The sequence below is a fragment of the Mustela lutreola genome, chromosome 10, assembly GCF_030435805.1.
Source record: "Mustela lutreola isolate mMusLut2 chromosome 10, mMusLut2.pri, whole genome shotgun sequence".
Taxonomy (NCBI): Eukaryota; Metazoa; Chordata; class Mammalia; order Carnivora; family Mustelidae; genus Mustela; species Mustela lutreola.
In genome coordinates, this window is record NC_081299.1 from 94,804,634 (window position 1) to 94,948,812 (window position 144,179).

Genomic DNA, 144,179 nt, shown 5'->3' on the forward strand with positions numbered 1-144,179 from the left:
AATCTGAGATTGAGCAAACTGCAATTTTTCTTTGGCAATTTTATGTCCCTTTAAGGCGAAAAGTCTTAGCAGATAGAAGCTATCTTCCTGGGCAGAGATTTGAGAAGGGGAACAGAAAAGCAAATCATGATGTATTATAACAAAGTAGAGCCTGTAGAAAACTCTCTACCATCCAAATCAGCTCCTAAGATTTGTGAAAAGTAAGAAGGATTCTCTGCGAAACCCTGAGGCACTACTGTCCAGATGTATTTCCATCCTTCCCACGTGAAAGCAAAAAGATATTGGCTATCTTTATCAGCTAGAATACTAAAAATATACCACATAGATCAATGACAGTGAAAAATTTGCTTTTAGCGAGAGAATATTAGCAGCATAGCATGGTTAGGAAAAACAGGGTACCAAGGGGGTAACAATGGTATTTATAGCTCAGAGGTGCTGGAAAAACTTCCTTCTTCTGTCACTGGGTTATTTCACAAGTAAAATAGGGGTATTATGGGACCAGCGCAAGTGATAATGAGGGCCCGAGACTTGTAATATTCTATTGTGGGCTTGATGCCATGAAGAGTATCTTTATTTATAGGGTATTGATTAATTATGGGAAAATGTTTTGAGGTATCTATTTGAATCTTGAAGGCAGGTACACTGTGAGTTCTGCCAATATCAGTTAAGGCTTTTGGCTGTAAAGAAAATGGTATCTGATTCAACGGGAATACATAATCAGTGTCCCTAGACTCAGCTATAGTGTCATCAGAGACAGAGCAAATAAAAGCTGTCAGAAGATTATTTAATTCCCCTGGCTGGCTATTTTGATGACTATTGTAAAATTCTAGAACTATTCCCCACTCCTGGGAAAAAGAAATTCTGACATGATATTTTTCTAAGAAATCTCAGCCCAACACATGAAGGAGGTAGAATAACTAAGGAGAAAAGGGGCTGTGTCTCTCAAAGAGCCTACACAAAAGGAAACAGGTTCAGAGACAGGAATTGGTTGAGATGTATTAGAGACCCCCACAATTTGAATTGTTTTAATACTTTGAGGCAGAGCCTACTGTATAGCAGTGGGCTTAAAACTTGAGAGTGCAGCTTCCATGTCAAGAGGGTTGGAGACGAATTCCCAATCTGGAGAGTGATTTCTCCAAGTTGATTGAAGAGGAGGATTGGGAAGAGCTCCTATAGACCCATCACTGAGAATTGTGAGGCCAGTGAAAGGGCCAACTAGAAGGTGGAAAGTTCCTTGAGCACTTAAATTCATTACAACATTTTTTTCCAATGCCTTGGCTTTTTGCAACAACAGTAGAAAATAAGGGTGAGGGTGGGTTGGCTTTGCCTGAGTTGAAAACTGAGAATTTTCACAGTCTTTCTTTTTGGTGACTCATCAAGGATACAAGAGAACCAGTCTGTCATATGAACTAAATCCAGACTGGGTATTTCCCATTCCATTCTGGTCCTTTTCTAACTAAAAGAGAATGATCCTGGTTCAGCCTGCTAATAAACATAGAGTTAAATGTTCCTTGGGTGTATTAGACAGCTAAAGAAGACCAGAAGTCTCTTAAAAGACAATTTTGAGTTGATTGTAATGGTCTTGGACAGATTCATCAGGTTTTTGGGTGCCAACCAAAATTTTGTTTCGATCATCAGGCTTATAAAAAAAACTACTACAAATGCTCAGTGATTTCCAGTGAGTGTTCTAACATCTTGTCAAAAAGTTAGGGGTTTGTTTCTATCCCTTCAGGATATTCCCTTCAGGCAGTTCCATCCAATGTTTGGCCTGGTTCTCACCAACAATCATAGCGCCTAACTGATGTAAATCTGAAAACACAGGCTGGTAAATTGGAAAAACTATGCCAAATTCTTCAGCAAACTCATGGGGGTCCACAGGCATTTTATGAAGGTCTAATCATGACTCACAATTTGGTCTTACTCCAGGAAACAGAAAACTTCACTTTAAAGAGGAAGGTTTTAACGGGCTCAGAAGAGAAGGGAGTGGTGAAAGATTCAGTGGAAAACATAGTTAGGCAGAGATGGTGCCAGGGGTGGGGCCTGAGCACAAAGTGGCTGCCACCTGCTTGTGAACAAAGAAGACGGGTGGCAGGCTAGGGGTGGGGGTAGCGGGGGAAGCCTCTGAAGTCGTTTTGATGACTTTCAATTGTTTGCCTCAGTTAATTTAGAAATAGTATTTTGCAAAGAGGCAGACTTAGAATTCTGAAAGCATCTGGAAGCCTCAAGGTACCGTTTAAAATAGGCATCCCATTCAGTTCTTTGTTTGCTTGCTCTTTTTGGAGCCACAGCTCTCTAATTTAATTTTGAGTAAAACAAGTTTGGGGAGATTGCAGTCTTCATAATGCAGATTCCATAATGAATCTGCAGATTGCAGATTCCATAATGGCCATTGAAGTTCTAAGTTATTTTGGTTAAGTCAGTCCACTTAGTTATAAATGTACAGGAGGAGGGAACTTTTTTCCCCAAGAAAAAATGTTTTTTTAAAATTTTTTTTTAATTTAAAAAAATTTTTATTAACATATAATGTACTATTAGCTCCAGGGATACAGGTCTGTGAATCTCCAGGTTTACACACTTCATAGCACTCATCATAGGACACACTCTCCCCAATGTCCATAACCCAAACACCTCTCCCTACCCCCCCCCACAACCCTCAGTTTGTTTTGTGAGATTAAGAGTCTCTTATGGTTTGTCTCCCTCCCGATCCCATCTTATTTCATTTATTCCTTTCCTAACCCCCAACCACCCCCACGTTGCCTCTCAACTTCCTCATATCAAGGAGATCATATAATTATCTCTCTCTGATTTATTTATTTTGCTCAGCATAATACCCTCTAGTTCCATCCATGCTGTCACAAATGGCAAGATTTCATTTCTTTAGATGGCAGCATAGTATTCCATTTTACATATATCTTCTTTATCCATTCATCTGTTGGTGGACATCTAGGTTCTTTCCATAGTTTGGCTATTGTGGACATTGCTGCTATAAACATTCGGGTGCACCTGCCCATTCAGATCACTACATTTGTATCTTTAGGGTAAATACTCAGTAGTGCAATTGCTAGGTCATAGGGTAGCTCTATTTTCAACTTTTTGAGGAACCTCCATGCTGTTTTCCAGAGTGGTTGCACCAGCTTGCATTCTCACCAACAGTGTAGGAGTTCCCTTTCTCTGCATCCTCTCCATCATCTGTCGTTTCCTGACTTGTTAATTTTAGCCATTCTGACTGGTGTGAGATAGTATCTCATTGTGGTTTTGATTTGTATTTCCCTGATGCAGAGTGATGTGGAGCACTTTTTTGTGTGTGTCTGTTGGCCATCTGGATGTCTTCTTTGAAGAAATGTCTGTTCATGTCTTCTGTCCATTTCTTGATTGGATTATTCTTTGGGTGTTGAGTTTGCTAAGTTCTTTATAGATTTTGGATACTAGCCTTTATCTGATATGTCATTTGCAAATATCTTCTCCCATTCCGTCAGTTGTCTTTTGGTTTTGTTGACCGTTTCCTTTGCTGTGCAAAAGCTTTTGATCTTGATGAAGTCCCAATAGTTCATTTTTGCCCTTCCTTCCCTTGCCTTTGGCAATGTTTCTAGGAAGAAGTTGCTGTGGCTGAGGTCGAAGAGGTTGCTGCCTGTGTTCTCCTCAAGGATTTTAATGGATTCATTTCTCACACTGAGGTCCTTCATCCATTTGGAGTCTATTTTTGTGTGTGGTGTAAGGAAATGGTCCAGTTTCATTTTTCTGCATGTGGCTGTCCAATTTTCCCAACACCATTTGTTGAAGAGACTGTCTTTTTCCCATTGGACATTCTTTCCTGCTTTGTTGAAGATTAGTTGACCATAGAGTTGAGGGTCTATTTCTGGGCTCTTTCTTCTGTGCAATTGATCTATGTGTCTGTGTGCCAGTACCATACTGTCTTGATGATGACAGCTTTGTAATAGAGCTTGAAGTCTGGAATTGTGAAGCCAGCAACTTTGGCTTCCTTTTTCAACATTCCTCTGGCTATTTGAGGTCTTTTTGGTTCCATATAAATTTTAGGATTATTTGTTCCATTTCCTTGAAAAAAAATTGATGGTATTTTGATAGGTATTTCATTAAATGTATAGATTGCTTTAGGTAGCATAGATATTTTCACAATATTTGTTCTTCCAATCCATGAGCATGGAACATTTTTCCATTTCTTTGTGTCTTCCTCTTTATAGTTTTCTGAGTACAGATTCTTTGCCTCTTTGGTTAGGTTTATTTCTAGGTATCTTATGGTTTTAGGTGCGAACGTAAATGGGACTGACTCCTTAATTTCTCTTTCTTCTATCTTGTTGTTGGTGTATAGAAATGAAATTGATTTCTGTGCATTGGTTTTATATCCTGACACTTCACTGAATTCTTGTACAAGTTCTGGCAGATTTGGAGTGGAGACTTTTGGGTTTTCCACATAAAGTATAATATCATCTGCAAAGAGTGATAGTTTGACCTCTTCTTTGCTGATTTGGATGCCTTTAATTTCTTTTTGTTGTCTGATTGCTGAGGCTAGGATTTCTAGTACTATGTTGAATAGCAGTGGTGATAATGGATATCCCTGCCATGTTCCTGACCTTAGTGGAAAAACTCTGTTTTTTTTTTTGCCATTGAGAATGATATTCTCTGTGGGTTTTTATAGATGGCTTTGATGATATTGAGGTATGTACCCTCTATCCCTACACTTTGAAGAGTTTTGATCAAGAAAGGATGCTGTACTTTGTCAAATGCTTTTTCAGCATCTATTTAGAATATCATATGGTCCTTGTTCTTTCTTTTATTCATGTATTTTATCACATTGATTGATTTGCAGATGTTGAACCAACCTTGCAGCCCTGGGATAAATCCCATTTAGTTGTCGTGAATAATCCTTTTAATGTACTGTTGAACCCTATTGGCTAGTATTTTGGTGAGAATTTTAGCATCTATGTTCAAGGATATTGGTCTGTAATTCTCTTTTTGGATGGGATCTTTGTCTGGTATTGGGATCAAGGTAATGCTGTCCTCATAAAATGAGTTTGGAAGTTTCCCTTCCATTTCTATTTTTTGGAACAGTTTCAGGAGAATAGGAATTAATTCTTCTTTAAATGCTTGGCAGAATTCCTCTGGGAAGCCATCTGGCCCTGAGCTCTTGGTTTTTGGGAGATTTTTGGTGACTGTTTCAATATCCTTACTGGTTATGGGTCTATTCAGATTTTCTATTTCTTCCTGGTTCAGTTGTGGTAGTTTATATGTCTTTAGGAATGCATCCATTTCTTGCAGATTGTCAAATTTGCTGGTGTATAGTTGCTCATATTATGTTCTTATAATTGTTCGTATTTCTTTGGTGTTGGTTGTTATCTCTCCTCTTTCACTCAGGTTTTTATTTATTTGCATCCTTTCTCTTTTCTTTTTGATAAGTCTGGCCAGGGGTTTATCAATCTTATTAACTCTTTCAAAGAACAAGCTCCTAGTTCGTTGATTTGTTCTATTGTGGGTTTTTGTTGTTGCTGTTTCTACTTCATTGATTTTTGCTCTGATCTTTATTATTTCTCTTCTCCTGCTGGGTTTAGGCTTTCTTTTTTGTTCTTTCTCCAGCCCCTTTAGGTGTAAGTTTAGGTTGTGTATTTGAGATCTTTCTTCTTTCTTGAGAAAGGCTTGTATTGCTAGATATTTTCCTCTCAGGACTGCCTTTTCTGTGTCCCACAGATTTTGAACCATTGTGTTTTCATTATCACTTGTTTCCATGAATTTTTAAAATTATTCTTTCATTTCCTGGTTGACCCATTCATTCTTTAGAAGGATGCTGTTTAGTCTCCATGTATTTGGGTTCTTTCCAAATTTCCTCTTGTGATTGAGTTCTAGCTTCAGAACATTGTGGTCTGAAAATAAGCGGGGAATGATCCCAATCTTTTGGTACTGGTTGAGACCTGATTTGTGACCCAGGATTTGATCTATTCTGGAAAATGTTCCATGCGCACTAGAGAAGAATGTGTATTCTGTTGCTTTGAGATAGAATGTTCTGAATATATCTGTGATGTCCATCTGGTCCAGTGTGTTGTTTAAGGCCTTTATTTCCTTGTTGATCTTTTGCTTGGATGATCTGTCCATCTCACTGAGGAGGGTGTTAAAGTCTCCTACTATTATTGTATTATTGTTAATGTGTTTCTATGATTTTGTTATTAATTGGTTTACATAGTTGGCTGCTCCCATGTTAGGGGCATAGATACTTAAAGTTGTTAGACCTTCTTGTTGGACAGACCCCTTACATATGATATAGTGTCCTTCCTCATCTCTCATTATAGTCTTTGTCTTCAAATCTAATTTGTCTGATATAATGATTGCCACCCCAGCTTTCTTTTGATGTCCATTAGCTTGGTAAGTTGTTTTCCACCCCTCACTTTAAATCTGGAGGTGTCTTTGGGTCTAAAATGAGTTTCTTATAGACAGCATATTGATGGGTTTTGGTTTTTTATCCATTCTGATACCCTGTGTCTTTTAATTGGGGCATTTAGCCCATTTACTTTCAAGATAACTATTGAGAGATATGCACTTAGTGCCACTGTATTGCCTGTAAGGTGACTGTTACTGTATATTGTCTCTGTTCTTTTCTGGTCTACTACTTTTAGGCTCTCTCTTTGCTTAGAGGACCCCTTTCAATAATTCCTGTAGAGCTGGTTTGGTGTTTACAAATTCTTTTAGTTTTTGTTTGTCCTGGAAGCTTTTTATTCCTCCTTTTATTTTCAATGATAGCCTAGCTGGATATAGTATTCTTGGCTGCATGTTCTTCTCATTTAGTGCTCTGAATATATCATGCCAGTTCTTTCTGGCCTGCCAGATCTCTGTGGATAAGTCTGCTGCCAATCTAATATTTTTACCATTATATGTTACAGATTTCTTGCCTGGGCTGCTTTCAGGATTTTCTTTTTGTCACTAAGACTTGTAAATTTTACTATTAGATGATGGGATGTGGACATATTTTCCTGATTTTGAGGTGGGTTCTCTGCACCTCCTGGATTTTGATGCTTGTTCCCTTTGTCATATTAGGGAAATTCTCTGCAATAATGCACTCCAATATACCTTCTGCCCCCCTCTTTCTTTCTTCTTCTTCTGAAATCCCAATTATTCTAATGTTGTTTCATCTTATGGTATCACTTATATCTCAAATTCTCCCATCATGGTCCGGTAGTTGTTTGTCTCTCTCTTGCTCAGCTTCATTATTCTCTGTCATTTGGTCTTCTATATTACTAATTCTCTCTTCTGTCTCATTCATCCTAGCAATAAGAGCCTCTGATTTTTATTGCACCTTATTAATAGCTTTTTTTATTTCTGCTTGGTTTGATTTTAGTTCTTTTATTTCTCCATAAAGGGCTTTTATTTCTCCAGAAAGGTTTTTCTAATATCTTCCATGCCTTTTCCAAGCTCAGCTAGCACCTCGAGGATAGTCATTATGAACTCTAGATCTGACATATTACCAATGTCTGTACTGATTAGGTCCCTAGCCTTCAGTACTGCCTCTTGTTTTTGTTTTTGTTTTGTTTTGTTTTGTTGTTGTTGTTGTTTCTTTGTGGTGAATTTTTCTGCCTTGTCATTTTACCCAGATAAGAATATATAAATGAGAGAATAAAATACTAAAAGGGTGGCAAAGACTCCAGAAAAAATGTACGTTAACCAAATCAGAGAGACCCCAAATCGTGAGGAGAAGAAGAGGGGTTAAAAAGAAGTTAAAAAATGAAAAAGAAAATATATATATTAGACTGGTGAATAGAACAGAGCCATCCACTTAATTTTGGGAGTATTTTGGTCTCTTAGAGGAAACTACCTCCCAAAATTTTAAAGAAATTATATATATATGTATATATATATATATACACACACACACACACACAAATAAGGGTAAACACAGTGAAGGGATGGAATATGACTGTAAGGATGAAAAATTTTTTTAAATTCTAAAAAAGGAGTTAATAAGATAAGTTCTTTGGGAAAAGAAAGAAAAAGAAAGTGGAGAGAATTTGCTCAGGCTGGAGACTAGATCAAAGCCCTGTGCTAGATATAGGGTATATTTTGATCTTTTAGAAGTTGTATCCCAAAATTTTTAGAAGAAAAAACCCTATGTGTATACAAAAAATAAAGTTAGATACAATGAAGGATAAAATATGACTATAATAACGAAGGTTCAAAAAGATATTGTTTAAAGAAAGGTATTGTTAAGATAAACTAGTTTAGAAAAAACATTAAAAGAGGAAAGAGTAAAAGTTAAAAAAATAGAATAAGATTAAAATAAAATAAAATTAATTAATTAACTTTGCAAGACTGAAGAATCATGGAGAGAAAGCCATGAATTCCATGTTTTGCTTTCCTGTCCTCTGGAATTCTGCTGTTTTCCTTGATCAATTAGCTTGGTCTTGGCTGGATGTTCTTGCTGATCTTCTGAGGGGAGGGGTCTGTTCTAGTGATTCTAAGGTGTCTTTGCCTGAGGCACAATTGCTCAGTCCTTGCCAGGGACTGGGCTAAGTAATCTGCTCGGCTTTGCTCTCAGGAGGTTTTGTTCCCTGAACGCTTTCTGTAGAGGTCTGGAGAATGGGAATGAAAATGGCGGCCTTCCAATCTCCAGCCCAGAGGAGCTGAGAACTCAGGGCCCCACTCCTCAATGCGCCCTCGAAGAAAAGTGCTCAATGACTCTTGTTTTCCTGGTCCCTGGCCACGATCCGAGCTCACCCGGCCTGTGACCGAACATCTCTGTCTCTGGCACACAGCCCTGCCTGGAGTCACTAAACCCAGCAGATCCCTGCCACTCTTCCAGGGGTTCTTCCCGAATCTGCCACCTGTGGTGTCCCTGCTCAAAAAGCAGTGGCCTGACTGTGCCACAGATCACAGTTTAAGGTAACCCCGAGTTGAGAGCTCACTCCTTGGCTCTGTCTCTGTAGTTGGCTTCCCTGCTCTAATACCTGCAAGCTCTGTGAAACTCAAACACCCTGATCCTTCTGTGACCCTGTGGGACCTGAGACCATGTTATCCCCATGAGGGCTCCACCCCCACTTAGCCTCTGGAGTGATGTCTCTCAGGGGAGCAGACTTTTAAAAGTTCTGATTTTGTGCTCCATTGTTCCGCTGCTTACCGGGAGCTGGCTCCTCCCCCAGCGGTCTATCTTCCCGTTGCTTTGGATTCACTTCTTCTCATGTCCTACCTTCCAGAAAGTGGTCACTTTTCTGTTCTTAGAATTGCTGCTCTTCTTCTTTTCGATCTCCTGTTGGATTTGTACGTGTTTGGAATGGTTTGATAAACTATCTAGCTGATCTGCTACCTGATGTCATCTCGGCCTGCTACTTCTCTGCTATCTTGACTCCTTCAGGGGACCATATTTTTTAAATGTAAAATCAGCCCATGTCCCAAGGGGCTGAATGCTCTCAAGGCATTCACTGGGATGTCATTTGTCAGAGGTCTTTCGCTAAAGTAAAGAGACAAATTCCTAAACAGCACAGTTTCAACAGGAACAGCCCAGTCCTAGAAGGAATCAGACCAACCACCAGCACATCTCCATCAGGAACAGTATTATTCCTAAATGAAGTTGGTCCAAAGGCCCTGATGAGTACTCTGAGGAAAAACAAAAACAAAACAAAACAATACAAAACAACAACAACAACAAAAACAATCCCTTAAAACAGATCCCAAATAAGGTTTACAGAGAGCAAGATAGAGTTCACCTCTGTCAAGGCCTGCAAAGCCCTAAGACTGATTAAACCCCTGTAAAGAGGGAGGACTCTTGCAACAAACTGTCAGACACTCCAGATGCTGACTATTCCATGTCTGACACTACATAAATACTTTAAAAAGATGGCAGAGAGGGCCAAGAGGCCAGATGTCATTACTTTGTATAGAAGACCCTGGGTACCCCATGGAGTTGGAAGTCAAAGAGAAACTCACAGACAGGACTCTAGGAGATGTAATCATAAATCTGAAGGATCATAAAAATGTAAAACTCTGAGTGTCCCAAGAGCTCACTGCAGAGGTTCCCATCTTACTGATGAAAACCATCTTTCAGCAAGACCAGGATCAACAAAGGGGGAAAGAGTTAACTAACAAATAAAGCAGGAGAAATCAATGAATAATTTCAGTTTAAAGGATGCACCACCCTTGGGACCACAGGACCCCCATCCTGAGGATCCAGAAGACTAATAATTCGGGGTGGTGGTGGTGATTACAGCACTATCAGGGGAAATGTATCAGGTACCTTTTTTAGTGGAAGCCCCCTCATTAAACCACACAATTATGGAAGTAACTGTGAAATATGTCACAAAAATTCTATTCTTTTGGCATGGAAAGGGATTATCTCCTATCTAGATTCCACAAAGTATAGGAATAGAGGGAACATTCCTGAACTTCATAAAATCTATCTATGAAAGACCCACAGCAAATATCATCCTCAATGGGAAAAATCTTGCCACCTTCTCATTGAGATCAGGAACATGACAAGGATGCCCACTCTCACCACTCTTGTTCAACATAGTATTAGAAGTCCTAGCAACAGCAATCAGACAACAAAGAGAAATAAAAGGTATCCAAATTGGTAATGAAGAAGTCAAACTCTCTCTCTTTGAGGATGACATGATTCTTTATATGGAAAACCCAAAAGACTCCACCCCCAAACTACTAGAACCCATACAGCAATTCAGCAACGTGGCAGGATACAAAGTCAGTGTACAGAAATCAGTGGCTTTCTTATACACTAACAATGAAAATACAGAAAGGAAAATTAGGGAATTGATTCTGTTTACCATAGCACCAAGAACCATAAGATACCTGGGAATAAACCTAACCAAAGAGGTAACGGAACTGTACTCGAAGAACTACAGAACACTCATGAAAGAAATTGAAGAAGACACAAAAAGATGGAAGACCATTCCATGCTCTTGGATCAGAAGAATAAACATTGTTAAGATGTCTATACTGCCTAGAGCGATCTATACTTTTAATGCCATTCCGATCAAAATTCCACCAGTATTTTTCAAAGAGCTGGAGCAAATAATCCAAAAATTTGTATGGAATCAGAAGAGACCCCGAATCGCTAAGGAAATGTTGAAAAACAAAAATAAAACTGGGGCATCACATTACCTGATTTCAAGCTTTATTACAAAACTGTGATCACCAAGACAGCATGGTACTGGCATAAAAACAGACACATACACCAGTGGAACAGAGTAGAGAGACAAGATATGGACCCTCAACTCTATGGGCAAATAATCTTCGACAAAACAGGAAAAAATATACAGTGGAAAAAAGACAGTCTCCTCAATAAATAGTGCTGGGAAAACTGGATGGCCATTTGTAGAAGAATGAATCTTGACCATTCTCTTACACCCTACACAAAGATAAACTCAAAATGGATAAAAGACCTCAACATGAGACAGGAATCCATCAGAATCCTAGAGGAGAACATAGGCAGTAACTTCTTCGATATCAGCCACAGCAACTTCTTTCAAGATATGTCTCCAAAGGCAAAGGAAACAAAAGTGAAAATGAAATTTTGGGACTTCATCAAGATCAAAAGCTTCTGCACAGAAAAGGAAACAGTCAAGAAAACAAAGAGGCAACCCACGGAATGGGAGAATATATTTGCAAATGACAGTAGAGACAAAAGGTTGATATCCAGGAATTATAATGAACTCCTCAAACTCAACACACACAAAACAGATAATCATATCAAAAAATGGGCAGAAGATATGAACAGACAATTCTCCAATATAGACATACAAATGTCTATCAGACACATGAAAAAATGTTCATCATCACTAGCCATCAGGGAGATTCAAATTAAAACCACATTGAGATATCACCTTATACCAGTTAGAATGGCCAAAATTAGCAAGACAGGAAACAACGTGTGTTGGAGAGGATGTGGAGAAAGGGGAACCCTCTTACACTGTTGGTGGGAATGCAAGTTGGTGCAGCCACTTTGGAGAACAGTGTGGAGATTCCTTAAGAAATTAAAAATAGAGCTTCCCTATGACCCTGCAATTGCGGTACTGGGTATTTACTCCAAAGATACAGATATAGTGAAAAGAAGGGCCATCTGTACCCCACTGTTTATAGCAGCAATGGCCACAGTCACCAAACTGTGGAAAGAACCAAGATGCTCTTCAACAGATGAATGGATAAGGAAGATGTGGTCCATATACACTATGGAGTATTATGCCTCCATCAGAAAGGATGAATACCCAACTTTTGTATCAGCATGGATGGGACTGGAGGAGATTATGCTGAGTGAAGTAAGTCAAGCAGAGAGAGTCAATTATCATATGGTTTCACTTATTTGTTGAGCATAACAAATAGCATGGAGGACAAGGGGAGATGGAGAGGAGAAGGGAGTTGCAGGAAATTGGAAGGGGAGGTGAACCATGAGAGACTATGGACTCTGAAAAACAATCTGAGGGTTTTGAAGGGGTGGGGGGTGGGAGGTTGGGGGAACCAGCTGGTGGGTATTAGAGAGGGCATGGAGCACTGCGTGTGGTGCAAAAACAATGAATACTGTTATGATGAAAAGAAATAAAAAATTTTAAAAAATCTGGAGGCAAATTAAATTGGACTGATCTAGAACAGGTTGGATTACATTGTCAAAATTGGCTAATCTGGCAATGATATAACACTCAGGGAAGATTCCCAAAACCATCTGAGATGCCTGAAGAGATCAAAAGAGCCCAAGAGAATGAAAATAAATTCATTTATGAACACATTAGCAGGATGCCACAACATTCAAGATGTAATAGACACATTTAGATCGTTGGCTGAGCTATCAGTCACACATAAGAAAATATTTATGGCCCAGGAATAACTCAAATCCACTGGATGAGGATTTTAAGAGATGTGAGAACATCCACAAACCCTCAATGACACCTCCACGCATTGCTCATACAAATGAACATACATGCAAACATCCACTGAGAGAAAGAGACCACAGCAGAGGTTTACATTGAACACTACTGTGCAGGTGTCTGGGAACAAAACAAACAGACCATTTGATAGACATAGAACGCAGAATTATCAAATAATCAAAGAAGAGAAAATAGTCTCACCACCGATATCCAGGAAGAAATCAAGGAAAATATCAACAAGGAAGCACAGGGAACAGAAATCAATAAAGGAACAGGAAACAAAGAAATGAGAAAGTTAAGAGAAATGCATACAGAAATCAAGACATAAGAGGAGAGAAAAGAAACGTCTCATTTAAACCACCAAGAGAGGGCGCCTGGGTGGCCAAGTGGGTTAAATGTCTGTCTTTGGCTCAGGCCATAATTCCAGGGTCCTGGGATGGATTCCTCTGCTTCTCCCTCTACCCCTTCTCCCTGATCTCTTTCTCTCTCTTCCTCTCTCTCTCTCAAATAAAAAAGATCTAAAAAAAAAAAAAAAAAACCATCAAGAGAAGAATAGAATTACTGACAAAAGGAACAAAGGGGTCTTTACCAAAGCTTTTTTTACCAAAATACTAGAGAACCCCAGGGTGGAACAGTACATCACCAGAGTCAGGGATAATAGGTCATATCTGCAATTAGCATTAAGAATAAGAAAAGATAATAATAGATAAATTTTTAGTAGATACAGGATCTCAAATATCACTATTAAAGAGAGAAAGATCCAATAAAGAAAAAACTATAAATACTGGAGGATTGGGAGGAAAAATAAGGAATACCCATAGAAACAGAAGTGCTAATATATGATGGAGAGGCCATAAAATACACCTTTGTGAATGTGTTGCCGCTGGAAAACATTATAGGAATGAATCTGATTCCAAAGTTATACGAAGAAGGGATACCATTAAAAAGAGATGAAAAATAAGAAGCCATGCTTGACACAAGTGAAAATAGATCCCATAGAGCTCTCAAGACCCCAAGAGGGGATCATTTACTGAACAATGCCCATTAAAATGGAACATAAGGAAATAACAGATAAGATAATGGAATTATTAAAAGGGGGCCTAATCATTCCAGGGATGTCATCTAATTTTAATAGTCCCATAAGGTTAGTATTAAAACCTAATGGAGGGCACCTGGGTGGCTCAGATGGTTAAGCATCTGCATTTGCTCAGGTCATGGTCCTGGGGTCCTGGGATCGAGCCCTGCATCAGGTTCCCTGTTCAATGGGGAGCCTGCTTCTCTCTCTCTCTCTCTCTCTCTCTATCTCTATCTCTATCTCATGAATAAATAAATAAAATCTTTAAAAAAACCTAATGGACATTCTTCTATGAACATTGGAGTGCGTGTGCCTCTTCTTTTCACCACACCTGTATCTTTGGGGTAAATACGTAGTAATGCAATAGCTAGGTCATAGGGTATCTCCATTTATAGCATCTTGAGGACCTTCCATACTGTTTTCCAGAGTGGCCGTAAAAAATTGCATTCCTACCAACAATGTAAGAGGGTTCCCCTTTCTCCACATCCTCTCCAACATTGGTTGTTTCCTACCTTGTTAATTTTTGCCATTCTAACTGGTATAAGATGGTATCACAATGTGGTTTTGATTTGAAAATGATGTTGAAATTTTTTCATGTGTCTGTTAGCCATTTGTATGTCTTCATTGGAGAAGTGTCAGTTCATGTCTTCTGCCCATTTTTTTACTTTATTTGTTTTTTTGGGTATTGAGTTGAGATACCCTTCAACAGATGAATGGATAAAGAAGATGTGGTCCATATATACAATGGAATATTACTCACCCATCAGAAAGGATGAATACCCACCATTTTCATTGGCATGGACAGAACTGGAGGGGATTATGCTGAGTGAAATAAGTCAAACAAAGAAAGACAATTATCATATGGTTTCACTTAAATGTGGAACACAAGGAATAGCATAAAGGATGTTAGGAGAAGGAAGGGAAACATGAAGAGGGGGAAGTCAGAGGGGGAGATGAGCCATGAGAGACTAAGGACTCCAGGAAATAAACCCAGTGTTTCAGAGGGGGAAGGGTTGAGAGACAAGATGGTGGGGAAGTAGGAGGAGGCACCCTTTCAACCTGCACCCTAAAGTGAGCTGATTACCTTCCAAAGAACTCCGATAACCCACGAAATCAGCCTGAGATCAGAATTATACACGTCTGGATCTCTACTGGAGCAGAAGACACCAGTGGGCAGGTAAAGCGGAGTGGGAAAGTCGGACTGATATCGGAGGATAAACAAAAGGGGGAGGGAGCCACCAGAGGTGATGCGTTGGAAAGTAATAGCCCAATACGAGAGTGCCCTGTGCCTGGGGATCAGCATTAACTCGGGAGTCTGGTAGAAAGCACTCAAAAAGAGCAAAGGATCACTGGGGGGAAATTGCAGAAATTGGGGTGTTAGGGTCAGGGGCTTAAGTCCCCAGACCCAGGACAGCAACCCCTGGAGCAGAGCCAGAGAGAGTGCAGCAAGGAAACCAGGTCTTGGTCCCTGAACCACCAGCGCACCTGAGAGTGCTTGGCTCCTGGATCCTGTGAGGGGCTGGGAGCCTCACCAGCCTACAGAAGCACAGCCTTTTTGCAGTCCCCACACGAGTGCCCTGCCTCGCCATCAGAGTCCGGGTTGTGCCCCGCGCCCTCCCCTGAGAGAGGTGCACACAGGCGCCAGCCAGGTGCTCTTGGAAAGACCAGGCACTCCCAGCCCGGGCCAGCAGGAAAACCTTAGTGTGTGATCACTGCTTGGAACTTCTCTGGCAGTTTGGAGCTACCCAGACAGTGCCTCTGCCATGGTTTTGGGTACAAGCAAAAAATCCCGAGTCCCCCACCGCCAAGGGGAAATTTATTTGGGCTCTGCAGCCAGACTGAGACTTCTCTCTGAGAGGGAGGTCAGGGTGCAGTTTGCTTTCCTCTTAACCTACAAAAACCATCAAAAGCAGTCAAGGCGAGAGAGAAAAACAAAAGTGAAAAAATATAAAAACCTCCAGAGAACAAAAGCCTGAAAAAAACAGTTTCCTCAGAGCCCACCCCCTTGAGGAGGGCAGGAGGACTTAACTCAGAGAACATCATTGACTGAAAGCCCACGTGGCAGGCCCCTCTCCCAGAAAACCAACCAGGAAAGGAAAAAAAAAAAAAAAGATGACAAGAGAACAACTACTACTACTTCATAGGACAATTTTTATTATTAATTCAATCCCACTATTCTGGCTCATTTTTTATATATAGATAATTTTTTATTATTATATAGATAAATTTTTAACCTATTTACCATCACAGTGAGATGTCCAGTACATCAAATTCCATAATAACCTTCTAACCTAAACTTTTTGATACATACACCTGGGTTTTCCTTTTGCATTTCTATTTTTTAAATTTCCTTTTTTTAAATTTAATTTATTTTAGTCTAGTTTATTCCTTTTTTTAATTTTTATTTTCTAATATTCATATAGAGTTAAACTTCAAGGTAATCCCCTTTCCCCAATCAATGCCACCCCTATAGGTAAACCAATTCCGAATCCCCCTTTATCTTAGGAAAGTTGAGTCCTTTAATAAAGATATCAAGATACATCCAGGAAGAATCAAAACCACCTTCCTCACCCACACTGAGAATTTACAACCACTCTCCCATCTTTTTCTCCCACCAATATTCTGTGTTTCTGTGTTTGTCCTGATAGTATATAAATCTTACACTCAGGGTTCTTTTTGACGAGGTTCTTCCTTTATTTGTATATATATATATTTTTTTCTCTTGTCATATACTTTTATCAGTCTTTTTGTTTGTCTGTGTTTGTTTGTATACTTCATAAATCTTACCTTTGGACCCATTTGGGCTGAACCTTCTCTTTTATCTCACCTTTCGTTCCTGTCTCTCTCCCTCTTTCTTTTTTTCTTTTCCTTTTCTTTTTCCTCTCATTTGGGTGGGGAACCCTGATTGCTCAGAAGCGTTCCAGGGTTCACCTTGATTGCACCACAGTCAATACATCCAGCTACACCCGTTCAGCCATCTCTCACCAAAATGACTAGGAGGAGGAATGCCCAACCGAAGAAAAATACAGAGGATGGGATTTCTGCAACAGAGCTAACAGCTATCAACATGGACAATATGTCGGAAAGAGAATTCAGGCTAACAATTATCCAAGCAATAGCTAGGTTGGAGAAAGCCATGGGTGATCAAATGGAATTGATAAGGGCCAAACTGAAAACGACCAGAGATCATGTTTTCAATATTAGGGAAGAGCTGAAAGCTACCGGGGTTGAGCTTCACAATGCTCTCAATGAGTTCCAATCTAATCTAAATTCTCTCAATGCTAGAGTAACTGAGACAGAAGATAGAATTAGTGATCTGGAGGACAAACAGAGAGAAAGGATCAGGAGGAAGCCTGGAATAAACAGCTTAGAAGCCACGAAAACAGAATCAGGGAAATAAATGATGCCATGAAACATTCCAATGTCAGAATTATTGGAATCCCTGAAGGGGAGGAGAAAGAAAGAAGTCTAAAAGATATAGTGGAACAAGTTCTTCATGAAAATTTTCCGAATCTCGTGAATGGAACCAGCATTCATGTACTAGAGGCCGAAAGGTTTCCCCCCAAGATTACAGATTCTCGAAAGTCCTCGAGACACCTAATAGTAAGAATGAAGAATTATAACTGTAGGCAGAACGTCTTGAAAGCAGTTAGGACAAAGAAGATCCTTACGTACAGAGACAAGCCCATCAGAATAACATCAGACCTGTCCACAGAGACCTGGCAAGCCAGAAGGGGCTGGCAAGATATATTCAGGGCACTGAATGAGAAGAACATGCAGCCAAGAATACTTTATCCAGCAAGACTGACATTCAAAATGGATGGAGAGATAAAGAGTTTCCAAGACCGGCAAGGCTTAAAAGACTATGCAACCACCAAGCTGATACTGCAGGAAATATTAAGGGGGCTTCTTTAAAGGAGGAAAAAGCCCAAGAAGAGCATTGAACAGAAATATAGAGACAATCTACAGAAAGAAAGACTTCAAAGGTAACAGAGGGGGAAGGGTTAACCTGGTGATGGGAATTAAGGAGGGCACATATTGCAATGAGCACTGGGTCTTATATGCAAACTATAAGTCATGGAACACTACATCAAAAACTAATGAAGTACTCATGGTGACTAACATAACATAATAAAAAATAAAATAAAACCTAATGGACATATGCTACTCAAAGCAATCTAGACATTCAGTGCTATCTCTATCAAAATACCTAAAAACATGGAATTAACCATATCCATTAAATCAAAAAACATTAGTATGATTTTTGGAGGGGTGTTGAGTTTTGTAAGTTCTTTATGTATTTTGGACACTAATCCTTTATCAGATAAGTCATTTGCAAATATCATCTCCCATTCCATAGGCTGCCTTTTAGTTTTGTTCATTGTTTCCTTCACCGTGAGGAAGCTTTTAATCTTGATAAAGTCCCAATAGTTCATTTTTGCTTTTCTTTCCCTTGGTTTAGGAGACATATCTAGTAAGAGGTTGCTATGGCTTACGTCAAAGAGGTTACTGCTTGTGTTCTCCTCTAGGATTGTAATGGATTCTTGTCTCACATTTAGGTCTGTCATCCATTTGGGTTTATTTTTGTGTATGGTGTAAGGAAATGCACCAGTTTCATTCTTCTGCATGTTGCTGTCCAATTTTCCTAAAACCATTTGTTGAAGAGACTGTCTTTTTCCCATTGGACATTCTTTCCTGCTTTGTGGAAGATTAGTTGACCATAGAGTTGAGGGTCTATTTCTGGGATATCTATTCTGTCCCACTGATCTATGTGTCTGTTTGTGTGCCAGTACCATACTGTCTTGATGATGACAGCTTTGTAATAGAGCTTGAAGTCTGGAATTGTGATGCCCCCAGCTTTGGTTTTCTTTTTCATCATTCCTTTAGTTATCCTGTGTCTTTTCTGGTTTCATGGAAATTTTAGGATTATTTGTGCTAGCTCTGTGAAAAATGCTGGTGGTATTTTGATAGGGATTGCACTAAATGTATAGACGGTTTGGGGTAAGTAAGCACATTTTAACAATATTTCTTCTTCTAATCCATGAGCATGAACTGTCTTTCCATTTCTTTTCATTGTCTTCAATGTCTTTTGTCAGTGTTTTATAGTTTCTGGAGGACAGGTCTTTCACCTCTTTGGTTAGGTTTATTCCTAGGTATCTTAAAGTTTTTAGTGCCATTGTAAATAGGATTGATTCCTTAATTTCTCTTCCTGCCAGTTCATTACTGGTGTATAGAATTGCAACAGATTTCTGTACATTGGTTTTGTATCCTGTGACTTTACTGAATTCATATATCAGTTCTAGCAATTTTTTTGGTGGAGTCTTTTGGGTTTTCTACATAGGGCATCATGTCATCTGCAAATAGTGGAAGTTTTACTATTTTCTTGCTGATTTGGATGCCTTTTATTTCTTCTTACTGTCTGATTGCTGTGGCTAGGAACTATGTTCCAGTACTATGTTAAATAACAGTGGTGAGAGTGGACATCCATGTCTTATATTAATCCATGACTAAATATTCCAATTGAAAATGGGCAGAAGATGGGCACCTGAGTGGCCCAGTGGGTTAAGCCTCTGCCTTTGGCTCAGGTCATGATCTCAGGGTCCTGGGATCAAGCCCCACATCGGGCTCCCTGGCTCCCGGGCTCTTTGATAAAGAGCACAAGCAGGGGAACTGCAGGCAGAGGGAAAGGGAGAAGCAGGCTCCTTGTGAAGCAGAGAGCCCAATGCAGGGTTTGACGTCAGAACCCTGGGATCATGACCTGAGCTGATGGCAGATACTTAACGACCTGAGCCACCCAGGTGCCTCGCCCATATGTCTTCTTTGGGAAAATGTCTATTCAAGTCTTTGATTTTATTTATGTATTTGACAGAGAGAGAGAATGAGATCACAAGTAAGCAAAGAGGCAGGCATAGGGGGAAGGGGAAGCAGGCCACTGCTGCCCAGGGAGCCCAATGTGGGGCTTGATCCCAGGACCCTGAGATCATGACCTGAGCCAAAGGCAGAGGCTTAACCCACTGGGCCACTCAGGTGCCCATCTTCTGCCCATTTTCAATTGGAATATTTAGTCATGGATGAATATAAGACATGGATGTCCACTCTCACCACTGTTATTTAACATAGTACTGGAACATAGTTCCTAGCCACAGCAATCAGACAATAAGAAGAAATAAAAGAAATAAAATCTTACAAAAAAGGACATACAACCAACAGACACATGAAAAACGCTCAACATCACTCATCTTCAGGGAAATACAAATCAAAACTACAATAAGACATTACCTCACACCTGTCAGAATGGCTAAAATCAACAACATAAGAAACAAGAGGAGTTGATGAGGATGTGGGGAAAGGGGAACCCTCTTGCACTATTGATGGGGATGCAAACTGGTGCATGAGGAACATGGAAGTTCCTCAAAAAGTTAAAGGTAGAGCTACCCTATGACCCAGCAATTGCTCTACTAGTATTTACTCAAAGAATACAAAAATACTCATTTGAAGAGATACATGCATCCTGATGTATATAAGTAGCATTATCTACAATAGCCAAATTATGGAAACCACCCGAGTGTCCATCAATTGATGAATGGATAAAGAAGATGTGGTGTGTGTATATTATATATATATATATATATATATAGCTTATATATGTATTATATAATTTATGTTTTATATTATATATATACCATATATAATATATAATTTATACATTATATTTATATATTACATATTATATACATACCACTACACACACACACACACACACACACAATGGAATACTACTCAGTCATAAAAAAGAATAAAACCTTGCTTTTTGCCAGTACATGGATGGAGCAAAAGAATATTATGCCAAGCAAAATAAGCCAATCAGAGAAAGACAAATACCATATGATTTCACTCATATGTGGAATTTAAGAACAAAACAAATGAGCAAAGGGAAAAAAAAAGAGGAAGGGGGCAAACCTTAAGAAACTTAACAAACCTTAATAAACTCTTAACAAACCGATGGCTACCAGAGGGGAGGTGGGTGGGAGGCCAAGTTAAATAGGTGATAGGGATTAAGGGGTGCACTTGTGATGAGCACCGGGTATTGTATATAAGTGTTGAGTCACTACATTGTACATCTGAAGCTAATATTATACTATGTTACTAATGGGAATTTATACTAACGGGAATTCAAATAAAGTTTTAAAAAAGAAAATTCTTACTGGAAACAAAAAGGGATGGACACACCCTCTTCTAAAAAACAATTTTGATAATATGTAACCTATCCTTGGAAAGAAAAGAAAATTTTCAGAAATAAGAAAAAATAAAAACATTAATTAGTACCATCCTACATAATCTCACCACACAAGCATATGTACCCAACACAGAGCCATTCACACTGCAGGATGTCCAAGATATCACATGCATTAACGTTATAATATACCTGCACAAATCCCTTGTCAACACGAAGTATAAATTTGGGGACTAACCAGGTTTAGAACAATAAGATATATATGATGAATACAAATATCCTGAAAATACTACTCATATTAATGAATATGACAAAATATGAATATTCTGAAAGTACTATTAGTACTAAGCCCCAATTATATCATTTAACATAATTTAACCCACCCCTAGACAAGGTTCCATTGCCAACCAGATACCCAAAGGATCATAACAACATACCCACAACATTACATATTCATGACTATTATTTAACAAGTTTTCCAGACTTACCATTTTTTGGCAATTTTTGTTTTAGCAAAGCAGGGTGCCAGGGTGGCTCAGTCGTTAAGTGTCTGCCTTCGGCTCAGGTCATGATCCAAGGGACCTGGGATCGAGACCTGCATTGGGATCCCTGCTTTGCAGGGAGCCTGCTTCTCCCTCTCCCACTCCCCCTGCTTGTGTTCCTTCTCTCGCTGTGTCTTTCTCTGTCAAATAAATAAATAAAATCTTAAAAAAAAAAAAAGACACACAATGCAACACCACCACACATGGCACTTGGTACCCCAAGGTTTCATCAACCTACTTAACATCTGAAGAATTTTAGAGAAGAAGAAATGGAACATTTGCACCTACAGACTTAGATTCAAAATTAAAAATAGGATCAATGCTTCTTACACAGCCAGATAACAACATCACACATCAAGCCAGACCGGATTTACAGGACCCAAAAAACACACATTATTAGATGAAACCATTATGCCATCAATGGACACTGGCCTGCCTAAGGGGCTTTAAAGGTAATTTTACCACACATTTACACAGGGACAATGCTACAAGACCAGTGCTTTTTAAAACCTATTCGTGAATGCTTTCAACTGAACCTTATAGCAGCACACATGATGGGCCACTCTTATGCAGAATATTCAGAAAACCAGCACCTAAACGAACCATTTGGAACAATTCACCCTTTAAAACATTGGTTTACAGGACATGGACATTACCCGGAAGGATAAATTGCCCTAGAGCAGGAAAGATAACCTCAAAGTCAGTCTTTGAAACTTTTTGCATAACAAATCATAATGGAACAGAATCAAAACTCTTGAACAGGGGCACCTGGGTGGCTCAATGTGTTAAGCCTCTGCCTTCGGCTCAGGTCATGATCTCAGGGTCCTGGGATCAAGCCCCGCATCGGATTCTCTGCTCAATGGGGAGCCTGCTTCCCCTCCACTCTATCTCTCTGCCTGCCTCTTTGCCTGCTTGTAATATCTCTCTCTGTGTGTCAAATAAATAAATAAATAAAATCTTTAAAAACAAACAAACAAAAAAACTCTTAAACAATACCATGACCAGACAACTCCTGCTTAATGAGATAGCTGAATTTAAGTTGTACTTCAATAGCCCAGGATACAGTATACAATGGAATGATGGCACAAAGGTTACATGCACATGCCACACAATACCTCAATCCTTGAAGACATCCTCACGGAATATATCATTATTGTTTCACACCTTCATGGAATTGACATCTCTTCCAGGGATAATACTTTTGGATATGATCCAGGCTTATCAAAAGTTGAATGCAATATTACGTAGTGGAATATTTCAGAGATAATGTTTATGGTTTTAGGGATTACCTGTTATGAGGCCCCTACTGCAAACTAACATCACAACTTACAAACTACCGGTTGATATATCTAATTGTTGGAAATCTGATCACCCTGTAGTTAACGCCAAACAGTTCCCAAAAAAGCCTATGACACCTATACAATCATTCCCAAATGAGTTTCAGAACACGAGAGGTAAATGGGGCAATACAGTCTCTTCCTGTGATCATTCTCTAGATGATGTTTTCATAGCCTTGCACCTGAGTACCACCACCTTAGCTCCTTTCACACCTACCTAGCAACTAGACACAACTCAATTGCCAATACTATAATGTTACTTAATATCCAAATCTAAAGCCAACCCATATAACATAACAAAGGAAGGGATCATACTGGCATGTATATTAGAACAATTAGATTCAATATATTTTTACTATCCTTTGGTGAACAAAACCTCAGTTATACAAAGACCATGAGCATGATGGGAAACATTAGGAATTGATTTTAATGCAGACCTAGTGACACAGATTGGTCCAGGTATGCAAAAATTTGTCTTTTCATGGATCCAGTCATCAGATGCACAATGGGTAGAACTCACACGATCGGCACAGCACCCTATATATGAGAATATAACCAGAACTGATTCATCAATACCAATTTATGCAGCGAAAGTAACTACCTTCAACCAATGGGATATATCACCCAATAGTTCAGGCCCATGTATTATTGAGAGGGGATATAGGAATATTACACATTGTATGAGAACCCTCCACTGGAAACCATAATGGACACAAGGCGTTACCAACTCAACACCAAAAATTCTCAAACCAAGTATGTTCAAACCTGTATTACTTAACCCTATGAGAACTGGATATAAACCTATGCCACAGAGAGTTCAAATCACCTTCCAAAAGGAACAATTCAATTTGTTTCATATAGAACCTTAATGTAAGATTTATGCAAGAGAGCTGGGAACAGCCACCCAGGAATTGCCCGATGTACTACCCATTGACAAGATTAAATTTAGAGCACCCCTACAATCCTAGTAGGAAGAGGCATCATCTCTAATGATTTTTGGAATTCAAGAAATGGAAATCCGGGCCATTAACAGGAGTTATTTACATTTCATTTACACTAAAAAACAAAACAAAACAAAACATGTGAACCCCCTACTTACTGCAGTAGGCAATTTAGGTTCCAAAATCTCCCTAGCACTCAGAGAACTACATCTTATAGTCTCAACTGTGCATGGTTACTGTGCCTACCAACTGGACTTGAACTGTGACATGGACCATAAGGTCCAAGATTTCCAACAGAATTTACTCAATCTTAGAAATTTCTACATAAGGGTGATGCCTGGGTGGCTCAGTAGGTTAGGCGTGTGCCTTCAGTTCAGGTCATGATCCCAGGGTATTGGGATTGAGCTCTGCATCGGGCTCCTTGCTCTGCGAAGAGCCTGCTTCTCCTTCTCCCTCTGCCTACTGCTCCCCATTGTTGTGCTCTCTTTCTCTCTCTGTATCAAATAAATAAATAAAATCTTTAAAAAAAAGAAATTTCTACATAAGGGAACAATTGAAAAATTGCTGCTACAAACTCAATAACTCAATAAAAATTGCCACTACAAACTCAATAACCTACTGAGAGCACGGAATGATATCAGAAACATTTAACAGGCAGCAAAATGCATTCTTTGGACTAGACAGTCTCTTTTACAGTGAGACACCCTCCGACCATTGGGTATTGACAGTACAGGACAATGTAAACTTCCATTTTTCAGACTTAGGAAGGGTCAAAGTCTACTAGCATATGACACATACACATACAAGAAGTATGTGGCAACACAGCTCTTTTAGCAACCCAAACAATCTTACAGATTGATGGATATTTGCTACCCAAAGAGATGATATTTCAATGGTCTAATGACATTATGCCTGCCATGAATTAGAAATCAATGCTAATCTTTATCCTTCAACAAGAACATCCATGGAAAATTTATTCTTAGACATGGGACATTTTAACTGGATGATTTATGTAAAGAACTTCTCAGAGGTCATGTGTTTTAATCACACTAGGATGAAGGATGCCCATTACCATGGACAGTGAGTACATCAATTTATTGTATGCTGTTTATGTGACACTTTCATAATGTTACCAAGATGGGTACTTTTATCTTAGAATATTTGTGTAAAGATTTTTCAACATCCTATCATACTTAAATAACAGAATTGCCTTGGGTAAAAACTGATATTATTGAAAAACTTTTAGATGAAATCTTAGAAGGGCTCAAAGCAGCCCATGAAACCTTGACCCACAAGCTAACCCACTCTGAACCAGCTGCACAGGCTGCTCCTGTGGCCTTGGCACTCATTAATAACAACCTAGCTGCAGTAAACAGATACACAAAATCTACCTAAGAAATGTTCCAAGATGTTTCTAGAATTGCTAACAAAACCTTTTAAATATATGATTTGTTCTGGCTTATGGTCTGACTACAACCCTTTAAAATACTTAAAGATGGAATGAAATTATTTCTCTACTTACATTTGGGAATCCATTAAAAAAATCCTTGTATTGTTTTTAGCTATTATTTATATTCCATATCTTTTTTTAAAGATTTTATTTATTTATTTGACAGAGAGAGAGAGAGATCACAAGTAGGCAGAGAGGTAGGCAGAGGCAGCCTGATGCCTGAGATCATGACCTGAGCCAAAGGCAGAGACTTACCCCCCTGAGCCACCCAAGCACCCCTATTCCATATCTTATTAAACATGCTATTAGAATGTTATGTACATTCAGGCTTAAGAAGGGAAAATTACAAAAATTACGAAAGTTAACCACACCCTTACCATTCTTTGGTTGAAGATTCCATATGTATTTTTGGGCTTCTACCTACATGTAATTATTGATACGATTTTCATTTGATTTGACTGCTTTCTTGATTATCTAATTTACAGTAATTAAGGTAATTAAATTCAGATTTAGATTAGCTTTTTTTTTTACTTGACTTCTTATTAAATGTGACTTTGGGTTTGAGTATTCTGATTTGACTTTATAATCTGATTTGATTGATATTTGATTTAATAATTAATTTTGCTTTACTTTAAAGTGATTTACCTTCATTTAATTCAATCTAACTTGTTTTATTCAGTGTCACTTTCATTTTATGATGTCAGTTGACATTTCATATGATTTGAGATTGATTTGATTTTGTTTGATTGGAACCATGATTGGATGACTTAGATTTGCCTTCACCAAGTTAGCCGAAATAAACTGTGTGCTGACCTAGTTGAAGATATACTTGATTCCTGAATGACCCTGATAGATTAATCATGCGGAATCACCAGGTACAATGTAGAAAGCAAGATGGAGTCACCCCTGTCAAGCAGTGACTCATGTTAAACAGTGACATAAGCAGCCAGGGGTGTTGCAGCCAAGATCACTAAGCAACAAAACCAGCACCTCCTGACGGCATCCAGACCTGATAACCAGCAAAGCCAAGACAGCCTGGAAGAACTCAAAGTTGATAATCACCAGAACTGGAAGAGACCTGCAAAGCCCCAAGACTGATAAGACCCTGTTACAGTTATGTTAATCTTGTGTCATGACTGAATAAAGCTGACGCTGGAAAGACACAACCCGTGTGGGCACCTTCATAGCATGTTTGCATGCTTGTGACAGGCCTGAAGAGCTCAAACAAAAGAGAACAAAGCTGAAATCTAGGAGAAAACTTACCCTCGAACTCACAAGTGGGCAAGAAAGCAGGGAGCTCAGCTGGATCTGTGGGTACAGGCACCTGCTCACTCACCAGCCTCAGAGTTGGGGGTCTCCTGGATCCCGCTTCAGATCACCATGTAATGTTAACCTTAAATATAAAACTGTCAGTTATCTCACCAACAACAATGGGTTTGAAACTAGCTCAGAATTGCAAATCCCAACAAGTAAGATACAGCAAACCATACGCAAGTCCAAAGAACAAAAGAGAGGGAAGGTTTTTTTATAGAGGAGAATGGGAACTTGGGAAGGCTCCCCTAAACAAAAAATCCATTGGGTTAAACTGGGAGTTAGAAATCTAGTGACACTATGGAGTATTATGCCTCCATCAGAAAGGACGAATACCCAACTTTTGTAGCAACATGGACAGGACTGGAAGAGATTATGCTGAGTGAAATAAGGCAAGCAGAAAGAGTCAATTATCATATGGTTTCACTTATTTGTGGAGCATAACAAATATCATGGAGGACTAGGGGAGATAGAGAGGAGAAGGGAGTTGGGGGAAATTGGAAGGGGAGGTGAACCATGAGAAACTATGGACTCCGAAAAACAATCTGAGGGGTTTGAAGCAGTGGGGGGTGGGAGGTTGGGGTAACCAGGTGGTGGGTATTAGAGAGGGCATGTATTGCATGGAGCCCTGGGTTTGGTGCAAAAACAATGAATACTGTTATGCTGAAAATAAATAAATTAATTAAAGAAAAAAAAAGAAGTGTAGTGACTTTTCATTGGCTGAGTTGTGGCAATTTCTCATTGGGTGGGCTGGTGCCAGGCAAGGGAAGAGTCTTTTTTTTTTTTTACTTATCTTAATTTATTTTATTTTTTTTTCTTTTTTATTTATTTTTTTAAATTTCTTTTTTATTTTCAGCATAACAGTATTCATTAATTTTGCACCACACCCAGTGCTCCATGCAATCCATGCCCTCTCTAATACCCACCACCTGGTACCCCGACCTCCCACCCCAACCCCTTCAAAACCCTCAGATTGTTTTTCGGAGTCCATAGGCTCTCATGGTTCACCTCCCCTTCCAATTTCCCCCAACTCCCTTCTCCTCTCTAACTCCCCATGTCCTCCATGCTATTTGTTATGCTCCACAAATAAGCGAAACCATATGACAATTGACTCTCTCTGCTTGCCTTATTTCACTCAGCATAATCTCTTCCAGTCCTGTCCATGTTGCTACAAAAGTTGGGTATTCATCCTTTCTGATGGAGGCATAACACTCCATAGTGTATATGGACCACAACTTCCTTACCCATTCGTCTGTTGAAGGGCATCTTGGTTCTTTCCACAGTTTGGTGACCGTGGCCATTGCTGCTATAAACATCGGGGTACAGATGGCCCTTCTTTTCACTACATCTGTATTTTTTTTTTTTTTTCCTGCCTGTATAGTAAAAAAATATCCAAGCCCAAGTAGCCAACTCTTCCTGTTGGGGCCGCAATTGACAAGTAGTGGTAGGGTGTGAGAGCTCCCCCTGCTGGCCTCCTGACTCCATTCTAAACAAGGTTTTCTTCTAATTTTCACAGCAGCCAGGGGATATATATGAGTTCTCTGTACTTTTCACTCCATTTTGTCAAGAACCTTAAACTACTCCAAAAATAAACTTAAAAATAATAATAGCTCTAGTCACAAGGTATAAGTTATCCATCAAGAATTTGGAGGAAAAAAAATAATTTGGAGCTTTTGGAGCTTTGGTTTCCTTCTCTGAAGTAGAGTTTGTGTAGACAGAGCATTTTCTAAGCCCTCGCACTCTAGAGCTTCCCGGTGGGAAGTGAAGCTTTGGGAAGATGCAGCTAGGCAAAGGACCCACAACCCACAACGATATCTGCAGGGCTCCATCCATCTCCCATGCTGTCCTAGGGGCAGGCTCAGCCAGGAGCTGGGGCTTTGTCTCCCAAGGTCACTTCCTTCTGCCAGGCCCTCTGCCAGGCTCTTGCCCAAACTCATTCCCCTTCCCGCTGGCAAGCACTCTTAGTACTTAGAACATAGGGTGTAGTGGGCATGTGTTTGTTTTTTGCTCTAAGCAACTCTAAAATGCTGAGTTGACTTCAGAGTGGAAAAGCTAACATCAGAAATACACACTGAGATGCTGCCTGCCTCTGGTTCCTCGGATTATGCTCCCCAATGCTGAGGATACAAATAGGTCTTGTCTAAACCTTTCTCTTGAAGCATTTTGGGTGGTTGTTGTGGTTTTTTGTTTGTTTGTTTGTTTGTTTTACTTAGAGATTATGTGCACCATTCATGGAGCTTACTCCAAACTCTGTCAGGGAAACAGCACGCAGGAGTCTGTGCTGGGTGTCTGAAAACACTCTCAGGCTTTGCTTTATGGAGGATTGTCCTCTTCTTGCTCCTTTTCTATAAACCTGGAAAGTATTGAGAGAGAACCTTGCGATATTCCTGGTGAAAGTAAACATCGTGAGCTTTCAATTATCCCCAAGGGGAGCAAGTTTTAGAATGTCAGATTACCTCTGGGGGAAGCTGGATAGCTAAATGGGTGAGCAGGCTTTGGTGTCATGGGCAAGTTTTTCCATTTGGGCTTTCTAGCAGTGTGCTTTGGGCAAATTACCTGAACTCACTGATCCTAGCCTTTGTCCAGTAAGGGCAGAAATGCCGTACTTTTTTCATACTGCTGCTAAATAAGAACACAAATGCTAGATAAGAATTAGAAGGCTCCACCTTCCACACCAGATACTAACTAAATAACTATATTTTAGGAATTTGTTTTCGATATTCTAAAGTAATAAATTTTCAGAATGCTTAAGACCCAAAGAGAATGTGTGGATTGCCTGGTCTAGTTTCTTCCACAGACAGGGAAGTGAGCCCTTAGAGGATTAAGCAGACTTTCCCTGGGTAATTATAGAATAAAGACTAGAATCCAGCACTTCTGTTTCTGTGTCCAGGCCTCTCCCCCCTATACCACACCACCTGTCATCTCTGGCTGTTCTCCTTGCCCAGAGATGAGAAGGAGCTCCCCCGGGGTATGCCAGAATTGCCTGCAAGATTACGATTTTGCTGTTCTTTTTTATTTTAGTTGTGCTAAGTTAGTCACCATAAAATACATCATTAGTTTTTGATGCAGTGTTCCAAGATTCATTGTTTATGCACCACACCCAGTGTTCCATGCAATACATGCCCTCCTTAATACCCACCACCAGGCTCACCCATCCCCCCACCCCCTTCCTTCTAAAACCCTCAGTTTGTTTCTCGGAGTCCACAGTCTCTCATGCTTCATCTCTCCCCCTGATTTCCCCCAATTCACTTTTCCTTTCCTTTCCTAATGTCCTCCATGTTATTTCTTATGTTCCACAAGTAAGTGAAACCATATGATAATTGACTCTCTCTGCTTGACTTATTTCACTCAGCATGATCTCCTCCAGTCCCGTCCATGTTGATACAAAAGTTGGGTAATCATCCTTTCTGATGGCTGCATAATATTCCATTGTATATATGGACCATATCTTCTTTATCCATTCATGTGTTGAAGGGCATCTTGGTTCTTTCCACAGTTTGGCAATTGTGCCTATTGCTGCTATGAACATTGGGGTACATATGGCCCTTCTTTTCACTACCTCTGTATCTTTGGAGTAAATCCCCAAAGTGAGATTGCAGGGTCATAGGGTAACTCTATTTTTAATTTTTTGAGGAATCTCCATACTGTTTTCTAAAGTGGCTGCACCAGCTTGCATTCTGGATGTGCAGAAAGGGGAACCCATTTTGCTATTCTTGGCTAGGAGAGAGTGTAGTGTATCATGGGGCACAGAGCTGGTAACATCCTGCACCCGCCCCAAGCCCCACATGGTACCTACTCCGAGTTCACAACCTCCAATCTGGTAAGAAAGCCTCAGGGTATTTGTGGCAGTGCAATTTCTGTCAGCTGAGAAAAACATTTCCCCATTATCTGTTCTGCAGGAAGCCACAACTCCCAGCCTCCCAAATAGGGAAGAGGAGCTGTGGGGTGGAACTGGCTTCTTATTTCCACTGAGCCATGATAATGAGACTTTCTCCAAGCTAGTGAGGCCTGAAGGACTGGAAGGGCCACAGCCCTGGGCCTACAACTAAAAACAAACCCCAACACTGGCAAGGGAACCAGGAGCCCGGTCCCCTGGACCAGGGCTTTTCTATCCGTAGAGTTGGACCAAGAAGTCAAGAAGTCACGAAAGAGGGGATAGGATGAGCCCCACCCCTGCATTCTCTGAGCAGTTCTGCTTTCTTCTATCTTAGTTATGGCTGTTCCATTTTAAGCTTTATTTGAATGAAGAGAGTTTTGCTGCTAAATATGTATACTTACACATGCATTACACACACACAACTTTTTTTTTTTTTTTTTTTTAGCTAGACCTTTTCAATTTAGCTTCCCTTACTTTCCCTGCTGGAAAGATACACAAAATCAGGGAGTTCACAGTTGGATTAGTTTATGCCCTGTAAGGTCAAGGACATTTGGTATGCCCTGATGGAGAGGAGCATAAGGAGAGAGTATTTACAGAAAGCCCCAGCTTCGGGGCACCTGGGTGGCTCAGTGGGTTAGAGCCTCTGTCTTCGGCTCGGGTCATGATCCCAGGGTCCTGGGATCGAGCCCCACATCGGGCTCTCTGCTCAGTAGGGTGCCTGCTTCCCCCTCTCTCTCTGCCTGCCTCTCTGCCTACTTGTTATCTCTGTCTGTCAAATAAATAAATAAAATCTTTAAAAAAAAAAAAAGAAAGCCACAGCTTCTGGGGTGACCAGCTTCTACAGATGATTTTGTGTCACAGTTACCTGCACAGTATTTTTTTTTAAGATTTTATCCATTTATGTGTGAGAGAGAGAGAGCGAGCACATGAGAGAGAGGAGGTGCAGAGGAAGAGGTAGAAGCAAACTCCCAGCTTAGCAGGGAGCCTGATGCAGGACTCGATCTCAGGACCCCAGGATCATGACCCAAGCTGAAGGCAGATAGTTAACCGACTGAGCCACCCAGGCGCCCCACCTGCACTGTATTTTTTTTTTTTTTAAGCCTCAAAATCTTTATAACTGACTTGTCATCTGTAAGTCGGGTCTCAAAGCAACATTTGCCAGTGACATTCCCAGGCTTATTGAGGATACCTGTCCTTGTGGGGCACAGGATACCCCAAGTTAGCATGGCCACACTTGGACATATTTGTACTTTGAGGCTTAGTAGTGAATTGGCCTGCAAAAGGATCCTCTTGTCACTCTGAGGAGAAGCAAAGGGGATGCTACTTAATGAGCTATGAGTTCCTGATTCTTGTCCTAGGGCAATGCAGTCCTTTGCTGATGGATGGGAGGGAAGGCAGGATGGAGGGGTCAGGAGGGGAATTCATAGCTACTTCAGACAACACAGAGAGTAACGGTGTTTGCAGACAGACCTGTCACTCTGCTCTCTCTGAGCTCGGGCTCATTTCATCTGTGCTACAGTGTCATACGGTCTCGGTGGGTTCTCATGTATCCATCCCCACTTGAATTCAAAGAAGATAGAACTCTAACAAGACAGTCATAACTTCCATGTGGAAAGCACAAGTCTTTGGCCCAAGGGGAACACTTCTTGGGCACTGGGTATAGAGCTTACTTAACAAAAACAAAACCAAATAAAAAACCTAAGGGGAAACCAGAGAGGGACTGTAAGCTGGGGAACAGCTGTAAGCTGGGGAACGACTGATAATTATCATTTTTAGAAAGATTTCCTTGTCAGGGTTGAGTGAGAAAGCACCGAGGCTGATCTTGCAGGAGCCTGGGATGCAGTGAACCAGGTGAGAGATAAGGATTAGTGTACGGCTCTGGAGTTGGACAGAAGTTGCCTGACTGGAGAAATAGTGAGGGAAAGATACAATTTCTAGGACTTGGTGGATGGTCATATGCCACGATGTGGGAAAGAGGCCCAAGAGGAAGCCTGACTTGGGCAACAGGGCACTGAGTGGAGCCTTTCCCTGAGATGGTGAATACAGGAGAGGAGGAGGTTTCAGCAGGAGAATGCCTGGCTTCCCAAGCTGAATGTCGTGTAGGGGATTTCAAGCACATACGTGGAGCTCAATGAGAACTTGGATCACACACGTAGATCTGTGACTCTTGGGCACAAAGAGATAGTAATGGAAGCCACAGAGAATGGGAGCCTGGCAAGAAATCTTTTCTTAGACCCCCAACTGCAGGGATCTGTCATGGTGACAGCAGCCCTGAGGGAGGGGCACCAACTCCTCAGACTGATACCAGATGAAGAGAGGAGAATTGACGACAGTATTTCCTACAGAGCAGTGATGCTGAAAAACTGTTCCCTGAGAAAAACTATACACACACACACACACACTTGCTGTTCCATGATCTCATAAGGTTGGAGGAATCTGTGCACTTAGAGAATATTAAGGACTGACACGTTCTGCAGTCAGGATCCATTTCCCCTTGAACTCAGCATTCTCCACAAGCCAGCCCTGGTCAGAAGTGATTGCAGAATCTGGATGTGTCAGGGTAAAGGAAAACAAGAGAGAGCTTGCCTTCCCAGACGCGTGTTTCTAAGTCGATCACTGGGGAGAATGTCCATGTCTTCCTTTATCAGATTAAAAAAAAAAAAAAAAAAAAAAAAAACGAAACTGTGGCTCAGTGGTAGGTTCTGCATTTCACTGCTGACTCGGGATATGTTGGGGTTATCACTTAGCCCTTAACGGTTTCGTTCTAAGAAAATCTGCATAGACAAAGCAGAGAGAAAACTGGAAATAAGATTTTTAAAGTCTACTGGTCATAGGGCTTTTAAAATAGCATTCTCTGTGACTATGAATTTGAGTCCCAACTGTTATAACTTTTTCTTAAATGTTTTATTTATTTATTTTTAAAGAGAGAGTTGGGGGGGGGGAGCGCACAAGCCAGGGTAGGGGGCAGATGCAGAGGGAGAGGGAGAAGCAGACTCTGCATTGAGCATGGAACCCAATGTGGGGCTCAATCCCATGACTCTGAGATCATGACCTGAGCCAAAATCAAGAGTGGCTCACACAGCCCACTTAGCCACCCAGGCACCCCCCACCCCACAACGTCTATTTCTTAGCTGTATAATCTTGTGCTAAATATATAACTTCTTTGAGCCTCTGTTTTCTCATCTATAAATGGGGAAATAACGGTAACTATCTAGCGGGGTTATTATTAGATGTTGCCATTAATAAACTGAAGCTGAAAGGCTGAGATTTGCTCAGGACCGCAGAGCTAACAGACATAAAGCTGGGATCAAAACTCAGAAGTTTAGGTTCTAAATCTGGGTCTCCCTTTACTAACCAAATCATTTCTACCAGTGTCCCTTGGATTGTGCTTTGGGGTTTACCCTTGGCAATATCCTTATGCAAGGGAAGTCCAGCTTCTGAGACACAGGTGTCTGAAAATAGCATCCCAATCCAACAGGAAACTAGAGATCTTCTGGAAGGCAGCTGGAGGGAGGGTGGGGAGAAGGCCGAGAGGCTTAAGAGACATTCCTTATGCCTCCATCAGAAAGGACGAATACCCAACTTTTGTAGCAACATGGACAGGACTGGAAGAGATTATGCTGAGTGAAATAAGTCAAGCAGAGAGAGTCAATTGTCATATGGTTTCGCTTATTTGTGGAGCATAACAAATAGCATGGAGGACATGGGGAGTTAAAGAGGAGAAGGGAGTTGGGGGAAATTGGAAGGGGAGGTGAACCATGAGAGACTATGGATTCTGAAAAACAATCTGAAGAGTTTGAAGTGGCTGTGGGGGGTGGGAGGTTGGGGTACCAGGTGGTGGGTATTAGAGAGGGCACGGATTGCATGGAGCACTGGGTGTGGTGAAAAAATAATGAATACTGTTATGCTGAAAATAAATAAATTAATTTAAAAAAAGAGAAAGAGAGACATTCCTGTCTCAGTCCTAGTAAACTTCCAAAAATAATTATTCTTGGGTTCTACTCCAGTTTCCATCTGCCGAACGGAGGGCCAGGCATACTTCTTCTAAAAAAAAAAAAAAAATACTTCATTCATTTATTTGAGAGAGAGACAGAGCATAAGCAAGGAAGAGGGAGAGGGAGAAGCAGACCCCCCTGCTGAGCAGGGAGCCCGGCGTGGGGCTCGATCCCAGGACCGTGGGATCATGACCTGAGCCAAAGGCAGATGCTTAACTGACGGAGCCACCCAGGTGACCCAGGCATACTTATTCTTGAACAATCCACACATTGAGTGTGGATTGAGTTGCCATCTTGATTGAGAAGCACTGACTTTTTCTAGACAGAAATTAAAGCCCAAATCATCCCAGAACCCGCCAGGACTCACCAATGAGTGCCTTGACCAGCTTGGTCTTTGACTTTTCCAGTGTTTCATAGAAACAAGTTTACATATTTGGGTGGGTCATGAGAGTAGGTGTCTAAAAAGCCACAGGGGAAGGATTACATCTCTAAGGCTAAAAAGAGCAGGCTGAGCCTCACTTCCTCCTTCTCATCAACTGGGCTTCCTGTTGTCACAGTGTGAGCACATTTATTTTCCCTTCACTTCTCCTTTTATACAAATAGCCCCGGACATCCGTGTTACCAGCCTCATTGTGACCACCTCAAGGATAATCACTGATCCTGCCTAAAAGACTAAGGAAGAGTGAGTGCCTGCAAAAGGTAAGTTGGGTAACATTTTGATCTGGCTTGATAAGACCTGAACTGTATTATGTGGGATGGGCTGTCTTAGGATTGTCTATATGCCTCTTCAGTAAGTCCAAAATCTCCTGGAACTTCTATTTCACAAATATTTAGTGCAGGAAAGTCAAAAGATTAAGATTTTGGCACCCCTGAAAAGACAAGCAGGCCATAGAGACTTTTCATTTAACTGGGTGACCATTATCTGAAACCTCTTTGGGCCAGGCCCTCGTGGGCTTAAATTGCTTCAGAACTTGAATTTCTGTGTGTAGTCATTTCTGATGCCTGGAGCCTTCTGCGGGACATGACATTGGGGAGATTTCATACATGCTCAGGTCTCTTAGTAGATAGATCTTGTGATTTTAGAGTGAGGAGAGAACCAACGGCCAGAGCCATTTAGAAAGGCAGCTGGGAGATGGCAGTTCTTCATTCAACCAATTTTCATGCCTCTTACTGTGATTCTTCAGAGCCACTAAATAGCTCAGAGTCAGGAATGCAGGGCATTCCCACTGCCTGTGTATCAAGAGGTAAAAGCTGAACACTCCAAAGAGATGCTTAGATTGATTGTTTTCAAACAATAGGAAGAACATTGTGGTCCTCAGGGTTCTGCCAAATAAATGTCCTTGGTATACAAACCATAAATATTGATAAATATAATGTGACAGGCACCAACCAACAAAATTTGATATTGTAATGATTTCTAATTTGTGCCCTATAACTACTGACTGTGGTCTCATGGACTCAGAAGGTCAAAGTCAGGCTTTGGTTTTGGCTTTCTGTGACCACCCTAGTCATTACTAGAGGTCAGGAGACCATAGGAAACACTAAATCAGAGCTTTCTCCTTCTAAGACCTGTAGGAATCTCAATTGATTATACCCTTGGAGAGAAAAGCCCTCAAGGACCATTACTAACCGACCTAACAATGAGGGATGGCAACACCTCCAAGGGCTCTAGATTCCCAAAGCACCTCAGGGGCCATTGAGCCATGAATTTAAAAATAAAGATCAGATTTTCTATTTTATTTTTTCAAAAATTTTTTAAACAAGATTTTATTTATTTATTTGAGAGAGAGAGTGTGTGTGTGTGCAAGTTAGGGGTACGGTGGAGGAGCAGAGGAAGAGAATCTTAAACAGGCACTGAGCATGGAATAAGATGCAGGCCTCTATTCCACAACCCCGAGATCAAGACCTGAGCTTAAACCAAGAGTCAAACATTTGACCAACAGAGCCACTCAGGTGCCCTTTAAGACTGGGTTTTAAAGTAATCCTTAACTCACAACATTGAGATCAAGAGTCACATGCTCTACTGACCAGACTTTTTTTTTAAAGATTTTATTTATTTATCAGAGAGAGAGAGAGGGAGAGAGAGCGAGCACAGGCAGACAGAATGGCAGGCAGAGGCAGAGGGAGAAGCAGGCTTCCTGCCGAGCAAGGAGCCCGATGCGGGACTCGATTCCAAGAGGCTGGGATCATGACCTGAGCAGAAGGCAGTTGCCCAACCAACTGAGCCACCAAGGCGTCCTACGAGTTTTTTTTAAATGATCATGCATTAAGTGACTCCTGGGGCCAAGCACCCTGCTTTGGAAGATTCTGGCGGGGAGACAAAAATAGCAAGATCAAGATTTGTCTCCCTAAAATAGTCCTGCCCTTCAGGAACTCCTATGGAAGATAAAATATATCACTGCTTTGGAAGAGACTTGAGCAAAAGGAGTCTTAGCTGCTGGTTAAAACAAAGGAGGTTTGCTTTCTCAATCTCTACCGGAATCTGCACTGTTTTGAAATTGCGGTTGGTTTGGAGCAGAGACTGAACTGAAGCTTGATTTCCTGTGTTGTTTTCTGTGTGGGCCAATTATGAGTACTTAGCTTTTAGGGGTGCCTGGGTGGCTCAGTGGGTTAAAGCCTCTGCCTTCGGCTCAGATAGTGATCCCAGGATCCTGGGATCGAGCCCCGCAACGGGCTCTCTGCTTAGCAGGGAGCCTGCTTCCTCCTCTCTCTCTGCCTGCCTCTCTGCCTACCTGTGATCTCTGTCTGTCAAATAAATAAATAAAAATCTTAAACAACAAAAAAAAAGAGTACTTAGCTTTTAAATGAAAGGATTGGGCACTTTTATACCCATGGGAAATGATTCAAAGCCCATTTCTTTGCAGCTACTGTTGCTGAAGCCACTTCATCTTTGGTAATCAACCAGCACAGACAGACAAGGTCAAATCCATTGGTCTTTGGTTTCTGGTGTCCTCAGGTTGATCTCTGACCACCCAGAGGGGTTCAGACTCCAGAAATGAAGCCTGTTCCCCTTTTCCTGTCCACCCCACAGCTTACAAACAGCTAGGCATTGTGTTAAGGCCCAGAACCCGGAGATAACTGATGTGCTTAGCAATCTCGAAGACTTTGTAGATTCTGGTGTGGAGTACAGACTCAACACACCAATATGACACAAGGCGATCTTTTTGATAGTGGACAAAGAGTGTGCACAAAATGTGGGAGGAGTGTAGGAGTGTGCCTTGGAGAGGAAGGGACTGCTTGGGTTCATTTTCAAAGAAATATGAGTTTGCTATGGAGACTGGGGGTAACAGCATTCCAGATGGGGCACAGCACATGCACACTCAAAGAGTGGGACCTGCCCCCATCCCAGATGCATCTGAGGCAAGTGAGCAGGAGCACAGGAGGTGAATATCTCTCTCTTCTACTTGGTTCTAGAACCTAGCACCTGGAAGTGAGAGGCAAGACCAAACAACCAGGCAGGTCTGAGGTCTGGGCCTGGCCGTGGCTGTGCCTGAGACATCAGAATTGATGGAATGTGGCTTGAAATGAGGGTGAAGGGGCAGCTTTCTTACTCCTTAATCTCGATTTCCCCCGAGTTAGGGTGAAGTTTGGAGCTCTTCATGAGGTTCTGGCCCCGGTCCCTCAGCTTCTGTTCCAGAAAATGCTGTGCTGATTTAGTTACAGTGGTTTTGTTTGTGTTCCTACATTAGTACCCCCGCCTCCTACTTCCTGTCCAAGCTAGCCCCCAGTGTGTGCAGGCCACCCCAGGCCTGCAAACTGGGTGCATGCCCTCAGAAAGCTCCGGGGCCCAGCTGCTGCCGCAGGTTCAGAGCACCCAAGGAAAGGAACAGAGAAATGAGACCGCTACACAAAGCAGGCCTGCAGGGGTGAAGGCTGGGCCAGAGGCAAGGATTGTAGCTGGAGGGCAAGTGTGGGAAGGCTGTCTGGACACAGGCTTTGAGAAGAAGGAAGCCATTTCCAAAGCCCCTAGGTGAGCACTCCCAGAGTGGAGGCCATGGATCTCTGGGTTACGACACAGAGGCAAGGTCCCTTTTCATTCCCCAGGTCACCAGCACATGAGACCAGTCCTTCCCAAGCAGGAACATCAGTACATCACAGCAATGGCCAAGAACTGTTGTTAAGGAAAAGTGCCACCAGGCTACATTTCTATAACCACTTAAAATAAGAGCCCTATTTTCCAAGTGTTAGAATGTTGTTACTTAAATGGAATTCGGGATTATATTAGTTTCAAATGAAGTGTTCAACTCAGTAAACATTAGCTATCCTTATAACATTGCAAACTGCTTATTTTTCAGGTAAGGTGAAACTTGTCCAAAGTCTTAAAACAAGTTAAATAATAATTCCAGATTCTCCATGGAATGTTCTTTCCTCCCCATTACACACTATACTTTCTTTTCTTATAAACCTCCTATTAAATAAGCATCATTAGACTGTGTTCTTTGTTTGAATAGATTTCCAGTGCATTTTAACATAAGCAAACAGAAAAAATACAATCTAATCATAAATCCAATTGACCTGAAGTCAATATGCTAGCAAATGGAATATTTGAAACATATTTAATTTGTCACATTTTGTTTGACGTTTTATATTTCAGGAGAACTAGACTGACAAATGGGAGTGAGAAATTATTTTGATACCTCATAACTTTTCAGTTTGAACTTGTGGCTTGATACTCACTCCCTATTAGGAACAAATAGAGGCCTTAAAGAATTATCCTATGGTTTGTCCTTCTAAAAACAGCTCTTGTGAGATCTCAGTATTTATGCTATCAGGGAATTATCACGTAATGACTTAAAGACCAGGATTCCTTAGATCATTTACTCATATTCAACATTCTCTCTCAATTCAGACTTATAGAAAACTTACAAAACTAGTACCAAGAATTTCTGAATATTCCGCTTCACCTAGGTTTCCCAAGTATTAATATTTTATCACATTTTATTTAACCTTCCTTCGCTCTCTCATTTGGGAGTAATTGCTGGCATGATATCCTTTCCCACAGAGTGCTTTGTTGTGTATTTCCTTTTTTTAAAAGATTTTATTTATTTATTTGATAGTGTGCAGAGTGAGAGACAGAGAGAGAGAGAGACAAAGTGAGAGAGAGAGAGAGAGAGAGCGCAAGCGCACAAGGTTGGGGAGGGACAGAGAGAGAGGGAGAAGCATACTCCCCGCTGAGCAAGGAGCCAGATTTGGGGTTCGATCCCAGGACCCTGAGAGCATGACCTTAGCTGGAGGCAGACCCTTAACTGACTGAGCCACCCAGGAGTCCCTACTGTGTATTTTCTCTAAACAAATACATTCTCTGACACACTACTTTATATTAATGAAAATCAGGAAATTGACACTGATACAATATTGTTACCAATCTATAGATTTTATTCAGATTCCATCAGTTGCCCATTGGTATCCTTACAGTGACTGGAAATCTCTGATTATACCTTGCTTTTAACTGTCCTGTTTCTTTAGTCTCCTTCTACCGGGAATAGTTCCTTTGTCTTTCCTTGTGTTTCATGACATTGATATTCTTGAAGTGTATAGACAAGCTATTTTCTAGAATGTCTCTTTATTTGGCTTGTCTCATGTTTCTTTATGACTAGATTCAGGTTATTCAGACTTCTGATGGGAATACCACAGAAGTAGATTTTTTTTTCCTTAAGATTTTATTTATTTATTTGACAGAGATCACAAGTAGGCAGAGATGTAGGCAGAGAGAGAAGAGGAAGCAGGTTCCCTGCCAAGCAGAGAGCCCGATGTGGGGCTCGATCCCAGGACCCTGGGACCATGACCCAAGCAGAAGGCGGAGGCTTTAATCCACTGAGCCACCCAGGTGCCCCAGAAGTGGATTTTATTAGCTCACAGAGAACCTTGCTCACACTTGACATACTTGCCTAAAAGCACCATAGATGGGTCTCCAGGACAGGGATCCTCCACAGCAAAATTCTACATATTTTGGGGGTAAGGAAAGAGAACCTCTAGGAAATGAGCTTCCGAGATCATCTGGATTTGTCTTTCCTCATTTTTTCTCTCCTCTTTGCTTCTTTCTTTTTTCTTTCCTACACAAATCACCCATTTGTCTCCCTGATAACAGCTTTGAATAGGAAGCTTTCACCAGATCACAATTTTGGGGAGGATTAAGATGACAAACACATGCCTTTGACAAGATGAGGGAAGGATGAGAGGAAAACAATGCATAAATGTTAGTTTGGTTTAGTTTTATTTTAGTATCACCTTTTCCCCTGTGATTGCTTATTACTCCCTCAGAGAGACATACTTGCATAACCCCCATTCCCCTCAGCCGCTGCTCACAGAGGTTCACTCTGAAAGTTGGAAGGAGTCTTCCTGAGGCTCATCAAGCTGCAGGGCGTGAGTTGGGTTGGGAAGTGAGAGGCACAAAATGGGGCCTGGGGCAGTGGAAAGAAGGTGGTATGGGAGGTTGAGAGACCTTGCCTTGTGCCCTGTGTTTGCTGTTCATTAGCTGGGTGAACTTGTGCCGTTATGTGGGTTGACTGAGCCTTGGATTTCCTGTTTGCAAAGTGGGGCTTTTGACACCTAAGTTACAGGGTTGATACAAGGATTATAAACAAAACACATTCATGAAACATTCAGCATTTTGCAGGGCTCAGTGAACTCTATCATCTATTTAAATTTATTTTGTCCTTATTTGGGGGACCCTCATAGAGAAGATTTTCTTCCTTATTTAGAAAAATCTTTTGTTAATCAAGTTTCCACTGTTCTTCACTGATGAACCAAAAAGCTTCACAGGCACTGGGTAGAAGAGGATAGGAAGCCAAAAGTCACCTTACTGAGTACCTTGTTTTTCTGTGTAAGCTGGCAAATCGATCTGTATATAGGGAGAAATGTCTGGAAAGGTGTTCACCAAAAATGTCAATGGTGGTTCTCTCTGGACATGAGATTTCAGAAGATTTTATGCTTTCAACCTTGTACTTTCTTTATTGTTTGAATTTTTTTTTTACAGAGGGGGCACAGATTTTTTTTTTTTTTAGGTATTTACCAAAAAAATGAAATAAGCAAAAAGTTATTAAAGGCCTTCTGGCCCCTGCTGTATTTTATTTCTGAAAATCTAGCAGAAAGCCCAGGGTTACCCTTATGGTAAGGAATCTCTAAACTTGATCTTTTAGTCAGTGCTCACTGAACCATGTACTCTGGTGCTGAGCCATCTAGAAGATGTTATCTCTTTTAAACCCTTGAACCACATGTGAGCTGCATGTGGATATCACCATTTTTAAAAAGATGAGGAAATTGTGAAAGAAGAGAGATTACACTAGTTGCCCAAGGCCACATTTCTGGCATATAGCACTGCCAGAATTCAAAATTAGATCCGTCTGATTCTGCAACAAGTGTTTATCAAACTCTATTCTGTGGAACACTATGTTCTCTGAGCAGTTATAAGTAATCTTTAAAAGAAGAATAGGTTTGTAGTAACAATGTACATTAGCGTGTAATGAGTTTCTCCAACGTCATTCATTAAAAGAACTGTTTATTGCTTTTTCTTTTATTTTTATTTAATCCTATTTATTTTCAAATTTATTTTACCATGGATTCCTTTTATTCCTTTTTTTTTTTTTAAGTTTTTAGTTAAATTTTGGTAGTTGGGGCACCTGGGTTGGTTCAGCGGGTTAAGGCCTCTGCCTTCAGCTCAGATCATTGATCCCAGGGTTCTGGGATCAAGCCCTGCATCGGGATCTCTGCTCGGCGGAAGCCTGCTTCCTCCTCTCTCTCTGTGCCTGTCTCTCTGCCTACTTGTGATTTCTGTCTGTCAAATAAATAAATAAAATCTTTAAAAAAAAATTTGGTTAGTTACCATACAGCATAATTTTACTTTCAGGTGCACAATATAGTGATTCCTTATGATTTTGTTTGCTTGTTTTCATTCGGGGAACATGTATTAACATCTCATAAATATAATAGTCCACATAACACCAAAGCTATCTTGCTGTGGCTCCAAGATTGGATCGCATAAGACTGGATTGAACTGATAGCTTCCTGAAGTTTCTTTCCCAACCTTAGCTACTTCTAAGTTCGAATTAATTCAGGACTAGATATGATGGCCCTGCAAGGATGGGCCAAAAAAAAAAAAAAAAAAAAAAAAAGGAGCGATTGAGCTAAAAATCCACAAGACAATTTACTAGCCAAAGATATGCTTGGAGGGAACTGAAAAGTGAACTTCATCCCTGGCCACAGTTAACTGGAGTTTGGTCACAGGGGTTTCCTGGAAGCTGACGTCAGGGACTTTCTTCACAGAGCCATGAGTCATGGAGCAGATTTTGACTGCAAAGAGGTGTCAGTTCTTCCAGACAGTTGGGCTGGAAGGGGCAAGAGCCCAATAGCTGACGCAGTCACAGTGAAGAAAGGAAGGGGAAATAGAGTGTCATTCTGTCTGGGTTAATAAGAAAACTAGGGCCATGCACGTGGTAAAAGTAGTGACAATCTTCACCAAAAGGGTAGGTTTCTCCTTCAACCAGTGGGAGTCTGAGCAAATGAAAAATAAAGAAAGGAGAAAGAAGAGGTTCTTCTTCCTATCTGTGAGGGGAAAATTCAGTAGGGATACCCACAGGTCTGTGGGCGCTTCATTTGTTAGTTCTCTGTGGACCATTTGATTACAGGGACTTGAAGAGGTGATCTCGGGTTCCCAGGATGTTGGGGCTGTGGTGACCCTAGGAGGCATCTGGCCCAAGTTTCTATGTAAGTCACCTGCCCACATCCAAAAGATTGGTCTATCGGTAGAATAATTTTCAAGCCCAAGGCTTCTGATGCTGTAGTGTCATGTTCATTCCACCATACCAGATTATTCAGAGTTAACTGACAAAAACGCTTATTGAACAATCTTACTCTTTTTAGTGTAATCAGGGGACTGTGTTAGATCTCAAGGATTAAAAAATGAATAAACTAGCTCCTACTCTCAAGGAGTTCACATTCTAGAGAGGGAAGAGATAATTATAAAACAAAGAGCCACTTTCTGCCTGTGGACGCTGCCGAGTAAGCATCGTTAAAGTCTCCCCTCCCACCGCTGTCATGTCTAAGTCAGAGTCTCCCAAAGAGCCTGAACAGCTGCGAAAGCTCTTCATCAGAGGTCTGAGCTTTGAAACAACCGATGAGAGTCTGAGGAGCCATTTTGAGCAATGGGGAACACTTACGGACTATGTGGTAATGAGAGATCCAACACCAAGCGCTCCAGAGGCTTTGGGTTTGTCACATATGCCACTGTGGAGGAGGTGGATGCAGCCATGAATGCAAGGCCACACAAGGTGGATGGAAGAGTTGTGAAACCAAACAGGGCTGTCTCAAGAGAAGATTCTCAAAGACCTGGTGCCCACTTAACTGTGAAAAAGATTTTTGTTGGTGGCATTAAAGAAGACACTGAAGAACATCATCTAAGAGATTATTTCGAACAGTATGGGAAAATTGAAGTGATTGAGATCATGACTGACCGAGGCAGTGGCAAAAAGAGGGGTTTTGCTTTTGTAACATTTGATGACCATGATTCTGTAGACAAGATTGTCATTCAAAAATACCATACCGTGAATGGCCACAACTGTGAAGTAAGGAAAGCGCTCTCTAAGCAAGAGATGGCTAGTGCTTCATCCAGCCAAAGAGGTCGAAGTGGTTCTGGAAACTTTGGTGGTGGTCATGGAGGTGGTTTTGGTGGGAATGACAAATTTGGTCGCGGAGGAAACTTCAGTGGTCGAGGTGGCTTTAGTGGCAGTCGAGGTGGTGGTGGATATGGTGGCAGTGGGGATGGCTATGATGGATTTGGTAATGATGGAAGCAACTTTGGAGGTGGTAGAAGTTATAATGATTTTGGCAATTACAACAATAAATCCTCAAATTTTGGACCCATGAAAGGAGGCAATTTTGGAGGCAGAAGCACTGGCCCTTATGGTGGTGGAGGCCAATACTTTGCCAAACCACGAAACCAAGGTGGCTATGGTGGCTCCAGCAGCAGCAGCAGCTATGGCAGTGGCAGAAGGTTTTAATTACTGCCAGGAAACAAAGCTTAGCAGGAGAGGAGAGCCAGAGAAGTGACAGGGAAGCTACAGGTTACAATAGATTTGTGAACTCAGCCAATCACAGTGGTGGCAGGGCCTAGCTGCTACAAAGAAGACATGCTTTAGACAATAGTCATGTGTATGGGCAAAAAAACTCGAGGACTGTATTTGTGACTAATTGTATAACAGGTTATTTTAGTTTCTGTTCTGTGGAAAGTGTAAAGCATTCCAACAAAGGGTTTTTGGTTTTTTTTTTTTTTTTTTTTTTTTTTTCTATTTTATTTTTTTTTTTTTAAATTTTTTTTTTTTATTTTTTATTTTTTATAAACATATATTTTTTATATACATATATTTTTATCCCCAGGTCTGTGAATCACCAGGTTTACACACTTCACAGCACTCACCAAATCACATACCCTCCCCAATGTCCATAATCCCACCCCCTTCTCCCCAACCCCCTCCCCCCGGCAACCCTCAGTTTGTTTTGTGAGATTAAGAGTCACTTATGGTTTGTCTCCCTCCCAATCCCATCTTGTTTCATTTATTCTTCTACCCACTTAAGCCTCCATGTTGCATCACCACTTCCTCATATCAGGGAGATCATATGATAGTTGTCTTTCTCTGCTTGACTTATTTCGCTAAGCATGATACGCTCTAGTTCCATCCATGTTGTTGCAAATGGCAAGATTTCATTTCTTTTGATGGCTGCATAGTATTCCATTGTGTATATATACCAAGGGTTTTAATGTAGATTTTTTTTTTTTTTGTACCCATGCTGTTGATTGCTAAATGTAATAGTCTGATCATGACGCTGAATAAATGTGTCTTTTTTAAAAATGTGCTGTGTAAAGTTAGTCTACTCTGAAGCCATCTTGGTATACTACCCCAACAGTGTGAAGTTAGAATTCCTTCAGGGTGATGCCAGGTTCCATTTGAAATTTATTTGCAACCTGCTTGGGCACAGAAGCCATTGTCTCCACAAACCTTGGTGTAGTTGAACTGACAGTTAATGTGTTGTAACCTGGAGTTCACCATTAAAAGGTCACCCAAGCAAAGTCCTGGAGTTTATTTGGTTATTAATATAATTGTTGGCACATCCTATGCAATATATCTAAATTGAATTATGGTATCAGATAAAATTATAGATAGGATTAAATCTTGTGTATCATCCATTATCATGTGTAATCAATAAATGATTTAATATTCTCTTGGAAAAAAAAAAACAAAGAGCCTAGGGCAGTAACCAGGATGTGCAGATATTATGGGCACACCTTTTTGGGTGCAGAGAAACAGATATAATCAGAGAGGTTCCTGGAAGAGTGACACTGGAGTTGAATGTCAGGATGAGTAGTGGCTAACCAAATTAAGGGGTCAGAGGGAGAGAAAACAGCAAATTTCAGCAAAGAACCCTGTGAGCACAGGTGAAAAAGGAGGCACTGAAATAGTCAATGTTGATTGCTAGGTTTTTAGATAGCAGCACTATCAGCAATAGCCAAATTATGGAAAGAACCCAAGTATCCCTCAACTGATGAATGGATAAAGAAGATGTGGTGTATAGGTGCGATGGAATATTACTCAGCCATCAAGAAGAATGAAATCTTTGGGATGAAGGACACTAAGGAGGGCATGTGATCTGATGAGCACTGGGTGTTATAGGCAACTGATGAATAACTGATTCATCAATCTCATTACTGGTTATTGGTCTATATTCAGTTTGTCAATTTCTTCTTGTTTCAGTCTTGGTAGTTTATAGGTTTATAGGAAGGCATCCATTTCCCACAGGTTGCTTAATTTATTAACATATAGTTGTTGATAACAATTTCTGATAACTGTTTCTATTTCCTTGGAGTTAGTCATGACCTTTCTCCTTTCATTCATAATTTTATTAATTTTGGTCCTTTCTCTTTTCTTTTGGATAAGTCTGGCTAGAGGTTTATCAATCTTACTAATTTTTTCAAAGAACAAGCTTCTTGTTTACTTGATCTGTTCTACTGTGTTTCTGATTTCTAATTCATTGAGCTCTGCTCCAATCTTAATTATTTCCCTTCTTGTGTGTGGGTTAGGCTTAATGTGTTGTTTTTTTCTCCAGTTCTTTGAGGTGTAAAGTTAGTTGGTGAATTCAGAATTTTTCTATTTTTTTGACTGAGTCTTGGATGGCTATGTATTTTCCTCCTAAGACTACCTTTGCAGTATCCCATAGGTTTTGGACCAATGTGTTTTCATTCTCTGTGGTGTCCATGAATTGTTTGTCTTTGATCTCCTGGTTGACCCAAACATTCTTTTTTAGAAGATGTTTTAAGTGATTTGTATTTATTTGACACAGAGATAGAGAGTACAAGTAGGCAGAGCAGCAGGCAAAGGGAGAGGGAGAAGCAGGCTCTCCACTGAGCAGGGAGCCTGATGTGGGGCTCGATCCCAGAACCCTGATCATGACCCAAACCAAAGGCAACTGTCCGACTGACTGAACCACCCAGGCACCCCTGACCCAAACATTCTTAAGCAGGATGATCTTTAGCTTCCAAGTGTGTGAATTTCTTCCAAATTTTTTTAAAGATTTTTTTTATTATTAATTTATTTATTTTCAGAAAAACAGTATTCATTATTTTTTCACCACACCCAGTGCTCCATGCAATCCGTGCCCTTCTAATACCCATCACTGGTACCCCAACCTCCCACCCCCCCCCGCCACTTCAAACCCCTCAGATTGTTTTTCAGAGTCCATAGTCCATAGTCACCTCCCCTTCCAATTTATCCCAACTCCCTTCTCCTAACACCCCTTGTCCTCCATGATATTTGTTATGCTCCACAAATAAGTGAAACCATATGATAATTGACTCTCTCTGCTTGACTTATTTCACTCAGCATAATCTCTTCCTGTCCCGTCCATGTTGCTACAAAAGTTGGGTATTCGTCCTTTCTGATGGAGGCATAATACTCCATAGTGTATATGGACCACATCTTCCTTATCCATTCGTTCGTTGAAGGGCATCTTGGTTCTTTCCACAGTTTGGCGACCGTGGCCATTGCTGCTATAAACATTGGGGTACAGATGGCCCTTCTTTTCACTACATCTGTATCTTTGGGGTAAATACCCAGGAGTGCAATGGCAGGGTCATAGGAAAGTTCTATTTTTAATTTCTTGAGGAATCTCCACACTGTTCTCCAAAGTGGCTGCACCAACTTGCATTCCCACCAACAGTGTAAGAGGGTTCCCCTTTTTCCACATCCTCTCCAACACATGTTGTTTCCTGTTTTGTTAATTTTACCCATTTATTTGACAGATATCACAAGTAGGCAGAGAGGCAGGCAGAGAGAGAGGTGGAAGCAGGCTCCCTGCTAAGCAGAGAGTCCAAAGCAGGCCTCGACCCCAGGACCCTGAGATCATGACCTGAGCCAAAGGCAGAGGCTCAACTCACTGAGCCACCCAGGCACCCCCCAATTTTTTTCTTATGATTGAATTCCAGCTTCATAGCATTGTGGTCTGAGAATATGCAGGGAATAATCTCAGTCTTTTGTTATAGGTTGAGACCTGATTTGTGACCCAGTATGTGGTCTATTCTGGAGGAAGTTCCATGTGCACTCAAGAAGAATGAGTATCCTGTTGCTTTAGGGTAGAATGTTCTATATTTATCTATGAGGCCCATCTGGTCGAATATGCCATTCAAAGCTCTTCTTTGTTGATTTTCTGCTTAGATGATCTGTCTGTTGCTGAATGGAGAGCTGAGGTGTCCTACTATTAACATATTATTATCAATATGTCTCTTTATTTGGTTAACAGTTGGCTTATGTAGTTGGCTGCTCCCATGTTGGGGGCATAGATATTTACAGTTGTTAGATCATCTTGTTGGATAGACCCTTTAAGAATGATATAGTGTCCTTATCTAACTATAGTCCCTAGCTTAAAATCTAATTTGTCTGACATGAAAATTGCTACCCCAGCTTTCTTTTGAGGTCCATTGTTATGAAAAATTGTTCTCCATCCCTTCAGTTTCAGTCTGGGTGTATCTTTAGGTTCAAAATTAGTCTCTTTAAGACAGCACATGGATGGGTCCTATCTTTTTATCCAGTCTGCAACCCTGTGCCATTTCATGGGAGCATTTTGGCTGTTTGTGTTGAGAGTGATTATTGAAAGATATGATTTTATTGTTATCATGTTGCCTGTGAAGTCCTTGTTTTTGTAGATTGTCTCTGTAAACTTCTGTTCTATATCACTCTTAGGGTCTTTATCCTTCTATAGAACCCCCTTAATATTTCTTGCAGGGCTAGCTTACTGGTCTCATATTCTTTCAGTTTCTGCTGGCCCTGGAAGCTCTTTACCTCTCTGCCTATTCTGAATGACAGCCTTGCCTGATAAAGTGTTCATGGATGCATGTTCTTCTCATTAGTACCCTGAATATGTCTTGCCAGCCCTTTCTGGCTTGCCAGGTCTCTATGGATAGGTCTGACATTATTATGATGTTCCTCCCTCTGTATGTAAGGAATCTCTCCCCTCTAACTGCCCTGAAGGTGGTTTCCTTGGTTCTAAGACCTGTGAATTTTATTATTACATGCCTTGGGTCAGTCTGCTCTTCTTTTTTTTTTTTTAAGATTTTATTTATTTATTTGACAGAGATTACAAGTAGACAGAGAGAGAGAGAGAGGGAAGGGGAAGCAGGCTCACCGCTGAGCAGAGAACCCAATGTGGGGCTCAATCCCAGGACCCTGAGTCATGACCTGAGCCAAAGGCAGAGGCTTTAACCCACTGAGACACCCAGGTGCCTCAAGTCTGTTCTTCTTGATCTTAGGAGGGGTCCTCTCTGCCTCTAGGACATACATGCTTGTTTCATTCCCCAGATAAGGGAAGTTCTCAGTTAGGGTTTGCTCAAATATATCTTCTAGTCCCCCGTCTCTTTCTCCATGCCCTCACTGACACTGGAATGTTTCATGGAGTCATTTATTTTTCGAATTCTGTTTTCATGTGACATCATAGATGGACCTGGAAGACATTATGCTAAGTGAAATAAGCACAACAGAGGAAGACAGATACTGTGTGGTGTCACTTACATGTGGAATATAAGATAGTCAAACTCATGAAAGCGTAGGGTCAAATGGTGGTTGCTACCAGTTTGGGAGAGAGGTGAATAGGGAGGTGATGGTCAAAGGGCACAAAGTTTTAGTTATCCAAAATAAGTTCTGGAAATATACTCTACAATATAGTGACTATAGCTAACAATACAGTATTGTACATTCAAAATTTGCTAAGGGGGTAGATCTTATATTTGGTATTACTACCACAAAAAATAAAAATAATAATAATAATGGGATGGAATGAAACTTCAAGAAATAATAGGTATGTCTACAGTTTGGATACTAGTGATGGTTTCATGAGTGTACACTTATCCCAAACTCATCGAGTTGTATATATTAGTATGTACATATGTCATGCATATCTAAAGTGCTTTTATAAATTTAAAAAATTTTAAAAATAAAGTATAAGCCAGAGTATATTGCCATGAATTTGGAGAGATGGACAGGGACAAATTAGATAGGACTTTTTGATGTACACATACATACATAAAACCATCACTACATCAAGATAACAACCATTCATCACTTCCAAAAGATCAGTCATAGTCTGTTGTAATCCCTTTCTCCTGCCTGTCTCTCCTCTCCTTTTAATTACCTAACCCCCGCCACCACCACTGCTTTCCTCTGCCTCAATCCCCAATCATTGATTTGCTTTCTGTTGCTATATATTAGTTTTCATTTCATCTCTAAAATTTTATATACCTGGAATCATACACTATGTAGTCTTTTCTTTGTTTAGCTTTGTTCATCCACCATACTTATTTTGAGATTCATCTATGCTGTGTTGTATATCAGCAGTTCACTTCTTTTTATTCCTGAGTAGTATACCATTTGATAGGTATATCACCGTTTGTTTTTCCATTTATCTGTTGATGGCCCTTTTGGCTGTTTTCAGCTTTGGGCTATTACAAATAAAACTGCAATGAACATTCCTGTACAAGTCTTTGTATGGTCATATGCTTTTTGTTCTCTTGATAAATACCTTCGAGTGGAATGGCTAAATCATGTAAGTATATGTTTAACTTTTCACAAAACTGGCAAAATGTTTTTCAAAGTGGATATACCATTTTACACACTCACTACCCACATCTTCATCAACCCCTGGTATGGTCATTTTTTGTCTTTTTTTTTTTTTTTCTAATTTTAGCCACTCTAGGAGGGAGACAGCAGTATCTCATTTTGGTTTTAATTTACATTTCCCTAATGATTAATGAAGTAGAGTTATTTTTAATTTACATATTTTTCATCTGTGTATCTTCTTTGGTGAACTATCTATTCAGATCTTTTGTTCTTTTTATTCTTTTGTCCATTTTCTTTTTTTTTAAGATTTTTTTTTATTGATTTATTAGAGAGAGAGAGTGAGAGAGCATGAGCGGGGAGGTCAGAGGGAGAAGCAGACGCCCCGTGGAGCTGGGAGCCTGACGTGGGACTTGATCCCAGGACTCCAGGATCATGACCTGAGCAGAAGGCAGTCGCTTAACCAACTGAGCCACCCAAGTGCCCCTCTTTTGTCCATTTTCAAATGGGATTATTTGTCTTCTGAATTTTGAGAGAATTCCCTCAAGGTCCATCTATGTTGTCACAAATGGTAGGATTTCCTTGTTTCTCATGGCTTAAGAATACTCTTTTGTATATTTATACTACATTTTTAAAAGATTTTATTTATTTATTTGTCAGAGAGAGAGAGAGTGCAGCAGGGGGAGCAGCAGGCAGAGGGAGAAGCAAGTTGCCCGCTGAGTGAGGAGACCAATGCAGGACTCAGTCTCAGGATCCCAGTAACACAACCAGAGCAGTGAACAGATGCCCAACCAACTGAGCCACCCAGGCACCCTATACCACATTTTTAAAAAATTGAAATGTCAATGGGCATATGTTGTTTCCATGTCTTGGCTATGTAAGTAATGTTACAATAAACATGGGGGGTGCAGATATCTCTTTGAGACCATGATTTCCTTTCCTTTGGATATAGGCCCAGAAGTGGAATTGCTGAGTTGTAGAATAGTTCTATTTTTAATTTTTTGAGAAACCTCCATACTGTTTTCCATAGTGTCTGTAACCAATTTACAGTCCCACCAATGGTGCATGAAAGCTGTCTTTCTCCATATCCTCTCACCACTTGTTGTAGCTTTTTGCTGATAACCTTCCTAACAGGTATGAGGTGATATCTCATTGAAGTTTTGACTTGCATTTTCCATCTTGGTGATTAGTAATGTTGAGCATCTTTTTTATACCTGCTGGCCACTTGTATGACTTTTTTTGGAAAAATGTCTATTCACTTCCCCTGCCCATTTGTAAATCATATATTTGTTTTCGCTTCTTGTTATTGAATTGCATGAGTTCTTTATATATTGTGGATATTAATCTCTTATAAGATATATGTTGCAAATATTTTCTCCCACTAAATAGGTTGCCTGTTCATTTTGTTGATGGTTTCCTTTGCTGTGCAGACCCACCTATTTATCTTTGCATTTGTTTCATTTGTTTTTGGTGTTATATCCAAGAAATTCTTGCCAAGGCCAATGTCAAGGTGCTTACACTTTATGTTTTCTTCCAGGAGTTTTGTTGTTTCAAGTCTTACATTCAAGTCTATAATCCATTTTTAAATTTTTTATTTAAATTCAATTAAGTAACATATAGTGCATTAATTTCAGGTATAGAATTTAGTCATTCTTCAGTTGCATATAACACCTAGAGCTCATTACATCAAGTGCCCTCCTTAATGCTCAACCTCGAATGATCCTATCCCCCCACTCACTTCCCCTCCAGCAACCCTCAGTTTGTTTCCTGGAGTTCAGCATCTTTCATGGTTTGCCTCCCTCTCTGTTTTTATCCTATTTTATTTTTTCCCTTCACCTATACTCATCTGTTTTGTTTCTTAAATTCCATATATAGGTGAAATTTTTATCTTTCTCCAACTGACTTATATCACTTAGCATAATACCCTCTGGTTCCATCCACATCATTGCAAATAGTAAGATTTCGTTCTTTTTGATGACTGAGTAATATTCCATTGTATGGCTCTCCCATATTTTCTTTATCCATTCATCTGTTGATGGACATTTAGGATCTTTCTGCATTTTGACTACTGTGGATATTGCTGCTATAAACATTGAGGTACATGTGTCCCCTTCAAATCACTATTATATTGCTGCTATACACATTGAGGTACATGTGTCCCCTTCAAATCACTATTATATCAAGTCTATAATCCATTTTGATTTTATTTTTGTGACTGGTATAAGATAGTGTTTTTATTTCATTCATTTGCTTGTGCTTGACCACTTTTCCCAACACCATTTATTGAAGAAACTGTCTTTTCCCCATCATATATTCTTGGCCCCTTTGCTATAAATAAATTAACCATAGATGCATGGATTTATTTCTGGGCATCCTATTCTGTTCTATTGGTTTATGTGTTTGTTCTTATGCTAATGTCATATTATTTTGATTAGGACAGCTTTGTAATATAATTTGAAATCAGGAAGTATAATGTTTCTAGTTTTGTTTTTCTTCCTCAAGATACCTTTGGCTATTCAGGGTCTTCTATGATCCTACATAAATTTTAGGATAGTTTATTCTGTATATGTGAAAAATGCCACAGAAATGTTTACATATATTGCATTTAATCTGTGGATCACTTTGGGTAGCACAGACACTTTAACAATATTTTTTCAATCCAGAAGCATGGAATATCTTTCCATTTATTTGCGTCTTCTTACATTTCTTTCATTAATGTCTGGTTTTCAGTGTCTAGATCTTTTACCACTTTGGTTAAACTTACTCCTAAGAATTTTTTTTTCATGCTATTTTTAAGTGGGATTGTTTTCTTCTTTTTCTGATAATTCATTACTGAATATTCTTTCACCCAATTGGCTATCTTGGGGCATACCTGGAGTACTTAGACCATTTCATTTACTTGCTATTAATATGGTTAGAATTGAGCATATTTGTTTTCTCTTTGTCCCATCTTTCTATTTGTTTTCTGTTTTCCCCATCTGTTCTTTGTTTTTGTCCTAGTCTGTGCAGGTTGCTGCACAATATACTAAAGACTGGGTAATTTATAAACAACAGAAATATATTTTTCACAGTTCTGGAGGCTGGAAATCTAAGATCACGATGCTAATGTGGTCAGGTGAGACCACTCTTTTGGGTTACAGACTTCTTGTTGTGTCCTCACGGGATGGAAGGAGCTAGGAAGCTCTCTGGGGTCTCTTTTATAAGATCTCTAATCCCATTTAGGAGAGTTCCACCCTCATGACCTAACTGCGTCCCAAAACCTTATGTCACTACACCATTATGGGCATTAGGATTTCAACCTGTAAATGTTGTGGAGACACAAACATTCAGACCGTAGCAGTTTCCTTTTCCTCTTTTTTTTTTTTTTTTTTCAGGCTTCTTTCAACTAATCCAGTATTTAAAATTTTTTTTTATCTCCTTTGCTGGCCTATTTTTTTAAGTTTTATTTATTTATCCTTTGGTGACTTATTAATTCCCCATTTGGCTATTTTAGAGGCTGCCTTATGGTGTATACTGTACATCTTAAATTCATTACAGTCTGTCTTCAAATAACATTACCACACCGCATAGTGGAACTTTATAGTATACTTCCATTTCTCCCTTCCCAGAGAGTTTCTTTAAGACAAAATAATCATGGGTTCCATTTACTGAGTACAGTGGTATATTAGTCTCTGTTGTAAGATCATTTCATTTTCACATCCACCCTAGGAGGTGTAAGTATTACCCCTCATTTTACATAGGAATAAATTGTGACTAGAAATGTTAAGTAAATTTCCAAATCTCATGGAGCTTTTTAGTGGCATATGTGAGAGTTGAATTCAAGTTTGACCTCAAAGCCTATGTAGTAAGTCATCGTATTAACTTCCCAAGTATATACAAACACACTTATAATATAATCAATTTTACTTTAACTTGGCTAAAATATTGATGAAGAATTAAGAATAATACTGAGGGTCAAGACAAGAAGGGGAAAGGGAAGGAGAAGGACAAAATGATATGAGATAAATATATATATTTGGTCTTTACAACAGAGATTATTTTATTGTGGAATACAAATAGCTCATCAGGCTTATTAATAGCCTAGATGACCTATCCCTCAAGACCATCTGATTTCTGGATAGCTTGATACTATTAAGAGAGTACAGGCAATAGATTGTGTAAGCAATCTATATACTAGAAAAGGCATAGTTCTAATGGGAAAAACCCCCAATAAAATAGCATTCTGCTTTATATATAGCAGGCTTATGTGTGGTTTTAAAATACGAGTTACTCTATAAAGCCAAATTGTGTCTGAGAGAAAATTCAAAATTGTGTATTCAGATCTCTAGAATTGAGGGTGAGAGTTTGCACATTAATACCTTGCTGAGAAAATGAAATTACATATATATTTTTAAATCAAGTTCTCATTGCTATCTCTTCATTTCTCCATTGGATATTTGATAGCTAGTTTTATCTCTACTATAAGATTGACATCTCCTGGAAGATAGCTACTACTTAGTCACAGTCCTATCTCCCACAGTATCTAGAATAAAAAACATCATAAATGTTTCTTCAGTAGAAGAACGAATCATACATATGTATGTTCCTCCCACTTTCATGTGGAGAGTTTTACCAAATGTAGTATATATACATCTCAGGGCATTTAAGGAACTGGTTGATCAAGTCACTGACCTCCACAGCTGATTAATTCCTGACCCCTAGCCTGCTTTCTTGAGTAAATGCCCAAGCACTTTTCTCTGAGCACTGGCCTAGTTTGTGTTACTGTGACTCACTCCTCCAAAAGCAACTCTATTGCTTTACAGTGCTTAATTCAGTGATAAGTATTCTTGGCTTGCGAATTGGAGCAAAAGTGAGTGTCCAAGATAAACCAATTGGTACCTTGGTTCAGAGACGGGGAAAACAGGGAGTTTGGAGAAACTTCCCAGAGGATACTCACAGCTCAAACCCAAGAGATCTTGAACTCTGAACATTTATACTGTCTGCTCACCAGTGTCACGTTACAGAGCCAGGTAACTTATTTCCTCTTTTTTTCCTTTCACTTTTTAGGGTAAGAATATCCCAGCATGGGCATGAGCGGCTTGAAATTGCTGAAGTACGTTCTGTTTTTCTTCAACCTGCTCTTTTGGGTAAGTGTGCCTCTTCTGAGCACGTGGAGCTCATCTCCTCCCAGCTCCATTCTATTTCTCTCTCCTCTACTGAAGATCCATCGTGGTGTGGAGAGCAACCCATGCATGTCTGAATGGCATACCCAGCTTAAAACAAGGGAGTAATAATTTCCCCTCTTCCCATCTTGCCATTGTCTAAGCCTGTAAAATCGAAAAGTACCAGTGCAGTTATCTTTTTTTAAATTATGTTCAGTTAGCCACCATATAGTACAAAATTAGTTTTCGGTGTAATGTTCAATGATCCAATAGTCTCATATAACACCAAGTGCTCATCAGAACCCATGCTCTCCTTAATACCCATCACCTAGCTACCCCATCTCCCCATACCTCTGCCCTCTGAAACCTTCAGGTTGTTTCCCGGAGTCCATAGTCTCAGGGTTCATCTCCCTCTCTGATTCCCCCCACCACTTCAGTTTTCCCTCCCTTCCCCTATGGTCTTCCATGCTATTGCTTATGTTCCACATACGAGTGAAGCCATATGATAATTGTCTTTCTCTGCTTGACTTTTTTCGCTTAACATAATCCTCTCCAGTTCCATCCATGTCAGTGCAAATGGTGGGTATTCATTCTTTCTGATGGAATAATATTCCATTGTGTATATGTACCACATCTTTATCCAGTGCAGATCTATTGGCATGCTCTTCCTCTCTCTGGGGACTTGAGGCTATTACTGCTCACTGCTGACATCTATGGGTGAGAAACCTGAGACTCTCTATTCTGTGAATAAATAACACTTTCCTGCTCCCCTCCCTCCCTTAATCCCTTGGATGAGTAACTGATTGAAAGGGACATCATCTTTTCTGGGAAGGTTTCACCGCACCAAATTTAGCAATTGAATTTCAAATATAGGATCAGTTTGCACTCATGAGTCTATTAGAAGATTCTTAAAAGTTTGGCTCTCTAGTTTTCTGCCTAGCAAGATAAAGTTCTCAACCAGGCATCCCCTCTACATTGTTGTGCTTTCCAAAGGGAAGACCATGTGTAAGATGTTGTGGGAACAAGGAGTAGGAGAGCTGAAGCATGTAAATACTATATTACTCACAGCAAGCTTTCCCTGGTATCTGATATGGGTAAGATGAAGCATGAGTGGGACATCACAGGAGGAAAGTAGGATCACTTCTTTTCTAGGTGCAGGGAAAAGCTGGGAAAAGAAGTTGTTCATGAGAGTCTTGATAGAGCCAATGGAAAGATATGATTTTTTTTGATTCTTTGGTGGGAAAGTTAAGAAAAAATTTTTATTATTATTATTATCATTAGCTGACATATAGTACATCATAAGTTTTTAATGTAGTATTCAACAAGTCATTAGTTCCATAGAAGACCCAGTGCTCATAACAACATGTGCCCTCCTTAATACCCATAACATGGTTACCCCACCCTCCACCCTAATCTCAAGTGAAAATGTGAGCAGATATTCAAGAATGTTGTGGGATTCTTTCTTTCAGTTCTGTGGCTGCTGCATTTTGGGCTTTGGGATCTATCTCCTGGTCCACAACAATTTCAGCCTGTTCCCCTCCCTCACACTGGGCAATGCATTTGTCATCGTGGGCTCCATTATCATGGTGGTTGCCTTCCTGGGCTGCATGGGCTCCATCAAGGAGAACAAGTGTCTGCTTATGTCAGTGAGTATCTTGCAGCAGATGTGGTACCCTAAGTAGAGAGACATGATACCTTAAGTCCCAGGCAAGATGTTCCTTGGTAGCTAACCTATGGGCACAGGGAAATCATAGGAACATAGGATTGGCACTTTAAGCTGGCCAAATCTGTCTAGAGCAATAGTATTTTGTTTCTGTCTGGGGTCCCAGGGATATGTGGAAGAGGACATTGCTATCTTCCTTGGGATTCATTGTACAGTGTTAATAATGGCCTTTGTCATAATTTCCCTTTATGACATTTTATTTCTTCATGTCTGGTTGAAATCAAGTGTTATCCATCTGCTTAAATGCTTTCACATCAGTATGTATTTTTAGGATCTGAATCAGAGTCATTAACTGATGGAAAATCTACTCTCTAGATTCTTCTGAGTACTGTGGCCCTCCTAAAATGACAGAAGATGCTTCTCTATCTCAGATCCGCACAGGATACATGACGGTGTGATGATCCAACTTAAGTGAGGCCCTAGGTGGTAGCCATTGTGATCTAACAAGAGAGATGCTAGAGATTTTCTGTTGTTCCCTGTCAGTTAAGACTCCTGAAGAGTACATTTAGGCTTAGGTTTTACCTGTAAGCTCTATGAAAGAAGAGCTCCTTGTATCTCTAAGTGGACCCAGAACAGTGCTTGATATAGCGGTACTACTCCATCCTTAGTAAGGGTTCCCAGTCACCTTGGTTCTTCCTTAGGTTATTTGGTTAATTTTCTTTCCCTTATGGGTCAACTCTTAAATTGAAACCAAGACATAGAATAAAAAGTTCCTGTTCTCAGTTCCCAGATTAATGGCAAAAGATGGGAGCTAATAGACATAGGGAAAAGATTAAACAGGTTTAAGTAGTTAAAAATAATATTGCGATAGAAAGGGAAAGCAGGATAAGTGACAATGTGTTTTCTGCTGTGTGTAATTAGCATAAAGGGAGTAAGCATCTACAGCTAGAGGTAACCAAGTATTAGGACTGTGATTATAATACCTCTTCTCCACATCTGTACAGGGCTCCTCTCAACTTCCACCATCACCTGACCCCACCCCCAAAATAGCCCTGATCTTGCAGAAGGGACCAGACCCCAAACTAAAGACATATAGTTTAGTTTACTGCTCTTTTGCTCAACTGTTTCAAAAAGCTGATGCCAAAATTGCTTCACTGATTCAACAAATAATATTTCATACTCATTATGTGCATGGAGCTGTATAGGCACATGACATGTTTGGGTCTTCCTTAGAATAAAGGAAGAGGAGAATAAAGTTAGAAGAGCTGATCTGCCCTCTAAAGACTTGGAGTCTAATTGCACAAGAATGACACATATCCCTCACAAAACAAAAGGCTTATGAGGGCCTGAGAAAGCAGAAATAGGAACTTCTGTACACGTGTGGAGACATGTCTGGATACTCCCAGGGTGCAGTGGGAGTGAGGGAAGAACTAGGATCAGTGCTATGAGCATGTCTCTACTTTGCCTCAGTTCTTTTTCCTGCTGCTGATTATACTCCTTGCTGAGGTGACCATGGCCATCCTGCTCTTCGTGTATGATCAGAAGGTAAGCTATAAAGAATAAATTATTGTATTTCTGATGGGGGAGAAGAAGTCCTGTAATAGAGATAGAGGCAAAGTGGAAGGATGGAAGAAAGAAATTAACTGTAAATGGTGGGGGGGGGATTTCATGAAAGATTGCAATTGAATCATGCTTTGAAGGATGAATAGGAAGAAAAGTAAAAACAAGTTTATCCTCCACCTACTTCCTTCCCTCTATGTGTCTGGCAGTAGAAAATGTCTGTCTCCATGCCTAAGAGAGCCCATGCTTTGATTGTCTCCCTCTGAAAAACCAGAGTTCTGGAAAGACAAGAGGCTACTATGAACTTCTTCCTGCAATGCTATTTCAGTCTCAGCACTTTGCCCTGTATATAAACTCTGGCTCCTCACTTCCTTAGCTCTGAGGAGATCATTTGGAAGGGAGGAGCAAATGGAACCACCAGCCATTTTTAGAAATTGCTTGTTCCTTGAACTCACCTGCTTTTTATAATGTCTTCTCTGCTGGAATATGTCCCACCCAGTTGAATAATTATGTGTCTACAAGCCTGACTGAGAGCATCCAGCAATACCACTCGAACAACAGCACCAGAGCAACATGGGATTCCATCCAGACATTTGTGAGTATAGATGGAATCTTCCTCAGCTTAGCCCAGACTTAATTTTCCAACCTCAGTGCCTGGAGGCTAAAGGAACTTCCTTTCTTGAAAGGTCCAGAACCTAAGGTCTGCAGCCCCTAGGTCCAAAATAATGTTTAGTAGTCACAAACACGAATCTGTCTGATTGGTACAAAGTTCTCTACATTCTCTCATCCTTCACATTCTCAGGTAGGCTCACTGTCTACGCCCTACTAAGATCTAAGGAAGACCCAAACATGTCAGACTGAATCCCCTGCGTACTTAATTTTTCATCTGTAAAATATGGATAAGTTAAACATGCCCTTTATACTTGAAGGAGATTTATGTGAATGAAATGGTATAATGGATCTGAAAATAATTTGTTCTAAGGAGCCAGAGTAGTTAAGCTAATTCTGTATTTTCCACTACAGTCAGATCTGAAGGGCCCACCTTTTCTCCAAGTTACAGTTTTCCTTCTGTTAACTTTCTAACCATCATGTTTTTTGGGGGTTTGGCTTTTAGCTGCAATGTTGTGGTGTAAATGGCACAAGTGATTGGGGCGGTCACCCACCAGCATCTTGTCCCTCAAATCCACAAGTTCAGGTAATTTTTTGGCAACTTTTCTGTTATTAGCCTCTTTGGTTAAACTTTCAATTATCTTAGAAACTCTAGTCATACAGGACTTAGTCCTCCCAACCAGAAACAAGGAACCTTGGATAAAATAGAGGCCAGGGAGAAATCCCAGGTTACTAGACAAATTAGACAAAAGTTGTCCAGACAACTAGACAAAAGAAAAGAAAGGAAAAAGCTCATTAGACTAGAGATGCCATCACAAATCTTGCTACCCTAAACTATTACATTAGAGGGGAAAAGTTTATGTGATAGTGGCAGAGGATTATATCTACATTTTTCTTGAGCAAGAAGTAGGTATTTTGGTTGAAAGTGAAAATTATAAAGTTGAGGTAGAAAACCTTCCTCTTTTCCTGTTTCTCTGCTTTTCTTCCTTGGAAATGGCAACATCCAGCCTCTTGGTAAAATGAATCATTAGTAAGAGAGTCTGGAGTTGTAGGAAAGAGAATTGGTAGAACTACTGAAACAACCTGCCTGCTTATTTATGTTTAGGTGTTATGTTAGACCTCCAGACTAGGGCGAGAGAAGAAGCCAAGATTATATTCCAAGGTTAAGTTCCTAAATTCCTGTTACCTGGTGTTATCCACCTTAGGGTTGTTTGAAAATCTCCAGAAATTTTTAGGTCTATGAAGAAAGACTGAGATACTCACCAACTAGCTCTGGCCTGGAGCTTGGTAGGGCTATGATAGACTCAGGTTTCAGCAGAAGCTGAAATGCAACCAACTCTAGAATTGCATAGGCTATCTCCCCATTTATTTGTCCCAAGTCAGCAGGGGATGTTTAAAGAACATAAAGACATCTATTGCTGAAATGCCTCTCAGGAGCCATTTTAACTCTGTATGTAGAAATCTAGGTGCTACTATGATGATAACAAGACCAGAAAAGTCTGTAGTTTAATATTCCATGCTTTATCCCTGTTTCTTCATACACAGAAAGAAAATAAAAATGGCCTAAGTCTTTTGGCATAAGGTAAAATATGAACTATCTTCTGAAATCAGGTTCCTTATCAAGTCAAATAATATACTGGTATCCTTTGTATTTGCAATTTTTTCTAGGGTTGCTATGCACAAGCAAAACTGTGGTTTCACTCCAACTTCCTGCACATTGGAATCATCACTATCTGTGTATGTGTGATTCAGGTAAGAACTTAATCATGGGACTATTGTGAAGATTAAATTAGGTAAGTCAAGTAAAGTTTTAGACCAGTACCAGATACATAGTACATGCTCAGTAAATGTGAGTTTCTCCAGTCAGGTAGCAAATGATGTTATTACCAATTTAAGGCTCAGAAAATATGCTGCAAAATCTATCTGGTCAACTTAACACTAAGAGATATGAGTGCTTTATAGTCAAATTAAAAATCATCAGGCAGACTTCTACTTTGGTCATTCACTGAGCTAGTGTGAAAAAGCTTGTGATACAGTAGCCTTGTATGGGAAGCAGGAGCTGATGATAAAAATCATAATCATAATTTCTCTGCTTAGCATGGTAAGTCAGGGGTGAATTAGGGATAGTTTTGTGTTCTTTTTTATTATGTGACATTTCTACTAATTTTATACCCAAGTATTTTGGGTATGTCACAGAAGAGCTAAGATGTAATCAAGAAGCTCAGAGGGAAATAATTTTTCTTTGCTTGGAAACTAAGGAATCTCAGGGCACGGGTAAAGATGACTCATTGCACAAAGTGTTGACTTGTGCAGTACTTGACTATACAAGTGACTTCTTAAGGAGACCAAGATGTCCCAACATTCTATCCTCTACTGTTCTGACACCATCACCCCCACTACAATTCTAAAGCAAAAGGAGAGAAGAGAGAAGGAATTGGGTAATCATGGCATGAAGGGTGGTTCCTGTGTGATGGACACTCTTTTTCTCTGGGGCTAATCCCAGGGGGTATGGGAGAGATGGCTCTTCCTATGAAGACTTCACATTTTCTCAACTCTTTTCTCAGGTGTTGGGGATGTCCTTTGCGCTGACCTTGAACTGCCAGATTGATAAAACCAGCCAGGCCCTAGGGCTGTGACATGATACTGCCTTGTGTTGGAGAGGCTTATTTCATCTTTGGAAACCCAAAATCAGTTATTAGCATGAAGCCTTAAATGGTCATCTCTTGGCCTGGTGTCTTTGTCCCCTTCTCATCCTTTCCCTGTTTTGGTCCCTGTATCATAAAACCAGAAAAGAAGGTATTAGCCAGACATTTCCCATCTCAGGCACCAGAAATTGTTCTGGTTTACCCACTTATGGGGCAGCTATGTCCCTCAAGGTGGTGACACTAATACCTGAGCATTTTTTGGACATGAGAAGCCAAGAGAACCTGCACTAATGGCTCAAGATCAAAGGATGGGTTTGGGACTTGAATTTTTGCATCTGCTTGTTGTCAAATAAGGCTCCAGCCTCTAAATCATGTCCAGTCCACTCTGCAAAACCAAGCAAAAGAGAAGCTGAAGGGACCTTTGGGGCCAGACTCTTTGGATCATTGTCACAACCCTCTTTTTCCTTTTGACTGGGCCTGGGCCTTCACTATAGGAATGACAGAGTACTCTTTCTCCAAAGAGAAACTTTGCAACTTCCTTATTAAAGGACCTTATTGATTCTTTCTGTCTTTCTAGAAGTAACTGCCCAGTGATTCGTATCCTGACTTCAGCCAGTCTCTTAGCCTTTGAGTTACATAGCTATGGAAGAACTTAGCAGGACCGGTATCTCTAGTGGTTTAGCTAATAATCACATTCGTAAGAGTTCTGGTATTATTTTTCTATCAAATAAGGTTTTGTTAATGTACTATTTTATCTCCTCAATAAATAAAACAGCTTATGACCTCAATCATTACATTCTCATTCCTATATCTCAGATGTTTTCTGTGACTCAGACTGATTGCTCTGCCAGCAAGCTGGATATATTAGTTATCCATTGTTGCATAACAAGCTATTCCAAAACTTAGGGACTGAGAACATGTACTTATTATCTTACATATTTTGTGAGTGACGAATCTGGGAGCAGCTTAGCTGAGTGATTCTGGTTCATAGTCTCTCACATGACTACAATCAACCAATCAATCAATCAGCTCTGTCAAACTAGGGCTACACTCATCTGAAGGCTCAACTGGAAAACGATATACTTTCAAGATCTTTCATATGCCTCTTGGTAGGCCTCAGTTCTTTGCCAATTGCCACCTTTCACAGGGTTGCCTTATGACATCACAGTTGATTTCCCTCATTACAAAACATCCAAGAGAGAACATGAAATACAGCACCCCAAACAAGCCACAATCCTTTTACAATCTAACTCAGTAGTGCCATCACATCAATCCTGCCATATTAAATTCCTTAGAAGTGAGTCAAAAATTTCAACCCGCACTCAGGGTCAGGAGGTTACCAGAGAGCAGAAATCACTGGTGGGCATTTTAAAGGTTGCCAGCCACATGTCTGTTGGGCAGGAAAAGCTTAATTGGATTGTCTATAAACTAAATTAAATTGTCTAATAACCATATGTAATAAGGCATAAAATCAGAACATATCTAAAAACAGAACCAAATGTAGAGAAGGCAGAGAAAAGGACAGAAGAATTGGGTTTTGTTCTTGAAGTTTTGTGTGGGACCTTTCACCTCCGTTTAAGGAAAATTGGTCATTTTAGTGGTAGTTCTAGGGAAACCTTCAATACTATGTTTCTCTTGGGATAAAATTCAGATTCCTTATTATGTTTACCAGGACCTATATGATATGTCCCACCCTTAGCCCTCCAGTTCTTGCTGTTTTATCCCAACTTTAGTTCTATTGAAGTTTATTTAGTTGCTCTGAGCTTTATTTATACAGACTTATTTTTCCCATTCAGCCAATGATCACTCTGGATAATTCCTCTGCCCTAAGGAAGGTTTCCCTGGTATTAAGTTTAGCATCTATTGAGGTCTTTACAAGTATGAGATAGTGTGCTAAGAGCTTTCCACACATCTCCCCATTTAAATCTTGACAAAATGTCTTTTGTGAATGCCTCCATAATGCACTCATAGAAACTTCGCAGGTCTTGTTACATTTTATTTTAATTGCTATTTATTTGTCTCTATTAATTATTGGCCTAAGTTAGAAACAATGAAAAAAGAAAAAATAAAGATTGTGCCATAACCACAATACAGCTCAAAATGTTTTTTTAAGATTTTATTTATTTATTTGACAGAGAGAGATCGCAGGTAGGCAGAGAGAGAGAGAGAGGAGGAAGCAGGCTCCCCGCAGAACAAAGAGCCAGATGCAGGGCTCGATTCCAGGACCCTGGGATCATGACCTGAGCCGAAGGCAGAGGCTTTAACCTACTGAGCCACCGAGGTGCCCCTACAGCTAAACTTTTAAAAACCATAAAACTACATGATTTAAAAAAAATAATCTAGGCCAATCATTTTGAAAAGAAGCTGTACTTGCTATAAACATTTTTCTAAAATAATAGGAACCATCCAAATTGACTCAAATAGAAAAAAGAGATTTCTGTTTCTGATAAGATAGACTAAACTTCCACTATAGACAACTAAAGTGCTATATAAAAGCTTTAAAACAATTTATTAAGAGTACTGTTGAGTTGGAATGAAAGTAAGGAATACTAGAGCCGGAAACTTTGTGATGATGGGAACCAGAGGGGTAAGAGAAATTTGAGGACATTTGTCAAACTAGGTGAACTTGGATTTCAGTTTTCATGGCACATAGGGTACATGTCACATTTCAGGGTCTAAGGTGGAGAGTCTAAGCAGAGACCTTTCCTCTTTTAAGTCAGAGGCACCAAAGTGCTATACTTTAGTATAAGAGTAAACTAGAAATACCACTCATTTTCCAAAAGATTGCATGAAAATCTGTTTGCAACTTGGCGATATAGCAAAGGAAAGCAACATCCCTAAAAAGTTGCATCCATAATCTGGCCATTACATTGACTCAAAGTGAAAACTTAAAGTGTCGGATTCATCTTCAAAATCTCAAACTAAAATTTAGTTTAAAGTAGTCCAAACAAAAAGTTACCCCAGGCTCTGGCAGAAGCAAAATGCACACACTTTCTGAATGAGCCCACGTTAATATCAGGTCTGTTGTGATAAGCACTGGGTATTGTATGTAAGTGATGAATCATTAAATCCTACACCTGGGATGCCTGGGTGGCTCAGTTGGTTAGGCAGCTGCCTTCAGCTCAGGTCATGATCCCGGTGTCCTGGGATGGAGTCCTGCATCAGGCTCCTTGCTCTGCGGGGAGCCTGCTTCTCCCTCTGCTTCTGCCTGCCACTCTCTTTGCCTGTGTGCGCTCTCTCTCTCTGACAAATAAATTTTTAAAAAAGGATTAAATCTTACACCTGAAACTAATATTACACTGAATGTTAACTAACTGGAATTTAAATTAAAACTTGGAAAAATTAATAATAATAATAATAGTAATGATAATACCTGGTCTCCATGAATCTTAAAAAGCAAATTTTTAGATAAATTGAACTGCTCACAATTAAAATTCACTAAAAATATGAGAAAACAAGGAACTATGAGCCTAGGGAAACAAAAACAATAGCAATGGACCCATAAAACTTCAGATATTATACTTACTTAAATATATAGCCATTTTTAATATTTATGAAAATAAAGAACAGATTTAAAATTATGTGCAGAGAATAACTGAAAGAAAGAGTAATCATTTTGAAAGAGGAAAATACAGTGGTTGAAATTTTTTATTTTTATTTTTTTTTAAAGATTTTATTTATTTATTTGACAGAGAGAGATCACAAGTAGGCAGAGAGGCAGGCAGAGAGAGAGGAGGAAGCAGGCTCCCTGCTGAGCAGAGAGCCCGATGTGGGACTCGATCCCAGGACCCTGAGATCATGACCTGAGCCGAAGGCAGCGGCTTAACCCACTGAGCCACCCAGGCGCCCCGGTTGAAATTTTTTTAAATTTAAATGAACAATTTGAAAGCAAATTTGATACAAGTAAAGCAAAATTAATAAATGAGAAGATTTATATGAATAAATTAAACAGAATGTAGCTATAGTGGGTTGAACTTAGTCCCAGAAAGGTTATGTCCAAATTCTAATCCCTAGCACTAGTAAATAAAATTTTATTTAGAAATGGGGTCCTTGTGGATGTGATTAAATTAGTGATATTGAGATGAGATCACCCTATATTTAAGGTGATCCCTAAATCCAATGTTTTATGTCCTCATAAGAGAAAAGAGAGGGATATTTTTAACTCAGATACAGAGAAGACCCATAGGGCAAGGCCATGTGAAGACAGAGGCAGAGATTGGAATAATGTGTCTAAAGCCAGGAAACACAGGATTGCCAAGAACTACCAGAAGGTAGGAGAATAACATGGGACAAATTCTTCCTCAGGGCATCCAGAAGGAACCAACACCCAGAGACACGTTGATTTTGGACTTCTAGCCTTCAAAATCATGAGAGAATGATTCTCTTTCATTTGAAGCCACCAAATTGTGGTGCTTTATTCCAACAGCTCTAGGATAGTAATACAGTAGCACTTAGAAGGAGTGAAAAACATGAATGCAAGATTAAGAAATGATGAAGACAGAGTTATAGTCTAACATAAGTATAACTGGAGTTCTGGAAAGAGGATATACAAAGCATAGTAGACACAATACTTGAAGTCATAATTGTTGAGAATATTCCAGAACTGATGAAAGATGAAATCCACAAATAAAAAGTCAAATGGACTACTTTCATGAAGGAAAAAAAAGAGAATCACATCTAGACTTAACATGGTGAGTGGGGTGAATGGGGGTGTAGATTTAAGAACAGCAAAAGAAGTTGTAGTTCTAGTAATAAGCAAACAGAATGGAATATTAGAGCACCAACATTACCTATGTTAAGAAAGTATGAACTAATATCACAAATACTTGTCTTTTGAGTCTTTGTCAGGACACACCATTATAGGTGGGAGGAGTCATGTGGAAGACCTTTATATTGAACCCCATCCTCTGTCAAAACAAACAAGAGCTTGATGCCCTATAGTTACTTTAAATTCTGATAACTACAGAATGGAATTCTGTGGTTTTGAACCAATTAGGAAAGGAAAATTAATAGGAAAAGCAAAAGGAAACCTCCTCATGTTGTTGTAATAACAGAGCAAACCTCCCATGTCTTTGCACACCAGCTAAACAAGGTCGAGTTGGACCAGTGACCCTTCAGAACTTAACCTGGCTTGAAGTCATCCCAACTAAACATACTATAGAGAACTGAGAGAAGCAAGCTCAAAATCTCTCTGTAATATTGAACCAGGTCCTGGAACTCTCTAAGCAACAGAAATTGACAACAAGCCTAATAGCTGTTCCAGACGAGGCTTTTCAGACATGTGTTTTAGATCAACTATCAACTATGCTTACCATGATATAAAAGTAAATCATAAACTTTAAAGTTTCTACCAGGACTAGGAAGCCATAAAAGAAAAAAAAATCACAAACTTTAAAAAGAACCAAATAACATCTAAAGATGAAAAAAAGCAAAAACTGAAGTTAAAAACTTTAATTCAGTAAAAGGTTGAATACAAACAAAAGACAGAATTTGTTACTTAGAAGATAGAACAGAAATAAAATACTGAGAATACAGCACAAATATGTAAAAATATAGGAAATGTAGAAAGGATGAGAGATGTAGAAAATACAGTTTGAGTCCATTTGATGAGTCCTAGAATGAATGGAGAGAATAAATGGGCCGAAGAAAATATTTGAAGGGAATATGAGTGAGAATTGATGAAACACCCAATGCACAGATTCAAAAGGTTCACTCAATCTCAAGAAGGTTAAATAAAAACAAATCCACCTCTACAGCCATAGGAAAACTTAAGAAAACCAGAGACAAAAACCTTAAAGCAGTCAGAGGGAAAAGAAAGATTATCTTTGAAGAATGATAGATTAACCATAGACATATCAGTAGTAATTCTCCTTAGAAGAGTGTGGACCTCAAAATGCTAAAGTTGAAATAAGAATGTTCTTAGAAGGGCACTTGGGTGGCTCAGTCAGTTGGGTGCCTTTGGTTCAGGTCATGATCTATTCCAGCTGGGATTAAGCCCCACAATGGGCTCCCTGCTTGTTGGGAAGCCTGCTTTCCCTCTCCCACTCCCCCTGCTTGTGTTCCTGATCTCTCTCTCTCTCTGTCAAATAAATAAATAGAGTCTTAAAAAAAAAAAAGAATGTTCTTAGAGAAAAACTAAGACTAAATAGCCAAGATAATTTGTAATCATCACACACTCACTAAAAATTCTAAAGGATAAATTCCAGGTATAAATAAAGTGATCTCAGACGAAAATCAGAAATACAAGAAAAACCAAGAAGAAAAAAAATGGTTAAATACATACAAATGTGTAAACAACCATTGATTCTAGAAATTGTCATAATGCATTGTTGGGATATCATAATGCCTTGTTAGGATATTATCATAATTATTATCATAATTATCATAATGCATTGTTGGGATAAAACCAAGAAGTAGATACAAAATACTAGACAACAGCAAGTCAAGAAGAGGATAAATGGAGTTTCAGTATTTATTGTTTATCTAGGAGGGAGGTAAATATTTTTTAAATCCATACCTTGAAAGGGGAAGTGTATATAATTTCTAGGGTAGTCACCACAAGAAAAGAAAAAACTTTTTAAACTTTCAATAGATTAAAAATCAATGAAAGTTAACACATTACGAGATTTAAAAGAAAACCAAGAGGAAAGAAATTACTCTTATAAGGTCAAGGTAGTGGATGCCTGTGTGTGAAGGGAGCCAGTTGTGAATGTGAAGGAATATGCAGGGACTGCTGGGATGGCAGTAGTCTTCCATTCTTGATCTTGTAACTGGTAAGCACTAATCAAGAGAAAGGTGGTCAAACTCGGTTAAATACACCTTAAGGCAAATAGCATTTATAGAAATGAAGACATTTTATAATGATAAAACTTGCAACACATGAATATAAAATTTTAAATTTGTATAATCCTTCTGTTATTGTGTTCAAAGCTGTCTAAGCTAAACTACAAATCCTACATTTTCTGGTCCTGTGTGTTTCTGGTTAGCGTGGACCACAAGAGACATTTCTTTTTTTTTTTTTTAAAGATTTTATTTATTTATTTGAGATAGAGAGAGAGGGAGAGGGAGAATGAGAGGGGAGAAGGTCAAAGGGAGAAGCGGACTCCCCATGGAGCTGGGAGCCCAATGTGGGACTCAATCCCAGGACTTTAGGATGATGATCTGAACTAAAGTCACTTGCTTAACCAACTGAGCCTCCCAGGAAGCCCCCACAAGAGACATTTCTGCATGAAGTTTGGAAGATGGTATGGAAGCAGCAGTTATTTATTTTTTAAATTTTTTAAAATTTAAATTCAATTAGCCAACATATAGCACATCATTAAGGTTTTTTTTTCCACTTTATTTTTTTTTAATTAATTTCTTTTCAGTTGATATCCAGGATCTATAAAGAACTTCTCAAACTCAACACACACAAAACAGATAATCATGTCAAAAAATGGTTAGAATACATGAACAGACACTTCTCCAATGAAGACATACAAATGGCTATCAGACACATGAAAAAATGTTCATCATCACTAGCCATCAGGGAGATTCAAATTAAAACCACATTGAGATACCACCTTACACCAGTTAGAATGGTGAAAATTAGCAAGACAGGAAACAGCGTGTGTTGGAGAGGATGTGGAGAAAGGGGAACCCTCTTACACTGTTGGTGGGAATGCAAGTTGGTGCAGCCTCTTTGGAGAACAGTGTGGAGATTCCTCAAGAAATTAGAAATAGAGCTTCCCTATGACCCTGCAATTGCACTCCTGGGTATTTACCCCAAAGATACAAATGTAGTGAAAAGAAGATCCATCTGTACCCCAAAGTTTATAGCAGCAATGGCCATGGTCGCCAAACTGTGGAAAGAACCAAGATGCCCTTCAACAGACAAATGGATAAGGAAGATGTGGTCCATATACACTATGGAGTATTATGCCTCCATCAGAAAGGATGAATACCCAACTTTTGTAGCAACATGGACAGGACTGGAGGAGATTATGTTGAGTGAAGTAAATCAAGCAGAGAGAGTCAATTATCATATGGTTTTGCTTATTTGTGGAGCATAACAAATAACATGGAGGACATGGGAAGATGGAGAGGAGAAGGGAGTTGAGAGAAATTGGGGGGGGGGGGAGATGAACCATGAGAGACCATGGACTCTGAAAAACAATCTGAGGGTTTTGAAGGAGCAGGGGGGTGGGAGGTTGGGGTAGCCAGGGGGTGGGTGTTATGGAGGGCATGTATTGCATGGAGCACTGGGTGTGGTGCATCATTAATTTTTGATGTAGTGTTCAGTGATTCATTAGTTGCATCTAACACCCAGTGCTCATCATATCACATGCCCTCCTTAATACCCATCACCCAGTTTCCCCATCCCTCCCCCTTCCTTTTACACAACCTTCAGTTTGTTTCCTGGAGCCAAGAGTCTCTCATGATTTGTCTCCCTCTCTGATTTTGTCCCATTCAATTTTCCCTCCCATCCTCTATAACCCTCAGTGCTATTTCTTATATTCAACCTAAATACTCATACTGTTTTTCCACTTAGAAGTTATGAGCAGAGTCAACAGATATCACAGGTCTGCTGGCTCACCTTGTTGGTGGTGTGAACAGCAGCCAGTCTAATAGCTCTCACCTTCGACTGGATCCCCCTTCAGCTTCTCAAACTCTTGAGTCGGGTACATGCTAAGCTTCGGGACAAACGGCATTAGTTTCTCCTGCAGGACACACAGTATTATTCCTGGAGTCCTGAGAACCGACATACATTCCTGTCTGTCCATGTAAGTTCCAGCTCACTTCCAGGTTTGTTCCTGCTTTCTCCCACTTTAGTTCCATAGTTCCTTCCCAAATGCCTCCCCTGCAGATTCAAGCTCTAACCTCAGATGAGCAGAAAACATCCTTTCAGAGATTGTTTAACCAGATTGTGTAAAGTCAAATCCCTGTAACAAACTGATTCATAAATACACATTTTAAGTGGGCATGGAACACGGAACAATTTGTGAAAACTGATCATAAGGTAATTTGTGTCACTATATCTGTCTTCAACTCTTTTATTTAAAGATATTTTCCAGTTTTATTGAGATATAATTGACATATGATATTATATACATTTGAAGTATACAAAGAAATCATTTGATACATGTATATATTGTGAAATTATTACCACATAAAATAGTATTGAAAGTCTGTGATATGCTAAGAGCTTGGGTGCTTGAGATATATGCATGCAACAAAAATCTTTGCCTTCAAATTGCTTACATTTTTCTGGAAAGGGGTAAACATTAGAAATAAATGCAGTGTACAATTAAATTCTGTAGTATGTTATGAAGTGACATGTACTGTGAAAAAAATTAGATTGCCTAAGGGGCAATGTTATACACAACTAATGAATCATTGAACACATCAAAAATAATGATGTACTCTATGTTGGCTAACTGAATTTCAATAAAAAAATAAAATAAAATACTATGATACTTAAACTTGACAAGAACAATATAAGAGAGAAAAATTAGAGCACAATCTTATTCATGAACATAGATGTAAAAATTCTAAATAAAATACTGGCAGAATTAATAACAGCAACATATAAAAAAGATATTTTGTGTTCAAATAATTTTATCTCGGGAATTAAATAAATGCATGTCACTTAAAAATCCATGAATGTAATTTACATCATATTAAAGGAGAAACTATATAATTATTTCAATATTTTAAAAATACATCTGACAAAATTCAAAATATACTCTTAATAAAAATTAGGCAGTGAAATTGTCTAAACTGCTACTGGTAAGATTCCTACTGACACCTTTTTTCCCCTAGCTTTATAGGAGAATAGTTTAAAAATATAATTGTATATATCTGAGGCATAAAATATGATGATTTGATATACATATACATTGTGGAATGGTTACCAAGATCAAAATACTTGACACATTCATCACTTCACATAAAAAAAAAAAAAAAACCACCTAAGAGTATCCAGCACATAGTGGATGATCAGTAAATATAGGCTGGAAAAAGTGAATGCAGATATATTCATTGATTTTTCACCCATTTAAAAAATTAAGGTATAACATACATGCAGTAAGATTCACCCTTTTAGGTATGCAGTTCTGTGAGATTTAACAAGTGTTTACAGTCATGTAACCACCACGACTTCCCCACAATTTCCCCACACCCCTTTGTAGTCAGGCCCTTCTATCCTCCTCAGTCCACTCACAACCACACATCTGATTTCTGTCCTTCTAGGTTGCTTTTGTAAGAGTGTCATAAATGGAATCACACAGTAGGCAACCTTTACAGTCTGGCTTATTTCATTTAGCATAACACTTTTAAAGTTCTGTATTAATGCATTATATAAGTAGCTCATTGTATACCATTGTGTATTGTACCATAGTTTGCTTATCCATTTCCCACTTGAAAGGTATTTGGTCTAATTCCAGATTTCATTACATGTGAATTTTAACTTCTTTTTATTTGTTTAAAAGCTTATTGGCATCTGGGACTATAGGAAGTAAGTATGTTCAAACCTTTAGCTCACATTAGCTTACACGTTTGTATGATCTGTGTTGGTACTGATAGAGATATTTTATTTAAGACAAAGTGTAATAGTTTCCTGATAACAAAACAAGAGGTATAATGCAAAGCATAATCATAGATACCGAATCCTGTTTGACCATCATCATGGACCTGCTTTGGAATCTTGGTGGGCATGTGTCCTTTCTTTGACCAGCTTGAATCTTGTGACTATTTTGCCCTCATACTGGGGGAAAACCTACCATATTATGAGACAAGTCCCATTTTCTGAAGTTTCTTTTTCTTTTGTGGGGGGGGGGGAGAGTATCATTTTAGTTTTTAATTTTTTTAAACTTAAATTCGATTAGCTAATTTATAGTATATCATTAGTTTCAGATGTGGTATTCAGTAATTTATCAGTTGTCATATGTAAATGACCATATGTTTAATCAAATTAATCCCAATGTATATAATCTAAATTACTCTCCCAATACCTTAAACTTGATTTTCAGCCAAAAACAATGCATGAAAAACTTTAGCTGTGGCAGGAAATGGTGGCAAGCAGTGTCTTTAATCCATAACTGACAAATACTGAAGTCTGGCATGAAGACATATTGCAGCCAATGGATTTGACACTTGCCAAGCACCAATTTAGAAAATCACTTTTAGGTGATAACGGGCTGTGTGACACTCACATTTTGGTGCACAGAAGCCTGGAATTTCTGTGGAAAGACTGGAAAAGGAAAATAGTGAGGGATATTGGCAGTCTGAAGTAGTGAGGTAGAGAAAGCCGACCATTGGACTATGAGGTCTGTAGATGTGACTACTCCTCCTCCTGATGTGATCAAGGATACTTTACCTTTCTGGGCTCGATTTATTTAACCATAAAATGAATGAACAGAAAAACCAGGAAAAGCACTGACTGCACAATGTAGAGTTCTTCTGCCAATCACCTGTGTAACATTGGACAAGTTGGCCTCTTGAGCTTTACTGTCTTATTATATGAAATGAGAGGTTTAACAATTACACAACAATATTAATTCTACTGCATTATACATTTAAAATGGTTAAAACGGTCAATTTTATCTTGTGCATATATTTTGCTGCAATAAAAAAATCTTTCAATTAAAAACAAAAAAACCCCCACAAAACACCAAAGAATAAAATACACACTTAAAAACTTCTAACAAAACTATAACAGAAAGGTACTTTCTTAAACTTCTATGGCAAAAGTAGAGTATAAGAATTAGAAAAAACAAAACTGGGCATAAGAAGTAGGGTCCACAGTTGGGCCCTCATTCAGGTTTACACCTGAGTGAATCACAGCTTAGGTCCAAGCTGTGTAGAGTTATTTTGGGGTCATTCCTGAGTCATGGTATCTACAAGGACCAGGGAAAAGTAAGTAATAAAACAATTCTAGCTGAAGGAACTTCTACCTGAGACCTTAAGGATATCTCAAATTTAATTTTACAAGGTTAATTACCAATTATTAGCCAAAGATAGAAATAGACACAATAAACATGGCAACATGAGTGAGAACCAGCAAAAGCAAACAGAGCAGGGAGGAGCAAGATGACAGAGGAGTGGGAGATCTAAATTTCGGCAGGTCCCAGGAGTTCAGCTAGATTGTTATCAACCATTCTGAACACCTACAAACTCAACAGGAGATTGAAGAGAAGAAGAGCAGCAATTCTATGAACAGAAAAGTGACCACTTTCTGGAAGGTAGGATGTGCGGAGAAGTGAATCCAAAGGGATATACAGGAAGAGAGACTGTGGGGGGAGGGGCTGGCTCCTGGTAAGCCCCTGGTAAGCAGCAGAGCACAGAATCACAACTTTTAGAAGTCTGCTCCACTGAGGAGCATAGCGGCTCCAGAGGCTAACAGGGCAGGGGGTCGTGTGGGGGTGTGGTGGAACCCTCACAGGGACAATGTGGTCTCAGGGCCCTCAGGGTCAGAGAAAGACCAGGGGCGTGTGTGTCAAAGCTCCCAGGTATTGGAGCGGGGAAGCTGGCTGCAGACATGGAGCCAGGGAGTGAGATCCCAGGTCGGGGTTACCTTAGACCATGATCCGAGGCACAGGTGGACCACTACTCTTCAGGCAGGGACCGCACAAGCAGCAGATCTGGGGGATCTCACCTTTCTTCTCTGGGAGGAGTGGCAGAGGAGCACGCTGCAGGAATCTGCTGGGTTTGGAGACTCCAAATGGGTCCAGATGTCAGAGATAGAAAGGCTTGGTTACAGGCTGGGTGAGCATGGAGTGCGGCCAGAGACCAGGGAGACAGGCATAGTTGCCTGCTTTTCTCTGAGGTTGCACTGAGGAGTAGGGACCAAGCTCTTGGCTCCTACCAGCTGGAGATTTGGAGGCTGCCATCTTCATTCTCCTCCTCCAAAGCTCTATGGAAAGCGTTGAGGGAACAAAAGCTCCTGAGAGCAAATGCGAACAGATTACGCGGCCTGGCCCCTAGCAAGGGTGGTGCAATCCCACCTCTGGCAAAGACATTTAAGAATCATGGCAACAGGCCCCTCCCCCAGAAGATTAGCAGGAACATCCAGCCAAGACCATGTTCACTGATCAATTAGAACTGCAGAACTCCAGAATTAGGGGAATGCAACACATAGAATTCATGGCTTCCCTCCCAATGATTCTTTCACCTTTTAAAGTTAAATTTTTTAAATTTTATTTTTTTCTTATTCTATTTTAAAAATTTTTCCTATTTTAACCTTATTTTTAAATTGAATTTATTTTTTTTAAATTTTATTATTTCAGTGTTCCAAGATTCATTGTTTTTGCACCACACCCAGTGCTCCATGCAATATGTGCCCTCCTTAACACCCACCACCATGTTCCCCCATTCCCCCACCCACCTCCCCTCCAAAACCCTGTTTGTTTCTCAGAGCCCATAGTCTCATGCTTCATCTTCCCCTGATTTCCCCCAATTCACTTTTCCTTTCCTTCTCCTAATGTCCTCCATGTTATTTCTTATGCTCCACAAGTAAGTGAAACCATATGATGATTGACTTTCTCTGCTTGACTTATTTCACTCAGCATAATCTCCTCCAGTCCCATCCATGTTGATACGAAAGTTGGGTATTCGTCCTTTCTGATGGCTGCATAATATTCCATTGTATATATGGACCTTATCTTCTTTATCCATTCATCTGTTGAAGGGCATCTTGGTTCTTTCCACAGTTCGGTGGTTGTAACCATTGCTGCTATGAACATTGGGGTACATATGGCCCTTCTTTTCACTACATCTGTATTTTAACCTTTTAAAACTATTTTATCTTATCAATGCCTTTTTTAAAAAATCTTTTTTAATTTTCATTTTTATAGTCATATTCTATCCCTTCATTATTTTAACCTTATTTTTTGTATACATATGGGTTTTTCTTTCTTTAAAATTTTGGGGTATAGTTTCTTCTACCGATCAAAATATACCCTAATTTAGCTCATATCTTTGTTGTAGTCTCCAGCCTAATCACGTTCTTTCCTCTTTTTTTTCTCATTCTTTTTTCAATCAACTTATCAATTCTTTTTTTAGAATGTCATATTCCATCCCTTCATTGTGTTTACCCTTATTTTTGTATATACATAAGCTTTTCTTTCTTTAAAATTTTGGGAGGCAGTCTCTTCTAACAGATCAAAATACATCCAAAATCAAGTGTGTGGCTCTGTTCTATTCACCAATCTAATATATATATTTGTTGTTGTTGTTGTTTACTTTTTTCCCCTCCTTTATTCTCCCTCCAGTTTTGGGTCTCTTCTGATGTGTTTAGTGTATATTTTTCTGGGGTCATTGCTACCATTTTAGTATTTTGTTCTCATTCATTTATTCTTATCTGGATAAAATGATAAGGAGGAAAAACTCACCTCAGGGGTGGTTGGTGGGAGGGACAAGAGGCAGTACCCATGGCTAGGGATCTAATCAATACAGACATTAGTAAGATGTCAGAACTAGAGTTCAGAATGATGATTACCAAGGTGTTAGCTGGGCTTGAAAAAAGTATGGAAGATATTAGAGAATCTCTTTCTGGAGAAATAAAAGAGCTAAAATCTAACCAAGTTGAAATAAAAAACCTATTAATTAAAGATGGCACGTATGGCATGGAGCACTGGGTGTGAAGCATAAACAATGAATTTTGGAACACTGAAAAAATTAAATTAATTTAAAAAATAAATAAAAACAGAATGTCAACTTTACTAAATAAATAAATAAATACCTAAATGTGAAACTGGAAACAATAAAACTCCTTAAAAAAATATAGGCAGTAATCTCTTGTACATTGGTCTTAGCAACACTTTTCTAGATATGCCTCCTCAGGTAAGGAAAACAAAAGCAAAAATAAAGTATTAAGACTTCATCCAAATAAAAGGCTTTTTCACAGCAAAGGAAACCATTGATAAAACAAAAGGCAACTCCTGAATGGAGAAGATATTTGCAAATGATATATCTGGTAATGGGTTAATATCCAAAAACATATAATTTATACAATTCAACACCATAAAAACACAAATAATCTGATTAAAAATGAGCAGAACCGAATAGCCATATTTCAAAAGAAGGCATACAAATGCCAACAGACACATGAAAAGATGCTCAATATCACTCAACATCAGAGAACCTCAAGTCAAAACCACAATGAGATATCACCTTACACCTGTCAGAATAGCTAGAATCAAAAAGACAAGATATAACAATGTTGATGAGGATGTGGAGAAAAAGGAACCCTGGTGCACCATTGGTGGATGTGTAAATTGGTGCAGCCACTGCAGGAAATAGTATGGAGGTCCTTCAAAAAATTAAAAATAAAAATGCTATATGAGCTAATAATTTTATTGTTACGTATTTACCCAAAGAAAACTAAAACTAATTTGAAAAGATATATGCACCCTTATGTTTATTGCAGCATTATTTACAGTAGCCAAGATATGGATGTAACCCAAGTGTATATCAATAGATGAATGGATAAAGAAGATGTGGTCTATCTATATAATGGACCATAAGATAGAATGAAGTCTTTCTGTTTGCAATGACATGGAAGGAGCTAGAGAGTATTATGCTAGACAAGATAAGTAAGTGGAAGAAAGACAAATACCATATGCTTTCACTCATATGTGGAATTTAAGAAAGAAAACAAATGAACAAAAAGGAAAAAGGAGAGAGAGAAAAAAAACAAGAAACAGTCTCAACTATAGAGAAAAAAGTGATAGTTATCAGAATGGAGGTGGTCAGGGAGATGGGTTAAATAGGTGATGGGGATTAAGTACAAGTACACTTGTGCTGAGCATAAGGTTTGTATGGAAGTGTTGAATCACTATATTGCACCCATGAAACTAATATTACACTGTATGTTAACTGGAATTTAAATAAATAAAACATAAAAGATGAATGAATAAAGACATTGTGATACACACACACACGTAATGAAATATTATTCAGCCATAAGAACAATGAGATTATTGTCATTTGCAACAACATGGATGAACCTAGAGGGTATACACTAAGTGAAATGTTACAGGAAAAAAATGCCATAAGGTTTCACTTATACTAGGAGTCTAAAAAAACCAACAGAACAAACAAAAAAGTCCATAAATTCAAAGAACAACCTAGTGTTTGCTGGGGAGGAGGGAGGCTGGTCAAGATGGATGAAGAAGATTGAGAGTTACAGGTTTCCAGTTATGGAATAAATAAGTTATGAGGGGCGCGTGGGTGGCTCAGGAGGTTAAAACCTCTGCCTTTGGCTGGGGTCATGATCCCAGGGTCCTGAGGTCAAGCCCCGGGTCAGGCTCTCTCCTCGGCGGGGAGCCTGCTTCCCCCCCACCCCTCGCCTGCCTTTCTGCCTACTTGTTATCTCTGTCTGTCAAATAAGTAAATAAAAAAAATAAGTTATGAGGATGAAAGATACAGCATATTGAATATAGTCAGTGGCATTGTAATAGCATTGTATGATGACAGATGATACTTATATTTGTGGTGAGCATAGCATAACATATAAAGTTGAATCACTATGCTGTACACTTGAAGCTACTGTAACATTGTGTGTCAACTATACCTCAATGAAAAAAAAAAAGACATCGTTATGTTAGGGTAATGAAGACAACACAGTAATGGCATAGGGATGAATAGGCCAATGGAACAGAGACAAAAAACAGAAACATTCATGCATATATGGAAACTTTATATATAACAGATGTGGTGGTAGAGAACACAGAGAAAGTATGGATGTCTTAGTATGGTGCTGTGACATTTGAGTATCAGTCTGAAAATAAATAAATATACCATATCAAGATCACTTCATAATAAGGTGAAATATACACCTAACTGTGAAAGGAAAAACCATGAAGTTTTTAGAATATAACATAGAAAAATTACTTCATGATCTTGGAGGAGATAAGGACTTTCCAAAAATATGACTCAGCAAGTGCAGAAGGAAAAGACTGATTATTTTTATTACATTCTACCTATCCAAAAAATCCCCAAATACTGAATACACAAACCACAGAGGAAGAGAAAATATTTGCATCACATATAGTGAACAAAAATCTCATATTCATAATATATAAAGAATACCTATAAATGATAAGATACAATCTATAGAGAATCTATATAATAGGGGCGTCTGGGTGGCTCAGTGGGTTAAGCCTTTGCCTTCGGCTCAGGTCATGATCCCAGGGTCCTGGGATCGAGCCCTGCATCAGGCTCTCCGCTCATCGGGAGCCTGCTTCCCCCTCTCTCTCTGCCTGCCTCTCTGCCTACTTGTGATCTCTCTCTCTGTCAAATAAATAAATAAAATCCTAAAAAAAAAAAAAGAAAATCTATATAGTCAATAAAATCTATCTATAGAAAATAGGCAAAAGACTGGAAATGGCACTTCACAAAAAAGAAAATTCAAATGACCACTAAACATATGATAAATTATTCAAACTCATTAGGAATCAAGGAAAAAAATATATCACTATATATAGATAGATGATAAAGATAGAGTGCCATATATATATATATATATTTAGAGATTATATTTATTTATTTGACAGAGATCACAAGTAGGCAGAGAAGTAGGTAGAGAGAGAGGAGGAAGCAGGCTTCCAGCTGAGCAGAGAGCCTGATGCAGGGCTCGATTCCAGGACCCTGGGATCATGACCTGAGCCGAAGGCAGAGGCTTTAACCCACTGAGTCACCCAGGTGCCCCTAGATTTAGACATAGATATAAAGATATATCACTTTGAATAAACAAACAAATGAACTAACTAGTTCCTGTGTTGGACAGAATGTGGAATATTGGGAACTCTTATAAACTGCTGATGGGTATATAAATATATACTCATATAATTCAACCCCTTTACAACAACATGACATTTTTATGATGTAGTAACTCCATTATTAGATAAGTCCTACTAAAATGCACTCTTACATTCACAAGGACAAAAATACAAAATTTGTTTTATAGAAGCATTGTCTGTAACAGCCAAACACTGGGGAAAGCCCTATGTCTATCAACCAAAGAATGGTTAAGTTTTGGTATATACATACAATGAAATATCACATGGCAATGAAAATGAACAAACTAATGATTGAATCTTTAAAATATAATATTGAGTGCATTGAGCACTTTTAGAGTGTTATATTTCACACTAAAAAATTTAGTTACCATTTTTAATATATAAAAAATATCAAGTATTTAGTAATAAATCTTCAAAGAGTTGGGCAACACCTTCTTAGAAAATATTTTAAAACTCAATTGGAAGGCATTGCAGAAGACCCTAATAAAGGAAAAATGTATCATGCTTGTAGATTATATCTATGAACATTGTATATATGTCAATTATCTTCAAATTATTCTACTGATTACATTCAACCCCAATACCTGCCCAATATATTGCATTATGGAATTTGGTAAGATAATTCTAAAATATATACTAAATTGGAAAAAAACAAGAATTCAAAGATCCTTTTGATAAAGAGGGATAAAATAGAGTACTTGCTAAGATTTATATTAAAGCTTGGGGCACCTGGGTTGCTCAGTGGGTTAAAGCCTCTGCCTTCAGCTCAGGTCATGATCTCAGGGCCCTGGGATCGAGCCCCACATCAGGCTCTCTGCTCAGCGGAGAGCCTGCTTCCTCCTCTCTCTCTCTCTCTCTCTGCCTGCCTCTCTGCCTACATGTGATCTCTGTCTGTCAAATAAATAAATAAAATCTTTTTAAAAAGATTTATATTAAAGCTTTTGTAATCAAAACACATTACTGAGACATAGATATACCAATGGAACCTAAGAGAAAGACAAGGAAAATAAGTCCACACACATATAGACACCTACTATATAAAGTTGTTATTCAATGTCATTCAAAAAAAATTATGACTTTTCAATTAAAAATGCTCGTGTGATTTGTTAAACATATGGAAAAAATGAAATTGCACTTCTTATTCACACTATTCACAAAAGTCAACATGAGGTAAAGACCATTCTTTGAAAGCAAAATTCTAAAATGCTTAGGAGAAATTATTGGTGAATTTCTTTATAAATTCAAGAGTAGTGTATCAGTCAGAGTTCAAAGAAGCAGAACTACTACAATGTCGTGTGTGTGTAAAAAGATTCCAGGAGTCTGATCTTCTTGCCTCTTTGTGAGAAGACACTGTCTCCCCATTGATCCTGGAACTTGAATTCCACAGGGCAGAAAGTCAGGAAGAAAAGATGAATGTAGTGTGAGGGAGAGAAAGAACAAATTGGAACACACAGGCACAAGCTGAAGGCCACCACAACAGACCGAAATCTGTGTCAGTCATTTTGTCTCTGCTCTTGATGGTACACGTGTCCTCCAAAAGTCAGGGATTTTTTCACAGAGCTAAGCACAGTCACCTGGAGTAAGAGAAGCTGAAGAAAAATCTAGGGGAAGATAAAGTAGTTTAGGATCTGGCCGTTATCTCATGCCAAGATGAGCCTATAGATCAGAGACAATGTGTGAGGGCTACAAGATAACTGTTGCTTCACTTTTGCCCCCCAGTTCTCCCACAAGAATCTCTTTGTAACCCTAACTGGAAATGTACACCAAATCGAATTCTGGGAAATGTAGTACAGCCTAGCCAAACTGACATACTACAAAGCTACCAAAGGTAGGAATATTTTTTTGAAAGACGACACAATGAGCAGTGGTAATAGTATGTGTTTAAGTAGTTTTATTCAAGAAGAAAAGATGAAAAGTATATCTTCTGGGCTCTTGAGTATATGAGATATATTTTTGCTGATATCATACATCATTCAAAACAGATATACAGGGGTGTCTGGGTGGCATCTATTCTGAGTGAGATAGAAAACCACTAGAGGATTTTGAACCGGGAGGAAATGTTCTGATTTACATTTTAAAAGATTTTCTTTTGTTTTTAAACTTTTGTTTTGACCTAATTTTAGACTTACCGAAAAAATGCAAAAATAGTACAAAAAGTTCCCTTATATCCCTTATCTCACCCTACAACAATAATAGGCAATTAATGTTCGTGCATTATTATTAGCTAAACTATAGGCCTTATTACATTTCACATATTTTTTTTCCACTTGTGTCATCTTTCTGTTTCACAATCCTAACCTGGGTCCCCTATTGCATGTAGTTGTTTTGGGTTTTTTTCCCTCCTTAGTTTCTTCCAGTGTGCAACAGTTCTTCACTCTTTTCCTTGTCTTTTGATCTTGACACTTTGGAAGAATAATAATCAGTAATTTTGTAGAATGCCCCCAAAGTAGAGTTTATCTGATAATTTCTCATGCTTGGAAAGTATATTAGTCGGCTAAGGTTACCATGGCAAAATAACACAGACTAGGTGGCTTAAGCAACAAAAATATCATTTCTCAGAGTTCTAGAAGTTCAAGATCAAGGTTCCACTCAATTCAGTTTCTGGTGAGAGCTCTTTTCCTGACTTGCAGATGGCATCATTCTTATAGTCGTCGCATAACCTTTCCCCAGTTTCAGCTTGCTGGCTTAGTGCATTTGTGTTGGATGAGGGTGTGGAGAGAGGAGTACACTCTGAAGTCTCCTCTTATAAAGGACTCTAATCCTATAGGATTAAGGCCCTATCCTTACCATCTCATGTAATCTTAATTACTTCCTTAGAGCCCCTATCTCCAAATACAGCCAGAATGGGGGGTTAGGGTTTCATAGTATGAGTTTTAGGGGGAAACGAACATTCATAACAGAAAGGTTTTATATTTTTGGAGAGACTACCACACACATGACTTTATGCATCATATAATGGATTTGTGATATTGGTATGTCTTATTACTAGTGATATTTACCTTGATCATTTGCATGGGTTGGTGTCTGCTAGGTTTCTCCACTAAAGACTATCTCTACATTCACAGTTAATAAACGTCTTTGGGAAGATACTTTGAAACTGCAAATCCTGTTTCTTCCCCAACTTTTGCCTAATCATTCTAGCATCCATTGGTGAATCTTGTTTGCAAGTAATTAGGGCAATTGCAATGATGAATTCTGTATTCCCTCTTTCTGTCTACATCTAGTAATTGGAATTCAATTGTAAGGAAGAGCTGTTCCTTCTCCCTTGTTTACATATTTGATTTTTATATATATGGTATAGATTCACTGGGCATATTTTGTTCTAGGGCTTAAAGTCAAATACCATTGTTCAAGTTATTCCAGTTTTGGCCATTAGGAACTCCTTCAAACTGGCTCCTGTTTTCAAATTCTCCCCCATCATTTGGAGGGCATTTCCTTACCTTCTGACATCACAAGATGTTCTAGGCTCATTTTGTATCTTTCTTGCCTGTCCTGAAATCAACTTCTGCAAGGAGTCCTGGTTCTTTATGTTGAAGAATGTGTCTAGAAACCAAGATTTGGTGTTAGGTGTGCTCATGGTTCTGGAGTGTCACTGCTTCTAGGCCATCCCAATGAACAAAGTTAGAAAGTATATGAGTGTATGTATGTATGTATAACCCACACATACACCCATATGTATATTTATCTGCCTGGATATATATTTAAAAACCTGAGTTTATACTAATGCCTCTTATTCTAATCCAATACCACAGGGTTTATTTTAGCCTTCCTCCTTTCCTCGTAGTATCTTCCAACAGTGAAAGTGGTCTCTCATTATCTACAATATATATGTACTTATTTGTTCAGTTCCAGTATACAAGTAAAGGTAGTGTCGGGATTGCAAACCCATACTCCTATGGGAAACACTTTTACCAAGTAGATTACAGCATTTAAGCTTTTGGCTTTTTTTTTTTTTTAAAGATTTTATTTATTTATTTGTAAGAGAGAGAGAGAGTGAGAGCAAGCACAGGCAGACAGAGTGGAAGGCAGAGTCAGAGGGAGAAGCAGGCTCCCTGCGGAGCAAGGAGCCCGATGTGGGACTCGATCCCAGGACGCTGGGATCATGACCTGAGCCGAAGGCAGCTGCTTAACCAACTGAGCCACCCAGGCGTCCCAAGCTTTTGGCTTTTCCAGTGCCTGGTGAAGCTACTGCTTCCTAAGTCACTTAGGTTAGCTTTCTTTCCCATCCCTTTGTGTTCACGCTATTCTCTTGTAAAATACCCTTTCATTTGTTAGTATTTGCATTCCCTTTTAGGTTCCCTATTTTCTTTTTGGTTTTAATCATTTGTTTATTTGGGATTATGTAAAGGGTATGCAAAAACCCTTCTATGATTCTAAGAGTAAGAGCTATATACACAAAGATATTATTGTACTTCATCCTTGTTAACCCAGTCCCCTTCTCTTCTTTCTCTTCCCCTTATTTCGTTTTTGGTTTATCTTTAATTTCTTTTGTACAAATGAACAGATATCTATTATTTTCTTCTCTTTTTTCCTTATATGAGAGGTGATTGCTATATATATTCTTTGGTACTTTTTTTTTTTCATTTTACAGCATGTCTTAGAAAACACTCCGTATCAGTTATATTTTTTTTTTCTTACAGCTACTTAGTACTCCATGGTGTAGATATACTATGATTTTTTCAACCCTTTCCTATGAATGGGCATTTGGGCTCCCTCCTATACTTGGGAATTAAAAAAACAATGCTGTAATTAAAAACTTGTGCATATTTTCATATTGTTGGAGGCATATCTTCAAGGTGAATTCTTAGAATTGCTGGCTGCATTGGTCAAAACAATACATAGGAAAATTTTGTTTGACATTGCCAAATTTCTCTTCAGAATTGTACAATCTGTAGTCCCATCAGCAATATATGAACATGTCTATTTCCTCACAGCATTGCCAACAGAATGTGTTGCCATTTTCTTAAAATTTTTCCAGTCTCACCAATGAGAAATGGTTTGAATGGTTTTAATTTGCATTTGTCCAATTTTGAGTGAATGTGAGAATTTTTTTTATATGTTTCAGTTTGTTTTAAAATCTTTTATGGTGAGTTGTCTGTTCATGTATTTTTCCCATTTTTCTATTGGGTTTTTAGTGCCTTCCCCCTCCTTACAGCAAAATCACTCAGCTATCGTCCTAAGTATAGGTTGTAGGAGGATACTTTTGGAAACAGGGAGAAGGTTATTTCAATAATCCAGATGAATTAAAGGAAGGTAGTCAGAGTAGAGGTGGTGAGCAATGGTCACACTGCAGGTATCATGGGAATGTAAATCAGAAAATTTTCCCAACAGACACGCTGTAGGTTATGAGCAAAAGAGAGATCAAGGTGGTTTCTCGTTTCTGCTTGAAAGAATGAAAGCCTAGATTTGTCATTAACTTAGAGAAAATCTTGGTTGAGGCAAATTTGGGGTGTGGATGATAATCACAAGCTGGGTCTGAATCATGTCAAACTTGACATGCCAATCAAATTTCTAAGTGGTAATGTCAAGAAGATGATTCGATATATAGCGCTGAAGTTCAAAGGGAATAGTAGTATGCAGAAGCACTGATGTGTAAGAACTAGATGAGGTCAACACAAGTACAGATGTAAAATAAAAGACATACACACACTGAGTCATTTAAGAAATCATGGAGAAGGTAAGGAACCAGCTAAAGAGACAGAAGGAGCAGCCAATAAGGAAGCAGGAAAACAAGAATATGGTGCTTTGGATGCCGAGTGAAAAACACATTTCACTGACAGACTGATAAAAATTGTCAAACGCTACCAACAGGTCAAGTAAGATAGAGCCTAAGAATTGACATTAGATACAGCAAATTTTTGACGTTGTTGGAGACCTTAAGTTTTAGTGGTATGGTACAGTAAAGGATTCAAGCATTTCATTTCAGCATAATGGAATATGATATCAGAAGAAATGTAGGTGCTTGTTGATTTCATGATCAACAAAACCTTAATATAAAGAAGCAGAAAAATCAAAGGAGAAAGTAGGCTAAAACATGTAAGAAAATGAAATGGAAGATGAATGCAATATATCAGGGTGATTTTAGAATTTATTTTATTTAACAAACACTGATATATTGTTTACTATGTGTCAGACACTATTCAAGGATTTGTAAATACAATTCATTTAACATTCACTTCTTCCAATCCTCAAAATTCATGATTGTCCTTTTCCCAACCTTTAAATTTTATCCTCTGTTTGTACAATCTCCTTAAGTGATGTTATTCAGACCTATGACTTCAAATATCTATTTACTAAAAGCCTTTAATTATATATCTCCAACCTACAGAAGCTGGAAAAAGAACAACAAATGAAGTCTAAAGCCAGAAGAAATATAGAGCAGAAATAAATGATATAGAAAAACAAACAAAATACCACAAAAACAAAAACAACAGAACACATTGGTGAAAACCAGGAGATGGTTCTTTAAAAAAAAAAATAAGTGAAATTGATAAGTCTCTAGCCAGATTTATCAAAAAGAAAAGAGAAAGGACCCAAATAAAAACCACAAGTGATGAAGAGAAATAACTAACATGACAGAAATAAACAAGAAATTATGAGAATATTATGAAAAACTGTATGTCAATAAATTGGACAACCTGGAAGAAATGGACAAATTCCAATAAACATATAAACTATGAAAACTGAAATGGGAATAGAAAACATCAACAGACCTATAACCAGCAAAGAAACTGAATCAGTAATCAAAAATCTCCCAAAACGCTCAAGTCCAGGGCCAGACGGCTTGTTTCAAAGGAGATCTCTATCAAACATTTAGGGAAGAGTTACTACCTATTCTTCTCAAACTATTCCAAAAAATAAGAAAGGAAAAATTCCAAATTTATTCTATGAGACCAACATCACCCTGAAACCAAAACCCGATAAATACACAACAACAATGACAAAGAGTATGCGACAATATCCTTGATGAACATGGATGTAAAAATTCTCTATAAAAATACTAGCTAACAGAATCCAACAGTACATTAAAAAAATCATTCTCTGTAATAAAGTGGGATTTGTTCCTGGTTTGCAAGGATGGTTCAATATTCACAAATCAATCAATGTGATATACCACATTAATTAAAAAAGGATACAAATGTATGATCATTTCAGTAGATGTAGAAAAGCATTTCATAAAGTACAACATTCACACATAATAAAAGCCATCAATAAAGCAGGTTTAGAGAGAACATACCTCAACATAATAAAGGCCATATACAAAAAACCCACAGCTAATACCATCCTCAATGGGGAAAAACTGAGCTTTTCCTCTATGCTCAGGAACAAGACAGAGATGTCCACTCTAACCACCGTTATTTAATGCAGTACTGGAAGTCCTAGCCACAGCAATCAAACAAGAAGAAATAAAAGGCCTCCAAATTGTCAAGAAGTCAAACTTTCACTATTTGCAAATAACATGATACCTTATATATAAAACCCTAAAGACTTCACCAGAAAATTACTAGAACTGATATACAAATTCAGTGAAGTCACAGGATATGATTAACATACAGAAATGTGCTACAATTCTATACACCAATAATTAAGCAAAAGAAAGAGAAATTAAGGAATCAACCCCATTTACAGCTACACCAAAAACCGTAAGATATCTGTGAATAAACCTAATAAAAGAGGTAATTACGTGTCTCCATGTCCCAACATTAATATTTCAAAGTGTGATGATGAAGATTCAATTTTTAATACTTCAGTTTGCTGTATTTTTAAGTTTTTTACAATGCACATGTACTGCTTGTTTAATAAAACACTTTAAAATTCTTGGGGTGCCTGGGTGGCTCAGTGGGTTAAAGCCTCTGGCTTTAGCTCAGGTCATGATTCCAGGGTCCTAGGATCGAGCCCCACATCAGGCTCTCTGCTCAGCAGGGAGCCTGCTTCCCTTCCTCTCTCTCTGCCTGCCTCTCTGCCTACTTGCGATCTCTGTCTGTCAAATAAATAAATAAAATCTTTAAAAACAAAACATTTAAAAATTCTTCAAAGGAGGCACTGATTCGTGAAATTGTATTTCCCCAGATAGATAAATTAAGATAACTACTATATCTAGCAACACAGAAGTCACTGGTATCCTTGACAAGATCCATTTTGGTGGAGGAGGGTAAGAAATACCCATGTATAGTTTGGCAGTGCAAAACGTTAAACAGAGTTAGGGTATGACCCAGTAATTATAGTCTTAGGTATATACTCCTTTGTCCACATAAAAACTTATACAAAAATATTCACAGCAACGTAAGAGCCTAGAAGCCAAAACAACCCAAATGTCCATAAACCAATGAATGGAAAACAAAGTGTGATATATTCATATAATGGAATATTGTTCAGCAAATTTTAAAAGAATTAAGTACCAATACATGCCACAGCACTGATGAGCCTTGAAAACATTAAGCTAAATGAAAGAAGCCAATCACATAAGAAAACATCCTGAATAATTCCTACCATGCTTAAAAATTTCCTCAAGTCCCTAGAGACATAAACTATATTAGTGGTTGCCTACAGTTGAGGGGGTGGAGGATCTGGAGAGTGAATGCTAATGGGTATGAGGTTCTTTGAGGAATGATGAGAATGTCCTAAAATTAGGTCATGTTAATGGTTGCACAATTTTGTGACTATAATAAAAACCACTGAATTGTACACTTTTAAGAGGTGAATTTATGGTAAATGAATTATCTCAATAAAACTGGTATAAGAAAAAAAGGCAGAAGAATTTAGTCAATCAGTTTGCATTTTTCTCAGTATGTATAACTTTTATGTGACCTTACTTCTGGAGATCTTTTTTTTTGGGGGGGGGGGTAAACTTTTCTTTCTTCCCATTAATCCCTATCCCCATACAACTCCTGAACTCTCCAAATCAAACATAATCAGACAGAAAAATGTTTGCCTCCATTAAGAAAAAGTATACTTTACAATTTTTAAAAAGTATTAAGTGAGGCCATTGTTCAGATTTACTTTTCACATAGTTACATATGTACATAATCCAAAAAAAAAAAGAGGAGGAGGAGAAGAGGAAGAAGAGGATGGAGAAGAAGAAAAAGCATTTACCTAGGAATAATAACTTATTACTTTAAGCAAACATTACACTATATAGCCTGGATTCTAAATCCCATTTTGAATTATATAAAACTACTTTGTAAAAGCCACAAAACAAGTGTCCCTCACTCAGAAATGTTTGAATCTTTAAATAATATTGTTATAATACATTTTTTTTCATGAAATAAAATAGATTTACAACAATGGTATCATTTTATGAATACAGTCTGAGTACATATATAAACCCATTGGCAAGGCTAAGTTAGTACTGGTATCCTCCCTTGGACTGTGTAATTTCAGTAGTATACAATAAATTCTCTACTGTTGGAATAACACCTGTACAGTTCAGCTAAAGATGTAGACAATTAAAAACAAAACAAAAAACCTTGCACAAATATTCAAACTTTGGGAATTCTAATTAATAGAAAAATAGAAAAATTTTCCTTCCCCCCAAAAAAGTATCTAGGCAAAGATTCAGATACCGCATGTAGATTATTCACAAGAGGCATGTGTGAATCAACTTTTTTTGTAGTCTTTAAATAAAATTTAATCATTAACTGAAGAAAAAACAAGTTTCATATTTAAAGACACTTTCAGAATGCATCTATAATTAACTTAATGCAAAAGTATATGAAAAAAATCACAGCTATTTCACTGCAGTCTTTAAGTATAGCAATATTTTATTATTTTTGTTGCATCTTCTTACGCATTTCTTCAAGAGCTGCTTCTTTCTCTCTCAGAACCTGTTTAAGTCTTCTTATTTTTTCATCTCGAATGGTTTCTTCTAACTCTGGTGGCGTCATGGGGAAAATATCTTCAGTGTAATTTTTATTAAAGGAATGACTCTGTTCAAAAGCTGCATTTGAACTCAATGTGCCTTTTTCCTGGTTCTCAGGGGTATAATGTTCAACCTCAGTTCTCTTTTCTTCTCTGGTTTTGTTGCGGCTTGTGAGAATGTTATGGCATGATACATCTGAAGTTGGTAAAATACCGCTGATGAGTTGGGAATTGGTGACGTTAGTTCCTCCATTTGCAGCTGTGTTATACACGCTCTCAGTTTTTCTCTTCTTTGTATGATCCATCTTCTTAACGGTTTTTGCTTTTCTTTTCTTATCAAAACCCTGTTGTTATGTTGAGTAAGATTCCAAAGAAAAACAAATTATTGCCATATAGACAGTGTGCTCTCAAATTTAACAGGATCTGCAGGTAACAGATACTAAAACTAAACTCAACAAAATATACTGACAACTACAGCAAAAAATTGTTTACCACTGTACAGTACTAAAATGAACAGCAGTGTCCTACTGATATTCACAGAGAAGAAACTGCTTAATTCACATTTTCCTACTTAAGTATTAGATGTATCAATTTATCACCAAACTATAACAGCCATTTGTAAAGTACTTGAGAAAAAGAATTGACTTAATTTTTTGTTTCCTTTTCCACAGTAAGCACATATTGAAGATTTTCATTGGCAAAGGTTCACTGGTCTCTGATCTAAAGTTGAGGTATTAAACAGTATAATGATATACTTCTAAGAGTAATAGGTAAAGTAGAGTAGAGTAATAGGCCAAATTATACAGATGTTTCTTTTCACCATTATTGACCAAGTAGAGTTCTTAAAATGTTTGTATTAAGGGTAATACTGCAATGAACAGCTACATGCTTATATTTTCCCTACATTTGGATTACTTATAAATTTTTTTTATTAAGTTCTATTAGCCAACATATAGTACAGCATTAATTTTTGATGTAGTGTTCAATTATTCATTAGTTGTGTTTAATATCCAGTGCTTACTGGATCATGTTGGATTATTTATTTTACATTGGGTCTTCAAAGTAAGATAACTAGATTAAAAAGTTATGGGAATTTTCTTATAATTTTTTGATGAAAAAATAAATAGGTGAATAGAAACAATACAACATCTTTAACTGGAGATGTATTTTTACCTTTGTATATATGGTTCTCTTTAACACTGACTTCATATAATATATACACATATGCAAATTTGGTAACTATCATGTATATCAATGTACAGACTAAAAAAACAAATTAAGAAAATACATTCATGAACCTATGGAGTAACTACAAAGGACATCAAAAATCTATTACCTGTTTTTTCTTTTCTTCCTTCACTATCAATTCAGTCTCTTTGTAAGTATCACTCTTCACCAAACTGCTAAAGGAATCAAAACCTTCTCCAGAGGCCAAATGATCAGGAATACGAGTAAGGCATACTCTCAAATCTTTAGTGAGACCAAATATCTTTTTAAATTCTGCATCACTCTTCAGATATGATGCCTTACTGCTTCCTCCTTGGGAATGGTTCTTGTCATTTCTTTCTTGAGTAACTTTTTTGAATGTTGATGCCATCTCATTCTGAATCTGGAATCAGGAAAACAAAACACACAAACAATACTGCTAATTACTTAAGCTATTTTATCAGACTAGCAGCTAAATGTTCATCTCATCTTACTTAAAACATCATGCTCTAAAGTCCTAAATGGGGTTTACATTACCCTTATCTTACCACCCTCACTTGAAAAAATGAATTTAACTGAGTACAAACTTAAACTGTCCCTTTAAAATTTCTCATTTATTTTGCTTTCTTGTACTAGAAAGGTTAACAGACAGTTGATTCTCAAACTGAAATAAGAATACAAACTAATGACAAGTTAAAAATAATCTATAAAACATTAGTTGGAAATTATAGTCTTCTGGAAAAGTCTTATGCCTTTAATCAATCTTATACTTCAGAATTTACCTCCTTACATATCTAGAATTCAATGAATTCTATACTGAAGGGGAGAAACACTGGCAATATTAAGTAGATCACTCCATAAGGAAAGAGTGAGCACAAATACTTAGCACAGACACATACCTTAAGTACAACAGAAAGGTAACTATGTGGATATGTTGAATAATTGAAAAGTCAGAGAGGGCTTTAAAAAAAAAAAAAAAAAAACAATGGAAACTTGTCTACTAACAACAACAACAACAAAAAGATGTTGATAAATCCTATTTCCGCAAATGACCAAACAGTACTGATCAGCCCCATTCTGCTCCTTCTACCATCTACCTAAAAAAACTGCCAGACATCTACCCACCATCACAGACAAAAAACCCAGCTCTCCTAGATGCATAGTATTGATCTTTTCATACACTAACATTAATCTAGTAGATATATGTACATATATGTATATATATATGTGTACAAATATATATATATACACACACAGAATTTTACCAAGCTTTGATGTCACATTATCTCTTCTAAACTTTGTTGCTGAGTTTTTTGTTTGTTTGATTTTGTCTTAAAGATTTGGCATGCCAAATGATTTAAGAGAAAGGTACTGCTTGTACTCTATTATGCTCCTCAAACATTTCTTTCAGATGAAAGCTTTGACTTAATTAAGCATTCATGTGTGTATGGTATTTGTGTGTGATGGGAGTGGAGGATGGGAAAGGAGGGGGGAAGAGGTATCACAGGTAACTAACTTGAGAATTAAGAAAGAAAAATTTTCTATATAGATAGAAAAAAAGAACACCCTGACATGGGAAAATTACCTTTGGTTCTTGGTCTCTGAAAACACACTGTTGTGAAGTAAGAGTTGTTGCATCAACAGAGGAACTTATTTTCTCTATGCTTTGGATGATATTTCCTTTTCTGGGGGCATTTTGTACTGTACTAAATCCATCTGCAAAGTGTGGCTTTGTGAATAAAGTCTTACTCTGTTTTAAGTAGTTAATGGATTGATTCATATTATGTGGGTTTGGGGTAGAAAGAGATGGTTTCTCCACTTTTTTATTCTTCTCTGCCCTTAGATTGATCATGGAAGCAGGCTGAGTATTTGAAAGTGATTTTGTCTCCATCTGGCAAGATTTACTTTTAGCCAAAACAATATTTACAACCTCTCTGGATATTTCTGTGATTGGACTTGAACTCACTATTTGTGATGTATCTTTTCTTGGTGGAATATCAGGAGAAATAGAATTCTGTTGGTCAATTTGTGATGGCAAAACATCTGTCCCCTTTTTAGCCAATAGATAGACTTTCCCATTAAACATAACCAAGGCATTATCTTTAATAGGCATACTTTTGGATTGTGTCCCACTAGGACTGAGAGTACTTAGTGATGGCATATTTATAGTATTATCTCCCAAATTTTTCCTATCTACAAAAGTTTTTAAAATCTTTGAAGCCACATTATTTGAAGACTTAACAGGAACAAGAGATGGACTGCAAGGCTGTAGATTTTCTTGAAAAATCCATTTCACAGGAGCAGCTTGAGAATGCTGACCACCTTTTAACTGTGTCTCTTTAGCAACATTCATTGGAATTTGTGTGGTATTTAGTATCACTGGCTTTGCTATTTCTGTAACAGGTTTTGGGTAAATGTTTTGAAAGTTCTTGGTAACTACATTTTTCACTGTATTTACAGGAGATACGTAAATAACAGTTGGTATTTGGGAGGCCTCAACTGTTCCTGAGGTACTTGTGGTTGCAGTTGCAAGTATCTTTTGCTGAACTGAAGGAGGCAATGAAGACGCTGGTACAGATTTCACTTCAGCATGGGCAGGAATCTGTAAATGATGCCCAGAAGGCAAAACTGGAGACTTCACAGTCATTGGAAGACTCTGAGTATTTACTAAAATATAAGGTGAATCATTTTGTGTTGAGGAAGGAGAAACAGCAAATGTTTGCATGGTGAGTCCATCAATTTTCACACCATGACTCTGAACTTTAGAAACTGATGAGGTAAAATTTTCAGTTCCCACAGAAGTAACTCTAACTTTTTCTGCTGTATCTACTGTTCTTGTAAGAAAATAGTTTGAAGAACTGGCTGGCTGAAAAATGGGCAATTGAACTGATGCACTTGTGGAAGAGCTGGAAATCTGAGTCTGAAAAGTAACTTGAACTGGGCTTCCTGTATTCCCTTTCAAAGCATCAGACATGACTGAAGATTGAACTAGCGGTATAAGATTTCCAGAAGAATTAGGAATTGGAAGTAATTGCAGAAGATTTTTTCCATCGGAGCCAATCGTCTGAACTACTTGGTACATGCAGCCTGAAACACTTAAAAGAACATTGAGTAAATCAATACAACATACTAGACGGTATATACATTTTATTTAAAAACAGATATTTGCAAATATTATTTTAAAAAGATAAAAATTTATAAAATATGGTAAAAGTATATAATTTGTCACTTTGAGTTTTCAAAGTGAAATACTGCAAAACAAAGATTTTGAAGCAGGAGAGATAAAGGTATGATCAGCTTCGATTTAGAATTGCTCATATGGTTAGGTAATGGGGAAATTAGACTTTTCTAAGGTTTTACCCTGTATAAAATTATGTCTATTACAATATTTTCCTCTTAAACTAGTAGTATTCTCCCTTCTTTTTTTTAACTTGTATTATTTCCTTCTGTCCTCCTTTCCAATCTGTTGTGCTCTTCCCATTGACAATGACTCACAAGTCCTACTGTCAGCCATCCTTCTTTTGCTTAAGGAATCTCTTACGGTATGATACCTTAGTGTACCACATTTTCGGAGACTAAATGGAGTAACTCATGTAGGAATCATTTTCTTCCTTGACTTATTGTTTTAGCACATTTGAAGTTTGGTGCTAAATAGCCCTTGGTATGGAAATTATTCATATTAGTTCCCACTGCCTGTCAATCCATATAAATAACAGCAATGCCATTTCAGTTGTGGTTTTCAATGAACGTGGAACACAGTGGATTTTTTTTTTAACTAGCCTATTTTGATTCTGATACTTATGTATCTTAGTACAGACTGACTTTTAAAAATCCAAAATATACCAATCTCTATTTTATAAGCAATTATTTGCAGATTTCTTCAATACAGATACCTCAAGTTATTTATGCTTAAAACCACTTCAGTTCCTGGAAAATACTCAGTTCTTATGGGACTCAGAGTAATCACATGTGCTCTCTACCTAGCTACTCCTCTCCTCTCCCACCCATATAACTCAAGTGTCAGCATTAATAATACTTCCCAAGAGATGCATTCTCTAACCACTTTAACTATCTTTGCCCATCTTTCATAATTAGTGTATAATACTACACCTGTTAGTTTCATGGTACACATCACAAGTTGTCAATATATACTAATCTATTTGTTCACCTGCATATAGACTGTCTCTCATGCTAAATCCTAGCAACAGAAATGCCGAGTTCATGTCCTACCAACAGTATGACCTTATATGACTAAGACCAAATGAAAACAAGTAATAATTAGAATTCTCAATGATGTAAAGGTGTGTTTTACTGCCCATAAGTGTTTTTAAAACCTACATATTAGAAAAATCAAAGCCAAAAACTCTATGCATTCTAGGAAGCCCTGAAACTCAGTTTTACTTTTCTGTAACCCAAAATAATACAATTAAACCTACTTTCGTTACCTCCCCACTCCCCAAAAAACAGAGAAAAGGCCTGAACTTATTCAACTTTAATTTATTCAACAAAAATTTACTTGAGTGTCTGTTACGGGTCAGGCACCTGGCTCAATTATGGGAAAAGGGTTAGTAACCTACAGCCTTCAGCCAAATTTTGCCCCCTACCTGTTTTTGTGCAGCCCATAAGCTAAGAATGTTTTTTCTATTAGAAATGGTTTTTAGGGACGCCTAGGTGGCTCTGTTGGTTGGATGACTGCCTTCGGCTCAGGTCATGATCCCAGAATTCCGGGATCGAGTCCTGCATCGGGCTCCCAGCTCCATGGGGTGTCTACTTCTCCCTCTGACCTTCTCCTTGCTCATGCTCTCTCTCACTGTCTCTCTCTCAATAAATAAATAAAATCTTTAAAAAAAAGAAAAAGAAAAAAGAAAAAAAAAGAAATGATTTTTAAAAGTGACAAGAGCAGTATTTTGTTATCTGTCAAATTATGGGATTCAAATATCAGCATCCATAAGTAAAGTTTTATTAGTACACAGTCACACTCATCTTTAATGTACTATATATGGTTGCTCTCATGCTACAATAACACAGTTGAGTAGTTACACCAGAATTGATCATATGGCCCACAAAGCCTGAAATATTTACTATCTGGCTCTTTACAGAAAATATTTGCTTGTCTCCAAGCTAGTTCGACCCACAATCCCCAAAAGAACTTAAACTGTTGGCTATATGGACAGGTAAACAGGCAATTATCATTAGGTGAGATAAATGATACACTATATTTGGATGAGAACAAAAATGCTTGCCCCCCCCCCTTTTTTAAGATTTTATTTACCTATTTGACAGAGAGAGACACAATGAGAGAGGGAACATAAACAGGGGGAGTGGGAGAGGGAGAAGCAGGCTTCCTGCTGAGAAGGGAGCCTGATGCGGGCTCAATCCTGGGACTCAAGGATCATGACCCAAGTGGAAGGCAGATGCTTAATGACTCAGCCACCTAGGCGCCCCTGCTTGCTCCTTTTCTTAAAAGCTTCCTAGACAGGACATTCTCCTACTTCCATAATAGTTCCTTGGTCTTCCTTGTCAACTCAACTCATCCTACCTGAATCAACCTTCAAATGCTGAAATTCACCAAAGCTGAGACTGAATTCTCTTCCTACTCTTAAGCTTTTCTCAATTATTTCTTTAATGTGCATGACTTCAATAAGTCTCCATTTGTACAGCAACAATTAAAGGATTTGCATCTTAGCTCTTTGGAGATTCAGACTTACACATCCAACTACCCTAATGACATTTCCATTCAGAATTTCAAATGCACCTAAAACTCAACATGGACTTTACCAGTGTTTTTTTTTTTTTCCTTCCCCTATGATAAGTGGCATATCATAAATCAAGGAACAAGGAATTTCCTGCTTTCTAATCATCTACACTTAATCTATCACAAAATCCTGTTGGTATTATCTCCTAAATTTCCCTTAATCTTTTCAATTCTTTCCAAACTATCTTTCTCCATTCTATTCAAGCAAACATCACTGCTGGCTTGCACTACTGTAGTAGCTTCATAACTGGACTCTTCTTCAGCCACAGATCCTTCCCTGCTTAAAACAGTTCAGCAGGTTCCCATTTTCTTTGAGCAGGAGAACAAAAACCAAGAGATTTTGATGCAATGGAAGCCAAAGGAAGAGAGTTTTGAGAAAATGGGCAAGTCTATTTAAAAGTTCTAACAAGCCAAGTAGGATGCAGATTAAAATGTAAACTTGCATGGAAAAAAAAGTTTGGGGGCACCTGAGTGGCTTAGTCGTTAGGCATCTGCCTTCGGCTCAGGTCATGATCCTGGGGTCTTAGGATCTAGTCCTGAGTCTGGCTCCCTGCTTGGAGGAAAGCCTGCTTCTCTCCCACCTGCTCCCCCTGTTTGTGTTCCTTCTCTCACTGTCTCCCTCTTTCTTTGTCAAATAAATAAATAAAATCTTAAAAAAAAAAAAAAGTTTGGTGGAGGACAAAAGTTGCATAGGAATTAACATGAAAAACGGATATTAAGATAGAAGGTACAGACAACTTTTATGAACTTAGACTGTCAAAGGGAAGATAAAGACTGGCAAGTAGATGGAGGCTAAATGGGGTCAAGAAAGGATCTGTTTTCTCTTTTTTAAGGTTAAATGAATCAGAGCATAAATTAATGCTCTTCTGAGTTATCAAGATTTAGAGGATAAAGAGGGCTAATTAAGTGTAAGGTGTGATAAGGAGAGCAAAAACAGAAATTTGAGGAGAATCAAAAAGATCTGAAACAGTCTAAGATAGCTAAGGATATAGGCAGATTATGAATTTATAGTGAGACCAGTCTGTGCTTTTGTGAGATCTTCCTTGTCTCATCGGGTTTAAGCAAAGTATAAGCAAATCCCTGAGTTCATCCAGGGTTGGAGCGGCTTCAGAAGAATGGGGCAAAAAAGTCAAAGAGGAACAAAATAATTTAGGATATTGGTAAAAATTATTAAAATGAGGACATATAGAATCTAAACAGAAGGAGAAGAAAATGAGAACACAAAAGGAAAAAGTAGAAGGCAAAAGTAGAGAATGAAGGGATTACTGGACTGGAGGCCAGATAAAGTTAAGGAAAAAAAAAAACACAGAGTGCGGTACTTTAAAAAGTAAGCTAGAAATAAAGCAACTGGTGTTGAGAAAAGAGAATGCCTGAATCAAGAATTTCATAGATGCAGCAATTGAATCTTACAACAAGAACTACAGAAGTGGATGGATGGCGACAGAATGGAGAATAAGATCACCAAAGAAAAAGAACTTTATACTGAAAGACTAGATGACTAACAGATTATCCATATAATTGCTAAAGTCACACAGGATTAGAGAGATGATTGTGACCTGTGTTCCAAATTCAGTGACAGGAAGTTGGTAGATGATGTTCATGAACCACAATTAAGACCATCTACCAACTTCTGGTTACTGATATGCCAAAAAGTTCACTAGAAAGTCATTCTCTTTTGCAGTCTATTTTCTTTCCCATTATTCTACTACATCTCATTCTCAAAGATTATCAATTTATGTTCTCACAGTTAAATCTGTCTTTATCCTCACTGTCTAGGTGCCCCCTAGTGAAACTGACATTTCTAGCTAATTACACACTGTGGACCTCTACCTAACATGAATTCCACTGTGCACAATTTGCTTGTTTTTCTTAATGTTTCCTTTCTTATTCACTTTCTGCATTTTAAGTATCCAACTATGACTATTCCCCAAAGCACAACTCTTGACCCGTTTCTCCTCAAGACATTCTTCCTTACATAAAACCAAATGCTTCAACTATTGCATCAACTGCTTCAACTATTGCCTTTGCAATAGTGACTACCATAGTTATATCCTTTATTCCTATTCCCTAATATTGACCTCAGTTCCTTATCTGTGTTGTCTTACCAAACATTTTCACTTTTAATACTATGACTTTTTTTTAAAACCATGACTTTCAAGTTCAAATTACTCTCTACTGTTAACTAGTACTCTAATCCTACCACCCAGTTATCCAGTCATAGGTTAGCACTACTATTTCCCAAGTCACTTAGGTTTTAAATCACCTAGTCGTCTCTGACTTACCTTTATCACCCTTTTGACCTTTGATTCACCCTAAACATCTTGTATAGATGCTTACAAAGTGTAAACATTCAATAAATGCATAGTGAATGAATCACTGAGTTTGTAAAGTTTTTTTTTTTATATAGCTTTTACTCATTCTTCTCTTTCACCACTGCCACTCCTACTATCTAGATCAGACCTGCATTACCTTGTGTCCAGTCCTCATTATCTCACCCCTGTATTTTGCTTCACTTTTAAACTAGTTTTAAGTTTTTAATCTCTGGAAGATTAAAGCATTATTTTCATCCTGCTACCTCCTTTCTCAACGTTCCAATGATTCATCACTGCCAATTCAGCTTGACTTGAAAAATTGTCTAAAATCTAGATCCAACCAATCTCTACAACAGTACCATCTATAACTTCTCAACTTAAAAATCTCTGATCCTCCCAGGAAGGGAGGATTATTCTTGATTATCCTAAGTATATTATTTACTCCAAGTATTCTTCAGGTTATTTTCTTTCTTTCTTCAACAATCTAAAACATAGCTATAAACTGAGGACCAACTCCATCTTCTCCACGAATATTTCCAAGTCCGTCAAACTCACATTGATTTCTTCCAACTTAAAATGCCTAAAGTAGGGCGCCTGGGTGGCTCAGTGGGTTAAGCCGCTGCCTTCAGCTCAGGTCATGATCTCAGGGTCCTGGGATCAAGGCCCGCGTCAGGCTCTCTGCTCAGCAGGGAGCCTGCTTCCTCCTCTCTCTCTGCTTGTGATTTCTCTCTGTCAAATAAATAAATAAAATCTTTTAAAAAAAAAATACCTAAAGTACTCCCACTGATGCCACTAATGCTAGGAGTTATATAATGCCTTCTATATAGTGTCTTCTAAAAAGTAAGTAAAATTTTGTTTTTCTTACAGAGACTATATCATTTACTTTGTAATGATTCCCCCAATACCAAGTATAGTAGGCCCTCAAAAAACTTATATAAAAAATGGAGCTTTTTCAAATTTCTACTTTAACTGAACTATCTCAATACCTTTTCTTTAGTCTCCTTTTGTTTATTTACACACTTTTGTCAATGAATCTGTCGATAATATCTGGCTCACAGACTAGAAGCTTCAACACAGCAGAACTTTTATAATGTTTTTATAATTATTTGCATATGGGAATGTACATTTTTAATTGGTATGGTTTTTAAACAAAGGACACAGGCTTCTGATACCTCACTCACATACTTCATTATATGGCCTATATGTTTCTGCTTTACAGAAAACATTTATATTGCACAAACTATTTTCAAGTCTCATCATTCATTTTTCCTCTCTCTTCCCTTTCCCCTCCCCCCCAAAAAAAACGAAGGAAAATACAACTTCTATGTCAGTGTATCAATACAGATTCACATAATCTACAAGAGACCATAAATTCCTTAAAGGTAAATTATCCAATTCATTATCCAATTCACATCCTCTCCACCTAAAAGAGCAACTGGCACATTGTAAAAATGTTAGCTGAATTATCTCCTGCTACAAGTCATCATTAAAAACAAAACAAAACAAAACAAAACCACAGCACCATGATTTCCTAGCAGAAAATGGAATAAGTTCTAAAAATTCAACTGGAGTGTAGAATGCTAAGCAAAAAATAATAAATCAGGGTGAAATTCATACTTCTTCAATTAGTATACTTTTTTTTTCAGATCTAGAAAAGACATTCCATTTAAACTATAACTAATTCAAAAAGAGAAAAAAAACACCTATAACTAAAACCTCATAAAGATTCTCCTTCTTAATAATCATATTCTGCTAGCTAATGTTATAACTAAAATTAGAATCAGATTCTGCACCCCATGTTCTGGTGTGGTTATTTAAAAATTTAGAAAAATCATCAATGTGCTAGTTACTTTAGATCAATTGGTGTTTGAACTGAGAACTATACTGCAAACACAGTCAAGTTTAAGACTTTAAAAAAACTGAAAAGAATACATTAGAAAGTTCACAGGATTCTAATCTTGGCTCTTCCGATTGTTAATTAATTGGAGTAAATTTGCTTAACTTCTTTGAATCTGTTTCTTCATTTGCAAAATGGGGACAGTAAGGCTTGCAATGAGAAGTAAATGAAATAACTGGCTGGAATTATGATAAAGGTCCAATATATGCTAGTTATCATATTCCATTAAAATATGTAATTGGTGTCCAAAAATAAGTAAATGAATCAGGTAGTTTTTTGACAATGTAAGAACTTGAATAAAAAGGTATGAGAACTCTTAATAAAAAGTATATTAAACATACTTACATAACTTGACATTTTAAATTATTCTAATATTGACATAAAACATTCACATATAAGAAATGGAATGATAAAAATTTTGCAGGCTTATGAACATTTTGCAGATATTTTTGCGAAATATATTTTTTCAACTGCTAGCAGACATTTTTTTCCATCTATGATTTAACATTATGTACATACACAATATACATAATGTAATAACATACAACAATATATACTACATAATATTATATACATAACAGATCCATTATTGTAAATAGTTGTCATTAACTCTAATTCTGATAAACGTATCAGCAATGTGGATATTGCCACTATGATTTTTATAGCTGGAGATTCAGTAATATTAAATAAGTTATTCAAAATTACATGCTTTCTTTAACAATCCCATCCACTTTTTTGAATATGCTTTAGTATAAACCAAACATAACAGGATCCAAAATATTCGACTGATTAAAGTGAGAGATTAATGAGAAACAGATTTCAGTTAGCCCATCAGGTATATGTATCAATGTCTCTTTCTTACACACCAAAACAGTAAAGATAATATAACACACTTTACAAAGGAAATGCACAATAAACTGATAATGAAACATCAAGTTTCTGACCAAACCAAGCCCACTGCTGAGGACACTAACTTTAGCTCCCCATCTAACAACAAAGGATTAAATGCAGATAGAAGCCAGTTGCCAGTCACTTCCTGATTCTCATTATTTTGACATGTATCATCACAGGCTTTTATTATAATACCTCTGAGCTGATGACTTACATCTCTGTTTTCAGCTCTGACCCTGCCTGAGTTTCAAATTCAAATACCTCTTCGATTATTTTTTTGGGGTGTGTTCACCTCATCTCAATTAATTTACCAATACTTATCCAGATAATTGGCATTATAATTGATCCCCTTTTCCTCATGCCAATTCACTGACAAAATCTGCCCATTTTCCCTTCTGTATTTCTTTGAATCCAACCTTACTCTACATCAGCTAGTTCAGGCCCTCAAAATCTCTGAAATCTGAAAGGACAACTTAAATAGAATCTTTATATGCCTGATCCATCACTCCCAAATCCACACTACCATCAGTTATCTATAATGCACACAGGAACATGACCACCTTTTCTTAAAATCCTCTGAATGACCTCAGGTAGATTTAAGTCTAATCTTCCCAGCAGAGCATAGCAAACGAAGAGCTATCTATTTATCCTGCTTGTAGTACAGAATCAAACAAAAATACTGATTCCTGGTAATAAGTCATACTGGTGCTTTATTTACCAGTTCCCTCCATTTGGATGCAGCCTGCATTCATCTTTAATTGGATAGCTGACACTTACATTCCCAAACTCAGGTGCTCCATAAACCTTTCCTACAATTTCCTTTCTCTATGCTCTCACAGCATCCTATGCACAACACTATTTTAAAAGTGTATTACATCACCTCCCCCTAGACTCTAAGGTTTTTCGTGCATGGTTCATATTCTCTTCTTTAGTCAGTCTCTCCACTTAGCAAAGTCTATCATGTAGGCACTCAGTGAATGTTTTTCAACCAAATGTTTGAACTATACTATAATGGTAAACTAGGACATAAACCTCGATTGCTAGAATTCCAAAGCTTACCTTCTTTCCACTAAACCATTCTAACTCCTGCTTTGCTCTTTGCAGATAAAGCATCAATCTAGATAAACTGAATGCCTTCTATCACAAATATCTTACAGATTTTTCCTTTGTTCTAAAGACTTTTATACTTTATGCCCTGATGAATTAGATATACATTAAATAAACATTCTGAAAACCAATAATGAAAAACTTATAAAGCAAGCAGCAGTAACTCAAGAAAAATCCAAGCATCTATAGAAAATAAATCATACTCATTTTAAGTTTATGAAGATGATTTAGTACCATTAAAATTATCAGGAAAATAAGGAAACCAAGCTTCCAACAGCTGATATTAATCAAATGATTTTTAAGTTATAGTTGTACATCATGCCAATTGTTACTTACAAAACAGAATAGAATCAAATATGCAAGCAATAACGAAAATAAGAGTCAAATAATTTCAGAAAAGCATCTGGTAATGTTCCAAAAATGTGATGTCAAACCTTAGTGGTCTGAAGAAATAAATGCATTTGAAGATGATGAAAACAGTGCATAAACCAATGAGTTAATGAACTTCCAATGACTTGTGAATGTAATCAAAATACAACTGTTTGTAATTAAAAAAAAAAAAAGTCAAATACAGATAGCCAAAGGCTTAGAAACTAAATAAAAGAGTTAAAATACACAATAAACAAAAACGTTAAATTCTTATCCTTATTTCTAATACTGAAAAACAATGCAATCCTAAGACAAATTGTGTTAAGTTACGGCAAGTCAAATGTCATCAAATATCCAGATACCAAAACAAATGAGAAGAAATGAACAGTTATTGGGAAGTAATTGTACTTTTTTGTCATCCATACAGAGTACTATCTCTGCCTCTTCCCCCAGCTTCCACCAAAAGGAAACCAACAAACGTTATCCGTATACACAAGCTGGCTCTTTTTACAACATGTAATGCAACGGTTCTTTCTTGGCAGTTCTTCATATTGTTTTGGCTCATCGCATTTAGTGAGTTCTTCTTAAAATATTGTGCGTGCTTTTTCAGTCGTTATTACAATTCCGTTTTGCCTCTACTTGTAATTAAAAGAAACCTATTTCCTGGGCTAAAATTTGTACAGAAATAAAGTTGTATTCTCCTAATAATAATACATAACATATAAGTATTGCTTTTCTTTTTTCCTACACTATTTCACATATACTCATTCTTTTGATCCTTAAAATATCTCTAGGCACTCTGATTTACTGGAAAGGAGACTGGAGAGAACGCACTTCGCCTCAGGAACAGTAAATGTCAAAGCTAGGGTTAAATTTAGGTAGACTGATGTTCTTCAAACATTAATCCTCTTCCATGAATTTTACATTCCAATTTCCATGTTTTCTTCACATTTTCCTTCTGCAGAGACTCACTAAGTTTTTTCTCACCAATTACACATCCACTGACCATGGAGTCTACAACTTAAAATACTTGATCTTCTCTAACAGTTTTGTCCCGTTTAATTCATCTTGACTAACATAACCTAAAAAAAAAAAAAAGAAAAAGAAAAAGAAAGAAAGAAAGAAACTACTAACTGATTAAAAAAAAAATTGTAAATGTGCAACTAAGTCTTTTTAAGAAATACCGATCTCCCTATGTCAGAGTTCCTGTATAGAGACATCCAATTAGAGACGGCATTCTCATTACACCTGCTTCAAACACGCTGTTCCAAAGGATGGATTTCACATGAGAATTACTCTACTTTTCTTCCTTTGCATATAAAAACTATTTGAAATTTTTTAAAAATCCATTCCAGCTCTGTATCAATTTTTCAGTTTCTGAATTCATGTACTTATCATCTGCACAAATTTTTCCTTCCCTTTTCACTAACTCTTAAATAATTGCTATTTCCACGGAAGGTCCAGCGCCACCTGGGCTGCACTTGCTATTATTCCGTGCTGGGCGCGGCGTGTTTTTCTGCGAGTGCGCGAGAATCTTCCAGAAAGTTTTAGTCACACAGGAGCGTCGGCCATGTTGGTCTTCCTCTCCCGTGGAGATCTACTCCTTCGCCTATGAAACTTGAGACGCTGGAATCCTGCGGAACCGCGGCCGAGGCTGCCCGCGTCAGGGTCTGAAGAGGCTTTACGCTTCCAAGCGAGGCGCGCTCTGAGGGCTCTGAGTAGCCCAAGGGACGAGCCCGGCAGTCGCCCCCACTGCGGGGTCACGCTCCTCTGACTCTCAGGGCGTCCGGAAACGACGGCCGACTCGGCACCCTGCTAAGAGTCGGGCGAGGGGCAGTGTGTCGAGGGAGATTCGAAACCGGTACTTACCACTGCGAGGCGTTGCCTGACTTTTCCTCTGCGGGTTTCAGGAAGACCCTCTGTAGGTTATTGGACATTTTAGAGGGGTGGGAGGGGCCAGCACATCCAGGAAAGTGGGCAATGGGGGGCCGAGGTCCTCCAAAGGGAGAGAACCTGAGCGAGATTAGGTTGGGCTGGAGGTGTCCCGGAGCAACTCAGGTTCGATGCTGAAAGGAGGGCGACGGCAGGGTCTAGGGAGGGAGTATCCCTAGCCTTCGGAAAGACGCGACGCAGCCACCACAAACCGGAAGAATCCAAGCGGGTGACGACGCCGCTCGGGCCCTAGCCTCTGAGAGGAGCGGCCCGAGTCTCCGCCCCGGCGAGCCTATGACATCGCTTCAGAGCCATCCGGAGACAACACGGAAGGCGTGGCTTTAATGGCGCCGCCCCTAGGGGTGCCGGGTCAGTGGAGAAGACCGTGCGGGACAGGCCCGGCCGACCCCGCCCACCGCAGTAGCCAGCCGGGCAAAGCTCAGACTGGCTTCCGGGTTCGTCACGTCCGGTTGCCAAGGTGACTGGCTCGCTGAAGCACCGCCCTTATGATGGGATCCAATCGCAAGTGGCGTTTGCCCTCTCTTCTTCCGGATCAAATAACGAATCACAAAAGAATATTCTAAAGATTTCTACGCAAAATAAAATGTTTCCGGGGTCATTCGTAAATTTTCAGCCTTCTGTGTTAGCCGGTAGGGTAAGTTTTCCTTTCCCGCCAGTGCTTTAAAAGGGGTCGGAAGGCTCTTTTGGACTCTGTGCACTGGTGATGTGTGAACCTTTTAGACGCCTGCGTGTAGCCAGCGCTGTATTTCTTGCTGCTTTATAGGGTTTCTCGTTTAGTTTAGTTTAGTTTAGTTAGTTTGTTTGTTTTTTAACTTTTTCTTGAAGCTTTGGCTCTAGTTTTAACCTTTCCTCCACCCCACGCTCATCTCATTCCTCGGTCAAAATTACTACTCATGGCCATATAGTTAATTCGTTAATTCTTCAAAAGTTTATTCTCCACATAGTTGTTGTTGTTGTTTGGGTTTTTTGTTTGTTTGTTTGTTTTTGTTTTTGTTTTCCACCTTCATTTGGATTTCCAGATAAATCCTTTCCGGAAATCTCTTGATTCCTGTTGTTGAATCACTTAGCTGAGAAACGTTTAGGTCTCTGGGTTAAAGGGTGGACATTCTAGTTCAGCTGGGACTAGAAGGAAGTTGTGGGAGAAGTAGTTTAGAAGATGGTTTTATCAGGTATAGAAAATAAAAATGTAAACTGGCTCAAACGGACTGTTCAAATTTAGAAGGCTGGCATAAGGTGGCCGAATCAAAGCTTTACGTTTATCTTTCTAAAATGCTGTTTACTCATTCACCTAACTTCTTAATGAGTTAATAGTTATTAAAGTTAATAGTTATTAATGTCCTGGTACCTTAACAGAAAGCAATACTTTTTAATTGTTGTTCATCTTTGTTGAAGGTTAGTTTCAGCGATACACAATCCTGTATGTGAAACTGGCATTTATCTTTCAGTCGAATATTGCCCATACTAAAGAAGGAGCAGGGTGGTGACCCTTTTATACTGTCTTCATTTTGGTCATTCTCTGATCTGTGAAAGCAAATTACTTGAATAATTTGCCCATTCATAGCTTCTTCCATGTTTTTATTATTTATTTCTTACCTTTCGCATTCTCAGTTTTCCTGTCCATCACCTCTTCCTATAAATGAAACTCATTGTCACAGATTGATTTCCTTGGGAAGCAGACTTTTTCAATGCCTTTTTGCTGTGAAGGGAATTTATTAGGTATCCATATTTGGGGAAGGGAGTGAGGGGAAGTGAAACTGGGAAGAGGGAGAAGCTAAGTTGTGATGCCCAGTTTCAACAAAGTATCCCACATAGACCTCTAACGTGATGTACTTTCAAAGTTTTCCCAGTAGGAATGCAGGCTTTGCAAGGTGTATGACCTTAGGCAAGGAGGATCTCTTTAGCCAAAGCAATTACTCAAGGAGGTTGACAGCTGAGACATGTCTGCTGGCAGCACTCCCAGCAACTGGTGGAATAAGACTTTATTCCTCAAGGGAGGTCCTAGAGCTACATCACGGCATCCACAGTACTCATTAAATCTCTCATTCAACTGTTCAAATTAATGCTGTTTGTCTCACATTTATTCAGATCTGTATTCAGCAGCACTTAATTATTCCTTCACTCTTTATCCATTTGGGAATGTACTTTCTCGGTTTTCATCCTACTTTTTTGTCTTCTCCTCGGTCTTTTTTGGAGGTTTATCCCTCCCTTCTCAGCCATTAAATGAGTTTCTTAAATATTGATCATTGATCCTTTTATGTTTTTTGAACTGTCATGTCTCCTCAGATGTTTTCAGGCATGCCCATCGCTTTAATTACCACGTCTACTCATTGCAATACTAACTAAATACTTATGTAATTCTATGCCAAATGCTATTCAAGTATTTTACAAATATTAACTCTTACTCAACAACTAGTAAAAATTACTACAGTTAAATAAACTGATGCACAGAGAATAACATAACAGAATAAAGGGATGAGAGTAAGAACAAAAAGAAATTAGAGCATCTTGAAATATATATTTTGATAATAACAGATAGTGACAAATTTAAAGAACAACTGACAGAAATGAGTAGATTCATAAGTCAATACATGTAGAGGATGATTTTACACACATCTCTGAGAAATTAATAGTTGAAGCAGACAAAGAACTGGCATAGATAACAAATTCTAAACAATAAACCCAGTCAATCCAGTAGATACATAAATAACTCCATTCATTAGATAATTTACCATTTTCTTAATTAATTTGTTACTTAAGTAACCCATAACCCCAAGATCAAGATTCATATGTTCTTCTGATTGAGCCAGTAAGACACCTAGTTTACCATTATTTTTAAGCATATGTAGAATATGTATGAAAATAAGCTATATAATGGTAATGGTAATAAAGGAAACCCTGATAGTTTCAAAGAACCAATACTATACAGACTATGTTTTCTAGCTGCAAATTGATTAAATTAGAAGTTCAGATAATAAAGAATATCTTTGAGACATTTAGGAACTAAATAAGCTATTGCTAAATTACCTTTGAATTAAAGAAGAAATAATGGAAATTAAGTGACTTAAATACATTTGTCATAAAATAAGATTAAAGCAAATGAATTAAGCATTCAATTTAAAACATATTATAAAATATGGAGGACCTTAGGAGAAGGAAAGGGAAAGTAAATTGGGAGACATTGGAGGGGGAGATGAAGCATGAGAGACTGTGGACTCCGAGAAACAAACTGAGGGTTTTGGAGGGAAGGAGGGTGGAAGAATAGGTGAACTTGTTGGTGGGTATTAAGGAGGGCAGGGATTGCATAGAGCACTGGGTGTGGTGCATAAACAATGAATCTTGGAATGCAGAAAAAACAGTCAAAGAAAAGTATTAGAAAAACAAAACCAAAAGACACAAGAATAAGTGGAGTATAGAAGAAAAATTTTTCATTAAACTCACAAGACCAGAGCTTGTTCTTTGATAAGACCAATGAAAGAGATAAACTGTTGTGGGGCACCTGGGAGGCTCAGTCAGTTGAGAATCTGACTTAGTTTCAGCTCAGTTCGGAACCTCTGGGTCTCAAAACCAAGCCCCACATCATGCTCTTCACTCAGTGCAGAATCCGCTTGGGATTTTTTTTTTCTCCCTTTCCCTGTATCCCTCCCCCCTGAAGTAAATAAATAAAATCTCTAAAAAGAAAAGATAAACTTAGCAAGATTGGTCAAGCTCCCTCCCCAAAAAAGATACAAGTAAGCAAAAGACAGAATAAAAAGGGAAAATAACTAAATACAAGACAGATTTTTCTTTGAAATATTATGAACAGCAGTTATAATACAACACTTGCTGAATCCTGCTACAATGATGAGCTATCATTTGATGCTGGTTCCTTTATCTAAATTATAAAAGGGAAACATTTTAAGAAATGTTTCTGAGGGAGCTGAAGGCTGTTTTAAAGCAATGAATGTATGTGGCAAGGGAAGAAGATAGCTGCAGTTGGGTGGAGAACACTTAGAGAACATAGTGAAAGATCAGGTTGGAGAAAGGAAGTTTTAAATTATTAAAATTATTTCTGTTGCCTCCCACGTTGCTCCAGGGACAAAGAAACTGGCCCCATTTTCCTACCCCTCAGCATAAGAGCAAAGCAACCTGCAGTAAGCAGCACAGTAACAAAATTGGCTACCTAGCCTGCTTACACCAAATTCCACACCCCTGCACTCTCATAGTACTGTCCTTCTTCATCAAATTTGTCTAAGTCCTAGTGTGGCAAATCCCTTCCTCAGAAGACCAGCAGAAACTCCTGCCCACACCACTTCTCCCATCCAAACATTTCTGCAGGGCTTCAGTTCTAGTGGAAGTAATATCAGGTCTTGTTTAACAAGCAGACCAGAGCACACTAGGACAAGTTACCACATTATGGCAAAGGTCCAGACACTGCCCACTACAGACAAGGAGAACCTCTGCAGACTTGCCTGAAGGATAGTGCAGTCAAAAACACAACAGCAGAGCACACACAGCACAAAGAGACACCCCCTGAAGCAACAGATCCTAGACTATATGACCTCTTCTTCATAAAGCCATTACTCTCTGGAGCAGGAAACTTAATGGCAATTTCTAATAAACAGAAGAAGACATATTATTATGTAATAAGACTTACATAAAATGCCAGGGTGGAGGAATTCATGCCAAATGAAAGAATAAGATAGGCCAGAGACCTAAGTGAAACAGATATAAGTAACATGCTTGATCACGATTTTAAAGCAATAAGCATAAAGTTACTTACTGGGCTTGAGAAAAGAATGGAAGACTTCAGGAAGTCATCTGCCAAAGAGATAAAAGAGTTAAAAAACAAAACTAAGTTAGTCATTCATCTGTTGAAGGGCATCTTGGCTCTCTCCACATTTTGGCTATTGTGGACTTTGCTGCTATGAACATTGGGTTGCATAAAGCCCTTCTTTTCACTACATCTGTATCTTTGGGGTAAATAACCATTAGTGCATTGGCTGGGCCATAGGGTAGTTTTATTTTTAAATTTTTAAAAGATTTTATTTATTTATTTGACAGAGAGAGCACAAGTAGGCAGAGTGGCAGGGAAAGGGAGAAGCATGCCCTACACTGAGCAGGGAACCCAATGCATGGCTCGATCCCAGGGCCCTGGGATCATGACCTGAGCAGAAGGCAGAGGCTTAACCAACTGAGCCACCCAGGTGCCCCCTATTTTTAATTTTTTGAGGAACTTCCACACTCTTTTGCAAAGTGGCTGCACCAATTTGCATTCTCACCAACAAGGTAAGAGTGTTCGCCGTTCTCCACATCCTCTCTGACATTTATTGTTTCCTGCCTTGCTAATTTTTGCCATTCAAACTGGTGTAAGGTGGTATCTCAATGTGGTTTTGATTCGAATTTCCCTAATGGCTAATGATGATGAACATTTTTTCATGTGTCTGTTTGCCATTTGTACATCTTCTTTGGAGAAGTGTCTGCTCATGGCATTGCTTTCTTAATTTGCCTTGCTGTTCATTGTTAGTGTATAGAAATGCAACTGATACATCAATTTTGTATCCTGTAACTTTACTAGATTTGTTGATTAGTTCTAATGGCTGTTTGGTGGGATCTTAGGGTTTACCATATATAAGATAATGTCATTTGCAAATGGAGGCAGTTTCACTTCTTCTTCCCTGACTTGGATGCCATTTACTTCCTTTTCCTTCTTTTTTTTTTTTTAATTTATTTTTTATTTATTTTCGGCATAACAGTATTCATTATTTTTTCACCACACCCAGTGCTCCATGGAATCCGTGCCCTCTATAATACCCACCATCTGGTACCCCAACCTCCCACCCCGCCCCCCGCCAATTCAAAACCCTCAGATTGTTTTTTAGAGTCCATCGTCTCTCATGGTTCACCTCCCCTTCCAATTTCCCCCAACTCCCTTCTCCTCTCTAACTCCCCATGTCCTCCATGCTATTTGTTTTGCTCCACAAATAAGTGAAACCATATGATAATTGACTCTCTCTGCTTGACTCATTTCACTCAGCATAATCTCTTCCAGTCCCGTCCATGTTGCTACAAAAGTTGGGTATTCATTCTTTCTGATGGAGGCATAATACTCCATAGTGTATATGCACCACATCTTCCTTATCCATTCATCCGTTGAAGGGCATCTTGGTTCTTTCCACAGTTTGGTGACTGTGGCCATTGCTGCTATAAACATTGGGGTACAGATGGCCCTTCTTTTCACTACATCTGTATCTTTGGGGTAAATACCCAGTAGTGCAATTTCAGGGTCATAGGGAAGCTCTATTTCTAATTTCTTGAGGAATCTCCACACTGTTCTCCAAAGAGGCTGCACCAACTTGCATTCCCACCAACAGTGTAAGAGGGTTCCCCTTTCTCCACATCCCCTCCAACACATGTTGTTTCCTGTCTTGTTAATTTTGGCCATTGTAACTGGTGTAAGGTGACATCTCAATGTGGTTTTAATTTGAATCTCCCTGATGGCTAGTGATGATGAACATTTCTTCATGTGTCTGATAGCCATTTCTATGTCTTCATTGGAGAAGTCTCTGTTCATATCTTCTGCCCATTTTTCTGATATGCTTGTCTGTTTTGTGTGTGTTGAGTTTGAGGAAATAATCCAAAAATTTGTATGGAACCAGAAGAGACCCCGAATTGCTAAGGAAATGTTGAAAAACAAAAATAAAACTGGGGGCATCACGTTACCTGATTTCAAGCTTTATTACAAAACTGTGATCACCAAGACAGCATGGTACTGGCATAAAAACAGACACATAGACCAGTGAAACAGAGTAGAGAGCCCAGATATGGACCCTCAACTCTATGGGCAAATAATCTTCAACAAAGCAGGAAAAAATATACAGTGAGAAAAAAGACAGTCTCTTCAATAAATGGTGCTGGGAAAACTGGGTAGCTATATGTAGAAGAATGAAACTCGACCATTCTCTTACACCGTACACAAAGATAAAATCAAAATGGATGAAAGTCCTCAACGTGAGGCAGGAATCCATCAGAATCCTAGAGCAAAACATAGGCAGTAATCTCTTCGATATCAGCCACAGCAACTTCTTTCAAGATATGTCTCCAAAGGCAAAGGAAACAAAAGTGAAAATAAACTTTTGGGACTTCATCAAAATCAAAAGCTTCTGCATAGCAAAGGAAACAGTCAACAAAACAAAGAGACAACCCACAGAATGGGAGAAGATATTTGCAAGTGACAGTACAGACAAAAGGTTGATATCCAGGATCTATAATGAACATTTATTTCCTTTTCTTGCCTAATCGTTCTGGCTAGAACTTCCAGTACTATGTTGAATATAAGTCTGGAGAGTGGGAATCCTTGTCTTGTTCCTGACCTTAGAGGAAAAGTTCTTTGCTTTTTACATTTGAGTTTTATGTTCACTGTAAGTTTTTCATTTATGGACTTTATTATGCTGATGTACATTTCTTCTATCCCTAATCTATTGAAAATATATTTTAGTATGAAAGCAAGTTAAATTGGTAAAATAATTTTTCTGCATCTACTGAAATGATCAATGATTTTACCTTCATTCTGTTAATGTGGTATATCCCTTTTACCAATATGCTTATATTGAATCATCCTTGCATTCCAGGGATAAAACCCACTTTATTATAATGTAGGATCCTTTTAGCATGCATTTGAGTTTGGTTTGCTAGTATTGTAAAGGATTTTTATATCAGTATTCATCAAAAATATTGATCTGTAAATTTCTTTTCTTGTATCATTGTCTAGCTTTGGTATTAGATAATGTTGGTTTCACAAAACAAGTTGGAGAGTGTTCCCTCCTCAACTTTCTGGAAAAGTTTGAAAAATGCTGTTGTCAATTCTTTTTTAAATCTTTGATAGATTTCACCAGAGAAGGCATCTTGCCCTGGACTTTTTCCTTATTGGGAAGGTTTTTTTTATTTACTGATTCAATATACTTACTTCTAGAAGATGGTGGTAGAGTAAAGGGCATTTCATTTGGTCCTTTGAATGAGCTTGATATCTATCAAACCATTCTGAACACCAATGAAATCAGCCTGAGATGTAAGAAAATATATCTGGAACTCTACAAGCAAAAAAGCAACTGATTTTTGCAAGGTAGGAAGAGGGGAGTCATAAATCTGCAGGGAAATATCAGAAGATAAGTGAAGGAGGGAGGCAGCCTCAATAAGCTTGCTGCCAGAAAGTGATATAACACTGGAGCACAAGATTGGAACCTTTAGAAATCTGCTCCAGTGAGAGACATCCCTTTCTGAAAAGAGCTCAGGAAATTAAAAGTACAGAATTCTATGTGGGTCATTGTGGTCTCAAGATCCCAGGAGACAGAATGAATGAGGGTGCCTGAACTGATAGAGTGCCCAAGCAGTGGAGATGGGAAACTGTTTATGGTCAGTGAACCCAGTAGGGATTTCATCTTTGGTCGCTATAAACCATGAGCGGGGTTGGTAGGGAGACCACTCTTTGCCTGAGAACTTGGAAAAGGACCAGAACATGTGGGTCAGTTATCAATCCTGGGAGTGATGACATGGGTGTTCCCATACCTGGAAAATGGCTCTCAGGGAGGTAGCAGCCCTGGAAAAGACAATAGGGTGGCACTCAGCCAGGAACTGGGAATAGTGGAGCAAGGTGCACACATGAGCTCACACATGCTCACAGTCACAAAGACACAAAGCACAGTGACGCTCATGGCTCCCTGGTATTACTCCCCCCCCCCCTTGGGGAGGATTGCAGTGGGTATGAACCATGGGAGTCTGCAGACTTTGGCACACACAGAAGTGGATTCTGTCTGACTCAGAGGGTTTATTGAAGAGGTGACACTGCAATCTTGTGTCTCTGGGATGGAGATTTGGGTATGGTCATTTTTGCTCTGACCCTCTTTTAAGAGGTGCCGAAATTTGCCAGGGAAAAAAAGCCACATAGAGGACCAGCTTACATTAAGCCCAGCCCCCAAAAAGGGGTGGGGAAACTCCATTCAGACAAAGACACCTCAGAAGCAGCACAGGAGGCCCCACCCCCAGAAGACAGACTAGAAGAACAGGTGAATGAAAAGCTTATGGATCCCATGAAACTGTAAAGCTCCAGCACCAGGGGAAAATAGTATATTGAGTTCCAGGTGTTTCCTCATGTTAGTTTTATTGCATTTTGGGTTCGTGTGCTTTTCTGTGGTAGCTTCAGACCACTTCAAATTTTTTTCTAGGGTGCATTTTGCTTGGGTTGTGGTTGATATTTTGTACTCACTTCACTTACCTATCCTTCCCTGGACAGAATAACTAGAAAGAGGAACTCATAACAAAGGAAAGAAACAGAGGCAATGTTCTCTGCCACAGAGTTAATCAATATATAGATATATAAGTAAGATGTCAGAGATGGAGTTCAGGATAGCAATTATAAAGTCAATAGGTAGACTTGAAAATGCATAAATGAAAATACATAATCTCTAAGGGCAGAAATGAGTTCTAAACAGGCTGAACTTAAAAACGCTATGAATGAGATGCAGGCTAAATTGGATGTTCTAACAGCTAGAGTTAATGAGGCAGAAGAGAGAATAAGTGATCTAGAGGACAAGCTGATAGAAAGGAAGTTGAGAAAAAGAAAGACAACTAATAACCCATGAAGAAAGTTTTCAAGGATTTAACGATGCCTTGAAACAAACCAATGTCTGAATTATCAGGATCACAGAGAGGGTAGATGGTGGGGGGTGGGGTGGGGTGCGGGGGGGGAGGTACTAGAAGGTAAATTTGAGTAACTTCTGGAATCTGGAGAAGAAGCAAAGATTCATGTCCAAGAGGCAGAAAGGATCCCTCCAAAAATCAATAAAAATAGATCAACACCCCAACATATAATAGTGAAGCTTGCAAATCTCAGAGGTGAAGAATATATACTGAGAAAAGCTAGGGAGAGGAGGTTCCTTATGTATCAAGGGACAAAAATCAGAATACCATCAGACCTACCCACAGAAAGCTGGCAGGTCAGAAAGGGCTGGCAAGACATATTCAGAGTACTAAATGAGAAGAACATGTAGCCAAGAGTACTTTATCCAGCAAGGTTATCATTCAGAATGGAAGGAGAGATAGAGAGTTTCTAGGACAGATGGAAACTGAAAGAATATGTGATCACCAAGCCAGCCCTGCAAGAAATATTAAGGGGATACCATAAGAGAACAGAGAGCTCAAGAGTAACATAGACAATCTACAGAAAGATGGACTTTACAGGCAATACAATGACACTAAATTCATATCTTATAGTAGTTACTCTGAATGTAAATGGGCTAAATGCTCCAATCAAAAGACAGAGGGTTTCAGATTGGATAAAAAAGCAAGACTCATCCATATGCTGTCCACAAGAGACTCATTTTGAGACTAAAGATACCTCCAGATTGAAAGTGAGGGCATGGAGAACCATTTACCATGCTAGTGGACCTCAAAATGAAAGCTGGGGCAGCAATCCTCATATCAGACAATTTATATTTTAAAACAAAGACTATAGTAAGATATGAAGAGGGACACTACATCATACTTAAAGGGTCTATCCAGCAAGATGATCTAACAATTGTAAATATCTATGCCTCCAACATGGAAACAGCCAATGATATGAACCAATTAATAACCAAAATAAAGAAACCTACTACTAATAATACATTAATAGTAGGACACCTCAGCACTCCACTCAGAGCAATGGACAGATCATCTAAGCAGAACATCAAGAAAGAAAAAAGGGCTTTGAATGACACACTGGACCAGATGGACTTCGCAAATATAAACAGAACATTCCATTCTAAATCAACAGAATACTCAATCTTTTAGAGGGCACATGGAACTTTCTCCAGAATAGATCACACACTGGGTCACAAATCAGGTCTCAATTGAGGTACCAAAAGACTGTGATTATTCCCTGCATATTTTCAAATCACAATGCTTTGAAACTGAAACTCAACCACAAGAAGAAATTTGAAAGGAACTCAAACACTTGGAGATTAAAAAACATCCCTCTAGGCGGAGAGACAAGATGGGGGGGGGGTAGGAGAGGGCACCGTTTCAACCTGTATCCTAAAGTGAGCTGATTACCTACCAAAGAACTCTGATCACCCATGAAATCAGCCTGAGATTAGAATTATACACTTCTGGATCTCTGCTGGGGCAGAAGATGTCAGTGGGAAGGTAAAGCAGAGTGGGAACATGGGACTGATATTGGAAGATAAACAAAAGGGGGAGGCAGCCACTAGAAAAGACCCATTGGAAAATAATACCCCAATACAAGAGTGTCCTGTGATTGGGGACCAGCATTAACTTGGAGTCTGGTTGAAAGCACTCAAAAAGAGCAAAGATCATAGGCAGAAATTGTGGGAATCAGGCGGTTAGGGACAGGGGCTTAAGTCCACCAACCCAGGACAGCCACCTATGGTGCTGAGCCAGAGAGAGTGTGGCAAGGAAGCCAGGTCTTGGTCCCTGAGTCACCAGTGCACCTGACAGCATCTGGGTGGTGGGACCCGTGAGGGTGAGGGAGCCTCACCAGCCAGCAGAACCACAGCCTTTTGCTCTCTCCACATGCACACCGTGCAACCAGAGTCTGAGTTGTGCCCTACACCGTCCCCTGAGAGAGCTGTGTGCTGGTGCCAGCTGGAGCTCTCTTGGACCCGGAGAGTCTGAGCATTCCCAGCCTGGGCCAGTGTGAAAATCACAGTGCGCTATCATGCTTGGGACCTCTCTGGAGGACTGGAGATGCCCAGATAGCTGCAGCTAGTATTTCTCATTTCCTGAGTACAAGCAGGAGTTCCTGTGACCCCAGAGACTGTGACTGGGAACGTGCTCTACCAGAAGCAGAGGGGGAATTTATGTGCTCTGGAGCACCCAGAGGGAAACAGACTGGGACTTCTCTCTGAGAGGGAGGTCTGGGTGAAGTTTGCTTTCCTCTAAACCTCCAAAAACCATCAAAAGCTGCCAAGGGAAGAGAAATGAACAAACAAACAAAACGTCCAGAGAGCAAAAGCCTGAAAAACCAGTTTCCTCAGAGTCCACCCCCTTGATGGGGGAAGGAGGACTTGACTCTAGAAAGACTCCCTGAAAACCCACGTGGCAGATGCCTCCCTCAGAAAGCCAACTGGGGAAAAAAAAAAAAAAAAGACAAGAGGACAACCACCACTACTTCACAGATACAACTTTTATTTTTAATTCATCCCTACTATTCTGGTTCTTTTCATTTAAAAAAAAATATATATATATATACTTTTTAACCTATTTACCATCACAATGAGATGTCCAGTACATCAAATTCCATAATAACCTTTTAACCTGAACTTTTTGATACATATAACTGTGTTTTCCTTTGCTTTTCTATTTTTAATTTTTTAAATTCTATCTTATTTTACTTTAATTTATTTTTTTAATAGTCATATAGAGATAAGCTTCAAGGTAATCCCCTTTCCCCAGTCAATGCTACCCCTATAGGCAAACCATTTTAATCACCCTTTATCTTAGGAAAGTTGAGTCCTTTAACAGAGATATCAAGATACATCTAGGAAGAATCAAAATAAACTTCCTCGCCCACACAGAGTTTATAGCCACTCTCCCATCTTTTTCTTCTGCCAGTGTTTCTGTGTATTTGTTTTTGTCTTGGTAGTATATAAATCTTATACTTGGGGTTCTTTTTCAAGAAGTTCCTTTTTTTGTTTTTATTTATTTTTCTCTTGTCATCTACTTTTGTCGGTCTTTTTGTTTGTCTGTTTTCGTTTGTATACTTCATAAATCTTACCTTGGGGCCCATTTGGGCTGGGCCTTCTTTTTTATTTTATCTTTCTTTTTTTTCCCTGTATCTCTCTCTCTTTTATTTTCTTTTTTCTTTCTTTTGGGTGGGGATTCTTGATTACTCAGAAGCGTTCCAGGGTGCACCTTGCCTGCACCACAGTCAATACGTTCAGCTACACTTCCATTCAGCCATCTCTCACCAAAATGACTAGGAGAAGGAATGCCCAACAGAAGAAAAATCTAGAGTCTGGGCCTTCTGCATCAGAGCTATTGGATATGGAATAGACAACATGTCAAAAAAGGAATTCAGGCTAACAATTATCCAGGCAATAGCTGTTGCAGAAAGCCGTTGATGACAAAATGGAATTGATTAGGGCAGAAGTGAAAGCCACCAAGGATGATGTTCACAATGTTCTGAATGAGTTCTAATCTAATCTAAATTCTCTAAAAGCTAGGGTAACTGAGGCAGAAGATAGAATTAGTGATCTGGAGGACAAACAGATAGAGAAAAAAGATCAGGAGGAAGCCTGGAATAAACAGCTTAGAAGCCACAAAAACAGAATTAGAGAAATAAATGATGCCATGAAATGTTCCAATGTCAGAATTATTGGAATCCCTGAGGGGGAGGAGAAAGAAAGAAAACTAGAAGATATAGTTGGACAAATTCTCCATGAAAATTTTTCCAATCTCGAAAATGGAACTAGCGTTCATGTACTAGAGGCAGAAAGGTCTCCCCCCAATATCATAGAATCTAGAAAGACCTCAAGACACCTGATAGTGAAAATGATGAATCTTAATTGTGGACAGGAGCTCTTCAAAGCAGCTAGGGCAAAGAAATTCCTTATGTCCAGAGGAAAGCCCATCAGACTTTAACGTCAGACCTGTCCACAGAAACCTGGCAAGCCAGAAAGGGCTGACAAGACATATTCAGGGCACTAAATGAGAAGAACATGCACCCAAGAATACTTTATCCAACAAGACTGACATTCAAAATGGATGGAGTGATAAAGAGCTTCCAAGACCAGCAAGGTTTAAAAGAGTATGCAACCATCAACCCGACACTGCAGGAAATATTAAGGGGGGTTTCTATAAAAGAGGAAAAATCCCAAGAATATCATTGAACAGAAATATATGGAGACAATCTATAGAAACAAAGACTTCACAGGTAACATGATCTCAGTAAAAACGTATCTCCCAATAATCACTTTCAACGTGAATGGCCTAAATGCACCCATAAAATGACACAGGGTTGCAGATTGGGTAAAATGACAGGACCCACCCATACATTGTCTACAAGAGACCCATTTAGAACCTAAGGATACATCCAGACTGAAAGTGAAGGGATGGAGAAGCATTTTTCATGCCAATGGGCCTCAAAAGAAGGCTGGGGTAGCAATTCTCATATCTGATAAATTAGATTTTAAACTAAATACTATAGTCAGAAATACAGAAGGATGCTACTTAATTCTTAAAGGGACTATCCACCAAGAAGATCTAACAATTGTAAATATTTATGCCCCCATATGGGAGCAGACAATTACATAAGAAAACTGTTAATCAAGATAAAGAGTCATATTGATATGAATACATTATTAGTAGGAGATCTTAACATGCCACCCTCAGTAATAGACAGATCATCCAAGCAGAAAATCAATAAAGAAACAAGAGCATTGAATGATATATTGGACCAGATGGACCTCATAGATATATACAGAACACTCCACCCTAAAACAACAGAATACTCATTCTTCTTGAGTGCACATGGAACCTTCTCCAGAGTAGACCACATTCTGGGTCACAAATCAGAGCTCAACCAGTACCAAAAGATTGAGATTATTCCCTGCATATTCTCAGGTCACAATGCCTTGAAACTGGAGCTCAACCACAAGGAAAAGTTCCGAAGGAACGCAAACACCTGGAAGCTAAAGACCACCTTGCTTAAGAATGCTTGGATCAACCAGGTGATCAAAGAACTTAAACAATTCATGGAAACCAATAAGAGTGAAGACACTCCAGTCCAAAACCTATGGGATACAGCAAAGGTGGTCCTAAGGGGGAAATACATAGCCATCCAAATCTCCCTCAAAAAAACTAAAGAATCCAGAATACACCAGCTGTCTCTACACCTTAAAGAACTGGAGAATCAACAACAAATTAAGCCAACTCCACACACAAGAAGGGAAATAATCAAGGTTAGAGCATAGATCAATGAGATAGAAACTAGAGATTCAGTAGAATGCATCAATGAAACTAGAAGTTGGTTTTTTGAAAGAATCAACAAGATCAATAAACCATTGGACAAACTAATCCAAAAGAAATTAGAGAAGGTCCAAATTAATAAAATTATGAATGAAAAGGGAGAGATCACAACTAACACCAAGGAAATAGAAACAATCATCAGAAATTATTATCAATAGTTATATGCCAATAAGTTAAGCAACCTAGATGAAATGGATGCATTCCTGGAAAACTATAAACTTCCAAAATTGAACCAGGAAGAAATCGACAACCTGAATAGACTGATATCTAGTAACAAGATTGAAGCAGTGATCAAAAACCTCCCAAAAAACAAGAGCTCAGGGGGCACCTGGGTCGCTCAGTGGGTTAAAGGCTCTGCCTTCGGGTCAGGTCATGATCCCATGGCTTTGGGATTGAGCCCCGCATCGGGATCTCTGCTTGGCAGGGAGCCTGCTTCCTCCTCTCTCTCTGCCTGCCTCTCTGCCTACTTGTGATCGCTCTGTGATATAAAAAAAATAAAATAAAATCTTAAAAACAACAGCAACAACAACAACAAAAACAAAACAAAACAAAACAAAAAAACAGAGCTCAGGACCTGATGGGTTCCCTGGGGAATTCTACCAAACTTACAAAGAAGAAATAACACATATTCTCCTGAAGCTGTTTCAAAAAACTGAAGCAGAAGGAAAACTTCCAACTCTTTTTATGAAGCCAATATTACCCTGATCAACCAGGCAAAGACCCGACCAAAAAGGAGAATTTCAGACCAATATCACTGATGAATATAGATGCTAAGATTCCCAACAAGATCCTAGCAAATAGGATACAACAACACATTAAAAAGATTATCCACCATGACCAGGTGGGATCGTTCCTGGTTGTAAGGATGGTTCAACATTTGCAAATCTCTCATTGAACAAATCAATAAGAGAAGAGAGAAGAACCACATAGTCCTCTCAATTGATGCAGAAAAAGCATTGACAAAATACAGCATCTGTTCCTGATTAAAACACTTCAAAGTATAGGGATAGAGGGAACATTTCTAAATTTCATAAAATCTATATATGAAAAATCCACAGCAAATATCATCCTCAATGGGAAAAAGCTCACAGCCTTCCCGTTGAGATAAGGAACACGACAAGGATGCCCACTCTCACCATTCTTGCTCAACAAGTATTAAAAGTCCTAGCAATAGCAACCAGACAACAAAGAGAAATAAAAGGTATCCAAATTGGCAATGAAGAAGTCAAACTCTCTCTCTCTTTGCAGATGACATGATACGTTATATGGAAAATCCAAAAGACTCCACCCCCAAACTACTAGAACTCATACAGCAATTCAGTAATGTGGCAGGATACAAAGTCAATGTACAGAAGTCAGTTGCTTTCTTATACACTAAAAATGATAATACAGAGAGGGAAATGAGAGAGTCGATTCCATTTACTATAGCACCAAGAACCATAAGGTACCTGGGCATAAACCTAACCAAAGAGATAAAGGATCTGTACTCGAGGAACTACAGAACACTCATGAAAAAATCAAAGAAGAGGGGCGCCTTGGTGGCTCAGTGGGTTAAAATCTTTGCCTTTGGCTCAGGTCATGATCCCAGGATCTTGGGATCGAGCTCCACATTGGGATCTCTGCTCAGCAGGGAGTCTGCTTCCTCCTCCTCTCTCTCTGCCTGCCTCTCTGCCCACCTGTGATCTCTGTCAAATAAATAAAATCTTTAAAAAAAAATAGAAGAAGACACAAAAAGATCAAAGACCATTCCATGCTCTTGGATTGGAAGAATAAACATTGTTAAAATGTCTATACTGCCTAGAGCAATCTATACTTTTAATTCCATTCTGATCAAAATTCCAAAGAGCTAGACCAAATAATCCTAAAATTTGTACGGAATCAGAAGAGACCCCAAATTGCTAAGGAAATGTTGAAAAAGAAAAAACTGGTGGCATCACATTGCCCGATTTCAAGCTTTACTACAAAGCTGTGATTACCAAGACAGTATGGTACTGGCATAAAAACAGACACATAGACCAGTGGAACAGAGCCCAGTTATGGACCCTCAACTCTATTGTCAACTAATCTTTGACAAAGCAGGAAAAAATATACAATGGAAAAAAAATCAGTCTCTTCAATAAATGGTGCTGGGAAAATTGGACAGCTATGTGTTGAAGAATGACACTCGTTCGCTTACACCATACACAAAGATAAACTCAAAATGGATAAAAGACCATAATGTGAAGCAGGAATCCATTAGAATCCTAGAGGAGAACATAGACAGTAACCTCTTTGACATCAGCCACAGCAACTTCTTTCAAGATATGCTTCCAAAGGCAAAGGAAACAAAAGCAAAAATGAACTTTTGGGACTTCATCAAGATCAAAAGCTTCTGCATAGCAAAGGAAACAGTCAACAAAACAAAGAGACAACCCACGGAATGGGAGAAGATATTTGCAAATGACAGTACAGACAAAAGGCTGATATCCAGGATCTATAAAGAACGTCTCAAACTCAACACACACAAAACAGATAATCATGTCAAAAAATGGGCAGAAGACATGAACAGACACTTCTCCAGTGGACACACAAATGGCTATCAGACACATGAAACAATGTTCATCATCACTAGCCATCAGGGAGATTCAAATCAAAACCACATTGAGATACCACCTTACACCAGTTAGAATGGTGAAAATTAGCAAGACAGGAAACAACGTGTGTTGGAGAGGATGTGGAGAAAGGGGAACCCTCTTACACTGTTGGTGGGAATGCAAGTTGGTGCAGCCACTTTGGAGAACAGTGTGGAGATTCCTCAAGAAATTAGAAATAGAACTTCCCTATGACCCTGCAATTGCACTACTGGGTATTTACCCCAAAGATACAGATGTCGTGAAAAGAAGGGCCATCTGTACCCCAATGTTCATAGCAGCAATGGCCATAGTCTCCAAACTGTGGAAAGAACCAAGATGCCCTTCAACTGACGAATAGATAAGGAAGATGTGGTCCATATACACTATGGAGTATTATGCCTCCATCAGAAAGGATGAATACCCAACTTTTGTAGCAACATGGACAGGACTGGAAGAGATTATGCTGAGTGAAATCAGTCAAGCAGAGAGAGTCAATTATCATATGATTTCACTTATTTGTGGAGCATAAGGAATAACACGGAGGACATGGGGAGATGGAGAGAAGAGAGTTGAGGGAAATTGGAAGGGGAGATGAACCATGAGAGACTATTAACTCTGAAAAACAATCTGAAGGTTTTGGGGGGGGTGGGAAGTTGGGCCAACCTGGTGGTGTGTATTATGGAGGGCACATATTGCATGAAGCACTGGGTGTGGTGCATAAACAATGAATTCTAGTACACTGAAAAGAAATTTTTAAAAAATAAAAATTTTTTAAAAATCCTGTTAAAGAATGGCTGGATTATGGATGTTGGGGAGAGTAAGTGATATGGTGAGCACTGTGAATTGTGTAAGATTAATGAATCACAGACCTGTATCTGTGAAACAAGTAATACATTATATGTTACCACCAATATCCCTGATGAATATGGATGCAAAAATTCGCAACAAGATCTTAAAACCCATTTTTTAATATGATTGTCTGTTTTGTGTGTGTTGAGTTTGAGACATTCTTTATAGATCCTGGATATCAACCTTTTGTCTCCACTGTCATTTGCAAATATCTTCTCCCATTCCGTGGGTTGTCTCTTTGTTTTGTTGACTGTTTCCTTTGCTATGCAGAAGCTTTTGATCTTGATGAAGTCCCAAAAGTTCATTTTTGCTTTTGTTTCCTTTGCCTTTGGAAGCATATCTTGAAAGAAGTTGCTGTGGCTGATGTCAAAGAGGTTACTGTCTATGTTCTCCTCTAGGATTCTAATGGATTCCTGCTTCACATTATGGTCTTTTATCCATTTTGAGTTTATCTTTGTGTATGGTGTAAGCGAACGAGTGTCATTCTTCAACACATAGCTGTCCAATTTTCCCAGCACCATTTATTGAAGAGACTGTTTTTTTTTTCCATTGTATATTTTTTCCTGCTTTGTCAAAGATTAGTTGACAATAGAGTTGAGGGTCCATAACTGGGCTCTGTTCCACTGGTCTATGTGTCTGTTTTTATGCCAGTACCATGCTTTGTAGTAAAGCTTGAAATCAGGCAATGTGATGCCACCAGTTTTTTCTTTTTCAACATTTCCTTAGCAATTTGGGGTCTCTTCTGATTCCGTACAAATTTTAGGATTATTTGGTCTAGCTCTTTGGAATTTTGATCAGAATGGAATTAAAAGTATAGATTGCTCTAGGCAGTATAGACATTTTAACAATGTTTATTCTTCTGATCCAAGAGCGTTGTGTCTTCTTCAATTTCTTTCACGAGTGTTCTGTAGTTCCTTAAGTACAGTTCCTTTACCTCGTTGGTTAGGTTTATTCCCAGGTATCTTATGGTTCTTGGTGCTATAGTAAATGGAATCGATTCTCTAATTTCCCTTTCTGTATTTTCATTGTTAGTGTATTAAAAAATGGGCAGAAGATATGAACAGACACTTGTCCAATGAAGACATACAAATGGCTATCAGACACATGAAAAAATGTTCATCATCACTAGCCATCAGGGAGATTCAAATCAAAATCACATTGAGATACCACCTTACACCAGTTAAAATGGCCAAAATTAGCAAGACAGGAAACAACATGTGTTGGAGAGGATGTGGAGAAAGGGGAACCCTCTTACACTGTTGGTGGGAATGCAAGTTGGTGCAGCCACTTTGGAGAACAGTGTGGAGATTCCTCAAGAAATTAGAAATAGAGCTTCCCTATGACCCTGAAATTGCACTACTGGGTATTTACCCCAAAGATACAGATGTAGTGAAAAGAAGGGCCATCGCTTCTCGGCCTTTTGGCTAAGATCAAGTGAAAAGAAGGGCCATCTGTACCCCACTGTTTATAGCAGCAATGGTCACGGTCGCGAAACTGCGGAAAGAACCAAGATGCCCTTCAATGGACGAATGGATAAGGAAGATGTGGTCCATATACACTATGGAGTATTATGCCTCCATCAGAAAGGATGAATACCCAACTTTTGTAGCAACATGGACAGGACTGGAAGAGATTATGCTGAGTGAAATCAGTCAAGCAGAGAGAGTCAATTATCATATGATTTCACTTATTTGTGGAGCATAACAAATAACATGGAGGACAAGGGGAGATGGAGAGGAGAAGGGAGTTGAGGGAAATTGGAAGGGAAGGTGAATCATGAGAGACTATGGACTCTGAAAAACAATCTGAGGGTTTTGAAGGGGCAGGGGGGCGGGAGATTGGGGGAACCAGGTGGTGGGTATTATAGAGGCACGGATTGCATGGAGCACTGGGTGTGGTGCAAAAATAATGAATACTGTTATGCTTAAAATTAAAAAAAATCTATGGACAGAAACCAGTTGCATCTCTATACACTAACAATGTGAATGTAGAAAGAGAAATTAAGAAATCAATTCCATTTGGTGCATTTCCCCAAATGCACCAAAGCCCATAAAATACCTAGGAATAAACCTAACCATAAAGGTAAAATATCTGTACTCTATAACTACAGAACACTTATGAAAGAAATTGAGGAAGACACAAAGAGGTGGAAAAACATTCCATGCTTATGGATTGGAAGAATAAACATCGTTAAAATGCCTATGCTGCCCAGAGCAATCAACATATTCAGTGCAATCCCTATCAAAATACCACCAGAGAGCTGGAACAAACAATCCTAAAATATGTATGGAACCAGAAAAGACTCCAAGTCACCAGGGGAATGTTGAAAGAGAAAATCAAAGCTGGGATGTCACAATGCCTGCTATAAGGCAAACTATAGTACTTGAAGCTATACTACTAAGCTGTGATCACCAAGACAGCATGGTACCAGCACAAAAACAGACACATAGATCAATGGAACAGAATAGATTGCCCAGAAATTGACCCTCAACTCTGTGGTCAACTAATCTTTAACAAAACAGGAAAGACTATCCGATGGGGGGGGGGGACCAGTCTCTTCAATAAACAGGGCTGGGAAAATTGGACAGCCACAAGCAGAAGAATGACACTGGACCATTCTCCTATACCATACACAAAGATAAACTCTAAAAGGATGAAATACCTCCAGGTGAGACAGGAATTCATCAAAATCCTAGAGGAGAACACAGGCGTAACCTCTTTGACCTTGACTGCAGCCACTTCTTGTAAGGTATGTCTCTAAAGGCAAGGGAAATAAAAGTGAAAGTCAGTTTTTGGGATTTCATCAAGATAAAAATCTTCTGCACAGCAAAGGAAGCACTCAGAAAAACTAAGAGGCAACCCACAGAATGGGAGGAGACGTTTGCAAATGACACTATAGATAAAGGGCTAGTATCCAAGATTTATAAAGAACTTCTCAGTCTCAACACCCAAAAAACAAATAATCCAGTCACAGAGTGGGCAAAAAACCTGACAGACAATTCTCCAAAGAAGACATGCAAATGGGTAACAGATACATGAAAAAATGCTCCACATCATTTGCCATTAGGGAAATCCGAATCAAAACCACAAGGAGATCCCACATTACACCAGTGAGGATGGCTAAAATTAACAAGACAGGAAACAACAAGTGTTAACAAGGATGTAGAGAAAGGGGAACACTCTTACACTGTTGGTGGGAATGCAAGCTGGTATAGACACCCTGGAAAACAGTATGGAGGTTCATCAGGATGTTAAAAATAGAACTACCCTATGACCCTGCACTTGCATTACTGGATATTTTCCCCAAAGATACAGATATAGTGAAAAGAAGGGCCACATGCACCCCCATGTTCATTGCAGCAATGTCCACATGAGCCAAACTGTGGAAGGAGTTGAGATGTCCTTTAACTGATGAATGAATAAGATATGGTTCATATATACAATGGAATGTTACTCAGCCACCAGAAAGGATGAAAACCTACCATTTGCAATGACATTGATGGAACTGGATGGGGGGAGATTATGCTAAGTGAAATAAGTCTATCAGAGAAAGGCAATTATCAGATGGCTTCACTCATATGTAGAACATAAACAGTAGCACGGAGAAGGGAGGGAAAACTGAATGGGAAGAAATCAGAGAGAGAGAGACAAACCATGAGCAACTTTGGATTCTGGGAAACAAACTGAGAGTTGGAGAAAGGAGGGGGTGGAGGGATGTAACTGGGTGATGTGCATTAAGGGGAACATGTGATCTGATAAGCACTGGGTATTAGGCAGCTAATGAGTCATTGAACAATACACCAAAAACTAATGATTTACTACTTGTTGGCTAATTGAAATATATATATTTCATTATATTTTAAACCAAATACATATATGTATGTGTATTTCTTATTAGTGTGTTTGGATTTTCCATTTTTCATAATTCTTTTTTTAACTAAATTTATTTATTTTCAGCATAACAGTATTCATTATTTTTTCACCACACCCAGTGCTCTATGCAATCCGTGCCCTCTCTAATACCCACCACCTGGTACCCCAACCCCCTGCCCCGCCACTTCAAACCCCCCAGATTGTTTTTCAGAGTCCGTAGTCTCTCATGATTCACCTCCCCTTCAAATTTACCCCAACCCCCTTCTCCTCTCTAACACCCCTTGTCCTCCATGATATTTGTTATGCTCCACAAATAAGTGAAACCATATGATAACTGACTCTCTCTGCTTGACTTATTTCACTCAGCATAATCTCTTCCAGTCCCGTTCATGTTGCTACAAAAGTTGGGTGTTCATCCCTTCTGATGGAGGCATAATACTCCATAGTGTATATGGACCACATCTTCCTTATCCATTCATCCGTTGAAGGGCATCTTGGTTCTTTCCATAGTTTGGCGACTGTGGCCATTGCTGCTATAAACATTGGGGTACAGATGGCCCTTTTTTTCATGACATCTTTATCTTTGGGGTAAATACCCAGGAGTGCAATTGCAAGGTCATAGGGAAGCTCTATTTTTAATTTCTTGAGGAATCTCCACACTGTTCTCCAAAGAGGCTGCACCAACTTGCATTCCCACCAACAGTGTAAGAGGGTTCCCCTTTCTCCACATCCTCTCCAACACAAGTTGTTTCCTGTTTTGTTAATTTTGGCCATTTTTCATAATTCAATCTTGGTAAGTTGTATATATTTGGGAATTTATCCATTTCTTCTAAGTTACCCAATTTTTTGGCATATAATTGTTCATAATATCTCTCATGATCCTTTTGATTGTTGTGGAATCAGTTGCAATGTCTCCTCTTTTATTTATAATTTTATTTTAGTCATTTCTCTTTATTCTTTAGCATAGCTAAATGTTTGTCAGTTTGGGTATTTTTTTTTAAACTCTATTTTTTTATATCTTCTATTTTCTTTGTGTTCTATTTCATTTATTTCTGCTCTAATCTTTATCTCCTTCCTTCTGCTACCTTTTGGCTAGTTTTCTTAGTGAAAATCAACTCCCTAAACTTTTGTTTGTCTAAGAAACTCTATCTCTCTTTTATTTCTGAAGGACAACTTTGTTAGGTAAAGTATTCTTGGTTGGCTTTCCCTCCCCTTTCAACCTTTGAATATTTTAGCCTACTTTTTCCTGGTCTGTAAGATTTCTGCTGCAAAATCTGCTGATAGCCTTATGGATGTTCTCTTGTAAGTGATGATTTTTTTCTCTTGCTGCTTTCAAAATTCTCACTCTATCTTTGATTTTGAGAGTTGATTATGATGTGTCTTGGATAAAATCTCTTCGGGTTGAGTCTGTTTGGGGATCTTTGAAATTGATGTACTTGAATGTCAATATATCTCCCTGGATTTGGGAAGTTTTCAGACATTACTTTTTAAATAAGCCTTCTGAGAAACCTCATACTGTTTTCCAGAGTGGCTGTACCAACTTGTCTTTCCACCAACAGTGTAAGAGGGTTCTCCTTTCTCCACATCCTCACCAACATTTGTTGTTTCCTGTTTTGTTAATTTTTGCATCAACATGGATGGAACTGGAGGTGATTATGTTAAGTGAAATAAGTCAAACAGAAAAAGACAATTATTATATGGTTTACTAATATGTGGAATATAAGCAATAGCACAGAAGACAATATGTGAAGGGAAGGAAATCCAAAGGGGGAGAAATCAGAGAGGGAGATGAATCATGAGAAACTACGGACCATGAGAAACAATCTGGGAGTTTCAGAGGGGAAGTAGATGCGGGAAGGGCATAGAAGAGTGATGGATATTGAGGAGGGCACATGCTGTGATGAGCACTGGGTGTTATACTTAAATAAATAAATCACTAAACACTGTATCAAGGACTAATTATAATAATACATTTGTTAACTGAACTAACTTTAAGATTTCTTTCCCCTTCTCTCTCTGTCTCTGTCTTTCTCTCTCTTTGATTCCTAGGATTCCCATAGTGAATATATTTGTTCTTGTGATGGTGTCCCAGAATCTCATATACTTTCTTCCTTTTTAATTCTTTTTCTTTGACTAGATAATTTAAAGAGATCCATCTTTACCTTCACAGATTTTTATGTTTGATCAAGTCTACTGTTGAAGCTTTCTATTAATTTTTTCATTGCACTCTATATTCTTTGGCTCCAGTATATTTTTGTGGTTATTTCTTTTAAAAAGTATTTCTATCTCTTTGTTGAACTTCTCACTTTGTTCATATATTATATTCCTAAATTGTTGAGCTGTTTATTTGTGTTTATTTGATAATCCCTGGTCTTCTTTTAAATAATTATTCTGAATTCCTTTTCAGGTAACTGGTAGATCTCCATTTCTTTTGGGTCAGTTACTGGATAATTATTTTATTTCTTTAGTGGTAACATATTTATTTACTTCTTCATTTTTCTAGTGGGTTTGTGTTGATCTCTGTACATTTGAGGTAGAAATCATCTATTCAGTAGGGAAAACCTTTCACATGCAACTTCCCTGTGGTTGTGAGGGTAGTGGTTGGTGGGGTGCATTATCTTTGATTCCAAGGAAAGTACAGCGGTGTAGTATTTATACAGCTCCATTATGTGTAGTCAATATCAAGAAGACTGTGAGGGTCCTCAGTGGCTAATGTTATGGGTGTCTTTGGTGATAGTGGCACCTAGGGATGTTGTGATACTTGGTGGCTAAGGCTGCTGGGGTTCTCTTTTTCTTTTATGTCCATGGGAGGAAATTCTAGCCCAGAAGATTCTTCTGGCATCAAGTCTAGAGCAATGGCCTCCAGTGCAGCAGCCAAGCTGTGCATAGGAACATGCATAACTACCATGTTGATTGAGGTCTGGGTCACAGTCACACTTGCTATTGTGATGGCATTGGTGTTTGAGGCAGAGGCATGTGCAGGTCATTCATGGAACTATGGTCTGAGTATTTGGGGCTTGCTGTAATGGGCCCCAGGAGAAGGGAGGCAGAATCTAGCAGGGCATGGGCCCAGGGACTAAAAGGTGCAGTTGTGGCCTGGGCTTAGGGGACAAGATGCAGAATTAGTGAATCTCTGGTGGTGGAAGGTCACAATCATCACTTATCCCTTAGAGAGCAGAGTACAGAGTAGCAATAGTGCAGCTATGGCCACAACTTAGGTGCTAGTTGGTGGGGTGCAGAGTAGTGACAGTGCAGCCCTGGTAATGGTGGGTCAAATCCCTGACTCAGAACCCAAGGGATGAGACACAGCACAGCAGCAGCACCAGCCCTGGGGAAGAGATGCATCAACAGGGACCTTGGGCAACTACATCAGCTATTTAATGTTGGTAAAGTCTATTGGGTTCTTGGTAGCAATGCTATAGATGTCCCATGTAATGATAGAGATTTTTCCCTTTTTCCTCATGAGGTGAGTCCCCCTAAGTGTCTCCTCCTTGGTGTTAAGCTTCTTTGGACTGCTGTATGGGGTAATGCAGGTATAATCCTTTCTCTTTTCTATGCAGCCATCCTCAGTTTTTGTGCTCCACAGGTTTCTGTTGCTCCTTTACTGTAGTGCTGAGCTTTCAAAGAGCTGTCTTTGTTGGTTTGTTGTTTACTTATTGTTTTTGTGAGGAAGACAAATATCAGGATTTCCAAGTCCATCATCATGCTGATTTCATCACCCAACTTTAAGTTTCCTTAGGTTTAACTGAGGATTTGGTCTTATAAAACAATCATAGGCCACTCTTAGGCCTACTCAGAGGCTATGAGACAGTCACCGGAGCTTGCCATGTGTTGCTCTGTGTTTACTGCAAATTAAAACTTACAGCAGTCCCTGCTGTAGTTTACACAGCAACTTTGGTCCTATTTTCTCTGATTCCAACCCCCCCTCCCACCCCAAGTAAGAACTCAGTTTCAAAGAAATGGAAATTAACTTAATGGGTGAAATGTGGAAGCCTCTCTGGCTTAAAAACCTGATGATCCTCAGAAACGATGCAAATCCAACCTTCTAGGGTTCTCACAGGGAAATTGCCAGTTATAAGTCCCACAATAAGGAGCCCCAGAAAATATGGCTTCTCATGAGGTATTTATGGCTCTCCAGGTCCATACTTAATTTATCAATCAAGGTTATTTTAACCATGGTAATTGTCACTTAATAACATTTTATTGATTTTATTTTATAACACCTTTATTTATTTCAAGAACTAGGAAGCTAACAGAAAGCAAAGTTCTCATTCAGAAAAGGAGATAATTTGACACTTTTTTTAACTCTCTACCTCTTATTTTTCTTAATACCTTTTCTTAATACCTTTAAAATAGGAAAAGACAAGCTATCACATTTTATAATCAACAGAACTTTTATTAATGAGACTTCCTAATCAATGTTCAAATATCCCTTAACAAGTTGGACTTTTCTTTTTTTCTTTTTTTTTCTTTTTTTTTTTTTAAAGATTTTATTTATTTATTTGACAGAGAGAGATCACAAGTAGGCAGAGAGGCAGGCAGAGAGAGAGGAAGGGAAGCAGGCTCCCTGCTGAGCAGAGAGCCCGATGCGGGACTCGATCCCAGGACCCTGAGATCATGACCTGAGCCGAAGGCAGCGGCTTAACCCACTGAGCCACCCAGGCGCCCCAAGTTGGACTTTTCTTTAGCTAATGAGTTTTTAAATGCCTACAGGGTGTTTGTATCCTGGGAATCTAGTGTAAGTTTACATCAAATAACATATTACAATGTTTAATAAACCACATAATAGTTTAATTTTTACTCTTTTCAGTAAAAGAATTTTTTTTTCATATACCATCAGCATATTAGGGGTTTTATCCAGACTGAAAACCATCTTATTTCAGTCACTCAAAAATAAAGTTTTGTTCATAGTCTCTTGGCTTAAAGTTTTTAAAAAGTTGGTCACTTGAAATCATTTAAGAAATATTTGCATTCCAGGGAAACGGGTTCAGAATGGCAGCACTAAAAGGACGTGAACTCACCTCTTCCCACAGACACAACATGGATGGACCTTGAGGATATTATGCTAAGTGAAATAAATCAACTGGAGAAAGACAAATACCCCATGACTTCACAAATATATGGCATATTAAAAAAAAGAAGAAAAATAATACAAAAACAAACTCATAGATACAGAAAACTGATTGATGATTCCCAGATGGGAACTGGGTTGAAAGTGGGTGCAATGGGTAAAAGAGGTCAAACTTATGGTATCAGATGGTAACAAGACTTTTTGTGGTGATCACTTTGTAGTTCATAAAGACGTCAAATCATAATGTACACCTGAAAATTATGTTATGTTATATGCCAATTTTAATTCAATAAAAAAAGTTTACATTCCCATCAGTTGCTAGTAGATGATAACAGAGGACATTAAATCATGACCCCGTAGAGAATCATACTAGATGAACATACACTGGCTGACTTTGTTGAAATATTTCCAGCCTGTCTGGGTGTGATATTAAGCTAGAAGTCAATGACAAAAGATAGCTTTTAATTATGCTCCCCAAATCAATATTACACTATATGTTAACTCCTAGAATTTAAATAAAAACTTGGAAAAAAAAAGATAGTGGATTGCTTAAGGAAATATAAAAGCACAGAAAAATACCAATTCAAAGGGATACATGCACTTTGATGTTTATAGCAGCGTTATCTACAATAGCCAAATTATGGAAATAGCCCAAGTGTCCACTGACTGATGAATGGATAAAGAAGTTATGGTGAATATATATACAATGGACTATTATGGAATCATAAAAAAGAATGAAATCTTGAAATCTTCCATGACATGGATAAAGCCAGAGAGTATTATGCTAAATAAAATAATTCAGTCAGAGAAAGACAATTACCATATGATTCCATTTATTTATTTTTCAGATAAAACAACAAATAAACAGAGGGGAAACGTGAGAGAAGTAAACCAAGAAACAGACTCTTTTTAAAAGATTTTATTTATTTATTTGATAGAGATCACAAGTAGGCAGAGAGGCAGGCAGAGAGAGAGAGGAGGAAGCAGGCTTCCCGCTGAGCAGAGAGCCTGATGCAGGGCTTGATTCCAGGACCCTGGGATCATGACCTGAGCCAAAGGCAGAGGCTTTAACACACCGTCCCACCCGGGTGCCCCAAGAAACAGACTCTTCACTACAGATAGCAAATAGATGGTTGCCAGTGGAGCAAGGAAGCAGGTTATAGTCAGTGAGCCCAGGAAGGGACTCACAGCTCAAGCCACCATAAACCTCCAGCCAAGCCATTCAATAATCACTCTTCTCTTGAACAGCCTGAAAAAATCTAGAACCTGCACACATAACCATTCAAAAACTTGTAGAGTGGTAGTGGCCCAGAAAGGGCTTATAGCAGCATCTAGACCTGGTTCAGGAACTTCAGGTCTATGCCTGAGACCACAGCTGCTTGTGGTTTTAGAATAGCAAAGGGCAGTGGCACTCCCAGGCTCCTGGGACTACCTCTGAGATAGTAGTTTTGAGCATGCAAGGCAGAAGTCTGCGATTTTCAGGAGTGCAAATAGAAGTGGATACTGTTTGTCCTGGAGAGTTTATTAAAGAGGGTGGACTGTGAATTTTCTGTTCTGGACCAGAGGTTTGGTTATGGCCATTTTTGCTCTGATCCTCTGAAGAAGCACAGAAATCTCCCAGGGAAAAAGGGACATACAGAGGACCAGCGTCCACTGAGCATATCCTCCTGAGGGGGCATGGGGCAACTCCGCAAGTGGAGTTACCTGAGAAACAGCGCGGCAGACCCCTTCCCCAGAAGACAGGCTGGAAAAACAAGTGAACGACAATCCTATGGATCCTATAATACTGTAAAATCCCAATGCCGGGAGAAAATTGTATATTGAGCTCTAGGCAGGGCCTCATGACTTGTTTATTTTTCAGATAAAATTCTCCTTTTCTTTTTTTCTTACACTTTCTCTCTCTCTCTCTTTTTTTTTAACCTCCTCATTTCAACAAGATGTTTATTTTTTAATTTAATTTTATTTTTTCAGTGTTCCAAGATTCACTGTTTATGCACCACACCCGGTGCTCAACTAGATGTTTATTATAGCAACTTGTATCTCACAGTAGCTTTTTAACTTGAATTTTTCACACCTATATTTTTTATGGATATATGCTTTATTTTAGCCCTTTTCCCACTCTATTCTATTTTACCTTAATATATATACAATTTTATATTCATTGTAATTTTGGGACATAGTGTTCTCTAGCACACAAGCCAAAATACATCCAAAACAACAGAAATACCCTGACTTTTCCAGACTGAGAGATTATAGTCCTCCTCACCATACCCCCCCCTTAAATTTGTTTTTTAAATTTTATTCTTGTGTTTCATGTTGGCTTTGTTTTTTTGGCAGTGGCTTCTGACCACTTCAGATTCTGCTAGTGTGCATCTTGCTTTGATTGTGCTTGATATTTTGGGCTCTGCTTATTCACTCAACCATTCCTCGATAGAATGAGGAGGAGGAGGAACACTCAACAAAGAAAAGAACAAAAGACTAAGTCCTTTGCCACAGAACAAATGGGTATGGATATAAACAAGAGATTAGAGATAGAATTCAGGATAGCAATCATAAAGTCAATAGCTAGGCTTGAAAAAAGCATTAGTGACAATATAGAAACTCAAAGAGTAGAATTAGATCTAATCAGGCCAAACTAAAAAATGCAATGAATGAGATGCAGTCTAAACAGCATACCTAACAGCCAGGGTAAATAAGGCAGAAGAGAGAATTGGTGATCTAGAATATAAGCTGATGGAAAGGTATGAAGTTGAGGAGGAAAAAGATAGGCTGCTAGTAACACATGAAAAAAGGATTGGAGATATTAATGATGCCATGAAACATTCCAATGTCAGAATTATTGGGAACCTCAAGAGGGTGGAAAGAGGACTAGAAAGTATATTTGAGCAAATCATTGGTGAGAACGTTCCTAATCAGGGGAAGGAAACAAGAATTTGAGTCCAAGAGACAAAGAGGACCCCTCCAAAAATCAATAAAAATAGATCAACACCCCAACATATAATAGTGAATCTTGCAAATTTTACACACAAATAAACTATCCTGAGAATACCAGGGAGAGGGATTTTCCTACATAGAGAGAGAGGAAAATCAGAATATTATCAGACCTGGCCACAGAAATCTGGCAAGCCAATAATAAACAATTATTAGAAATTAGTAAGGGCTGGTAAGACACATTCAGGGTATTAAATGAGAACATGCAGCCAAGAATACTTTATCCAGCAAGACTGTCATTCAGAATGGAAGGAGAGATAAAGAATCTTCACCACAGGCAAAAACCAAAAGATTATTTGACCATCAGGCCAGCCTTGCAAGAAATACTAAGGGAGATACTGTCAGAGAACAGAGAGCCCAAGAGTAACATAGACAAGAAAGAAACAGAGAAAATCTACAGAAACAGGGACTACAGGCAATTCAATGGCACCAAATTCATATCTTTCAATAGTTACTCTGAATGTAAATGGGATTAATGTTCCCATGAAAATACACAGGGTTTCAGATTGGATAAAAAAGCAGGACCCATCCATATGCTATCTACAAGAGACTCATTTTGAAACTAAAGACATCTTCAGATTGAAAGTGAGGGCATGGGGAACCATTTACCATGCGAGTGGACCTCAAAATGAAAGCTGGGAGCAGCAATCCTCATATCAGACAAATTATATTTTAAAACAAAGACTGTAGTAAGAGATGAAGAGGGACACTACATCATACTTAAAGGGTCTATCCAGCAAGATGATCTAACAATTGTAAATATCTATGCCTCCAACATGGGAACAGTCAATGATATGAACCAATTAATAACCAAAATAAAGAAACCTACTACTAATAATATATTAATAGTAGGACACCTCATCACTCCACTCAGAACAATGTACAGATCATCTAAGCAGTTGATCAACAAAAAAGCAAGACCTTTGAATGACATATAGGACTAGGTGGACTTTGTAGATATATATAGAACATTCCATCTTAAAACAAAAGAATACTCATTCTTTTCAAGTGCACATGGAACTTTCTCCAGAATTGATCACATACTGGGTCACAAATCAGGTCTCAATTGATACCAAGAGACTGGGATTATTCCCTGCATATTTTCAGATCACAGTGCTTTGGTACTGGAACTCAACCACAAGAATAAATTTGGAAGGGACTCAAACACTTGGAAGTTAAAGAGCATCCTGATAAAGAATGATCAGGCCAGCCAGGAAATTAAAGAAGAACCTAAAAATTTCATGTAAACTAATGAGAATGAAAACACATCAGTCTAAAACCTATGGGATATGGAAAAGGTGGTCCTAGGAGGGAAATACATAGCCATCCATGCCTCTTTCAAAAAATTAGAAAAATTCCAAGTGCACAAGCTAATGTTACACCAAATGAGCTGGAGAATGTACAGTAAAAATGCCTAAATGCAGCAGGAGAAGAGAAATAAAGATTAGAGCAGAAATCAATGAAATAGAAACCAGAACAATAGATCAGATCAACAAAACTAGAAGCTGGTTTTTTGAAAGAATTAATAAGAGCAATAAACCTCTGGCCAGACTTATCTAAAACAAAAAGGAAATCAAAGTCATGAATGAAAGGGGAGAGATCATGACTAGCACCAAGGAAATAGAAACAATTATTAGAAATTATTGCCAGCAACTATATGCCAACAAATTAAGCAATCTGGAAGAAATGGATGTATCCCTGGAAACTTATAAGCAACCAAAAATTAAACAGGAAGAGGTAGAAAACCTGAACATACCAATAACCAGCAAGGAAATTGAAGCAGTAACCAAAAACTTCCCCTAAAACAAGAGTCCAGGACCAGACAGTTTCCCAAGGGAATTCTGTCAAACATTTAAAGAGGAAAGTATACCTATTCAGGTGAAGCTGTTTCAAAAAAAAAAAAAGAAAGAAAGAAAGAAAAAAGAAAAAAGAAATGGAAGAAAAACTTCCAAACTCATTCTATGAGGCCAGCATTACCTTGATCCCAAAACCAGGCAAAGACCCCATCAAAAAGGAGAATTACAGACCAATATCCCTGATGAACACGGAGGCCAAAATACTCATCAAGATCCTAGCCAATAGGATCCGGCCATACATTAAAAGGATTATTCACCATGACCAGGTGGGATTTATTCCTGGGATGCAAGGATGTTATAACATTTGCAAATCAATCGACATGATAAAACACATTAATAAAAGAAAAGACAAGAACCATATGATCATCTTAATTGATTTAGAAAAAGCATTTGACAAAATAAAGCATTCTTTCTTGATTAAGACTCCTCAAAATACAGGGATAGAGGGAACATACCTCCAAATCATAAAAGTCACCTATGAAAAGGCCACAGTGAATGTCATTATCAATGGGGAAAAACAGAGCTTTTCCTTTAAGGTCAGGAAGAGAACAGGAAGGCCCACTTTCGCCACTATTGTTCAACATAGTAGTAGAAGTCCTAGACTCAGCAATCAGACAACAAAAAGAAATAAGAGGCATTCAAATTGGTGAATAAGATGACATGATACTTTATGTGGAAAACCCAAAAGAATCCACCCCCACATTGCTAGAACTCATACAGCAATTTAGCAACATGGCAGGATACAAAATCAATGGACAGAAATCAGTTGCATCTCTATACACTAACAATGTGAATGAATAAAGAGAAATTAAGAAATTTATTCCATTTACAAATGCGCAAAACCCAAAGATACCTAGGAATAAACCTAACCAAAGAGGTAAAATATCTGTATCCTGTAAACTACAGAACACTTATGAAAGAAATTGAGGAAGACACAAAGAGATAGAAAAACATTCCAAGCTTATGGGTTGGAAGAATAAACATCGTTAAAATGTCTATGCTGCCTAGACCAATCTACACATTCAATGCAGCCCCTATCAAAATACCACCAGTATTTTTCAGAGAGCTGCAACAAACAATTCTAAAATATGTATGGAACCTGAAATGACCCCGAATCACCAGGGGAATGTTGAAAGAGAAGAATAAAGCTGGGACATCACAATGCCTGACTTCAAGCTATACTACTAAGCTGTGATCATCAAGACAGCATGGTACTGGCACAAAAACAGACACATAGATCAATGGAACAGAATAGAGAGCCCAGAAATGGACTCTCAACTCTGTGGTCACCTAAATTTCAACAAAACAGGAAAGAATATCCAATGGGGGAAAAACAAAAACAATCTCTTCAATACATGGCTCTGAGGAAACTGGACAGCCACAATATCTCAATGGGAGACAGGAATCCATCAAAATCCTAGAGAAGAACAAAGACAGTATTTCTTTGACCTTGGATGCAACAAATTCTTGCAAAACACATTTCTAAAGGCAAGAGAAACAAAAGTAAAAATGAACTTTGGGGACTTCATCAGGATAAGAAATTTCTGCATGGTGAAGGATACAATCAACAAAACTAAAAGGCAACCTATGGAATGGGAGAATATATTTGCAAATGACACTACAGATAAAGGGCTATTATCTATGATCTATAAAGAACTCCTCAAATTCAACATCCAGAAAGCAAATAATCCAGTCACAAAATGGGCAGAAGACCTGAACAGACACTTCTCCAAAGGAGATATACAAATGGGTAACAGACACATGAAAAAAAAAAAGTTCAACATTGCTACCCATCGGGGAAATACAAATCAAAACCACACTGAGATACCACCTTATACCAGTTAGAATGGCTAAAATTAATAAGACAGGAAACAATAAATTTTGGTGAGGATGTGGAGAAAGGGGAACCCTCTTATACTGTTGGTGAGAATTCATGCTGGTACAGCCACTCTGGAAAATAGTATGGAGGTTCCTCAAGAAGTTAAAAATAGAGCTACCCTATGACCCAGCAATTGCACTACTAGGTATTTATTCCAAAGATACAGATGTAGTGAAAAGAAGGGGCACGTGCATCCCAATGTTCATAGCAGCAATGTCCACAATAGCCAAACTGTGAAAAGAACCAAGATGCCCTTCAATAGACAAATGGATAAAGAAGATGTGGTTCATATATACATTAGACTATTACTAAACCCATTAGAAAAGATGAATACCTCCCATTTGCACTGACACGGATGGAACTGGAGGGGATTATGCTAAGTGAATTAAGTCAAGCAGAGAAAGACAATTATCATATAGTTTCATTCATATGTGGAACATAAGGAATAGAGCAGAGGACCAAAGAGGAATGGGAAGAAACCAGAGGGAGACAAAACATGAAAGACTCTGGATTCCAGGAAATAAACTGAAGATTACAGAAAGGAGGTGGGTGGGGGAATGGGGTAACTGGGTGTTGAGTGTTAAGGAGGGCATGTATTGTGATGAGCACTGGGTATTATATGCAACTAATGAAGCACTGAACACTACATCAAAAACTAATGATGTACTATATTTTCGCTTACTGAACAGAATTAAAAATTAACATTAAAAAATGAAAAAAATAAGCTATCCACTTGGGGGAGCAAAAAGTTAAAAAAGTGAAAAGTGAAGAAAGTCTATATGACTTACAGACATTGTTAAGGGAAACTGCATTATTGGATTCCCATGAGGGGAAGAGAAGAAGAAAGGAACAAAAAGCTTAATTAAAGAAGTAATATCTCAGGTGGTGGGTATTAAGAAGGGCACGTATTTCATGGAGCACTGCGTATGGTGCATAAACAATGAATCTTGTAACACTGGAAAAATTAATTAAATTGAATTAAATTAAATTAAAAATAGAATGCACTTTTAACAAAAAAAGAAAAGAAAAGAAGAAAGAAAGAAAGAGAGAGAGAGAGAAAGTATAGGCGAGAATCTTCCAAACTTGGGGAGAGATTTGGACATCCAAGTTCATCTAGTTTCTAGGTCCCCAAATTCAGAGAGCTCTTCTCCAACACACGTTGTAATACAACTGCCAAAAATCAAAGACAAAGGGAATTTGAAGACAGCATGACAAAAAGAAGATTGTCACTTACAAGGAAACTCCCATAAAGCTACTAGTGGAGTAGTCATCACAAACCACACAAGCCATAAGAGAATAGAGTGATATATTCAAAGTGCTAAATAAATAAATAAATAAATAAGAATAAGTAAATAGTAATTAAACTGCTAACAAATAATATTTTATTTAGCAAAGATGTTATTCAGGAGTAAAGGAAAATAAAGGTTACCCAGAAAAAAGTTAAGGGAATTCATCACCACTACATCTGCAATACAGGAAATGCTGAAAGAAGTTCATAAAGCTGAAATGAAAGGATGCTACCAGTAACATATAAACTTGAAAATATAAAACACACTGGTATGGATAAGTATATGGTCAAATTTGGAATCCTTCAATTGGTGGTATGGTGATATGGTATAATATAGTGATATGTTAATCACTTTCGTGTAAAGACTAAAGTAAAAAAGTATTAAAATAGCTATAGCTAGGGGCCGCCTGGGTGGCTCAGTTGATTAAGAAATTGCCTTTGGCTCAGGTCATGATGCCGGAGGCCCGGGATTGAGACCCACATCGGGCTCCCAGCTCCATGGGGAGTGCTTCTCCCTCTGACCATCTCCCCTTTCATTCTCTCTCTCAGTATCTCTCTCTCTCTGAAATAAATAAAAAAATAGCTATAGCTATAATAATTTTCAATGGATACACAATATAAGAAAATGCAAACTAACACCAAAAGCAAAAAAGTTGGGGAGAGAGAAAAGGGTAGAGTTTTTGTATATTATTGAAGTTAACTTGTTATCAACTTAAACTGTTATAACTATAAATGTTTTATGTAAGTCTCAAGGTAACCACAAAGGAAAAATGCATTATATATACACACAAGATAAAGAGAAGGCAGCTGAAGGATACCACCATGAAAATAATCATTTCACATAGAAAGAAAACAGTGCAGGACAAAAGGAACAAAAGAACTAAAAATAGCCAGACAACAGTAAGTTGTCATTAGGAAGATCTTAACTATCAATAACTGTTTTAAGTGTAAATGGGTGAAATTCTCCAATCAAAGAGTGACTCAATGGATTTAAAAACCAAGACCCAACAATATGCTGAAAACAAGAGAGTCATGTCACTTTAAGGACATGATAGGCTCAAAATGAATGGAAACAATATTCCATGTAAATGCAAACCAAAACAGCAGAAGTTCTACTTTTATCAGACAAAATAAATTTTAAACCATAATCCATAACAAGAGACAAGGTAGCTCCTTATATAATGACAAAGAAGTCAATTCACCAAGAGAATATATCAATTGTAAATATATATGGACCCTATATCAGAGAATCTCAATATATTAAACAACAACTAATATATTTGAAGAAAGAAAGAAATAATAATATATGAATAGTAGTACCTTTTTTAAAAAAGATTTTATTTATTTATTTGAGAGAGAGAGAGTATGAGAAGGGGGAGGGTTAGAGGGAGAAGCAGACTCCCTGCCAAGCAGGGAGCTCGATGCGGGACTCGATCCCGGGACTCCAGGATCATGACCTGAGCCAAAGGCAGTCGCTTAACCAACTGAGCCACCCAGGCGCTCTAGTAGTACTTTCAATAACGGATAGATCATCCAGATGGAATATGAATAAGGAAATGTTAGATCTTAACTATATTTTTTTTCTTTCAAGATTTTATTTAAATTTAAGTTGCTTAAATTATAGTGTAGTAATAGTTTCAGGAGTAGAATTTAGTGAATCATCACTTGTATATAACACTCAGTGCTCATTACAACAAGTGCACTCCTTAATGCCCATCACCCATTTACTCCCTTCCCCCCAACCACCCTTCCAGCAACCCTCAGTTTGTTCCCTATAGTTAAGAGATTTTTATGGTTTCCTCCCTCTCTACTTTTCTCTGATTTTATTTTTCCTTCCCTTTCCCTATGTTCCTCTATTATGTTTCTTAAATTCCATATGAATGAAATCCTAATGATATTTGTCTTTCTATAGCTGACTTATTTTGTTTAATATGATACACTCTAGTTCCACGCACATCATTGCAAATGGCAAGATTTCATTTTGTTTTTTTGATGGCTTAGGAATATTCCATTGTAGATATAGACAGTCTGGACCTAATAGATATAAGCAGAGCATTCCATCCAACAGCAGCAGAATACATATTCCTTTAGATCATATGTTTCGTCAAAAAACAAGTTTTAGAAAATTATGTTTATAGCAGCAATGGCCATGGTCACCAAACTGTGGAAAGAACCAAGATGCCCTTCAATGGATGAATGGATAAGGAAGATGTGGTCCATATACACTATGGAGTATTATGCCTCCATCAGAAAGGATGAATACCCAACTTTTGTAGCAACATGGATGGGACTGGAAGAGATTATGCTTAGTGAAATGAGTCAAGCAGAGATAGTCAATTATCATATGGTTTCACTTATTTGTGGAACATAACAAAAAGCATGGAGGACATGGGGAGTTAGAGAGAAGGGGGTTGGGGTAAATTGGAAGGGGAGGTGAATCATGAGAGACTATGGACTCTGAAAAACAATCTGAGGGGTTTGAATTTGCGGGGAGGTGGGAGGTCAGGGTACCAGGTGATGGGTATTATAGAGGGCACGGATTACATGGAGCACTGGGTGTGGTGAAAAAATAATGATACTGTTATGCTGAAAATAAATAAATGAAAAAAAGAAAATTAATAAATATTATCTCTTCTGACCACAATGTAAAATTTTCACAAATTGTGGAAATTAATCAACACACTCCTGAACAATTGATCAAAGAAGAAATCAAAAGTGAAACCAAATAGTATACTGAGGAAAGAAAAAAGAAAACACAACATACTAAAACATAAGGCATGGAGCAAAAGCACTTATAAGGGGAAATTTAAAATGATAAATGCTTACATATAAAAATGATCTCAAATAAACAATCCAACTTTATACTGCAAGGAACTAGAAAAAGAGCAAACTAAACCCAAAACTATAAGAAGGAAGGAAATAACAAAGCTGTGAGAAGAAATAAATGACATAGAGAAAAGAAAATATAAATGTTCCATAAAATAAAGGATTGTTTCTTTCAAAAGATAAACAAAAATAACAAACCTTTCACTAGACTTAACAAGAAAAAAGATGACTCAAATAAGATTTTAAATGAAAGGGGATAATAAATACCACAGAAATACAAAGGATGCTAATAGATTATTAAGAACAAATAAATATTAAGAAACTACTTCAAAGATACAGATGTAGTGAAAAGAAGGGTCATATATATCCCAATGTTCATAGCAGAAATGTCTACAATTGCTAAACTATAGAAAGAGCCAAGGTGCCCTTCAACAGATGAATGGATAAAGATGTGATCCATATATACAATGGA

General features: G+C 38.5%; 2 protein-coding genes and 1 pseudogene across 5 annotated transcripts; 2 read left to right on the forward strand and 1 right to left on the reverse strand.

The window, feature by feature from the left end:
* The first annotated feature begins 35,163 nt into the window (after window positions 1–35,163).
* On the forward strand, window positions 35,164–93,904 carry CD53 (CD53 molecule). 3 transcript variants are annotated; one of them, XM_059138255.1, is made up of 8 exons: window positions 35,164–35,324; window positions 55,763–55,842; window positions 57,327–57,503; window positions 58,991–59,065; window positions 59,580–59,675; window positions 60,195–60,275; window positions 61,358–61,441; window positions 93,639–93,904. In XM_059138255.1, the coding sequence occupies exons 2-8, from the start codon at window positions 55,780–55,782 to the stop codon at window positions 93,651–93,653; spliced, it is 591 nt and encodes a 196-aa protein (XP_058994238.1). In that variant the 5' UTR covers window positions 35,164–35,324; window positions 55,763–55,779; the 3' UTR covers window positions 93,654–93,904. The 3 variants fall into 3 exon arrangements, with proteins under 3 accessions (XP_058994238.1, XP_058994239.1, XP_058994237.1); XM_059138254.1 differs by lacking the exon at window positions 93,639–93,904 and adding an exon at window positions 62,254–63,122 and having other exon boundaries at window positions 35,167–35,324; XM_059138256.1 differs by lacking the exons at window positions 57,327–57,503; window positions 93,639–93,904 and adding an exon at window positions 62,254–63,122.
* Window positions 35,347–44,911, forward strand: LOC131810375 (heterogeneous nuclear ribonucleoprotein A1-like; annotated as a pseudogene).
* LRIF1 (ligand dependent nuclear receptor interacting factor 1) lies at window positions 86,185–105,890 on the reverse strand. Of its 2 annotated transcripts, XM_059138252.1 has the most exons (4): window positions 105,379–105,890; window positions 92,764–94,273; window positions 91,309–91,581; window positions 86,185–90,316 (listed from the first exon to the last, which is right to left on the reverse strand). In XM_059138252.1, the coding sequence occupies exons 1-4, from the start codon at window positions 105,444–105,446 to the stop codon at window positions 89,879–89,881; spliced, it is 2,289 nt and encodes a 762-aa protein (XP_058994235.1). In that variant the 5' UTR covers window positions 105,447–105,890; the 3' UTR covers window positions 86,185–89,878. The 2 variants fall into 2 exon arrangements, with proteins under 2 accessions (XP_058994235.1, XP_058994236.1); XM_059138253.1 differs by lacking the exon at window positions 92,764–94,273 and having other exon boundaries at window positions 105,379–105,886.
* Between the last annotated feature and the right edge of the window lie 38,289 nt (window positions 105,891–144,179).

Excerpts from the sequence above, each read along its gene's own strand:
- LRIF1 (XM_059138252.1), bottom strand. The coding sequence starts at position 105,446 with ATGTCCAATAACCTACAGAGGGTCTTCCTGAAACCCGCAGAGGAAAAG. Across the intron at positions 91,582-92,763 it reads TCAGAGACCAAGAACCAAAG|ATTCAGAATGAGATGGCATC; the intron begins GTAATTTTCCCA and ends TCCTGATTCCAG. Across the intron at positions 90,317-91,308 it reads AGGAAGAAAAGAAAAAACAG|GGTTTTGATAAGAAAAGAAA; the intron begins GTAATAGATTTT and ends ACATAACAACAG.
- CD53 (XM_059138254.1), top strand. The coding sequence starts at position 55,780 with ATGGGCATGAGCGGCTTGAAATTGCTGAAGTACGTTCTGTTTTTCTTC. Across the intron at positions 55,843-57,326 it reads TCTTCAACCTGCTCTTTTGG|TTCTGTGGCTGCTGCATTTT; the intron begins GTAAGTGTGCCT and ends TCTTTCTTTCAG. Across the intron at positions 61,442-62,253 it reads TCTGTGTATGTGTGATTCAG|GTGTTGGGGATGTCCTTTGC; the intron begins GTAAGAACTTAA and ends CTCTTTTCTCAG.